The 144,179-nt window shown below is 46.7% G+C and overlaps 1 protein-coding gene across 4 annotated transcripts; it reads right to left on the reverse strand.

Moving 5' to 3' along the window:
• Nucleotides 1-5,553: 5,553 nt before the first annotated feature.
• On the reverse strand, nucleotides 5,554-80,514 carry Pknox2 (PBX/knotted 1 homeobox 2). Of its 4 annotated transcripts, none has more exons than XM_035443572.1 (10): nucleotides 80,428-80,514; nucleotides 66,448-66,587; nucleotides 48,432-48,603; nucleotides 36,083-36,271; nucleotides 23,817-23,934; nucleotides 23,210-23,307; nucleotides 22,278-22,397; nucleotides 7,951-8,027; nucleotides 6,985-7,163; nucleotides 5,554-5,832 (listed from the first exon to the last, which is right to left on the reverse strand). In XM_035443572.1, the coding sequence occupies exons 1-10, from the start codon at nucleotides 80,512-80,514 to the stop codon at nucleotides 5,600-5,602; spliced, it is 1,413 nt and encodes a 470-aa protein (XP_035299463.1). In that variant the 3' UTR covers nucleotides 5,554-5,599. The 4 variants fall into 4 exon arrangements, with proteins under 4 accessions (XP_035299463.1, XP_035299462.1, XP_035299464.1 ...); XM_035443571.1 differs by having other exon boundaries at nucleotides 23,817-23,946; XM_035443573.1 differs by lacking the exons at nucleotides 23,210-23,307; nucleotides 23,817-23,934.
• Nucleotides 80,515-144,179: the final 63,665 nt, after the last annotated feature.

Consider the following 144,179-nt stretch of genomic DNA (forward strand, 5'->3'; position numbering starts at 1 on the left):
TTATTTATTTGTTTGGGAGTCACATATGCCATAGCATGTGTGTGGAGGTCAGAGGATAACTTGTAAGTCTCAGTTCTCACTTTCTACCATGTGAGCCCCAGGAATCAAACTCAGGTGGTCAGGGTTGGTGGTAAGTTCCTTTACCCACTGAGTCAAAAGGCCCTGAAGTCTGTTTTCTAGGAACAACATTCCTGAGGAAACACTGATCATGATAGTTTTTGTTCCCTTAAAGCCCATGATTACCTCTCAAGGCCAGATAGGCAGGTGGGCCACATAAATGAAGGTATCTGGATGTGAGATAGGTACAAAGTGCAAGAAAAGGCAGATTATCTGCATTTCCACAAAGATATTTTCTCCAACATTGTGTCTCCAAGGCAGAGTTCTGTTGGATGATCTTGGTTTCTCATTTTTGATGGAAAAGTGGGTTTAGAGAAATATTTCCCTTCTTATAAACATCTATTATAAACTTATAAACTCTTTACAGTGATACAAAGATGTAATTCCAACATTAGAGTCTAAAATAAGAGGATGAAGAGGTCAAGGTTTCTACACTGCACAGTAAGTTTGAGGCTAGCCTGATACAACATAACTAGTTCCAGTCCAGCCTGTGCTACACAGAAAGACATCCCTCCCCTCAATAAAATAGATCAAACTGGGCCTGGTGGTATAGGCTTGTGATTCTGGTTACTTGGAATGAAGAGGCAAAAGGATCACAAATTCAAGGCCTATCTGTGCTAAAGAATAAGTTCAAAGCCAGCCTGGGCACCTTAATGAGACTAAGAAAACCAAAAATGAAATACACACACACACACACACACACACACACACACACACACGCACGCACGCACGCACGCACGCACGCACACACACACACACACACACACACACACACAAAGAATTGGGATGTAGCTCAGTGGTAGGACATTTACCTAGCATTTTCTAGGCCCTGGTTTAATCCCCAATACCACCAAATCAAACCAAACCAAACACCCAAAACAAAACATTCTAACCCAATTAGACATTAGAAAAGAAATGGGAGAATACATAACTAACTACATAAGGACAGTCCCAGCGTAACCACAGCTGACCTCGGTCTCAGTGTTGGGCTACCCTAGGAGTTGGGGCTGTCATAACTTGAGAGTGAATCTCAGGGTGGCAGTTATTCAGTTGTCCCAATCATGGACATGCAGGAATATAGATCCCAAATTGCCTGACTGACTTTCAGGACAGACCAGGAATCTCATCTGTTTCAAGGTACAATCTCCCAACTTCTCAATGTTGGTATAGAAATCTTAAAACCAACTCCTCTGAGCAAAACATGTCTGTATACAGGATGTTATCTCAACATCACACTTGATCTGAGCAGCTCTTGTTGGCAACTCTGAGCAATAAAGTTAGAGATAAATGTCCCGAAATAAACAGATTGTGGCTCTAACCCAGTCTTTTAGAATGTGAACTCCCCAGAAGGGCTTCATGACCATGGCTGTATCCTTGGCATGTAGAACAGAGCCTAGGACAGTGGGAGCTTAACAACTGTGTGCTGACAATGACGGTGAGCTCATCAGGATTAAGACCAAGCAGGTTGCAGGCTGCTAGTCATTGCCATCATCTGGCCTATGCAAATCAGTAGAGGGGCTTCAAGGTCAAGGATGTTTACTTTAAGTCTTCATCAGGATTTGCAAACCTGAAAGGACCTTTCAGATGGACTGGCAGTCAGGGACAGAAGCTAGACTGGCCAGTTTCTTGGGCCCTAATACCAGAGCTTCATTTTAGGCTAAGGAAATCCAACCTTCACCCCTAGTATCCCCTCTCTGTCATTACCACAGGGGGCATCTCTTTGGGTTGGATAGCATCTGAGTCATGCAGACATGGCACTTGCTGCCTCCTGAAAACACAACCACCCACACCACAAACCCCTTAGTTGGCAGTATGGTTGAAAAGATGGCACCCTAGGATGGAAAACCTTGAGGAGGAAAACCATTTTAGTCTAATTTCTTTGGGACAAATTTTTCTGCTGTACGTTTTCCAGAGTCCTTAATACAGGTGACTTGAAAAGAAGAAGCAGAGATAGATCAGGTGAATCTAAGGGACAGGCAAACAGTTAAACAGGCTTCTTTTCCTGCAGGACTTTTTGGAGCCTTGACTATAATGTGCATTGCACACAATGTATGGTATATTTAGCTAAGAACATTGGTTTACTTTGGTTGGAATTTATTTTAGCTAAGAGTATCCGGCTAATTTGGTTATGGAATTTTCTTCTCTCTGTCTCTGTCTCTCTGTCTCTCTGTCTCTCTGTCTCTCTCTATATACATATGTGTGTGTGTGTGCGTGTGTGTGTGCGTGTGTGTGTGTGTGTGTGTGTGTGTGTGTGTGTGTGTGTGTGTGTGTGTGTGTATTTTTTAAAAGAGTTCTTATTTTATCTGTATGTATGAGTGCCCCCAAGCATGTTATGTGCACAGTGTGCCTGCCTGGTACCTGCAGAGGTCAGAGAAAGGTATCCTGACTGAGTTACAGGCAGTTGTGAGCTGTCTGAGGTGGGTTCTGAGAACTGAATGTGGGTCCTCCCTGCAAGAGCATCAAGTGTTCTTAACTGCTGAGCCTTCTCTTCAGTCCGTGTGTGTGTGTGTGTGTGTGTGTGTGTGTGTGTGTGTGTGTGTGTGTGTGTATTCCTTCCTTGAAAACCTTTGCTTGAAATGATAATGAAGTCTTCCCCAATTATCCCTTTTTACTTATGTTTTATTTTTGGTTTTTCGAGACAGGGTTTCTCTGTGTAGCTTTGGAGCCTATCCTGGCACTCGCTCTGGAGACCAGGCTGGCCTCGAACTCACAGAGATCCACCTGCCTCTGCCTCCCGAGTGCTGGGATTAAAGGCGTGCGCCACCAACGCCTGGCTACTTACGTTTTTTTTGTTGTTGTTGTTGTTGTTGTTGTTTTTTGAGACAGGTCTCACATATTCCAGGCTGCCCTCTAGCTGATTATGTAGCCAAGGACGGCCTTGAATTTCTGATCCCTTTGCCTCCATCTCTGGAGGGTTACCACACCTGGCTCTCCATCTTTCCAATTTTGGGAGGTGAAGTTGTATTTGGTTTGTCATCTGTTTGTTAATCTTTTGACATTTCTGGTCCCTTCTGCATTTTTGCCCTGGCTACAGGGAATGCAGAGATGAGTCCTGGGATTCTGGGGCAGGCCCTGCCCTGGACATAGCACCAGGGTTAAAGCTGCAGCTCAGGCTGCATCTCTTTCCACATTCTAGAGCGTCCCACTTCTGAACAAAGGAAGGTGGGCATATGAGAGTGACATGTGGGCCACGGCTGCACCAACTTGGCTGATAATGTCCGGGGTCAACAGTGGAAAATGCAAACGTCTACAAGGAAGGAGGGCTGCGGAGGGCAGGTCCCCACTGCAGTGCAGAGAACTGTCAGGAGAGGGCAGTGCAGAGTTTCCTCTGTCCGCTCCAGAGAGCCAAAGTGCACCATCTTCCTTCCTGTTAGACAGGCTAACAGAGGTCACCCCGAAAGCCCTCTACTTTGTCCTTTTCTGAGGGAGGTCAGTTCAGCGGGGTGGAATCCTGGCCTCCAGATTCTGGCCCAGGGTCCCACTGAAGAAGGCATGAGGGACCTCTAAGGTGGTCACAGGAAGAGAGACTTGTGCACCAGCATTTTGGTAGGTGATAAGGTTTACTGAAAACTCGGCCACATTCAGTACTGGTTTGGTGGATACATTGGAAGGAGGTTGCATAACATTAGGCGGGTGGAAGGGGCTGGGAGGAAGAGATGTAGGCACGCGTGTCCATGTGCGCACATGCACACATGTCCGTGCTGAGTAGGGTGCTTGTCATGGTGCTGAGTGGAGGGAGTTATGTGTGGATGTATGCATCTTAACGAGGAAAATGAACCAGAAGAGGAAATATGTTTTATCCACTGCGTGTTGCAAAAGTCTCACGTCAAAAAAGCTTGCCTTTCCTCTAGGTATGGCATCAAAAGGGAGTAAAAAAATGATTGGATCACCCAGATTATAAATAAGGTTATTTGTTTCTCAAAAATCCCTAGTAAAACATTAAATATCAGCTCTTTTGGGGGAGAAATACATTCATTTCCGGGAGACCTCAGAGAAGTGACTATCCTTTTGCTCCATCCACCCAACCAGGTAGAAGAGGGGAAGACCCAGAAAGTCTCAAGGGTCCCCTCTGGTTGAGTCAGATAGCCACTCACATCCTACCACTGACAGAGATGGCTAATGCACATTTACAAATGAAACTGCACATCCATCACATTAAACCCAATGGAAAACACACACGAGATCAGTCCTGCCATTCACAGCCACAGAATAGGAGGGGACAGGAGGAGTGGGTGCCAATCATGGGTCCTCCAAGTTGGCCTTGGAGAGTGTGTGTGAGGGCAGATGGTAGGAAGCCTCCTCCCTGGAGCCCCCAGTTCCTTCAGTGCCGAGCCCAATGGTGTGTGTGTGCAGATCGGCTGGCACACCATTCCCCTGCCATGTTGGGTACTGGAGGCAAGAGCAGTAGCACCCTCTTCAGACCCTGGCTTCCCATTGGGATAATGCTTCTTTCCGATGTGTCTTCTGCCTTCTCTGGAGGATAGAATGAAGAAGGAGGCTAGAGGTTGGTGGTACCAGCCTGGGAGCAGAGGGATACCATGGGGACCTGTGGAGTGGGAAGAACCCCTGCCCCCTAAAGGTTGACGGACAGGCTGGGGTATCTGGAGAACTCCATCTGAGGATAGGAGCATCTAGGGTAAGACACCATGGTCCTATTGTTACAGGAGCTGTGATGTGACCACCCAGGGATAGATGTGGTCCCCAAAGTCATCTTAATATGGCTCCCAATCCAGGTTCTGCCGCCTGCTTGGTCTTAGAGCTGACCCAGATGAAGAGCTGCTCTTAACCTCTTCAGGTTGGACCCACCAACAATATATTTCCAGGAGAGGAGGAAGGAGTCTTCTGGCTTCCTTCCCCCTCTCCAACGTCCATGGCTGCTGTTCTAAGAGATAGGGTCCTGGTGGGACAAGCTGGAGCCCCACTCAGATCTGCAGGGTATGGTGTTGCCTCAGGCCCTCCTCCTCTGGCCTCCAATTATGCATTGGGACTCCCTCCTGTCCTTGAGTGTCTTTCAAGGGAGCTCAGATTCTCAGGGGTGGGGTAGGGATGTTAGACCCCTCTATCTCATCCTTCCCTCCCAGTCTGCCCCTGGCAAAGGTCCACTCTGCAAACAGCACCTGTCCACCTCACAGGGCAGGGCTTATAAACAACCTCAAGTCCTTTTCCGTGTGGAGCCATGGGTATCATCTGTCTTCAGGTATTTGGTGAGTCCAGCTCTCACTCTGCCTTTCTTAACAGGCTGATTGACTGGCCCCAGCAATGGAGTGCTCTGCAGTCCGAGGGTCCGGAACCAGGTTTTCACTGAAGCATGGTGGTTGGAAAGGAACAGGGTGTCGCCTCTGCATTTCTTCAAGCTATGATTCGGGGAAGCTAGGGCCCAACTTCCTTGGTGCTGCCTGCCCATATCCCCTCCCTCCCACCCTGAACCCTCCTGATGACACTCCTTTCCTGCTCGGTGACCAGTGCCATCTGGGCTTCCTGACTACTCCAGGGAGTCACTGTGTTCCAAGCCCAGGTCGCTGACATTCGTTGTCTGAAGCTCATCTGCTTCCTCCTCTAGCTCCTCCTCCTCCTCTTCTTCCTCTTCCATATCATCCTCATCCTCTTCTTCTGTTCCATCCAACGAGTCATCATGTGCAGCCATCATGGCCTGCTGCATGGCCATGGTGGCATTATCTGAGGACAGGGACTGCAGGTTGTCCAAGTTGATGGAACCTGCATGGGAGAGGACAAAGGTTAGGACACACAGGGCTATTGGTCGGGTCCAGCAACCTTAGTGATGGACCGACCGGGTGGATGGGTTGGCTCATGGGATGGTGGGCCTCTTGTTTGTAAGAGGACCAAACACTGAGTGATAATTCACTGGCATGGAGATTCCCATCCCTCCATTTTTCGGCTTCTCCTGAACCACCCCGGGTAGTAACTCTCCAGGCTAATACATACCCAGTATTCTCTATGTAAGCATAAGAAACATTTTACTTGTATTTATTTTACTTTATCCCCACTCTGAAGAGGAAGAAACTAAATCATAGGTTCAAAGACACCGACAGAGCAGGGATTTTCTGAAATCCAACACCACCTCTGTTTATTCCTATTCTGCCTCAGCAGCTGATGACCCACCACACAGGAACTGGTGTACAGCCATATGCATGAAGATATGCACACATGCACATGGGTGCCTCCACCCTACTGCCCACACAGTGGCCTTCACGTGCCAACCTCAGCAATGTCTCGCTGATTCAATTATTCATTGTTCACCGGGAAACCAGCAATCTGAGGAGGATGTATGGAGGGTGTGATGGAGAATCTGGAAGAACAATGCTTCTCTTGGCCTCTCTTCACAAGCCAGATGCCTGCCTTGGTATTTATAGATGCCTTGGCCTTGGAGAGCTAAGCAGAAACTGACTGTACCGAGCAGCCCAGGAGTATGGGGAGTGAGGAGGGGGCTCTGTTGAGCAGCCACTGACTCCAAGGACCATCACCTCCCACTCCTTTGTGAGCTTGCTTTAAGTTTTGCTAAAATTTATACAGAAGCTGGAGGGTTTTTTTTTTTTTTTTTTGGCTCATACTTGTAATCCTAGCACTAAGAAGGCAGAGGCAGGAGGATCAGAAATACAAGGATAACCTTGGCTATATAGTATGTTTGAGGCCAGACTACATGAGATTCTGTTTCAAACAAAACAAAACAACACAAATGAGCACAAATCATCCCTTCTTATAGTCAGATTTATAAAAAAGAAAGGGCAAGCACTGTGAAGCAGTAATGACAGGGACCCTGGCTGGGTAAGGAGACACTCAGCCCTTGAATCTTTGCTTTCCAGGAGCCCCTCCCGTCCCAACCTACGGCATCCTCAGTCCCGATCTTACCATCAGGGTTTGTCCCTGGGGTGCCACCCTGCTGCTGCAGGACCCCAGCAGCAATGGAATTGGGCCAGAATCTTTGGGTGGGCCGGTGCTGAGACTTGATTTTCTTGGCTTTGGGAGCAGGATCTGGGTTGCTGGCATCAAGCATGGGCTGCAGGATGCGCCTCCGAGCATTGATAAACCTGCCCATGGGTGATGGTGAAGATCTGGTTAGTCACCATCTGAGTCACGGTTGGTGTTGGGGGTGGGGGAGATGTGAAGGCTAAGCTGCCCCGAAGGTGTCAGTGGATGGGTGTACCAGTCTAGAGGTAAAGGCCCTCTGTAGCTGAGAAATTTGTGAATTACCCCGTGCTCAGTGATCACAGGCAGCATGGGGAGAATGCATAAGGAGGTGTCAGAAATTCCTACTCAAGATCCACCAGATTTGAACAGAAAAGGGAAGAGCTATGGTCACAGTCAGCAACTTCTGACTTGCACTTATATAACAGGGGCCCAGCTTTAGGGTCTAGTACCATCTGTCCATCCTGGCCAGAAGCAGACAAGGACACTGACATCCCTGTGGGCTCAGGAAGGCACCTCTGCTTCCTCCTTTCCACCTTACTTTGTAAAATGCTCTGGTTTCAGTGCACATGGAGTTGGGTAGACCAGATATCCACAACTGGTTGCACCTTTGGTACCTGATGCAAGACCCTCCAGTCTGTCAACACTGGGCTAGTGAGCCCAGATTCTCTGGCAGTGTTGGTTTTTCTGAAGTCAAGAAGGGATATGTTTGACCCAATTTCCCAGCAGAGGGCGCTGAGAAGCTGCAGTTGAAGCCCAGGACAGGCTGACTCCCGTTCTCTGTATCTAGCCCACATGGGAAGAAGACTGGCCTGGCAGTGGAGCTGAGGCTGAGGTAGGTGTGGGCATTCCCTTGCCAAGCATGTGCCCCTGGATCTCAGAGCCTGTGGGCAGGTAATGCCAACTCACCAGTTGTTCACTTGCAGGAGGGTGAGGTTTGTCTGGGCCGCAATCTGCCTCTTCTCATCTTCTGTGGGGTAGGGGTGCTGAAATGAAAAAAGGGCAGATGAGAAGTTGTGGGTATGTGGGGGCCAGGTCGTCCTGGAGTTCATAAAGACATGGACACAACCCAAGGGCTTCCGAGACAAAACTGGGGAAAGGGCAATGCTTGTTCTTGAGGACAATGGGCCTGGAGTGGACACAGAGGCCTCCAAGTGCCTTAGGCTTCCTAGCTCACTGTCACAATTGGGGCCAGTGTGGTTTCCACAGTCAGTTCAGTACTGATTGCTAGACACTTTCCCCTGCTGCTCACTTGATCCCTCATGAAGGCAGGCTTTCTTAGAGCTAGGATCAGCAATGGCCTCCAAAGCCCCAGAAGGCAGTATGTGGGACAAGGGGATGCATGAATGCAATCTAAGCTAATTGTTATTTATGTCTACCATGTGTCCAGATTTACACCAGGCATTTGAAAAGACAGGATAAATATAGCTGAACACTATTGACATGGGACCTTTTATCTCTTTATTTATTTATTTATTTATTTATTTATTTATTTATGTTTGGTTTTTCAAGATAGGGTTTCTCTGTGTAGCTTTGGAGCCTATCCTGGCACTCACTTGGTAGACCAGGCTGGCCTCCAACTCACAGAGATCCACCTGCCTCCCTAGTGCTGGGATTAAAGGCATGTGCCACCCCTTTTAGCTCTTTAAAACGCTTCCATACATTTAACTTCATTTCATCAAAGCAACCGTTAAGCCTGTGAGGTGGGTCAGATTAAAAAACTACCCACTGTCACTCAGATGGAAGTACCACTCAGTTCTTCAGACTGTGGCTCTTATTCCCTTGCAGAGGGCTGAGTGGCACAGGGTCTCCTGTGGGCTTGCATGCTTTGGTTCAGCCTTGATTCTATTCGCTTTCACTCTTCAACCACACTTCATGAAGGCACAGTGTGCACACACAACGCTCTCGCACACAAATGACAACTGATGGAGGAAAACAAAGGCAAAGCTGGAGATGCTGTGGGTTGGGCACTGAGTGCTATGGAAACTTAGAGGAAGGAAATCCATATTGGCCAGAGCAGTGGGAAGATGGCTGAGGGAAGAGGCATTAAAGAAAGGAAGAGTCTGATTGGCTGTGGTATTTCTTGCTTACAATCCCAACACTTCAGAGGTGAAAGCAGGGGCATCAGCCTGGTCTACAGGGCAATCCTGGGGGGAAACAATCCTAACAAGGAAACAAAAACAAAAGAAAGGGAGAACTTTGGCGCACGTGTCTGACATCCAGTAGGCCTCATGAGAGTTAAAGGGACCAAAGATTCATCCTAGAAGCAGGGGAGAACTGGTGGTAGATGATCAAGCCATCTAGCATTCTCAGACCAGGATCATTCCTTCTGCTCATGTTTCTAGTAGAAAAGAAAGGCTTGGACTTTCTAAAGTCCCAGAGACTGGGGCTCAAAAGCCAGTGCTATTGTGACTAGCTGTGAGACCGCAGGCATGGCACTTAACAAGACATTATTAAGTTATGCAATGATTAAATACTTGTAAAGAGTTCGTACTGTGAGGATGAGGTGATGTGGGCAAGATGTTTAAAGCTCACAGAGGGAGGAATTGGAGTGTCACAGCCTTGGAAGTGCTCTCATTAGCAGTGACAGAGGAAAGCAGCCTCTTTGGTTGGCCTCTGTGTCCTCTGACTGAAGCAATCGGGATTGTGTGTTGCTTTAATTCACATCTCTGACCCTGACCACCACACCAGGGCACCCGACCTGGTGATTCATACAATATTAAGAGTCTAAAAAGAAGGAACACACACCAGTGTTACTACAGCCAATTTCATGCTAATTGGGAGGGAGCATAGGGAGGCCAAAAGGGGAGATGTCAGGCCCTGGGCAGACAGGGACTCTGGGACCCTGATGACACTGCCACCATACTTGACAAGGTTTGCAGGATGGAGCCAAGCAGCCTCCCTGACCATGGCTGGTAGATCTGTGAGCAAAACAGATTCTTCCTTTGTTATTCATGGAGGACTGACTGGTTTCAAGATCCTCAAAGACATCAGTATCTGTGGATGACCCAGTCTCATTCTGTAACATGGCACAGTATTTACACATGGCCTCTACGTCCTACACAGAGCTGGGCACTGAGTACTCTGGAACCTTACAGGAAGCAAACACATGGTGGCCATATTCTCCTGGGTGCCAAATATCATTTCTGAATTACTTACAATATCTCTGACAATCATGTGGAAATAAATTATATAATATATATATATATATATATATATATATATATATATATGGTTTTTTTGAGACAGGGTTTCTCTATGGCTTTGGAGGCTGTTGTCCTGGAACTAGCTCTTGTAGACCAGGCTGGTCTCGAACTCACAGAGATCCACCTGCCTCCGCCTCCCGAGTGCTGGCATCAAAGGTGTGTACCACCACCTCCCAGCTATACAATATTCTTTAGGGAAATGTTAAGAAAAAGAGTGCTAGAGATAAGAGACACCTGAAGTTAGGGATTCACAGCTGAGATGAAAGGTGGCAGGGGCGGGGCTCCTCTATTGAAGGTAGTCTGTACCAAGGTCTCTTTGGGTCATAGGAGAAGGGTGGCTTGGTTTGGTTGGGAGGCTGCCTAGGGAGGTGGGGTCTCAACTGGGCTTTGAGGAATAGCCGAGCTACTCCAGGAGAGAAACAGACCTTCCATGTGCGGGCCTTACACCATGACTTAGCTAAGCCAGTCAGATAAGCATCTTTCCCCTGATAAGGCCTAGAGAGGGAAAGCCCCAGCCTAGCATGGAAGGATGGCACTTCCCATTTCTAAGGGGGCTCTGCTGCGGCAACTCAAGGATTGGATACCTTAAACACAGACAGACAGACTCAAATAATGAGCATGCCCAATGTTCACTGATTATTCTATGGTTAAGGATATTAGACCCTTTACTACTTTTACCACCAGGTCCTACCACCTCTCCTTCCCAGAGCAGCACCTCAGGAGACACAGGGTGGAGGCTGTGGGTAAGTAGAAGCACTGAGCCCAGCTTTGGCAACAGGTGTATGGGCCAGAACATTCCTGGCACCACAGCAGAGTGCCAGAGGAGCAGTCCAGCTTGTACACGCCTCAGACCACATGATTCCTGAGGACAGAGTCAAAATAGTCCTGGCTCCTGGTCAGACCACGATTGAGTCAGTGCTACTTTTAGCACAACTGGAAAGGCTTGAGGCCAAGGACAAGAGAGGGAGTGAAATGAGACCTCGGGAGGTAAGCACTGTGCCATGGAAGCCGCCCTGTGATCACCAGCTGGGGGAACTCCCCTGGAGGCGGAAAGGAAGGGCCCAAGCTGCAGCTCCCTCCAAGTGGATGATTCTTCCTTGAAAAAGGCATAGCACTGACTAGAAAATTCCAGATCCTTCTTAATATCAGTCTGAAGATATGAAAACTGCTTGATAGTGAACAGCTATTGAGGAGGTAGAGTCTTGCCCAACCATCTGGTGACTGTTTGGCCTTGGCTGTTTGTCCTGTATCTTTAATCCTTAGCTTTCTCTGGTTCTCATGGAAGTAGAAAAGGCACGCACTTGTTGGAGTTCAGAATGATGCAATGAGCTGATAGAACAAGTGTGTTACCCTGACAGATGCACAGAGGCCTCCCAGACTTCTCCAGCTGAGCACTCAAGACTAGGGACTTTAAGTATATATGATAAGTGGGCATTTTTTGTTGTGGTTATTTGTTTTTGTTCTGTTTGGCTCCATTTCTATCAGGAACTCCCTCTTCAACCTAACCTAAAAACTCCTCTGCAGCTCTTCCTGACTTTCTGACTCCTCCCTTCACACCTCCACAACTCTTATCTCCTTGGGCTTAAAGGACACAGCTGTTAGTTTGAAGAGTGAACTATGGTCAAAAGAAACTAGTCCAGTACTGAGTTTTGTTTTGTTTGTCTGGCAACTTCTTTCATTCAATCCCACCCTGGGATGATCCTTCCACCTTAGCTCATGTGGATTTCACCATGTTGTTGCCTGGGTCACAAAGGGACCTATTACATGGGGAACATCAGCCTGTGGGTATCAGGGGGAGCCAAAGTTGACACTAGACTGGGCAGTAGATTCAATAGGGAGCTTGGGCTCTCCTTCCCCCTCCAACGTCCCTCCAACTTCAACACCATGTGGCAGGGGCTTGCTTTGGGGCCTTCATTCTATGGGCATGCCACTGCTCAGGAGGGCCTGTAACCCAAAGGGAAGCAGCCAGTAGGGCCAGAACTTTGAAATGACCATGTGGCATCATATATAACATGCCACTGATGACAGATGCACCCTGATTGCAGAGTGGACAAAGCAAGCAAGCAAAAAAGCAGGCAAGCAAGAGCAAGCAGACAATCAATCAATCAATCAATCAATCAATCAATCAATCAATCAAGCAGACAAGCAGGCAAGCAAGCAAGCAAGCAAGCAGGCCTAGCATGACTGAAGCAAACACAGTGATGGGCTTCTTCCTGCTGCACTTGCCCCTGTTTAGAATGCCCATTGTTACTCCTACCCCCTTAAAAACACAAAGAGAAACACACAGGACTAAGCGGCATAGTATCACCTACGCCACACAGCAAATGCTCACATAGTCATCCACTCTCAGGTCAAAAGATGGGAGTCTGCTCCCACCCTGGGAGCTCCTTCTGCTCCCTTCCAACCACCCTCCCAAAGATAAAAATTTTATGACAATCACTTCCTTACTTTTCCTTAAGTATTTGTATGTGTTCAGTCCTGTAACATGATGGCTCAGTTTTGTCTGTTTTTTTGTTTTTGTTGTTGTTCGTTCATTTTTTTTTTTGAGACAGGGACTTATACAGCTCAAGCTGGTCTTGAACTCATAACCAAGGATGACCTTGAACTTCTGTTCCTCCTGCTTTCATCTCCTGAGTGATGGGATTATAGCATGTGCAACATTTTGTCTAGGTTTTGAACATTATGTTAATGAAATCCTTTGTTAATTCACACCTTTGAGTGACTGTAGTTATTTGTTTTGTTGCTGTATAGTTTTCCACTGTGAAAATGTCCTACCTCCGGTTTTGAGTCTCTAAGCTATTCTTTTTCCCTGTGGTTTCTATTTCAGCCCATTCATCACACTGAGTCTTCATAATTTGCTTCCATCCCTGTTCCTGCTCACCTTAAAGCCACCTAGTCTCCTTGTTCCAACTTCAAATGCTTCCCTAGACTTCCTCCTATAGGGGTGACTTGTTATCTGTCACTCCAAAGAGACAAGTTGTCCATGTTTTGAGAAAAGGGACCATATGCTTCTCTTTCTCTCCTTCCCCATCTGCACAGAGAATGACTGGCCCACTGTAAGTATTTGATGCATACTTGTTGAATGAATCATGTGGAGTTTTGAGGTGTGTGTCTGTAGATATGAAGGAGATGGATGGTGGGTCACTGATTCAGACCCCCTGGGAATTAGGTGACCCCCAAGTCACCCTACTGCTGCTCCTTGATTGATTGTTGAATATTTGTGGGGTAGTCGGTAGGGGTTGCCTAAGAGTCTATCAAGATACCGCCCCCCTCTGCTGGGTGGTGGTGGTTCATACCTTTAATTCTAGCAGCCAAAAGGCAGAAGCAGGTGCATCTCTGTGAGGTTGATGCCAATCTGGTCTACAGAGTGAGTTCTAGGACATCTGGGGGCCACAACCCTGTCTTGAAACCTGTCTTGAAACCCCCCCCAAAAAGATACCCCACCTCTCTAGAGAGGTCACTTAGGGGCCCTTTGAGTGTGGGTTTCTACATGGTTTGGGTCCTGGACCTGTCTCTCAGTAGCTCTGGACCTTGACCGATTCACAGAACTGGCAAGGTGCTTGGAACAGTGTTTCACACTCTGTGTGTGTTTGGGTTTTGTTTGGTTTTTTTTGTTGTTGTTGTTTTTTTTTTTTTTTTTTGGTCTTTCAAGACAGGGTTTTTTTGTGTAGCTATGGAGCCTGTCCTGGAACTAGCTTTTGTAGACCAGGCTGGTCTAGAACTCACAGAGATCCACCTGCTTCTGCCTCCTGAGTGCTGGTATTAAAGGTGTGTGCCACCACCACCTGGCTGTGTGTTTGTTAAAAAGATATCAGAGGAGAAAGAGAAATCTTTGGCTCAGATCTAGCTCTGAAAAAGCTGCAGGTTATCTTTTGACAGCCAGCTGGAGCCCCACTTCCTTTGTGCAGGTGCACCATGCCCCCTTTTCCTGAAGGCCTTCCTTTCCTGCATCCTCAAGGACTGCTAGGTCCTTGCACATGTGTGTTTTCTCCTAACCTGCTCGGCTCCCCAGGGATGCTGTGAGATTGGACATCTCTCATGACAGTTTTTGGAAGGCATCCATCATTCTCCCAAGGAGTGTCCTGGACCTCTCATGCTCCGACACTCTGTCATCCTTCCTAGGGAGTTAGAAGGCAACTTCTCTTTCTGTACAGTAAAAAGTGGGTGGAAGAAAACAGTCTAATGCCACAGCAGAAATCTGAGGCCCAAGTCTCCTCGGCATCAAGAGATGGGTGTAGCCAAGAGCACAGCCAGGCTGCTTTCTGCCTCCCATTCTAGCCATGCCAAGGTGCCATATGGGTCATCAAACTCCAAGGCAAGAATAGGGATGAAGAAAACTTCATGATGAGAGCATTTTGGAGGGAGGCTTTAGTCCCTTCTGTCAGCAACAGTTAAAGTGTTAAAGCAACAGCCAAAGACGATCACTTGAGGGACAATTGTCACCTAAAATGACCACCCACATTCCACCCAATCCCAAACCCAAGCCATCTTGAAAGTCTAGCCTAAATGCCAACTCCTTTCCCCAAGCCCTGTAAATAAACGCCTCAAAACTGTTCAGCCCAAAGAGTTCTGGAGCCCATCCTCTCCTCCTGGAGCCCAAGAAGAGACTGTATGGAGACTGTGATACCTTACCCCAGCTATGACTTGGGGGCCTGTACTGGTATCTACTGCAGGCAGACCAATGACTTTACTGTTCTGAGAAGATTGGGGCACTGGGCTCTGCAGTGCCACCATCGTATGTCACTCAAAGTGCAGGGTGCTCTAAGATGGTTCAGTCAGTCTTTCTGTTGAACTGCCTTTCTCTGCTTTTTCAACCAGATTCCTGTGAAGTCATACAGAAGTTCATGGGAACATTTCCTACCTGTTTGCAGTAGTGATTACCCCTGTGGGAAGCCCATAGCAGCTGGCTAACTTTTAACACTTACAGTGTGGAGAATGCCCTGCTAGGTGCTATCAAGGTACCTACGAGTCAGGCTTTGTTCTCATTTACATATAGGAGGGGGGAAAAGAATCTCAGAGGAGCATATCAACTAGATCTAGTTATGCAAGTACTAAGGGGCAGGTAAGTGGCAGGGTTTGTGTCCCCTGTACCATAACCCAGGCTGTTCTCTCTCTGTTGCTAGACACTTGCCAAGCACTGTGCTTTAGGACATTAGCAATTGTCTTCAACATGGTAGGTGTGATGGTCATCTTTGCCAACTTTACACAATCTAAAAGAAAGAGAGGCTGGAAAGAGAGGCTCAATTGAGGAATTGTCTAGATTTGGTTGGCCTATGGTGCGCGTGCGTGTGCGTGTGCGTGTGTGCGATTGGAGACACGTTCTTTTTGTTGTCTTGATAGGGAAAGACCCAGACAACTATGGGCAGTACCATTTCCTGGGCTTGGGGGCCCAGTCTGTATAAGAAAGGAAAGCTAACAAGCAAGTTACCTCCTCCATTTCTCTCTGCTTTTGACTGTGGATGTGATGTGACTACCTGTTTGAAGTTCTTGCCTTGACATTTCCACAATAATGAACTGTAACCTGGAATCATAAGCTGAAAAAAAATTCCTTTTTCCCCTAAGTTGTCTTTTCCTAGGATATTTAACCACAGCAACAGATTCGAAGTTTCAACAGCAGGCACTGCTCTACCTGTTTTAGAAAGAGGACCTCAGAGCCAGGAAGCCACTGACTTGTTGAAAGCCACAGAGCAAGTGGGCATGGTCTCCATACCACCAAAGCTAGGTCTCTGATGCTCTGCCATCTGCCTTATTTGAACATGCTGCTCCTACATTTGAATGGGCCAGATATCCATAGTCCCTTTCATCCATTCCCCAGAGGACATGCCTCCTGTTGGTCACTTTAACAGACACCCCTCCCTCTTTGGCTGGGCACATCTCTGAATGTGATGTCAAAGGACTTTATGTAACCCAATACGTGGTTCTGGACATGCTATTCTGTGTCTGACCAGCACAGGCAGTCAGTGTCTCTCCCCTTTACTGACTCCTGCATTCTTGACTCTTTGGAGCATGTGCAGAAGTGTTTTGTTTGCTTTTGAGACAGGGTCTCACATAGCCTGAGATGGCTTTGAACCCAGTAATTGGTTGAGGGTGCCCTTGAATTCCTGTTTCTTCTGCCTTTACCTTACAGGTATCTAGATTTTTTATAGGCATGGACTGTCACATGTTGGCTTTTGACTTTAATAAAAAGTTTATTATAATTATAATTATTATTATTATTTTATTGGTGGTGGTGGTGTGTGTGTGTGTGTGGCTGTGTGGAGGTCAGAGGGCAACCTATGGGAATTGGTTCTCTCATTCCACCCTGTGGGTTCTGGGATTGCCCAACTCAGGTTGTCAGCCTTGGTGGCAACCTTATATGCTAAGCCATCTTGCTGCCCCAAGTATCTCCTTTTTGAAGCCTCCCATTCACTTAGCAGCATTTCTCATGCATCCTAGTTTCTTGTGTTATCCCACACTCAGGATTCTCCATCTAGGACTTCCAGACCCCTAGGACTTAAAGGTCAAATCCCCCAAATATGTCTTTGATGATATAAATAAGACACTCCTCAGAGTATTAAAAGAGACAGAACCTAGGAAATTTAAAACAACTTCTAGCTCCTCCATTCTGCCTTGATTTCTCAAGACACTGTGTTAAAGTGTTCTCCAACAAGGTGGGCATTCTTCACCTGCAACTAACCTTAGCTGAATGCTAGTCGAGTAGAAAAGCCAACTTTGAACTAATTCATGCTAAACTGTGAATGACTGATGGCCTCATGGCCTTCCCACAGGCACCTGCTTCTCAGGGTGTAATTTAAATGGACACTTAACCAGTAGAACCTCAAACAATAAGACCAAGAAGATAAAGTAGCAGAAAACAAGATGGATCAGATCCTCATGTTGAGTTCTTGATTTCTCGGAGGTTGGTAATTCCCTCCACAAATTCTCTTACATTCCTGTTAAAAATTTCTAAGACAAGTCATATTACAAGGACTTCCCTAGTGACACTGGAAGCACTGGAGCAGTAGCTATGCCTGTGTCAACTGATGTATTTCACACCTGTCATGTTCTATGCTCACCACAATTCACTCAAGTTGGATGTTGTATTGCCATTTTTCATCAGAGGTCAAAACTCCCTCCAGGTCATCTTGTGTCCTACCAAGAGACTGCAGTCTCTCTGTGGGACACATTGATGTGTCTAGATTTGGGGGTAGTGGGTCCTGCCAATGAGCTGGTGACAAGACCATCTACATAATTCCTTCAAGGCTTAGCACAGTGCTCTGTACAGGGAGGTAGCAGGGAATACAAAGAATGTCTATGGAGTGGTTGACAGAACCTGCAAGATGCATAGGCAACTGGCTGACTTTCACTTTTACTGCCTGACTTGGCCTGGAGTCCTGTACAGGGCATGGGCTCCACCAGGAAGTATAGCCAGTTTCCCCCAACTCCCGAGCCTAGCATGCAAGGCATTAGGGATGCTGGTAAGATAGCTGGGAACCAGACTGTCAGAAATCCTGAAATATCCACAGACATTCAGAGCCGTTTCCTCAGAGTCTAACATGGAAACAGCCCAGGTGTCCCTCAACTGATGAAGGAATGTAAACACAGTGTGATCTAGACACACAGTGGAGCGCTATCAGCCCAAGATAGAATGACAGTGCTTACTCCAAGGATGGACCTTGACAACATGATGCTAATTAGGCAAGTACTCCACCACTGAGCTATGCCTCCAGCCTCATGATACTAATTAAAAGAACTCAGCCACAAAGACCATCTTATGATTTACTTGAGTGAGATTTCTGGAAGAGATGATCCATAGAGACACACAGTAGAGTCCGGGTTGTGAGACGCTGGAGTATTGGCTAATGGCTGTGTGACTTCTTTTGGAGTAAGAAAAATATCTGGAATTAGGTAGATGTGATGATTGTGCAAGAGTTTAAATATACTAAAACCTATGCTATCGTTTCTATTTTGGAGACAGATTATCTGTAGCCCAGGCTGGTTTTGCACTTGTTGTGTAACTTAAACTTGCTTTGACCTAAAACTTCTGATCTTCCCAACTCCACTTTCCAGGTCCTAGGATTACATAAATGTACCATGACTCCTGGTATGTTTCTATGGTCCATGCTGGGGACCTATCTTGCTAGGCAAAACTATACCAACTGAGCCACACACCCTTACTCTGAAATTACATATTTTGAAGGGTAAAATTTATGGTATGTAATGTTAACATTAAAAAAGTTATACAGGGGAAGCCCCTGGTGCCTCTTTTTGCCCTCTGATCTATCTATCTATCTATCTATCTATCTATCTATCTATCTATCTATCTATCTATCTTCCCACCTACCACAGCAGCAGGGTTCATAAGAGGATCTGGAGCAAGGCCCTGACCTCTGTGTGGCTGGGATGAAGGTGGGAATGAATGGAGCACAGTTGGGACCTGGCTACAAGCCACACCAGCCTGATGAAATGGATGGGTGGGGAAGGTCAAGTGTGAGGCAGCTTCACTGTGACTTCTAAACCTGGATGCATAAAAATCCCACAATTCTCCAATGACAGGTCTCTGGCTCAGAAGTTAAGGGCTCAGCTGTGCTTTGCCTAGACTTTGGTGTGAGCATTGCATATCTGCTGCCTGAGGTCTATGTGAAAGCAGTAGAACTGAATGAAACCTTGAGTCACACCATTGTGGGTTCAATTCCTGCTTGTTCTTTTGATCTGTGTGGTTTTATGGAACTCTAGCTTTCCTCTGAATCTCAGTTCTGTCACTGGTAACACAGGACAGTAGGACCTACCTACCTCCTGGGGTGCTTGTGTGGGCTAAATGAGACTATATACTAAAGCGCAGAGAATAGAATGGTGGCTCTGGGGAATGGTGATCCCTGCTGGGGCTTGGGCTCTTCTCCAAGACCTCCTAGGACACAGGATCATCAAGTTTAGGGATGGAAATGGATAGAATTGCTAACAGGTCGAGGTGACAGGTGTTGGGAGTAGCAGGGTTACTGCTGAGGTAGAGGAGGGGTGACTTTCCCTTCTCCATAAGAAGGACCCTCTTCCAGGGCTTCTTGCATGACCTGTGTGGCTGTGGACCTATTGCTTCCAGCTGGAGTTTAGCCTCTTTCAGCTAAAACGAAATAGCAAGAAAATGTCACCGCATTCTTCAGGGACTGAAAGCCAGCAGCTAAGGATGACAGTGTCCCCATCCTCGAGAGTTCCAGCCTTGTAGCCAAGAAGGCTCTGGGAGTTAACCTCCTACCCCAGGTGCTTTCTATCATCTCAATGCATCTCTGTAACTGCTCATGGCACAGAACGGTGCAAACAAGAGGCCTGTGACACAGGGCAAAAGCAGGAGGAAAATACAACTTCTGCCTGATGGAACGTCAACAGGAAAAGCCAGTGTTTATGGAAGTGCTCAGAATCACGATGCAGCCGAGGTGGCAGGTTACTCTGTGCATCTCCTGCAAACCATCCACTGGCTTCACATCCAGGATGCAGATGAACAGAGCGCTTTTGTGGAAGCTTCACCAGCCACACCTGTATCTAGACTTCTGCATGCCAGTTACACATGATACAGAGGTCCTGGGACTTAATGAATGAAATACTGTGCAGAAAGAAAGAGTTATTGTTGCTCAGAAAACTAGGTAGAAAGCTTTGAAAAATTTGAGACTCCAATTTGCTTTAAAATGCTGACTAGCTCAGACTGGGTGGGACACACACGAGAGGCTGGAATAAAGATCTAGAAAAATCACATAACCAGATTAGAGTCCCAAGGTCAATGTTCTTACTGTACTTGATGTGAGGTCGGGATTTGAAGATGTTTTATTATAAGAAAGGTTTATGCAAGTAAAATGATAAAAGTTTAGTCAGAAAAAGATGTTGGCTCTCTACCAAAAGATTAGCACATGAATACATGTATATCTTCTAAATCAACACGAAGCATGTCTTTTGGGTGGCTGTTCCTTTTTTTAGCTAGCCTTCCAAATTAACCAACCCATAAACTAGTTGTGCTAACAAAGCTGGAAACAGGACATTTACAGCACCCGGATGTCTGTCTGTCCTTCACACCTTCTCTCTCCTAATACTGGGTAGTCAGTATCTGTCCAGTGTATGGAACCATGAGTGGGATTTCCCAATAACTGTGGTCCCAGGTTTTTTTTCTCAGAGCAACAATGACATCACATGTCATTTAGAGTTCAGATGTTTGGAAGAAATCTTGAACATTGTCCTTCTTGAAACCCACCATGTGACTTAATAAAGAAGAGGGGCTGCAAAGATGGATCTGTGGGTAAAGTGGATGAGGACCCAAATCTGGATCCCGGGCACCCATGAAAAGCTGGATGTAGTGGCATATCCATAACTCTAGCACCGAGTGTTTGTTTCCAGACAGGATCCCATCATGTAGCTGGCCTTGGGCTTGCTACACAACCCAGGCTGGTTTTGATTCATGAACTCCACCAGCCTCTGCCCCTTGAGCACTGAGATTAAAGGTGTATACCACTACAACTGCCTTACAACCCCAACACTGTGGGGTTGGAGATGGGGGATGGGGGGATTTCCCTAGCCAGCTGGTCCAGGGGAAACAGAGAGCTGCTGCTCTGTTGAGAGACGAAGGTGAAGAGTGATAGAGGAAAGTAATGGACATTGACCTCTGGTCTCTATGCATATACTAGGAAGTGCACCCCACCCCCATGCAACCAATACATACCCCCACTCACATACACACACTTTTAAAAAGTAAACAAAACTTTGTAGAACAAACAAACAGTTAGTTCATCATGGAGTAACTTTTTAAAGACACAGTAAGTCCCAAGAAGGTCCATACACTGTGAGTAAAGGATTTAAGACTCACAGAATGATGCACAGCTTCCATTCTTGGGAGGTTTGCCACAGCTGGAGAGACTATGTATATAGACAGGTACACCCACACCTACAGCCAGTACTGTAGGAAGTTTGCTCTCAGTGTCAGAGCATGGCAAACAAACATCAGCACTTTAAAATTAGGCACTATAGATCAAAATGACACATCAGCTGCTCACCTCCAGAGTTCATGGATATTGGGACTCAGCCTTGAAAAATGTGTTCCAGGCTCAGTGTAGTGACACACAGCTGTAATTCTGGCATTTGGGAGACTGTAGCAGGAGGATCATGAGTTTGAGGTCAGCCTGGGCCTCACAGAAAGACCCTGTCTCAAAAATGAAACCAACAAAACCAAACCATATATGACTTTGCTCTTTGTTCATTGTAGTAGAAGGTCCAAAAGGGAAGAATTTCTTTTTGTTGCTTTTAGGCAGGGTCTTGCTATACAGCCCAGGCCAACCTTGAACTCATACTCTTTCTGCCTCAGCCTACCAAGTACCAGGATGGGTACCACCACCATGCCCAGTGAACAGTTTGTTAAGGACTGACCTTATATCTCTGTATGTTTGCCCTCTCTTCCAACTTTTACCACTCTGAAGAATAAATGCTACTGGAATTATTATCCAGCAAGTGGAAGAAACAGTCCATACCACAATGTTCCTGTCTTCAAGCCTGTCTTCCCTCTATTGTGTCTGGTCACCAGGAGCTTTTAGTGTCCTGCTGGAGCTGGAGACTGAGAAGGTTGTCTCTGCGTGCACAGCTGACCTTGACGCTTTTGATGACTCTGCCTGTGTGGCTCAGCCACGGTCTGCTTAGGATGGCTACTGGGTGTGCTCATTTTGATAAGGTTGCCTAGACTTCTTACATTTATCCCAGAAGTTCTGAATTCTGATTGTAGAAGCCCAGTGGTCACTGCCACCTCATCTTTCAAGGCCTCATCTTACACACTTATTCCCCACTTTCTGAGCCAGTAGCAGCAGCAAGTATTCAGAAGTCCTTGGGCTCTAGGTCTCACTTAAGCCTCCTCCCATCTTCCCTGTAGTGAAACCTTTTTCTGAGACCATAGTCTCTGCATGCACAGTGTGGTACCTGTGCAATGGGCTATTCATCACTCCCTGCTGTAATTGCACACCCCAGCATGCACACACTCATACACACACACACACACACACACACACACACACACACACACACACTCACCATGAGATGCTGGAAGAGCCAAGAACGCATTATATTGGTGGCATGCTTGGGCAAGACTCCTCGTTTGTTCTTGGACTTCTTATCCTCATTGTCCAGGAGGGAGGTGAGGTCAAGGTTAACCTTCAGGGCACGTGAAAAAAAAATCAGCATCAGCAGCCTGTGAGGCCAGTGGCTAGGGACCTGTTGCCATAGTAATGGTACATTCTCACTGCCAACCCTCTTTTCCCAAGTTATTCTTAGGGCCCTGGGGAGGTCACCTTTTCCTCTCACCCCATTCCACCCCCTAAGAGAATGGAGATGAGGCTTGGGGTGAGGGGAGCAGGGGAGTAGGAGGAGGGGGAAGGGAGGATGGGAGAAGAAACAGCAGAAAAGAGTCATGCAGGAAGTACTGAAGATGTGAATTTGCCATAAATACTCAACAGTAATTAGCATTTCTGTGATACTTTACAGTTTGCAAAGCACTGTCACTCACCATGGTTAATCCTCATCCCAGTCATGTAGGTTGGCTGGGCCGTTTGCAGTTGGCATTAATCCCTCTTTATTGATAAGAACTGAGGCCCAGAGAGGTTAAGAGACTATGCAAAATCACAGAGTTAATGTCAGGTCGCAGGCATCCGCCTTTAGATCTTTCTATAGATCTGATCTCTGCATCATTGAGGTACAGAGTGGTTGGAGCTGGAGACCAAGCACAGGAAACACAGAGTCCTTTGATATAAACTCTGGAGGCAGCCAAATCCCCAGAGCTGATAAAACCTTGCCTAGCTCCAGTTTCCTCTCCAGAGAGTGCCCTCTTAGAGATGAGGATTAAGTGAGTCACTTGTCACAGTGCCCAGCAGACAGTAAGCAATCACAGGTAGCCTCTGTGCCCATGCACAAGTGCACACACCTACACACTCAGCTGCATGCACAAGTGCACACACCTACACACTCACCTGTGTACTCTGGATCTGGATGGCTCCCTGGGGGATTGCTTGGGTGACCACCTGACCCTGGGAGGTTACCATGGTAACCGGTTGATATAAGGCTCCACCTGAGGAGACAACCAGTTTTGGGGTCCCCTGCCATGGAGGTGGGAAAAGAGTAGGCAAGCTGGGTCCCCAATTGCTTGGCACACACATGGGAAGATTCTTGAGGGCAGTGGCAGGGCGTGTTTGTTACCCTTGTAGGAGAGGAGTGGGTGGGGTGAGAGATGGTGTCTAGAGGAAAAAATAGAGCGTTTGGTGTATTTAGGGGAAGGGACAGGGCCTTACTCAGTCTTGGATGTTCATGAATGTGTGTGTGTGTGTGTGTGTGTGTGTGTGTGTGTGTGTGTAAGAGAGCGCCCATGTGTGTAGGGGTGAATCATGAGATTTTTGACTTGAATTTGTTCCAACCCATCAAAATCAGGCCTTGGTGCTCAGCCATGTGCAGAATATTTCAGTCAAGAAACTAAATGGAAGTCCCTCCCTTAGCAGAGGACACTCCTTACTCCCGGAATTCCCAAGGGTACCCCTTCTTTTTCCCAAGATTCTCCCACAATCCCCAGAATCCTGAACCAACCTGACACGACTTGTGAGTTGACGGTTGTCATGGCGATGTTGCCCTGCTGGAGTGCTGAGGCTGGGACCACAATCCCCTGGGGGTTATTGGAGACTCCAGACATGGAATTGGGGGAATTCTGCAGGAGGTCCTGGCAGCAAGGGAGGGATGGTTTGTGACAATGTCCCTAAGAACTTAGATGCTATATCCCCATCCCCCTCCCCCAAACACACAACTCCTGTTCCTCCCAGACACAAACCAGAAGGCAGCTCTCTGGGCTTCTAAAAAGGAGTGAATAAGAAGTAGAAATCTTAAAACAAACAAACCAAAGGCCCATAATAGCCCTACACTTACATTTCATTCCACTGGTGACCTGAGGCACAAATGACCCCCAAACCCATGGGCCTCACTGCAGCTCCATTTTGGAATCTGCAGTTTGTAAAGTCTAGGTTCCAAGCCCAGAGACTCTTTAAGGGGTCAGGGTGTGTTCCAGGCTTTGGAGTTTTCAAAACTCCCCAGGTTGATTCTGACTCAGAAACCCTCCATTAGAGGCTGGAGACATGGCTCAGTGGTTAAGAGCACTAACTTCTCTTCCAGAGAACCCGGGTTCAATTCCCAGCACCCAGATGGCAGCAAACAATTGTCTGTACTCCAAGATCTGTTGCCCTCCCACAGACACATATACAGGCATAAGACCAATGAAAACAGAATAAAGTAAGATTATTATTTTTAACCCTCCATTCACCTGCTCAGTACTTACTCAGCTGTAGGCTCAACTGCCCAGATGTTCACCCTGGCCCTCCCCTCTTCCAGCACCCCTGGTCTTCACCTACCTCCAGCCCAGAAGGGCCTCCAATGTTGTGTGTGTTTGTTTATTCATTGTGTTCAGTGCTGGCTTTTGTGTATATGCTGGGCAAGTGCTCTATCACCTAAGCCACACCCCCATCCTTCCAATGATTTGCCTCTGTACATCCTTAGTGCCTACATTATGATACTAAAATATTTGCTTAATAATAAAGCCACATAGTGTCACCATATAACCTGTCTTCTAATGGCAGCACATATAAACCTTGGCTTCAGCTACATCATGTTATCGATTCTTCGGTCTTCCCCTGAATTCTCAACATAGAATTATACTGGGACCAGAATCCCCTTGGCCCAGATTGTTAAACCAGCCCAGTAGCCAACAAGAAAGCTTTTTTTTTTTTTTTTTTTTTGAGATAGGGTTTCTTTGTATTGCTTTGGAGCCTGTCCTGGAACTCGAGTTGTAGACCAGGCTGGCTTCAAACTCACATAGATCCACCCGCCTCTGCCTCCCGAGTGCTGGGATTACAGACATGTGCCACCAACACCCCGTTTTAACTTTCGTCTTAGGACTTTAAGAAGTCTGGGTCTTTGGCCTTCAGGGGAAGCTTGGAATTTGGACTGAGAAAGTAGCCATGATTAGAAGAAAGCGTTAGTGTACAACTGCCTATGGTCGTTAAAAACAAAAGGAAAATGTTGCAGGCACAGTCACAACACTGTCCCTTCCACTGTGGCTTCATGTAAGTCAGCAGTCTTGAGAGAGTGGGAGCGGCAATGATGTGAGTTTGTCTTGATTCTTCTGCCTGGTGAATCTCCCTCTGTGTCCCCTCTCAAGTTACCACTTTTACCCTCCAGCACCATCCCTGGTCCAGAGATGGAGGAGTAGCACTCCAGATTAGCAGGACCAGGGCCTGGGGCCCGGTCCTCCATCCCACCACTGCCACCTGGGGCCTCTGGGCCAACTTGTCTCTGAGGGTGAAGCAAGGGGATTCAGTTCTATTCTTAGTTCTTTGCTTTGGTGACCCTGGGGAAGGGAGTGTGCAGGTCTTGCCTTGGCTTTCCCTCTAGAGAGCTCTATGTGAGAGCTTCCCATCTGTGAGCTTCATCTCTTGATCTGTCCAGTCACACAGTTGAAGTTTAAAACCGAGCTTAGCATGCAGAATCCTAGAAGCCACAAAAAGCCATTGGATATACCAACCTCCTGAAGGGTACAAGGAAGAAAATAAAGTTCTTCAGAGGTCCTGGTGGCTTACCCAAGGTCACACAACTGATTGCCGGTCACAGGACTAGAACTCAGTGCCCCCCCCCCAGCCACAAATATTGAATAACTGCTTTGGGCTTCAAAGAGGCTCTTGAATCCTACCCATGGAAGATAAAAACAACCCCAAGAGCAGAAGCAGCATGGAGAAGACGGTCATCTTGGGAATCATGCATGCCCTTCTTGGAGTGCCCCTTTTTTCCTTACAGAGTAGGTTTGAGCTAGCATCCAGGAGCTCTCAGAGCCCAAGTTTTCAGTCTTGAGGCTTGAGATCTCCTGGTGCCAATTTCCCATAGGAACCTTTCGAAATTACAATGTAGATTTCACAGAATGGGGGATGAGGGGGGAGGTTCAATGCCATTAGGTCTAAAGCCACAGGAAGTAACTGCACAACAATCTCTCATTTGGAATCAGCCATGTCATGGCACTCCTATTCAGGTAGCCATACATGAGGATTTTAAATGTAAAGACTTGTCCTAGACTCCCTTCACTAGCCCGGAAGTATCCAGTAAGGTAAGAAAAATACAAAAAAGAGTAGCATAAATATAAGATGTGCCTTCTGGGCTTCAACTAACACTCTGGTTTTTAGCCAAAGACAGAAGGGTGAGTCCTATCCAGACACCTCACCTGCTTACCCAAACTCTGCCTGGTTTCTTCCTGTGGCTTGGAGAGCCTCCATGCACTTACTTTGGGGAACTAAAGGCAACTTTTGTTCTGGCTTGGATCATTTTCTTCCCTGCTCCTCTCCATCCTTCTGTTGTTTGGCTGTGATGTGCTGAGAGGGAGCCAAAGTATACTAGCAAAGGGGTGGAATGGAGAACTTCAGGGGTAGAGAGAACAGGCAGGGCCAGGGGTGGCCACATCTTAGCTGGGACCAGAAAGAGAAAGTGAAACCCTGGATTCCTTGCATTTGATGTTCATCCCACATCTGCAAACAGTGGCTGCTTCACAGGGATGTCAAAAAATTATTTTATTTTAAATTATGTGTGGATGTGCCAGTCTATGTGCAGGTTTGTGCCAATGTGGACGCAGATGCCCTCAGAATCCAGAAGAGGCCATTGGCTGCCCTGGAGCTGGAGTCATGGGTAGCTGTGAGTCACCTGATATGGGTGCTAAGAACTGAACTCTGGTCCTCTGCGAGAGCAGTGCACATTCTTAACCACGGAACAATCTCTCCAGCCCACACTGGGATGTTTTTAAAGACATGGATTCTCAGGGCCACCCAATCAGACCCTTAACAATCTGTATTTTTCAAAACTTTCAGATCCTCAGGTAGCTTCCAGCATCCGATGGATCTGAAGATTACCAATTTACCATATACTTGAAAACCAATGGGTATTCATTACCGTTTGATTTCATGTTAATCTCACCATCACTTACAAGGCCAACGGGAGAGAGATTGTCCATTTTCCTTGAAGGGACTGAGGTTCAAAGAATGGAAGGGACTTCCCTGACTCAAATAGCTGTAAGTCTCCTGGCCTTGGGTGTAGGATGGAGGCTCTCTCTCTCTCTCTCTCTCTCTCTCTCTCTCTCTCTCTCTCTCTCTCACACACACACACACACACACACAGAGAGAGAGAGAGAGGCTCTATTACAAACACACCGCCTGGCACCTTTAGATATCTAATGAAGTATTGCCCACTTCATATGGCTGAGGTCACTTGAGTGGGAGAGCAGAGGTTAAATCCTGCCCTCAAAGTCCTGGAGCCTTGCTGTTCTTAGTAGCAGCAGTTTGGCTGAGGCCTCACACCCAGACAGGATAGCACAAACCTTACCATATGCCTCCTTGGTCTTGTCCAATGTACCCCTGGACCCTGGCGCTAAACCTCAGAAACCTAAGCATAGCCCACATCTCAGAAAAGAGCCAAGACTCCACCTTGCCAGGCTGCACATTAGTGTATGGCTTTGTGGAACAGTGACAAGGCAGCTCTAACTCTCTAGGGACAGTCTCAAGTCTTTTCTGAAAAAGACACTGCGCGGTAGCAGCAGAAGCCCTGGGGAAGAGTCTATTGACTAAATACATGCTATTGTCATCTCCTCAGCAGCTTCCTCAGAGGCTTATCTGACTGTTTCCAGGTGGATGCTGCTGTGTGGTCTCCCAGAGAGACACCCACAATGAGCGGAGAAGCATAGTGGTCGCAGTGTTAGAGGCCTCTCCAGCATCCAGTCTCACAACCCTGCTTGAACTGTCTGAGCACTCAGGCACTGAGAGCTGCTTGTCCATCCCAAGAACTCTGCTGTGCCTCTCTGGAGAGCCACTGGAAGCTTGGGCTCCACAGGTGGTATTATTAGAAGCTCCCCATCCCCCACCCCATCCTCATCTCACCCCACCCCCATGAAACACAGAGGCAATGAGTCCCTCAGAAGGGGCTGAGCAAGCGGGGGGGGGGGGGGGGGGGCACGGCAACAAGTTTATAAAATCAGAGAACTTGCTGCCACCTGCCACCTCACCCCTGTGGTCATCACTCATCTTTATGGACATCAGTGGTCTTTTTACTCCAAGTCTCATTTTTGGAGCCAAAAGGTGACTTCTTCAGAGGAGGTACTTTACTAAGAAACAAGAAAGGCTCTGAGGAGCCTCTGATGTGGTCATGGGGCACACGAACACTGACTGTGACTACACGTCTGGATATGTGGTCTGACTTCAGCTGGGGTGAGTGAGTTCTCCTGCACCTGCTTTCCTCACTTTCAACAGGGAAAGATGCCCAGGAAGTTATTTTCCACCCACAGAAGAAATTTCTGGGGAAAAACCAAGCCAAGCCAAAACAAAACAAAACACGGTGGGCTGAAAAATTAAAGTATCAAGGAAAGAAATGATGGAAACATTTCTCTTGAAGATATTTTTATATATCTGGAATTTTTATCTTACTAGGATGCCCCTGAAACAGGGAGACACACTGGATGACTTTGCAAAACCCTTGCAGTTGAGGATTAAGGAAAAACCAATGATGGTCCTTAGGATTCCAGTGAAAGATAAGAGGGTCAGCAATCTGCCATCCTTGCCCTGACCACTAGGGGTCTCTGTGGATCCACAGCCTCAGACCAGCTTACCAACCCCTTCCAGAAGGCTAAGTCTAAGGCTTATTTGCCTGACCTGAGAGGAGGATGGGATGCATTTCACCGTCCCACTTCCACTGGAGAGCTTGTCCCACCATGCTAGACATGGCCATGGACAGTGCCCCTGACTCTTCACTGCTTCTCATCACCTTACACAGGACACACAGAACGGTTCTCTCTTGCTCACATGTCCTGTTGCTTTAGCTTGGGAACAGGTTTTTGAAGGAAAGAAAGCTGGTTCTCCCTTTGACACCACCCAGCACAGTGTTGAGTGTGTGCTAGGTGCTTGCTAGATCTATGGCCCAACTGGGCTGCATGGGTCTAGGTGGATGAGGAGGTTGCCTCTGTCCCCAGACACCCTTTCTGGCAGAGTCCCTCTGTTCTATCACAGCCAGAGTGCTGTCTGAGACTGAGAAGAGCTAGGTTTGCAAACGCAAGGAAGCTAAGCACATATAAACAAGGCACCTAATCCTGTCCTGTTCCACCCCAGCTGGGGGCTTTGGCCTCCACCTCCTGGGAAAGGCAGCCCAGGCCTGCAGGGACAAGCTGCAGCTGCTGCTCTTAAGGAACATTCCTTCCCGGAAGGAGCAGAGCTCTCTGGTTTCACTCACCCGGCAGAGAACCACATGCCGAGGACCAACAGAAGCCACAACTCTAAGGCTCTGGAAGAATCAGGCAAAATAAATCCACTTTTTGTCTCCTCTGTCTGTGGTGTTGCTTTCTTGTCTAAGGGGTGATTCTCTGGATGTGGAGCACCTTCCTTTATCCTCACCTGGCCTGAAAAGTCACAGGTCACACCCTCAGGACGCTCAGCATGTGGTAGAAATCCCAGGCCTTGGCAGAGGTGACTGGGGCACACCACCTTCAGCCCCCCGACCACTTTGGAAAAGCAGAACCTGATGCATGTCATAGAGAAGCCCCCCCCCAGGAGGGAGAGATGGATCATCAGCATCCTCCATAGGCTGCTGGGGAGTCACAGAGCTAAGAGGGGGTTCCTTAGTAGGCTGCTAAGCCCAGCACCTCAGGGTTGTGCTCACTTCCTACCTCTTCTCCCCTCTTCCAGTCAATTATCAAATCCAAATTCATGCTTCGAAGTAACCCATTACATCACTTCTAGTCTCTGCATCCCTGAGTTAGGGTAACTTCCATGCATGTAACAAGATGTCACCATATTACAAGAACAACATAGGCTCTGTAGTAATCACACACATGATTATTACTTAGTGTGTGGTGCTGAGCCACTGTCCTTACTTCTCTTTTTTTCCTTTTTCTCCGAGGCAAAAAGGAGAAACTATTGGGTCAGGCATAGTGGCACACACCATCAACCCCAGCACTTGGGAGGCAGAGGCAGGAGCATCTCTGTGAGTTTAAGGCTATCCTGTCCTACAAAGCAAATTCTAGGACAGTCTGAGCTGTTACACAGAGAAACCCTGTCTCAAAAAACCAAGTGGGGGGAGAGAGGGAGGGAAGGAGAGAGAAAGGAAGGGAGAAAGAAAGAGAGAGAGAGAGAGAGAGAGAGAGAGAGAGAGAGAGAGAGAGAAGGAATATTGTCCAAATAATGCCCATCTGAAGTCTTGTGAGGGGTAAGGTACCCAGTACATGCTATGTTTGAGACTGAGAGAGCTCAATCAGTGCTGTGGAGGTTCCTTTCTCACCGATTCATATTGTAGCCATAAAAGCTCAATTAATTTGCCTTGCATTGTGTCTCTAGCTGTGATCCTATTGCTTATATCCCTATTTTCTTTAAAATATTTAGCAGTTGGCATAAAAATATATCTCCCTTAGGGCTGGAGAGATGGCTCAGTGGTTAAGAGCACTGGCTGCTCTTCCAGAGGACCTGGGTTCAATTTCCAGCACCCACATGGCAGCCCTCAACTGCTATGGCTCCAGTTCCAGGGCATCTAACAACCTCTTCTGGTCTCTGTGAGTACTGTATACACATGATACAGAGACAGGAAAACACTCATACACATAAATGTTTTTTTTAAAAAAATTTAAAGAATAGACATTTTAAATACCCCACTCATAAATTTAGTTTCAAGATACTCCATCATTTCCATTTCAAGATCAGGGACTATTGTATCCATTTTTATGTTCTCAGAACTCAGCAGGTTCCACGAGTGCATGAATGAATATACAATGCACGACTGAATGACTTTCTGTCCCCATCTCTCCAGGGATTCCAAAAGACTATTCCCTAGCTTCTCCTCAGACTTATTTCTGTCCTAGGAACACTTTCTTTAGAGATGTCAGTAGGCTACCAACTCTCCCAAGCCTTCCTGAAAGGCTACCTCCCCCAGGAAACCTGACCAATGAGCTTGCAGCTTCTTCCACCACCTTGTGCAAAGTCCTCCATCCTGAGACTTGTTCATTCTGTTTTGGGGCAGAAATGGAACTGGCCATGAACCTTGTGCTGGCTGGGTCTCAGGCCTGGTTCTCTGGGGGTGGGGGTGATCTCTAGCCACACATGTGGTGTGTTCAGTCCAGGACCCCTTCATCCAGACTCCTCCCTTCTCTTCAGCTGTTTCTTTCCTGTCTTTCCCAGCACTCCAGGCCCTGAGCATTCTATGCCTGGTAGAATTCATTCTAGACTCATAGCTCACTCCCTCTGGAATTAGGAGGTGCCCCAGAAATAGTCACCTGGGCTCTCTCAGGACCTAATACAGTACACACACAGTCACTTGGGCTCTCCCAAGGCCTAATACAGTAAGCATCCCCAAATGACTGGAAACTGAATGAGAACCATGTTCCAGTCTAGTGTGCCTGTACTAGAGCGGACTCTACTTCTCCATGGAGAGAAAGGGATAGTTTTCAGATCAAATTAGCAATGGGTAAGGTGAGAGTTGAGTTCTTTCTAGTGGGATGGTTTAGTTAGTATTCTCTAAGGACAGGAGAACCCAGAGCTAGTGGGGTGCCTGTGTGTAACATGTTACCTTGGAGAAGGACAGTGTAACTTCCTGGGGAGGTGGAAACAGTGTACTGAGTGAGTTGAAACCCTTGAAACTATTTTCCCATTTTCTCTGTGTGGTAGAAGCAGTATCTCCACATCCCCACTTTTGCCTCACCTACTCAGAGAAAACTGACAAATAGAAATGGAAGACCCAGATGGGAATAGGCCAGACTCCACAGAGTGAGTGAAAGCACAAGGTATCATTTGGGATCGGGACTGCCAACTGGAAAACAAAAAATGTCTCCTCCTTTGCTACACAAAGCATTGTGATCAGCACTCAGGGAAAACCATGAGCTAGCAGTTTGCAACAAAGCTGGAAGGCAGCTGAGATGTTGAGCTGGAGGATCGTGTTCCATAGGGGCAACACCCCTCCTCAGGTCAGGCTGGCACTTGGGGCAGCTATTTCAGGCTGGAAGGGATTAAGATTGGAGCATGACGAATGAGCATATTCACACACACACACACACACACACACACACACACACACACACCCCAACCACTCACTTTCCTCTTCCATATGGGCTCCTAAGGTCTGCCTCTTCCATTGACTAAGCCTCTGGTCCTAGTCCTTAGGAAGACAAGAGTCTTTTTCTTAAATGAGCTCAGGCAAGACACCACCCATCCTGCCTCAGGGAGACAGTGACAAGGGCCGGATTGGAGGATGATGCATAGCAAGTCCCATTCACCTTTGCCCCTTATACCCAGACTGTATGCAAGCTCATGCTCATCTAAGTGCTAATTCCTCCAAGCTGACCACTTCCCCTTACCCCCCTCTGGCCTGAAAAGTTACAGGTCACACCCTCAGGATGCTCAGCATGCCACAGAAGTCCCAGGCCTTGGCAGAGGTGATTGGAGCACACCACCTTCAGCCCTCTGACCACTTTGGAAAAGCAGAACTGTATGTCAGAGAGAAGCCCACCCTCAGGAGGGAGAGACAGACAGATCATCAGCATCCTTCATAGGCTGCTGGGGAGTCACAGAGCTAAGAGGAGCTTCCTTAGTAGGCTGCTAAGCCCAGCACCTCAGGGTTGTGCTCACTTCCTACCTCTTCTCCCCTCTTCCAAATTCTTGCTTCCCAGCAATTCATTTCTTTATTCTGTTCATGCTCTTCATCCCACTATGCCTGCCATTCCTCTTCCTGCTGTCCTTCAACGTCAGCCTAACATTTATTGCCTTTGCCTCTGTCAGTTCTCTCCGTCTCTTTCTCTTTACTGCTCCTTTCTGACAATACTTTGGCCTCTTCCTGCCTCCCCCCAGAATGATTCGAACCTTCTCTGTTTGTCTTTCCTTCCCCTTTCCTTAGTTCTTTTTTCCTCCTCTTCTTCCTTCTCCCTTTCTGCATCCCACAGCATTACTTCCTTCAACCAATGCCTATTGGCTCCTGATCACACCGAAGGCATCATGGCCACAGCTGGCATCATAAGGCAACAATATGGAAGGAATGAGTCTATTTCAAGAGAATATTAGCAAGCAGAAGCATGCGTAGCTGTTTTTAGATCTGTAATAAAGTGATTTGGTGATTTCAAATATATAAAATGCTGTGTCAATGCAAACAACATGTGCTTTCTAGGAGAGGAAAGTGAGATATGAGATATGCAATTTCTCATCTAACATCACATGTGGCATTTGCTGCATTAATGGTAGGCTATCAGCTAGCTGCAAGAAGGAAAAGACTGTCATAGGGAGTTGGAGAGACCCCCACAGGACTGCAGCCTCACCACCACCTCTGAGAAAAGGCCTTAGAAAACAGGGATTCAGTATGGAGGATGTTCCCTCAGCAGACAGGTATGGGAAAATGGTTGTGGTACCTAGAGCAATGTGGCTCAGGAATGGACACTGAGGCTAGACCTATGAGGTCTTGAATGTCAGGCTGGCAGCTGTGAAAGCCCTGGTGGTAGTCGGGCTCTGTAGATTACACAGCCTTCAGGAAGACAGATCCAGCCGCAGCAGCAGCAGCAGAAGTGTAAGGGAGCACTGGTGTGGAGCAGGACTGACAGACGGCCAGGAAGACAGGCAGAAAGGAGGTGGTGGCTATCAGAGGAAATGAGGGGGGCAATCTGAGTTATACCAGCTAGGAATAGCTCACTGTGTATCTTTCCTCCTCTGTCTTTGGGTGTCTTTGTTTGACCCAACAGCCTGAGTTTCTCTTTCTCTGGGGTCTGAAGCCTTTTCTGCAAAGGCAATCCCAGGGCCATTGTCACTGGAGATCAGAGGCACCGAGTCTGGGCATGCCCCAGAGATCTGGCTCTTACAGTCGGAGGCTCTACCACCTGGATCCTATGGAGCCCATGTTTGCTTTCCCCACAAACCCCACTTCCCCGCAACTGCAAATGCCTGCTTCCTCCAGGCCAGCTTGTCAACCTCAGACAGACCTCCAACCCTGAGGGGCCACTGTGGCTGCTGTGCCTCTAGCCCCTCCTTTCTTGCCTCTCCACCCTGCTACCTTGGTACACCCCCAACTCCAGAGCTCAAGGTAGAGTCAGAGGGCCCAGGAGGGGAAATCCAGGGCCTCTCCAAGGACCTGATTATTTCCAAAGACTTGTGCTAATTTTCTGATATGATCCTCACATCTCTGTGAGGCACTAAATCCTCATTACTTTTCCTGACCGATGCATTCTAATTAGATCAACACTTAAAAAAAATTCACAATAGCCACAGGATGGCTTTCCATCTCATTAACTCCTCACTTATTATTTTCATGAAAATTACTGATAAAAATGTGCATCTCCATTTGGTGAGGCCTCGCAGCCTCCTCAGCTCCTATCTTACATCTCTCCCGTCACCGGGGCTGCGCGGCGTCACCATGGTAACCCACAATAATAGAAACTAATAAATTACAAACGAGATGCTCGTTGAGCAATTATTGTCCTCTTTTATGCAAGTTTCTTGCTAATTTCGATCATAAGGGAAAGTACAATAAGACTCTGAAGGAATGAGTCTATTTCAAGAGAATATTAGCAAGCAGAAGCCAAGGCTGCTGTTTTTAGATCTATAATAAAGTGATTTGGTGATTTTAAGCAATACCAGGAGGAAATAAACTTCTTGCCCCATGTCCTATTTCATTCTTAGTATCAAGTCCTAGAGAGATCCCAGTGAAGTAAACCTGGTGCAATACTGAGTGTACCTGTGGAGGTGGGGGGGGGTGTCACAATGTATAAAGTGTGTCCCTCCCTTTCCCCCTGCCAGCCAGAGTCATTACATACCCAAAATGAAAGCGGCACAGCCTCTCAGGTAGCCTTTGCAGTAGCTCCCATCACTCACCCTTAGAATGTTAACCTGCATCCCAACCCCTGTCTAAGGAGAAGGGCTACCTTGGGCCTCCCAGGGGCATCTGTGTGAATGCTTTCTGGACTTCAGCAACTCAGTGAAAGGGGAAGGAAGTTGTGAGTCTACAATCTACGCAGATGCCAGCAAGTGTGGTGTACAGGAAAAGTCAGGTAGCTTTCTGAGTTTGTAGACTTGGAGAACACATTCTGCCCTATCAAGAAGTGCCCGTTCATTCTTCCCTACAATGTCGAATAAGCAGAATCTCCTTGGAGGAAGGTGGCAGGGGGAATCTCAGAAGGGAGTTGGCTGAGGTGTCTTTTACAGCAGCCCTGCACCTTAGTGGGGCAGAGGTAGCAGGTAAACAGTTAGAGGATGAGTGAGGAGAAGCAGTCCCATGGAATTTGTCTTTATCTAGTAGGTGGGCAGAATTTGCCTGGAGGATCAGTTTCCCAGGGAGGCTTCTTCCAGGAGTGCCGAGAGCCACATCATGCCCTTCGGAGGGTAATGTTTGCCAGGAGGTCTACCTATATCATCCCCAGCTGCCAGATAAGCAAGTGTCTTTTCTCCTTTATGGACCAGGGTCTACCCACTTCTTGGTTAATCTTGTAGTAGGGATCCAGGAATTTCTTTGGACACTGGCTCCCTTAGATGTGGTCATTTAGGACGTGCTCAGACCCTGGCAGGTGGGAGTCTATGTAAAACAAAACAAAGCAAACAAAAAAGGGGGTATCTAAGGTAGCAGGTCGTAGGATCAAGGGTTTGAGGCCAGCCTAGGTTACATGCTAAGACCCTGTCACAAACAACAATCAAATAAAAAGTAAGAGTCTGTGCTGTTGGATGGAGAGAAGAGGGCCTCCTTGTAAAAGGATCTGATGATTCAAACTGCTTTGCCCAGGTCATTGGGGTCCTCCACCCCTGGCTGAGAAGCTAAGGCCCATCCCTGTGCATTACCTGTGAGTGAAGGTTTATGGAGGGCTGGTTGGGGGAGTAGGGACCCCCGAGGTCGTTCCTGAGCAGGTTATCACTGTGCATCTTGGTTTTGAGGCAGGTGATGTATCGGTTGCAAAAGTCCTTGCAGAGTTCATTGACTTTCTCCAACTCTAGCAGGTGGATCCTCAGGACCTGGATTGCCTTCACCATCTGGGGAGAGGAGGAGCTGTAAGCCCAGGTATCTGCATCACATCTCCTACCTGTCAAGCCCCCAGCCCCGGGCTCAGCAGAGGACTGATGCCTTGCTGTGGCTCCTGTTTCCCATCCACAAGGGTTAAACTCGCTCCATATGATCTGTTGATTATTTCGCTTGCTTTTAGCCCACTGCTACCACAGCTGTTCTGGAGGCAGCTGTTGTCTTCTGAGAACAGCACTGACCTTAGCAATGGAAGTCTAGATTCAAGCTCCAGGTTTGCCACAGATAGTCTGTGTGGCTTTTGACAATTTGCTTAAACTCTCTATGCCCCCTTAGTGTCTAATAAGTGGGGATACTATACCCTCCCCAACAACTTTACACATTCACCAAGGGATCATGGGGGAGGACCATGGCACACTATAAAGCATGAAGCACTAGGCAAAAACAAAGAAGACAGAGGTCTGAGTTTCTTGGAAAGGCCCCAGAGGTCAGACAATGTCTATTCTTAAGTTTATATTCTGTGTGCTTCATGTGATATGAGCTGCCTTACTCTGATGATACCTGCTGACGGACTGAATAATCCAGCATGACTTAGCTGGGTACTGGGTACCAACTGCCTGCTTTCTGTGCCCTCTGGGTTTCTGCACAAGGGCCTCTTCAAATGGACATCCCTGATCCTAACATGGCTGGAAGCTACTTTGAATTTGAAGCTTTCTTCTCTGTTGTCATTATTGTTTCTATTGGGGTTTGTTTAATTTATTTTATTTCATTAGTTTTTAAGACAGGGTTTCATGTAGCCCAGGCTAGTCTCTAACTCATTATATAGCTAAGGATGACCTTGAACTCATAATCCTTCTGCATCTATCTCCCAAACACAAGGATTACAGGCATGTACCTCCAAACTCAGCCATTGCTCTAACTGTCATAAAAGGAAAATATGTGGAAGGTATGGAAAGCACAGGATGAAAAAGACAACTGTTTTTATCCAGTTACCCTAAAAGAAAAGTTTCAGTTTCCCTCTCATTTATTTACATGTGTGCATAGGTGCTATGGTGCTCATGTGGAGGTCAGAGGACAACGGTGGGAGTCAGGTCTTTCCTTCCATTATGTGGGTCCACAAGATTGAACCCTAGGTTGTCATGCTTGGCAGCAGGTAAGCCATCTTGCTGGCCTACATGCATGTATTTTAACCAGTCTCCAATAAACTTTTACATACAATTTTGCTTTCTGGTTTTCCCTTAGCTCATCAAATATGCTTTTCTAAGTGCCAGAATTGTTTTCTCTATCTCTCTTCTGGACTGTGAGCTGTGAGAAGGCAGGGATGACGTCTAATTGGCTCACAGCATTATCTTATTTACATAGAATAAATATTGAACGGATGAGAATTATTTTCAATTGTCACATATGAGCCCATATGTGTGCTTTATTTAACTAGTTCTCTGTTGCTGGGTATTTATAATACATTCAAATTTCTAGTTTTATTTAGAAAAAAGTTACACAATGAGGCTAGATGACAATGTGGATCTAACTCAATGGTAGAACACTTGCCTAAGCACTCATTAGGCCTTGGCTTGATCTGCACACACACACACACACACACACACACACACACACACACACATGCACAAATGCACAATAGAGACTATTTTCTAAATATGTAGCTCTGTCTTCCATTTCTGCATTATTTCCTCAGTATGAATTTCCAAGAATGACAGAAGAAAAATATACATACATTGCTATGGATCATGACAAATACCCAAATTGCTTTCCAACAGGGGCTTGTTCAAACGGTGCTAGGATAACCAGACATCCATAAACAAGCAAACAAAAACCCTAACCTTATTTTAAACTCTACATCTAATACAAAGATTAATTCAAATGGAGCTCGGAACTAAATACAAGACAAAAAAACTAACACTTTTAGAAAAAAGAAAATGGAGTCAGATGTTATGGCTCATGCTTTTAATCCCACCACTCAGAGACAGAGGCAGATAGATCACTGAGTTCGAGGCCAGTCTGGTATGCAGAGCAAGTTCCAGGACAGTCACAGCTACACGGAAAAGCCCTGACTCAAAAAGCAGAAAGAACAAAGAAGAAAAAGAGAAAACAGAAAATCTTGGCATGCGGGATTTAGCAAAGAAGTCTTAGACTCGACACCAAAACCACAATCAAGAAATGGAAAATCACTTGCTTGCAAAAATTAAAAATGTTTGTTCTTAAAGAGAACCTGCCAAGCATGGTGATGTATGCTTTTAATCCCAGCACTCTGGAGGCAGAGGCAGGAAGATCTCTGTGAGATCCAGACCAGCCTGATCTACATAAGGAATTCTGGGATAGCCAGGGTTACATAGAGAAACCCTGTCTAAAAACAAACAAAAAAACCCAACAACAACAACTAAAAAACAAAACAAACAAAACAAAAACTCAACAACAAAAAGACCCTGTGAAGACGATGAAAAGACTATGAACTGGGAGAGAATATTTACAGCCACATATCTAAGAAAGGACTTGCACCTAGAATATGTAAAGAAGTCTTAAAACTAAATGGCAAAATAACAAGCAACCCAATTAGAACAAGGGCAAAAGGCAGGATCAGATGTTCTGCTGAAGAGGATATACAGATGGCAAACAAGCACATGGAAAGATGTTCGACGTCGTTAGCCATTAGGGAAATGCCAATTGAAGCCACAGTGAGGTATCTCCGCACACATATGCATGCTTACAGTTAGAAACCGATGACATGGCCAGAACCGGACACAAGATCACTTGTGCATTGCTGGTGGCAATGTGAGACAGTGTAGTCACTGCAAACAGTAACTGCAAATAGTGTGGCAATGGCATGCAAAGTAAGCATGTCTGCTTCATGTTGTGAATGTCTTTAATCCTAGTTGAGAGACAGAGACAGACAGATATCTGTGAGTTCAAGGCCAACCTGGGTTGTCTTGTGAGTTTTAGGCCATCTAGGGCTACATAGTGAGAAACCTGCCCCCAAACCAAAACCAAAACCAAAACCAAACAAAGCAAAGCAAAACATCCAAACGAAGCATGTACTTATCATATGACCCAGCAGCTTGTGGGCATTTAGGCATTTATTCCAGAGAAATAAAAATGTACACTCTCTCTCTCTCTCTCTCTCTCTCTCTCTCTCTCTCTCTCTCTCTCTCTCTCTCTCTCTCTCACACACACACACACACACACACACACACACACACATACATGAACAGCTGTTGAAGCTGGCTTTATATCAAGTTGCCTCAAACTGGAAACAGATGAATGGATGAAGTAACTATGGTACATCCATGTCATAGGCTACAACTTGGCAATAAAAAGGAATGAGCTATTAATACACCCAACAACTTGGATGTGTCACAGGGGATTATGCTATGAGAGAAAAACCAGTCTTAAAGGGATATATACTAATAGCACAGTGACATTTGTAGGACATCCTTAAAATGACAAAACCATACAGACAGAATAGACAAGCCATTGGTGGGACAGAATAGAGGAAAGAGAGAAAAATTGTTCTGTATCTTGACTGTAATATGTCTACATGAATCTGAATGTAACAAATTCACATAGAACTTAGCACACATGTATATACATATAAGTGGGTGTGTGTAAAACTGACAAAATCTGAATATGGTTGGTGTGTTATTCCTGCTTGTGAAACTGAGCTCTGATTATGTAAGAAGAGGATCAGGATCTCTCACATTCATGCTTACAATTTCATGTAAGTTTACAATTATATTAAAATAAAAGAAAAACATGAAGGTGGAGTTACTGCCATATCCTCTTATGTTCACATGTATAATGTGTGGGGGATTCTAATGCCAGCCTCCTAGTTTTTGGTAGCATTGTGATGCCTGGGAATAAACTCAGGAAATACAAACATGAAACAAGGGCTGAGGTGATGGATAGCTCAGTTGGTAAAGCACTTGTCACAAGGCCACAAGCATGAGCTTGATTGCCAGGTCAGTTTTAAAAACACAAAGAAGAAACTGTCTCCCTGGGAACTTTCACTATGATGAGTAAGGACTGAGCTCTGACCTCAACTAATTCAGGGTTTCTGGGGTAAAACTGGAATTGAGGGTCACAGACTGAAGCTTTACAAATAGCTCTGTTACAAGGTCTCATCCTACAAATGCCAGCTCCATGAGGCAGAGACTGGGGAGTGGTGATACCAGTATAAGTAGTTTGGACTAAAAGGAACTTGGGAAAGACATGTTCTTGTCTACATTTTCTGCTTGGCTTCTGCCTAGAAGGCCTTGTCTTATGTCTATTAGAATAATCAGCATATAATAAGATGCACAGCACACTTGTGGATGGATTGATGACAACAATGAAACATTCTTACTGTATGTCTGCCATAAGTCCGTTCTATGCTCTGTCTTATTTATTCTAGACAACAACCTTCATAGGCAAGTATTTTTACTGCCCACATTTTATAGTTGAAGAAAATGAAGTCCATAGATAGTTTTTCCATCCCAAGGTCACACAGCTGGTAAGCAATATGAAGCCTCATGGCCTTATCCCTGAGACCAAATTGTTTTACCCTTCTCTGGTCTCTCGGGAGCTACGCATGTTGAAAACGATGGTAGTATAAAGGGTGTATGGTTTGGGAGTAAGTGGAGGCCTGCAAGGTGAGGGGACTGTGCAAATACACCAGGACCCATGGCTGCAGCCTCTCTTCTAGGCCATCCCTGCCATTGGGAGCTGACCTCATTGTCTCTATGTTCTTTCAATGTGCTGATTAAGAAGTTCTTCCTCACACAGGACTCAAATCTCTTTTGCCTTACTGTAAAGGGCTTGCTCAGCCTTCTGAAGAACCAAGGACATCTAGTCCCTTTATTTAATATTATCTGTGCACTGGACAAGTCATCTGACTTGAATAAATTGCTCAACTGTTTTTGTCAAGACAAACCCAATCCTAATAGTATCCCTTTTCTCTTTCCTTTCTTGCCTCTCCCTTCCCATCCTTCCTTCCTTTTTCCTTTCCTTCTTTTTTCTTTTCATCTTTCATCTCTCATTAACAAGACTATCCTATCCTGCTTAACTTTTGGAGGAGGGAGTACAGAGTATAGAACCATGGCTTCTGACATGCAAGGTAAATGATCTATCACAGCTGTGCCCAGCCATATTCTGCATTTAAAAATCATCATTTTATTTAAGAATGGTCTCATGAACGAATACACACTTGCACATGCTTGTACAAATTTATACAAACATCACACTCCCCAAAACATGCACCTCTGTTCATTCAAGTATATAACCAATATGTATCTATTATGCAAAAATGGAAAAACTCCAGAGAAGTGAAACAAAGTAAAAAGCAAAAATTTATCTATATACCCAGAATGCTTAGCCCACATGTAGTACACGCATAGTGTGCCTTAACTAGTTTTGGTGTGCAGGGGCCAAAAGCAGTCATATCCTGGGGTCTGATAAAGCACAGATGAAGGATTACTCTTTTATGGGCTAATAGAATTGGTTTAAAGATTTAAGAAGGCAGAGTAAATCATAATGGTACTCTGAGGCAATGAATATGTAGGACCTCTTCAATATTAGAGAAATAGATGAGCAGCACTGCACACGAGGGTGGGGGCACTGTGTGCAAGGCAGAAACCTATGGAGTTAGTGCCATGCAAACTGGATGTGAGCCCAGGCCCACTGCTTGCTCTTTTAGTGTCAGGGGACAGGTTCAAGGTTTACTCTGACCCTTAATCTCCTCAGTTGTAAAATAGAGACAAGGGATGTTTCTAACTCACAAGATTTCCTTGGGGCCAGCAGGTAAAATGTGAACATGCTCTGTAAATCACAAAGAACCAAGGACTTTTTTTTTCTTCTGGTTTTGTGGACAGGGTCTCAAGTAGCCCAAGGTGGCCTGGAATTCACTATGTAGCCAAGGATGACCTTGAACTTCTGATTCTCCTGCCTTTATTTCCCCAGTGCCCAAATACATACTGAAAACAAAACAAAACATAGCCTTCTTTGAATAATTTCTCATACTCCATTAGCTTTCCTATGGATACCCTATGTTTGACTGGTGGAAAAAGAATTCTTGGGCTTCCCTCTATATCGGCAGCGAATAAAGCATTCTTCATCCCATATCTCTAACTTTTGTTGTTTTTGCCTCTAAGTGAGAATAAAATGCCGACTCATTAACCAATTCTTTTCTAAATGGTTTGGGTCATGGATATTTACTCCAAATCCTTCAGCGCATTAACAATGAAATTTTATTTCTTAAAACAGATTTGACTTATTTTTGATTATTTGCATATGTGTGTGTCAGTGTGAGGGTTTGAACAAGTGAGTGCAGGTGCCAACAGAGACCAAAAGAGGATACTGGATGCCCTGGAACTGGAATTACAGGTGCCTATGAGCTGTATAATGTGGGTGCTGGGAACTGAACTTCAGCCCTCTAGAAGAGCAGTGAGTGCTCTTAACTGCTGAGCCATCTCTCCAGCTGGAATGCCACTTAATTTAATACCACCACTATGTGTGATGAATGTGTCCTTAACTCCAGTTTCCCAGGATTTACTCTGTCAGCTTCTCTCTCCCCTTTCCATTTCAAAATTCTGCCTTCTTCAAAGATGGTCCCTTCAAACAGCAAATCAAGATGCAACCCCATTTTGTCATATGCCAGCATTTTCATGTGTACCACAGTCCCAGGAAAGTACCCAAGACCAGGACAACCTCTTTCCTACAAGGCTGCATGCTGTGATGTCCTGAATTTAGTATTTGTTACCTGGGTGTTTAAGAGAAATGGCTTAAGCTTCATGCAACTTAGGTTAATAATAATATCCACACTTTAAAATTGTTGTGAATATTGAGTAACATGTTTGCAAATGTTACTGCCATGTATCACAGGTGTTTAATAAATGTCAAGTCCTTGTCCTGATGGCCCCCAACGGCCACACAAATCTTCAAGTTCTTTTCTAAATGGCTGCCTCTCTTGCGGGTCTTGGCCTCTTCATTTTACGATAGTGACTCCTTGTCTCTCAAAACATTTGTATACACAGCAGTTTACAATTTGCAAAAGGCTTCTCTCTCCATTATCTTATTTGAGCCTCTTCACCCCAGGGATACAGGCAAGATTATCCATCACTCCGCTAGAGATAAGGGAACAGAGGCTGGGAGATGAGATAGCTTGTTGCCTTCCTTGCCTTGGGGGCAAGCTCCTTCCACTTTCTCCTTCTGCAAATTGGGAAGGTGGGTGCTCATGTGGGGAAGAAGAAGTTTATAAACACACATTCCTAAATCATGAGCTGACATTTCCTGTGAGTCACTGAAAGCCAAAGCTAAATGCTAAAGCAGAATTTCTCGCAACTGGGGCAGCTTGGCTTGGCCCATTGGGAGTGCAGGGTCACTAGGATGAAAAGGGAAACATGGATGAAAGGGGAATGCCAGGGGCTGGAGGACTGCCAGACAAATGGATGTTTTATGGAAGCTATCATGAATGGTAAGTAAATGGCATCAGAATTTGGAGAGGCAGTGAGGGGCCAGAGGGAACAGCCTGGGTTTCTCAAGTTAGAGGAACTTTCTTCAAGCCCAATCATGTAACTAACTTCTTGGCTATAGGACACTTGGTCCTCAGTTTCTTTCTCTACTAAATGGGGATAATAACAGCTCTCTGTCAGGCTTGTATGAGAATCTGAAGAACAAAGTGGGGAACTCAAGGAGATGGTTTTGGAGACGGAGAGGTTTCTGTCTTCCTACTTGGAGGACTTGTACAATTCTAAATTGCTGTACCTTAGTTACCTCAGCTGTAAAATAAGATAACAGTGACGTGCTGGTCTCAGGGTGGAGCTCAGTGGAAGAGTGCTCGCCTAGTACATGCAAGGTTCTGCATTTGACCTCCAGCACCACAAGAATAAATAAAAAGTGACTCTGTTGTACTGAGCAATGAATGACATGTGGCTAGAAAAAAAATAAAAACAACAACAAAAAACACCCCCAAACCAAACTAAAGCAGGGCCTGACTACTTTCCTAGAAATTTGTCAGAAGACATTAGCACTCTCTCACTCTCCCCCTCCATGTGTGTGTGACTGTGTGTGTGATGTTTGCTTATCTGTTTGTCTCTGTGTGTGATGTATGTGAATCTGTGTATGTGTGTGCCTGTGTATGTGTGTGTGTGTGTGTGTGTGTGTATGTGTGTGTCTGTGTATGTGTGTGTTTGTGTGTGTCTGTGTGTATCTGTATGTGTGTCTCTGTGTGTATATGCGTGTGTGTCTGTGTGTGTTACAGTGGAGCTGTATTTCATGGTTCAGTTCTCTTTTCTGTTTTATCCATGTTTGCAGGACCCTGTGTGTTATTTCATTTCTTCAAATGAGGACTATGGGGCCTGGAGATGGCTCAGTTGGTCAGTTGGTAAAGTGCTTGCTGGACAAGCATGAGGGCCTGAGTTCTATTCCCAGAACTCACATAGAAATGATGGATGTGGTGGCCCACACAGGTAATCCCAGTTCTGGGGGGGTCAGAGACAGGAGGGCCCCTGGGACTTCCCAGATATCCAGTGAGACAGAATTGGTGAGCTCCAGGCCCTACAAGTAAGAAAGACTTAAACACACACACATACACACACACACACACACACACACACACACACACACACACACACAGAGAGAGAGAGAGAGAGAGAGAGAGAGAGAGAGAGAGAGGAATGTTCTGAGGATTAAGCCAACTGCCTCCAGCAAAATGGGCATAATATTGTTAATATTAATATTAAGCTTTGTGGGTTTGGAATGAAGATTACATAAGATAATAGATGCAAATAATTTAGGATAGCACCTGGTACCTGTAAGTGCTCTATAAATGTTAATTATTACTATCGTTGATATTCTTATTTCCTTTCCTTTCCCTGGTGTCTGAGGTTTGCAGGTCCCTTCTAGGCAGAGTGCCTGGACTGAAGGCTGGTGAGTAACTCTCAGATCAGGTCTGGATGAGGTCTCTCTGGGCCTACAGCTCTGGGCTGGCTCCTTCATGTGGCTCTTCACTCCTAACTCCGGCCTCCAGGCCTGCCTCTTCAGAGTGGGCTCAGGGGCCTGGGAGGCCCATTTTGGAACTGGCTTTGCGGTCAGGCAGCCATAATCTGTCCCTGGAGCCACACCAGAGTCTCATTAAAACGTGCCCCATAAATGTTAAAAAATTTACACATAAAAAAATTCCATGCATGAAACTGAAACCGTACGTTTTACAGCCTTAGTTTGAAATCTTGCATAATATATAAAACCTTGGCCTTGCACAGGGGGCCCGTAAATCAGGTTTTATAAAACAAAAAGCTTTTACCTTTCAAAGGGGTTTGGGGAACTTGCAAATTTTACAAACTTTACCAAGTGCCAGTCAGAGGCTGCTGGGCCCAAGGAGGGGATCTCGGCTCTGGAGGCCAGGCAAGAAAGAAGCCTGGTGTAGTAATTATAGTAGATCCCAGAGGGCTCACCGGGGATTCCAGATTAAGCACTTGGGGGTGGAAAGCTACCCCTATGGCATAGAAATGGAATAAGGTCCTAGTGCGGGCTCCAGGTAGAGACATTATTGGTGTCATTCTCTTATTTGCGAATGAGGGCTTCATTGACGAAAGGGAGGGGCGGAGTGGCAATGGGAGGAGCACAAAATTAGGAGTCAAAGGTCAGGGCTCTGCTCCGTGGATGTGAGGATCGCTGTGTAGAAAACGCCATGGGAGAGAACTCCTAAGGTTGGATTTTTAAAACCCAAGTTTTTTGTAATTACATTTTCCTCCCAGTAGAGGCGCTGTGGAGCGGCAGCCTTACAAGAGTTCCCTCCCTCACAATTCTGTGACTGGGATCCTTTCAGATATTTGGGGCAGCTCTGGGAGAGCTGACTCAGCTGTTTCCATGGAGATTTGTCTGGAAAAGCGGCTCTGGGAGACTGTGAGGAGCACCGGAGGGTGAGACAGGCAAAGAGCTCGGAGGAGGGAAGGAAGAACAGTTAGGGGCTGTCCAAGAGGTGGGAGAAAGCAGGGGAGGGTCAGGGAGAGGCTGGGGGAGGGTGTTGGAAGAGGACCTTCCGAGGGGCAAAGATTTGGGGGACCCAAGTGCCCTCCTGACAATCCCATCTATGAAAGTCAATATTCAAGGGCAAAGGAAAGCTGCCCTCACACACACATATATAAAAAATAAATCTCTCAATTATCTCAGCTCATTTGCTTGGGGTCCCTCATTTTATGTCCCTGCTCGGCTGCGCAGTATATCTGTCCGAAGAAAGAGTTACAGTCCGTTGGGCTACGTGTGCGGGGTTGTAAAAAATACAGATGCCAAATTAACTGGCTGTGGCACTCGGCAGCTGATTGAGCTGGTAATAACGGGATCTGACCTTTTTCTAATTTCTAATTATGTGCATCTCGGCTGTGCAGGCGACATGATTCTTGTCCTAATGATGGCTCCTGTGATTGGCCTCTGCATCTCCTCCTTTTGACACTGGGCTAGGAACCAGTGGCAAAGGGCACTGCTGGATTCCCCTACCCCATCCCAAAAGCTGCAGGATCCAGACCACACCATGTCTTTGACAACCAGGAGGTAAGGTTGGGGATCTGAAATGCTACCACAGTAAGATTAATTTTCAGATGCAAAGCATTTTTAAAGGCCGAGTCTATGAGCCTTAATTTATTAGATAGGTGCAGTTGGTTGTATAGATGAGGGAACTGTGCTTCAAAGAAGTGTACCAGGGCCCTGTCTCAAGTCGACCCTGACTTTTACAAAGAGCTGTCTCCTGGCTCCATAGCTGCCAGGCTGGATTCTGAGGAGTTCCTTTCCAAACTGGAATCTTCTGACTCTGGCTAGCTGAAGAGCAGGGCACTCTTGCCCTCACAGCTAGAAGACCTGCTCAATGGAAGCTTTCCTAGGGATCTAAGAGGCTGCAGCCAGGGTTCAAGGCCTGTTAGGGTAGAGGGAGGTCAGGGATGAGCAGAGGTAGTTTTGGGGTTTGCAGTGCCTCCTCTAATATTCCTGGCAGCCAGTAGGTACTTCTTCCATGTCTGGGGTCTGCTCCCATTCTTAAATCGTCATGACACCATAAAGTTCCAGGCTAGGCAGTGTTTTCCTGGTAGCTGTCTCAGACTCTACAAACCACTGTTCTGACCACTGAAACAACATTGTGAAAAATTCACGGCCCTGGGTAATACCAGAGTCATTCATCTGGTCTGTGTATGTACTAAATATGTGTGTATGTGTCCACATGTGTACTCATGCATATGTGTGTTTGTGTGCCTGTGAGAACATGTAGTTTTCCTTTCCTTTTGTAGCCACTTTTGCTTCCCTAATTAATTCTGCTCTCTTTTGGGGCGCAGATAATGGCTAAGCTCTGGGTAGAAGAGGTTGTCAGCATTACTACCAGTGTGTGTGTGTGTGTGTGTGTGTGTGTGTGTGTGTGTGTGTATGAGCATGCGCCCGCGTCTTGAAACAGATCTGCAGTTTTCAAATTCACTGGGCAGTTCACACACTGAAAAAGAAAATCAGGTCCTGCCAGGCGGTGGTGTTTCACACCTTTAATCCCAAGCACTTGGGAGGCAGAGCCAGGCAGATCTCTCTGAATTGAAGGCCGGAATAGGTCTGTTACACAGAGAAAACCTGTCTTGAAAAACCCAAGACAACCAACAACCAACCAACCAACCAACCAACCAATCAAAACCAAAAGCAAACAAAACATGAGATCCTGTTGAATCTCCTGGCAGGACCAGGTCTTTCCCAGTATGGACCGCTTGAACATATATATCTCTTACCTTCCCATATTTGCCTCCTTTGCCACAGCCACCAGTTCTCCGTGAAAACTTGAAATAGCTACCTTTGGCGTTCTAGCTGCTAGTTCCCCTTTTCCAATTGTTTGAAGTGTAAGGCATCGGGCAGCCAGACACTGGTGCCACATAGGTAGAGGTGGAGGAAGCTTTGGCAGCAAAGCCTGCTGCTGGAATCTTGGTTTAAAATGCTCAGAACAGGACTGGAGAGAAGGCTCAGCCGTTAAAGGCTAGGCTCACAACCAAAAACATAAAATGCTCGGAATTGGTTCTCAACCATGAAATAGACAGACACAGTGCCAGTTCCATAGTGGGCACTCGAAACTTTTTGTTGAACTAGCGAATGAAAGGAGGACTTTTAGGATATTTGGGATGGGATCACGGGGCTGGAAGACTTCAACCAGGATGTAGGGTAAAAGATCTTTACCAGATTGTCCAGTTCCGGGTCATCGCTGAAGAAGGGTTTGTGTTCCTGCTCCTGCTGGTGGACAAAGTTCTCGATGTCCACATCAAAGCTGGCGGAGGTGATGCACTCAGAGCCCTGGGTGGCCTGTTCACATTTCTCAAACAGCAGCGTCAGGAGCGGGAAAAGAGGGTGCCTGCGGGGACATCAAGAGCTCACACATGCGCACAGAGACCACACCAGGCTGCTGCTGGGACTGTGAAGCCCCGAGGCTCCCTTTCCAGCAGTTCCATCACTTCCTTTCCCAGGGTCCAACTCCGTGAGAATGTCCCCAGTCCCCAGGGTCTGCCAAGGCGGCAGCATTTTGTTCTCTGGCATGGAGGGCCCACTCCTGGGGTCTCAGAGGGCTCCTACCTTTCCCTTTTGGTCAGATAAACTGCATGGAAAGGTTATAGCTCTTCAAGGGTGTTGGTGTCGGTTTCAGACTCGGCATGAATCCAGGAAGGAAATGTGGCAACTAGTTAGAGAATTCTTGGGTGTGAATGTTAGCATTAGGTGACATGCAAGCTAAGATTCATGGGACCATTTATGTTAAATACTTCGTCTTGCATTTGTCCATTATAGAAACACACAACACATGTGTGTGCTCGGGTACATGCACACATGCTCGCAAGTGCGCCCCCACACACATACACTGAAGCCAGGTGAGGGCAACAGATGTGTATAAAGAGTTGTATGTTTTCGAGTGTACACAGGGTAAAATATATGAGCCCCCAAACTCATCCACATATGCCCATGTCTGTTGGCAGACTCAATTTGCGTCAAAATACCCCAGATGCATTCGTAAAATCTCCCTACACTTCCATCACCAAATCCTTAGCACGGCTGTAATTAAATGGCTATTTGCATCCTTATATGTTTTTCTCCAGGACTGTCTCTGTGTAAATGATTGTCGAATCCAAGAATCTTGCCGTGTATACTCACAGAAGGCACTTAATAAATAGCTGGTAACCGAAACAATGAATAAATTGTGTGGTGTGTGTGTTTCTAAGATATGTCTATCTGAGCATAAACGTTTAATCAAATGGGTCTGTGGGTCTTAGTGTAGAGATCACCATCTCCTAGACATTTTCCTGACTTCCCACTGTCTCCATCTCTCTCTCCCAAATCTCTGAGTTTTCATTTCATTATCTGCCTACTTACCTAGACTGTAGCCAGGAATCAGACCTCTCCATTCACTCCAGAATGTGGCAGAGGTATGTGAATCCTCACAGACATTGTTGAACACAGCCATTGTATGTTTGTATGTTCATTTGCATATGTAACCACAAATCACACTTATTTCTGCAGCATATACTCCCATGGGTGCCTAGGTTGTTGACTCTGGGATGGAGAGAGCCCCGATCCCTTCCCCCGTTCTTCAAAGAAAGCATCCACACATCCTGCCTGAGACCACAACATCTACTTCTTTATTTTCTAGGCAGCACTGTTTCCTGGGGAAAGGAAGAGGAGGAATGTGTGCTGCCCGCTGGTTCTCTGCCACAGGAGTGGCCTGGCTAGCACTTTCCAACAGAACTTTCTGCAGGGATGCAAACGTTCTTCAGTTTGCACCATCTAACACAGGAACCACTAGCCATGTGAGACCAATGAACACTTGAAATATGGCCAGTGCAACTAAGATGTTGAATCTTTAATTTTATTGAATTTTAATTAATTCAAATTTAAATAGTCACATGTGGCTAATGGCCACCATATTGGAGAACAGTAAGTCCTGAGAAGGAAAATAGACACTACTCCCCAAGTGGATGCACTGAGAGCAGAACCAAGCATCTATCCAGCACAGTATATTCAGTATCACTGCGTGGGCTGGGGCAAGCCCTGATGTTTGTCCCACCCCAAAATCCCAGACAGGGGCACTTAGCCTTATGAAATCACACTCACCCAGCCTAAGTTTTCCCACTTAAGTGTAGGAGTGGTGGGAGGATAAAGGGAGATAAATTCCCACTTCAGATGACCGGCTGATCCTTGTTCAGAGAGCTGATGCATAAACTCCTGGGCCCCCAGGCTGTGTACTGGGCTTAGAGTATGCAAGAAAGAGGGCCAGTATTTAAGGTTTGCCCTTGTGCATCCCAGAACTGCCAGAAGCTCTGTTGTACCCAGTAAGGAGTTGACAGGGAAAAACAATGGGTGAATTTAGCTACCCAGCTGAAGACAAAGAGAACATCGGGTGAAGGGGTTAAACTCCAGTATAAGTCTTCATTTGCAGCCTCCAATACTGCAGCATATTATAGTCTAATCTAACCTGATCCCAGTTTAATGCAAGATTCTCCTGGCCCTGAGTGGAATACCAAAGAAAGCCTCGGTGGCTGTAATTTAAGCAGAGCCCTGCAGTGGTTTAGCTGAGGGCCATGAAAGGCAAATTCCAGACGGTGTTATGAATTATTGCGCCTTATGAACCTTCCTACTCTCAACAGATGCCTGCTGCCATTTAAACAGCCACTAGATCAATTAGGAATGAAAGGCACAAATCGACTCTGTACAAGGGCACTAAATTACCAGGAACTAATAATCCGAAGCATCGTGCCAGGTGGTGGGGGTGCAGCCCATGCCCCAACCCACATCAGCCATGCGGTCACTGCATATTCTTTCCTCACCGGCTGGAGGGAGGGTCGAGAGCTACCAAATAGAGGTGTGTGAGCAAGTGAGTGTGTGTGTCTATGCACATGTGTGGACTGGAGTTGAGTGCAGGCTTTCCGTAGAGCAAGGGTTTGTCCTATGTCACCATGTGTGTTTCACTGTGTGTGCATGTGATTTTGTGTCCATTCAGTACATATGTACATAGGGCTGTGTACATGCAACCGGGGGCCTGACTTTGAATGCTGTGAGTGGAGTGTATGCCTTACCTGTATGTAATGTGTGTGAAGAGCTGTGTTTTCGGTGTACACAGCATGAGTGACATATGGGTGGGTGGGTGGAGCCTGCCAGGATTCAGTGCTCTAGCTACAAGCTCCTTTGCTCCTGCTCTTGCCTCTGCAGGGAGCAGCAAGCAGCTTTCCTTAGAATGGTCAGGGAGGGCCTCTCTGAGGAGGTGACATTTAAGTTAAGCCTGGAATGATGAGGGGGCAACCATGCAAAGAGCTGAGGGAGAGGTGTTTCCTTCCTGCAGGGAGAAGGAAAGCAAGGCATTCTGAGGTGGGTGATGCAGCCGAGTGTGATAGTGCGACAGGGGGGGCAGAAAGGAGAGGAAATGATGTGGCTAACAGAGCAGCAGGTTGGGAGGTACTGAGTAGGCCCAAGACAGAGCCACAGAGCCAGGCTTGCAGGGATGGGGTAGGGCAGAGTGCAGTGGTGTCAAACATAATGAGGAACTACATGTCCTCTTCTACAGAGCCACTGTACGGGTCTGTACTACAGACCTTCCACTTGCAGGCGTCAGGTCTCCCTAGAAAGGACATGGGAAGCATATCTGGGGCTCTTTTGTTTCATTTGGGAGTATTTTCTTTCCTTCTTCCATTACATCTATCTATCTATCTATCTATCTATCTATCTATCTATCTATCTATCTGTCTGTCTGGGGTATACACATGCTACACTACACATACGGAGGTCAGAGGACAACTTGCAGGAGCTGACTCTATCTACTGTGTGGAACCCTGGGGATTGAACTCAGGTTGCCAGGCTTGGCAGTAAATGCCTTAACTCATTGGCATCTTGCTGGGCCACATTTTGGAGGTATTTTCCATGCTTTTTATGTTGGTTAAGGTCCATGGTATTGTCCTGGCCTCCTGCTCCCCACCTGAGCTGAGCAGGGCAGTTGAGTAGCACTGTCAGCACCCCAAACCTCCCTTCTCTTATCCCACCAGGCTCCTGTGACCGCCTCATCCCACGACACAGGGCCCTATCCTCAGGAACCATGCCAAGCCAATGGGGCTACCCGTGGATCCATGTGCTCTCTTTCTAGGTCACTCAGTGAACTAGTCCCCTATGTCCATGGGGATGGCTAAGTTTACATTGCCTCCAAGACAGGTCCAAGTAACCATTGATCCTGATGGGTTCCAGGGCTGCAGCCATGGCTTTAGGCTTCCCTAAGGCTGAACTGCTGTCCCCAGAGCAGTTACAGATGAACCACCCTTCCCTTCCACATTTGTCCATCATGTGCCTGCCTAAGCTTTGATCTGTATTTTCTAAGCTACTCTTCCTGATCCCTGCTGTATAAGCAGAGGAGAAGCCACAGCCCCCATTGGGTACCACTGAGTAGACCTCTCCAGCAGCTTCTGCTTCAAGACTGGGGACAGTTTAAATATGGAAGGGTCTAGGGGAGCTGACATATAAGCAACCAGGGATGGAAATAGCCCTGGGGATGGATGGGGAAAGAATATATATATATATATATATATATATATATATATATATATATCCTTGGTTTCTAGTATGTCCAGTTAGAATATTTATTTTTTAGTGCTGGAGATCAAACTTAGGATCTCGTGCATAGCAGGCAAATGCTTTACTACTGAGCTACACACCCAGTTCAAAAAACACAGGTTTTAAGGGAGTCCCTCTTCCTACTGTCCAGGTCTGTTTGGCTGAGCACCAATATCCTCCAGAAGCTTGAAGCAGGAGTGTGGGAACTCAGTCCCCAGGGCCCAGAAGATGAACGAGATATGAGAGATGGCCATTAGACTTTATTTCCAAAGAGCAGAGGACATTTGACCTCCATAGGAGCTCACCATCTCCCCCCCAATCCCTTCCCAACTCTGCTCCCCACAGGCCACCTCCCTCCTGACCGCCCCCTCCACCCCAATCTCTCTTAAGCCGTTCAAAATTTGGAGGAAATAAATCTCACTGCACTAATTCAGTGAGAGTTTGAGCCTCGTCAGTGCAGAACAAATAAAAGGAGTGAACTGGCATGACATTTTACTGCAGAAGAGAGGTCGTTTCCAGCCACTAATAAAAAGGATTTGACACAGACTAATAAAGAGAAATGAATTTCTCTAATGGCCTAATTTAGCACATTCAGCACTGCACCTCTGCCTGGGTGCTGGGAGCACGGACAGAGGCAGGAGGGTGGGAGAGACAAGGCTGGTCTCTGGGAGAGGGGAAGAAGGGATGATCTCAAATAACATTTTATTATTTCTTTTCTCTGTTCCGAGCCCCCGGCCCCACCCCCACCCTCATCACCTCTCCCCAGGAGCATCTGAATTAAAATCAGCCCAAGGTATGCAGTTCCTGTTAACGATCCAAAGAAATAAAGAAGCCCTCTCCATAGAATTGCAGCCTTGTGCTAGCTTAAGAAGGTGATTAAACCGGATGTGTTGATTTCTACAGGGGTTCAAGTCATCGTTTGGTTTAATTACTTCTGACACTTCTGCCTTTGTGTTTTCTACATCACCCAAATATGCTGGTCAAGAGTGCCCAGTTCGGGGCTAGGTGGGTGGGACTGCTCTCCCCAGGGAAAACAGATAGATCAGACATGGATGGCTTGCTGGCTGGCTGAAGCCCTTTGCAGAAGTTCCCATCACTCCCCTCAGCTGAAAAGGCAAAGACCCCTAGGATCTAGATAGTTCCTCCACCAAGAGCAAAACTCTTTTGCAGGGTCAGAAGTTGCTTACCCTACCTCCCTGAGGCTTCTGGGAGCCAGTGAGAATCCACAAAGCCTTTTTCATGCCCCCCTCCCACTTCCAGACAGGTTCTTAGTAAAGAATGGGGCAGATAAGTTTTCTTAAAGTTTTTGAAGACCTGCAACTTTTTGGGCAGTCTCTCACAGTCTAATCTGACTTGAAGTTCCCCCTCTGTGGCTACAGCACACATCTCATTATGAAAAGGACGCAAGGAAAGACAGTTGGGTCCTTTCTCATTTCCCTTTCTTCCTCCTTAGACAACTTGGCTGTGTTTTTCTTTTGTTTTTAATTTAAATTTTTCCCACTTAGTGGTAGAATAGAAACAGAGAAACAGTGGGGAAGGACGAAAGCAGCTTCAGAGAGGCTGGGATTCAAAAATGAAGAACAACAGTGTCAGAATAGACACACAGTCAGAAACAGGCCCCTGCAGATTGGGAGGAGCTTAGGGATGGTCCCAGGCCTTCGGACACTGTCCTTGCTTTCTGGGTGATAAATCCTGTGATTCAAAGTCAAGCCTCTGTCCCTTCTTTCCGTGTGACCTTGGCCAGGCTACAGACTTCAATTATGGGCCCAGCCAAGTATGTGGCCACCTGACTAGGCTGTCCACCGCCTCCTGGCCCCTATGGTCCCTCTCCGAGCCTCCAGACTCTCTCAGTACCCACCCCCACCCCACCAGAATCATCCTGATGAGATATGGGCAGAAGGAGCCCAGGCTCAGTGCTCATACTTCGTAGAGCTCTAGGTTCCTTCCAAAGGGGAGAGTTAGGAGAGCCCTTCCCAGATGGGAAAGGGTGATGACCAGAGGGTGGGGTGGATGATATGTGATAGAGATTTCTGGGTGGACACAATCTAGAAGGCCAAAGTCACAGACAGGGTCAGCCTGCTCCAGAAGACACTAATCTTTTGGCCAGAGGCTGGCTGGGGTGGGACACTAAGGGTGGAGCTGGCAAGAGCTACTGCTAACCCTTATTGACAAGCATGGCTGCCAAAGGCCTGCCTTCCTGGAAACTCTATCCAGGGGCTGGCATTGTGATGTTTTATTGTTAGTATCCCAGTCCAGAGAACGCTGGGGTCACAGAGACAGTATCCCAGAAGGCACTGCTCTAGGCTCTGGCTCCACACTGGCCCCCAGGGACTCCTCTCATCAGGGCTTCCCACCTCTGAATTCCTATATTCCTTTCTAATGGCTGGCGGAACCCAACTCCACACACCAGCTCTTCTGTGAAGACACTTGATGGGCCTCTCTGACAGCTGTGTTGTCTAGTCCTCTCATGGTCATCACAGGAAACTCTTGGGTTTCTCTCATGACTTCACTCACAATTCGGAGTGGGAAGCAGGGGAATTTGGAACAAATACAGACTTGGGAGACAGACAGTGGCATAATGTTTTGGGCATGCTACCAAATGTCTCTGAGCCTCAGTTTCCACTTATAAATAAGGGATGATATCTTCCATGCATAATTAAATGAAGAGACACAGATAGACTTTGGCATTGAATAAGCTATCAATGAATATTCGTTTTATCCCCTCCAGAGGTGTGTGGAGTCCTTTATGCAAAGCAGCAATAATACCATCCACTTTAATACATTTATTTTCCCTTGTCTGCTGACTCATCTGGCTGGAAAATGAGCCCATGTGCTAATTTCAACAGAGGCTCAGAAAGAGAGGGGAGAGAGATGGCGAGACATTTTCAGTATTCGAGACCAACTAACTTCGTTCCTTCCTTCGTTCCTTCCTTCTTCCATTTCGTCCTTCCTCTTTTGAATGCACACATGGAGGTCAACTTCCTGTCAGTCTTCACTTTAATCTTGGAGACACAATCTTTTGCTGAGTCTACTGTTCATTGTTTCAGCTAGGCTGGCTGGCCAGCAGGCCCCAGAGATCTGCCTATCACTCCACCCCAACCCAGTGCTGCTTCTACAGTCATGTGTTGCTACATCCTACTTTCACATGGAAAGTTGAGTAGCTGAACTCGGGTTTTCATGCATCAGCATCAAGCACTTTACCCTACCGAGCCATCTCTCCAGCCCAATACCATGCTTTTAATGTCTATGAGCTCATAATAATTTTCTGATGCATCCTTATAAGCAGGTCATGTTTCAGGGACACTGTTTTCTGCTGTCTCTCTAATGGCAGTCACAGTAGCTTCTTAGCAGTGATGTCTTCTGCTCTCTATGCTGCCTTTGAGTTATTGAGTCAGGGTTTTGCCATGAATCCCAGGCTGATTTTGAATTTGCGATGGAGCTCAGGCTGGCTTCAAACTCCTGCAACCTTCCCGTCTCAGTCTCCTGAGTGCTGGGCTTAAAGTCATGAGCCACCAGGCCCAGACAAACCTTCATTTTCTTTTAATCAAAAAAGTACTGCCAGGAAGAATTCCTTTTCTCTACGATACTGATTTCATTCTACTAACCATAGCTGCTGCACATGAAACCCATCTTCCTTACTACAAGGTGAAAGCCTACTGTCTGTGACCGGACAACTTCCTAAATTCCCAGTGAATGTTGAAACAGAGAGTAGTACTAGCAGAGGATCAGTACAGCTCCGAGCACTGATGAATGGAAGACTCGGATGAGGCAAGCGGTAACTACAGAGATGAGGTTTCTGAGACAGGAGTCCCAAGTTCTTTCTGGCTTAGAATTTGTTGCTACTGGGCAAGCCTGAGTCAGAGTTAGCCATCTGACAGCTTGTGGACACGGTTGCTGCAAAAGGACCTGCTTCTGCTGGGGTATGTGTGTGTGGAGGGGTGGAAGGTCTTGGGATGGAGTGTGAAAAAAGGTGCATGTTCAGCCTCTACTTCCCCCCATTTCAAAAGCACCAGATGGAGAGAACAGAGCGGGGTGGGAGAACAAGCCAGAAGCCCCTGGTTGGGTGTATTTTTACTTCAGGTGTGACGTTGAAAGCATGCAGGATTATTTTTAGTCCTGCCCAGTGGGCGGTATGTTCGCCTGGGTTGCCTTGGAGAGGACTTCTTCTTGTTACTAAATTGGAGCTGCATCTGTTAGGGTTCCTGGGCTGCAACCCAGCTCTCTTCCCCCAGGTGGGTGGATGGTGAGTGTGGGAAACAGGCTGGCCACATCCCTCCATCTATATGTACATTTGTCTACATGCATGCCTGTGCACACACACACACACACACACACACAGAGAGAGAGAGAGAGAGAGAGAGAGAGAGAGAGAGAGAGAGAGGGAGAGGAGAGGGAGAGGGGAGAGGGAGGGACGGAGGGAGGGAGGGAGAGAGAGAGAGAGAGAGAGAGAGAGAGAGAGAGAGAGAGCCTGGCACATCAAAAACAAAATCAATATGAAGTCTCAACAATGTGGATATTAACTCTATAGTCTACAAGAGCAAAAATCGAAAAAAAAAATATAGCATAGGACTTTTGCCTAGCCCCTTCGTGAAAAGCAGAGGTAACAGGCACTGGAAAAGAATCGGCTTTTCCTGAAATTAGGCAGCTAATGAAAGGCAGTCAGATCTTCTATCCCAGTCACCACAAATCCAGCCAGCTCACAAACAGGTCATATTATAGCAGGAGAGGACTGGGTTAGAGGAGGGAAAGGGAGCTCTACCCACTTTACCTTAGTCACTGGCAGGGACTGAACACATATCCACATGTATTTAGTGGCACACATTGAATTATAAAGAGCTCTTATAATACACTTACTGCAATCCACCCCTGTGCTCTTTACACACCCATTCTACTGCTTAGCAAACTAGCAGTAGAATTATTTCATCAAACTAATAAGTGATTTGAAACTTAAACCTGGATATTCAAACCCCAAATGCTGAACTCCCATGTGGTAATTTTGATTTTTTTATATTTATTTATTTATTTATCTATCTATTCGTGGGTGGGTGCACATGCAGAGTCAAAGAACAGCTTGCAGGGGTTGTTCTCTCCTTCTACCTTGTGGGTTCTGAGGATTGAACTCAAGTCATCAGGCTTGGCAGCAAGCACCTGTACCCACTGGGCCATCTCACTGGCCCCCATATGCTAATTTTGAATCACTTCATTCCTTTTTTTCTTTATTCCACCATCCTTGAATGTTATGTATCTTGGGTTCAGAAACCAAGCTGTCCTTGTAATCTTAAGCATTGAGACTTCTGCCAAGACAAGAAATCTCTGCTTTATTGGGTAGGTTTCCAGAAATGCATCCTCTGCTAGGTACACCTCTCTGTGTGGGGACAAGGCTTCAGCATTTACAGAACCTGTTTTTCTCATTGGATGTCTACTCTATAGAGTTGAATGGCCTTTCAGAAGAGGTAGACTAAAGCCTTGTTCTGTGGTTTTTTTTTTTTTTTTCACATAATCATGAAATGGATCAGCTCCTAACAAACGCAGAGTGCCACTGGTTAAGGTAGGAGGGGGCTGGGTTAGCTGGACCCTGGTAAGAAGCCATTGGAGATAGAAGCCCAAAGGCCCCAGTATGCTCTTCTCTTACTCTACTCTGCCTCATTTGCACTATCAGGAAGACCCAGTACTGGCTACTTTCCCTTTTGTAAAAAGGGACAATGGAGTATGCATCCTAGTTGTAGCCACTGGTCCCTGAGGTCTCTGTGAACCGAGCAGAGCATGACTTTCTGAGGATAAGTCTTCGGGCTTCTGGATTCCTGGCTCTCTTATCAGAAAGTTACATCTTGGTGGGGATATGGGCATGGTCTGTGAACAATTGAGTGATGGAGGCACAGAATTTACCGTCTCTGGGCGCACTGCTCCAGAACATGTCAGCAGCAGCCCACTAGCCTGCCAGTAACCTGGGCAGAAGCTGAGCTTGGGCAGAGAGCCTTCAAAAGCCAGTGGGGAGAGATAGAATGGGCTTTCCTTGGAACCAGAGACACTAGCATGGTGTCACTTCCCAGATAATGTGTTCAGAAGACTGGATCCCCTAATGACAGCCACTAGCTAAGATTTTCCTTCCCATGCCAGTAAATCCAGCTGCTTCAGAGAACAGGGAATGGTCACTAAAGTTTCTAGCCCATAAAGCCTACCCAAGAGCCTAGCCTGCAACATCTGTCCCTTGTACCTAGTACTTTAGAGGCCTTGGCCTAGAGCTCTGATCCCAATTTCTTCCTTGGAATGGCTCCATTCCTCTCATGCCATTCTCAGGCAACCTTATCCAACACATTCCATACATGACCAAGCATAGTGCCAGTGAAGACAGAGAGTTAACCCCTAGGGTCACTTAGTAGTGGCCAGAACACTCTTTGGTCACAGGGTGGACAAATTCCCTCAGCGTCGCATCATTAGGAAGTAGCAGTTCCCAGGGTCCGGGCCAGGAAGCTACTGAAGAGGATAGTCACAACAAGATCCCTGCCCCCTTGTCCAGCCTATCATAGGGACACTGACTTCCTAGCATCTCCCAGTCCAGCCCCTGGAAGGGCAGCTTCAATGCCATTCTCTTGGGATTTGTCCCCCTTGGGAAAAGCAGTGTGACTCTCCCAAGCAGGACAGATGCTAAGCCAGATACTTGGATGCATTTTGGAGCCCTAACCGTGGTGCTGAGTTTATACTTCATCTACTTTCTATGTCCATTCTCCTCCGTCCTAGCACATTCCTCCTTTGTAATGCCTTCAGGAGTCAGTACAATGCTTTACAGCACACTAAATAAATGCTTAGTCAAATAGCATTCTGAGAATCAATTGATTAGGAGCCCCTCTCATCATCACAGTTCCTGCCCTTTACTTCCTAACCCTGCTGACCTGCTTGCTTTAATTTCCCAAAATGTTCAACTGAGCTGACACCTATAGAGAAAACTTGTCAGGTGTGCATATGTGGCGTGTGTGCACCTATGTGGGGAGTACACTTGCCCATGCCTAAGGCAGCCAGAGGTAGGTGTCAGGTGTCTTCTGCTTTCACCCCTCCTTAGTTTTTGACACAGGGTCTCTCATTGACCCTGGAGCTTAAGCTGGATGGCCAGTGAGTGCTCGGGATCCACTTGCCCAAGCACCTCCATCACTACGGTTACAAATGAACACCACCTTGCCCCCTCCCTCCCTCCCTCCCTCCCTCCCTCCCTCCCTCCCTCCCTCCTTCCCTCCCATCCTTCCTTTCTGATCCAAACTCAGGTCTCCATCCTTGAGCAGCAAGCTCTTTATTTTTGAGCCTTTCCCCAGCACCTGCCCCCACACAGGTTCTTTACTAAGCCTTGGCCTGTGCCAATTTAATCCTCATGGCAGCCCTGATGACAAGACAGTAGTACTTTCACTCCCATTTACAGATGAGGAAGCTGGGATGTAAAAGACTTAGTGCCCAGTTGTGGAGCCAGAGTGTGAAGCAGAAAATGGCCAAGGCTGTGCTTCTAACCCTGAGGCCTACATCACCGAATGCTTCAGACTGAGCAGGCCAAAGCCACACGAGTGGGGCTTGTGCTATGACCCTCCAGTCCACTGAACACACACTGCTCTCTGCACTGGGCATGACCTAATGTTATGTAACTTTACCCTGGCTATTAGTGTTTTCTTTTCTCCAGTTGAGAAAATGGAGGCTCTGAGAGATTAACTCACCGAAGGTGACAAAGTTAGTTATCACCACATCTATTTCTAGAACATTATTCTATTTCCCCTGCCTAGCACGGGGGTTGCTAGGCTGAATTTGCACCTCCAGCTAAAGGGACTGTCAGGATCAAGGCTCAGGATTCGGTGACCTTTAGAATGGTCTCATGGGAGTGATCTGCACACTACTCACTGTCCTGTTTCCTCCCTTCCCCTGCAAGGTGTGGATTTGAGAGAAACCCAGTCTGGATGCAACAGGAATGAGCATAATACACATAGAGCTTTAGGAATGCACCTTGCTGCACTGAGTGACAGCTGGACTTGGCACGAGATCTCAGGGGGTAGTGCACACCTGGGTGGAGGCTCCCAGCTAATTGGCTCATGGGATCTGGGACTGATTGGAAGATTCACATGTGCAGTATGCAAAAGCCAAGAGTCTAAGATAGGAGAAAAAAAAGAGGAGATGAAAAGAGGGGTTTAAGCAGGTTCCGGAGTTCGCTAACCGGTAAGCCTGCAAAGGCTCTTGGACAAGGGTGGATACTGAGATTGGGCTTGCACAAGCAGACAGAAAAGCGCTGTGTGGAACCCCCCAAAGGAGAAAACTCTGTCTTGGGGTTCCGTTGGAGCACCCTGGTGCTTACACACTGACACAGCACTCACTCCACCCTTGGCGTTAAGTCATTAAAGATAGAACATTTCAAATTGAGATTCCAGCGTGAGACCCGAGAGGACAGAACCAAGTTAGGATCAGGGCCATTGAAGGCCACTCCAGAGAATCTGCACGTAGGATTGATTATCTCCTTCCCCCCATTTGTAAATAGAGACTGTGTTATTGTGACCTGGCTCCTTGTATGGGGATTGTAGTCATGCTGGCAAGACTGAGTCCTGTGTATCTCTTTCCAACTCTTCAGTAGCCGTTTTGAGTGGGTCATGGAAGGAGCATTTACACCACAGAAACTGGCAAATGCTGCAAATCATGCTCCTAGATCCCCCTGCCCGCAGCCAATTGCTGGCACATCAACCTAGGGCCATGGATTACAGGGTACTGTCTAAACTACTTAATTAGTTCCCTCAACAAGCATTTTAGCACCCTCTTTGCCTAAACTGCTTGTGTAAGGTGCTGGGGACAGAGCAATGAACAACAGACAGGAACCCAACTCTGTCCTCATGGAGTTAACAGTCTAGCAAGAGGAGGACACAGACATGTTAATCCAGATGTTAATCCAACTAAGTTCATTGTAATGGCACAAAGGAATAGGGGGTAGACAAGAGGAGTCACCTTCCCCGACCCTGCAGCTGGCTGACCCTGTAGTGCTTTTTCATGGGGAAGTAAAGCACAACTGTTACAGCATTTTCTGGCTATTCGGGCCCCCAGCCCACTTTTCCTTATGAAAGGTAACTTCGGCACTGCCAGCGGGTTACAGCTCTCAGAGAGGTTCTTGCAGCCATGGGAGAGACAGCCAACACCTTAGCTGAGCATGCTCAGCAAAGTGGCCCTCCTCCCCCACTCGCACCTGGCCAGCCCAGCTCCCTGCCACTCTTCTGCTCCCCAGGACATCACGGTTTCCATGGGAACCCACACACTTCAAAGGGGAACGAAGGAGACTGGAGGGGAGGCGGGGGGAGTGAAAGCTGGATTAACCTCACCCTCTTGGCCCCGTCTCTGCTCTGCCTCCTAATCCCCCGTCTCAAACTGCAGCTGACACCTGACCACCGTTCAGCAGCATGGCAGGTGGGGTGCTGCAGCCCAAGTTACACTTGAACTTCTCGGAAGGAAACATCAGTGGAGTTGAGGTGGGGGCTGTGAAAACTGAGGGCCATCCAAACCTAAAAGCTCCTTCTCCACAGGCCTCCCCTCTTCCGATTGCTTCTCATCATTGCTCGTGGGCCACAAACACAATTACCCGGGATGTGCATCCAATCATGGGATCTGCTTGGATTAGACTGAAATCATTAATCTGAGCTGGAGCTCCTGGTTGCCTTGCTGATTAGCCCAGATGATGCTCTGGTATGATCCAATTAAAGACAAGTTCTGCTCACCCCCTCCCCCAGCTTCCAGATCAGAAGGGAACCAATACATTTCATTAACACATCCTTATACACAAATAAAACCTTGGGGGCACTGGCAGGCTCTCTCCCCTTTGTCATACTGCCCCTCTGCCTGTCAGCAGGGGCTGTAGGGGGGCAGCCTCCCCATCTTCCTCCATCTATAGTCCTGGAAGAGGCCACAGGGAAGACTTCCAAAAAAGTGGTGCTGGGCACTGATCTGAATGGAAAGGGTCTTGTTATATTTATTGACATAAGATGTGGACTCCCTGATGTGCTTTGGAACAACCAAACTGCCCGGGGCAGGCAAATCTAATTAAAATTACCGACCCTACAGGAGGCTGGGCATCTAAGCAATGGTTGCAGACAGGGCTGCTGGTACTAGTGAGAGAGGTGTGAATGTAGGAGACAACTCTGAATGTAGGAGACTGGAGAGCTGAGGAGTTGAGCAATGGTATAGGTGTTAGCCTCAACCTATCTATCTGTAGGAGCCTGAGCCAAGTTTGCCTAGGAATGCCTTTACTGGGTCAGATGGCTGCAGCCTACCTTAAGCAAATGCTAAGGGCTTTTGTTGGGTGTTGGGTTAGCCCCAGAGAAGAAAAAGGGTGGGCAGGAAGAAGTGTTAATTGAAGGAAGATCTGGGCCATACTTCAAGTGACATGGTGGACAGGTCTGGAGGAGCAGTGGGTTGCCTCTCCTGCAGCTTGGCTTGGGTGCAGCATGAGCCTGGAATCATGAGAAGGACTTGGAGTCCATGGATGTGATGGTCTTGTGAAGTACAACTCTGCTTTATGCCAGCCATGGTGCCAGGTGCTTACCTGGGCTGCCTCATTAACTCTTATTAAATATGCTGCTTGAGTCTATCATGAACCTAAAGCTCAGTGAGAGGTAGGAGCAAGCCTGGGTTTCCAGAAACTTCCTATGCCTAACAGAGACCATGATTGGATGCACAAAGGTAATTGTGTGTGTGGCCTAGGGCAACTGGGAGAATGGAAGGGAGATGGGGGGGAGCTTTATGCTTGAACTAAGCACAGTCTTCTCAGAGCCTCCCACCTTAGCCACTCTGGCTAAGAGCACCTACTTTTTAAAATTTTATTATTTTCTGTTTTTCCTGTACCACAAAGCCAGAAGGCGGCATTGGACCCCCCGGAACTGGAGTTACAGACTATTGTGAGCTGCCATGTGGGTGCTGGGAATCAATCTGAGTCTTCTGGAAAAGCAGCCAGAGCTTTTAACCCCTGAGCCATCTCTCCAGCCTGTCTTAATCAGAGGCACTCTCAATGGTACACGATCACCACACACCCCATCCCTATGGATCTGCAAACATGCCCAGGATTAGCCTCTAATGTGCATAGGATCACCCAAGACCATGTGAATTTTAGGTGTTCAATCCTGAAGTTTGGGTGGTCCCTGAGACACTGCCTTTCATTTTCTTTCTTTCTTTCTTTCTTTCTTTCTTTCTTTCTTTCTTTCTTTCTTTCTGTCTTTCTGTCTTTCTGTCTTTCTGTCTTTCTGTCTTTCTGTCTTCCTTCCTTCCTTCCTTTCTTCTTTCCTTCCCTTCCTCCCTTCCTGCCTCCCTCCTTCCCTCCCTCCCTTCCCCTCTCCCTCCTTCCCTCCCTCCCTTCCCCTCTCCCTCCTTTCCTTCCTTTTTCAAGACAGGGTTTCTCTGTAGCTTTTAGAGCCTGTCCTGTAACTCACTCTGTAGACCAGGATGGCCTTGAACTCACAGAGATCTGCCTGCCTCTGCCTCCTGAGTGCTGGGATTAAAGGACTTCCTTCCTTCCTTCCTTCCTTCCTTCCTTCCTTCCTTCCTTCCTTCCTTCCTTCCTTCCAGTTTGGTTTTGTTTTCCAAGGGTTTCTCTGTAAGTTTGGAGACTGTCCTGGAACTCCCTTTGAAGACCAGACTAGCCTCGAACTCAGAGATCTGCTTGCCTCTGCCTCCCGAGTGGTGGGATTAAAGGTGTGTGCCACCAACGCCAGGCTGAGACACTGCCTTTCTAATCAGCCCCCATATAATGTGACGCTGCAGGCCCATGGACCACATTTGGAATATTGATCTAAATAGAGCACTATGAGCATAAGCAGGCCATCAGGTCACTGGGTAGGTTTCAGAGGTCACTTACTTCCTCTTTGTTTTGAACTGCCTCTCACCAAGGCACACACCTACAAGAGTTACCCAGGCTCATATACAGACAGCTGTGAAATCTCTCTTTTCACCTGCAGCTGCTCTGGCCACTGACTGATCTGGACCCTAGAATACAGCAAGTTCTGTTTAGCTTGAAAGGGCTATCCTGTGTGTTTCTCCACCCAGTGGAGTTTCTTGCTCAGCCAATCAGACCAGTCACAAACATTGCCTCCCCAAGGAAATCTGCCCAGTTGCTCTGAGTACACAGTGGTACCTTCTTATTTGCATATCTATTGGGTCCTGGGGTGACAAGCATTTGTGTTTACCTTCCTACCTCACCCAGGTTCCCAGGAGTCTAACAAAGTGCCTGCAATAATTAATAGTAAAGATTCTGTAGGAGAGTGTGAGAGTGTGAGGGAGGGAGAGAGGAAGGGAGGAAGGGAGGGAGAGAAGGAGGGAGGGAGGGAGGGAGGGAGGGAGGGAGGGAGGGAGGTTTGTTTTCCCTGAGAGTTACCAGTTACTGTGAACAGATCCCAGAATTCTCTGGGCAGAGCTCTGCATCCACAGGCAGTGGACCTGACTTGTGCATTGCACAAGGCAGGGACTAGGTACTGTTTTAATTTTCTTCAGGACCTAGGTGTTAGCATTAGAGGCAATCAGTTTATCTGAGTACCTAAAAATAATGCTGCTGATAATGATAATAACATCACTAATTCCCACCATTACCATAAAGGCATTGTCTTTGGGGTGTGGGGGAAGGAATCAATCTTCCTATTCATTTGTCCTCCTGTTTGCCTGTCTTGGGTGCATCATTCCTAGAGCTACTGGCATTAGCCTTGATATATACCCTGCCAGGGAACATTGCACTTGCTGGTGCATGGGAACATGCGAAATCGCAGAGGTGGATGTGAACCAGAGGCCAGCCTCAACACCAAGTGCAGACTCGGGCATCTTTTCTTTGTACTGTGGGATCCTCGTAAACAAATGACAATAAAAATCTCATTCAGGCCTGTTTTTAGATAACTGCACCTTCTTTCCCACACACCCTAGAACTAGAGTTCATTAAGGCAGATGGGTTAACCTGAGCTTTACCACCTTCTCATTCAGGATGCTGCCCTGGGTAAAGAGTACAAGCAGAATGAGATAGACGAGCTACTTGCTCTCAGCAAGCTCTCACTTTGGGCAAGTACCACGACCCATGCAGTCACACGCAACACCTATTGCAAGGCAGCATGGATCAGAGTGCAGCCCATGGAACAGCTGCATCAAGTTTACCTGGAATGCTGACAAAGACAATTCATAACTCTCTTCCCGTTGATCGACCAACTGATTCAACCTGTCTGAGCCTACAGCCCAGGACTGTATGTTTTAATAAACTCTCCCTGTTTGCATACACACAGCTTATTTACTACCAAGTTGTAGATGGTGCAACCAGATGACTGGTGAGCTTGTTAAAGTGTTGGCAATGAGAAACAGGCAAAGAGAGGGTTTGGTTGGCTGAACAGAGGGTTTCTGTTGTTCATTAAGGCCCATCTTCGCACTTGAGATGGGAAGGGAGTCTTCACGGCTGACACTGTCCAGCCTTTCATGTCTCTCACAAATACTTCCTGCAAGCTAAAATAAACCCACAGTGGCCAGCTTCGGGTAAGTGGAATCTGAATTGAGGGCTGCTTGGGCAAGCCGCTGCTGGTCATCATTGCTGATGAGCCTACCCTCTGATCTGCATTCTCATAGCTCAGCTAAGACTGACTGGAGAGTCCCCTACCTGTACACAGCTCGCTTGTCAGCCTCCAGCTGGGCCTGGGGATCAATGGGGGCACTGGGCACAGGTGTGCTGGCGGTAGCTGAGGGGGCTGAGATGTGGACAGCCTGGGCCTTGGCAGGAGCCTGGGTAGTTGCTGTCATCTGCAGAGAGAAGAAAGGAGGCAGATTAGATGGAGTGTGTGTGGGGGGAGTCTTCCTTGGTCTGTGCTGTATCTGGGAGACTATAGGCAAGAGAGCTGTGTGGATGTAATGTGTATCCTTATGCATGTGCTACAGTGGGCAGAAAAGCAATCTATCCATTTTCTTGAAATGAGTATGTTCTAGAAAAGAACTTAGTAACCAAGGAATGGATGCCCAACACACTTTGAAAACAGAAATTATTTCATTTTGCTGAGACAGGGTCTCTTGTAGTCCAGGCTGGCTTAAAACTTGATCTGCTGCTGAGGTGCATCGTGAGTGTGTAAGCTTCCTGTCTCCACTCCCAAATACTGGGATTACAGGTGTAGCTACCGTGTCTTGACCTAAGAAATAGTTCTGACTGCAAATGTTGCGATCTTTGCCCAGAAGTGAAAACAAACAAATGAAAATCCCCCCCAAATCACAATGCAATAAACTATTTAAATTATGTTTATGATAATAGTTTAAGAGCACTGACTGCTCTTCCAGAGGTCCTGAGTTCAATTCCCAGCAACCACATGGTGGCTCACAAGCATTACAACCGTTATGAGACCTGGTGCCCCTTTCTGGTGTGCAGATATACATGGAAGCAGAATGTTGTATACATAATAAATAAACTCTTTTAAAAATTATGTTTATGAGTCTTTTGCATTTTGAGCAGTTTTGTGTATGAGTGTATGTATGCATTTGTATCATGTGCATGTCTGATTCTCCTGAAGTTCAGAATATGGCAGTCGGTCCCCTGAAGCTGGGTTAAAGATGATTGTGAGCCACCATGTGGGAGCAGGAACTGATACTCTGCAAGAGTGCTATTAACCACTAAGCCACCTCTCCAGCTCCTGTTTATGAGTCTTTAGAATAGTAATGGGTTTGATTAGGTAACTTTAAAAAGCAGGGGAAAAGAGGCTGATTTATTTTTCATTTGGACAGTTTTATTTATTGCTTTTAATGCAAGCCAAGAGGTAACCCTTCTAGTAGTTTTGATGGCTGAATGAATGGCTCTCCAAATTTGGCTTATATGGCTACTTGAAGATAAAGTTTTTAACGGACAATGAACAGATGTCTGCTCTTGGTCATAGCAACCACTTTAGAGAAGTGGTTTTCATAGTATGTCATAGGGTTTTGAAGGTAACAATTTTACATCAATTCCTTTTAATATAATATATTGAATTTTCTGACTAAATTTCATTTAAAGAAATGGTCCAATATCTCCAAAATTTTTGAAAGCCATTATAATAGAATTTAATTCTTTTATATTATATTCTCTTAGCTAAATAGACCCCTAGAATGGTGATGTGCCAACACATCTGCATTATTCTTCTCCATCCACCTATCCCTGACACCATGATAACACTTATCACACTGTTCTTGGACAGAGCATACACCGTCCCTGGTGCTAATGCCTTATTTACCACCACTCAACTGACCATACTTAAATAAAAATGAGTGGGGTTTGACAAAAAACATTTGTCAGTAAAAAGAGTCAATGAATAAATAAATGAATATTCTAAATCAGGTATTTCACAGCTTGGGAGTTCATAATAGGATCTATGTCCCTGCTTTATAGAAGAAAAATATTTTGTGATTACAACACATTATTGCTAAATATATATGTCCAGGACATTGGCAGCTCTTTTTCCACTTACATCTCTGCTCAGGTGCCACCCTTTACAGAAGAATCTAGCCTCCCTCACCCCACAGGCCCCTGGCTTTATTCTTCCTGTATATTCCTCACCATGACCATAAGCTATATGAATATTGGATTATTTTCTCCTCACTTCTCTCTAGAACTCAAGGAGGGCTCCTAACAGTTGTATTCTGTCACTAAATATATGTTGAATCAATGGATTGATGAATGCAGAGGATAAATGAGACACTGTAAAAAAAAAATCTGTGCTTTACTACACTGTATCATTTTTTGTCAAAAAGAATCATCCCTACCACTATGGGATACGTGTGCAAACTCATTGCAGAGGAGGCTTGGTAGAGCACACAGTGCCTCAAAGCCAGCAGATATTGCTTGTCCCTTTATTAGCCTGTGACTTCAGACAAATCCCTTAAGTTGCCTAAGCTTCTGTTATCTCATCAGTATGCATTTAGGGTTGGTGGTCTTTAAAGAGGTGCTACATGAATGAAGAGTGAGGCAAATATTGTACTAGATTCCACGACGCAGACAGAAGACATACTCTGAAAACGGCAGTCCTCTTCACAGTGATCTGGGCTGGATCCTCTCATCCTCACCCACTAACAGGCATGTTTACAGGTGCTTCCAGAATCCCTGCCACATACTAGGCACTGTGCTACATTCTAGGCTCACAAAGAGCAGTGCCTGGCAGCATGGAGGATTTGGCAAGATCATTCATCTGGCAGATTAGGAAAATATAGTGTAATTCACCTGGGCAACGCATCTCCCACTGTATGTGGCCTGGTGAACAATACCTCACAGACCACAATTAAAGGATGGATGTCAGCATGAGGGAGGTTTCTAGGCAAAGGCCACATGCTTCTTTCTTTTGGTCATTTTTTTTTTAAACATTTTTCTTGGCCATCTGAGGAAATGTTCAACAAATTTGTGGATGATGAGAAACTTGGACCCAACAGGTCTTTACAGATTTGGACAATAGGGCAAACCTAATAAGATTATTTTTCATCTAATAAGTTAAAATTGAACATTTCTAAAAATAAAACACAATCAATAATGTAAGTGCAGAACAGGGGATACAGGGGCTGGCATCGATGCATTAGCTGATGGCTAGCTCGATATAGCCAAGGTGTAATGTGTCTGTGAGCAAAGAACAAGCAAATCCCAACATGAAGTAATGCTGCTATCTGAGGATGCACTAATGAAAGCCTAGCATACACAGAGCGAGGAGTTTAGGATCCGGTTCCTCTTCGGATTAAACAAGTACATGAAGGCACGTCCAGGGGACAGCAGTCCAGCATGGGGAAGGGATTCTGTAGCTTGTTGTGTGAAGACTATCCAAAGAAACCTAGAATGTGTAAGCATGGTTTGGTAAGCAGGGGAACAGGGAGACATGAGATTCCCCCATCAAATATCTGAATGAGGGGATTATAATGAAACATGAGAGCTGTAGAATGTACTCTAGTCATAAAGCAAGCACAACTACACTACAGCTCATCTGAGGGTAAAATGTCAATGCACTGGTACATTCTGCTGTGCCCACTAAGTCAACTGTCTGGTGTCCTTGAAGGAATCCACAGAGGCCTCTACTAAGTCGAGCCTCTAGAGCAGAGAAGGGTGAAGGAGGTACTCCTCTGCCCGACTGGGGAACGGTAGTGGAAGGCCCTGATGGGATAAAGATGAATGCTCAGAATAAAAATTAAATCAAAATCAGTCATTTGCAGATCTCCCGAGAGACCCTGAGAGGCTGTTAGAGGGTGGGAGAGACCAGAGCTGGTTTGAGAAGGAGGATGACTCAAATTTATGTGGCTCAGAGGGGCCAATTCAGCAAAATCTGCATTTCTTTCTGGTTTGGAGGATGAATGTTTATTTCCAAACAGGTTTCGTTTGCTAGCCATTTCCAAAGACCTGGAATTCAAGTGGGACCAGCCACTGTTTACAAGGTCAGAGACCCTACAGGGATATGGGGGTAATTTGAAATCTGCATTAGGTAGGGGCAGCAAAGTCTAAAGAGTGGGAGCAGGGGGAGAGTCTGGGTGAACCAGAGCAGGGCATGGCTGTTAAATGGCCCCATGGAACTGCCTGTGAAAACTGATGGTTGAACTTTTCGGGAATTTTGCAAGCTGGTTGACGTCTGGGTGCCTTGAAATTGGCCACGGTGGGAGCACTTACAGCAAGGAAATTGGTGAATGGTGCAAATCAGGGCTGAACCCTCCTCTCCAACCCTTGCCCCAAGAGCCAATTGTTAGATATTAACCAGCACACCACTAATTCCTGGGTACTCCCCAAGTGACTTCCTTCCATTCTCCTCAGTCTGGCATGGGAAGAAACTAGCCTTACACTCACAGCTGGTCTCAAAGGGCAACTCCAGACCCTGATGTTTCCTTTAAGGAAATTCTACCTGAGAGGCTCACTGTAGACCAGGTGGGGAATAGCACTAATGCAAACATGCAGCACTGTCCCTTTAAAGGCAGAGGCAGCTAGGGCACAGAGGAGGAGAAAGGGCAGACTTAGCCCTGAGAGCAGGCTAAGGGATCAGAAAAGACTCAGGCAAGTGAAGCAGCCTGAGTCAGGCCTAGGGTTGATGAGCCTCTACCGGTTCTTAGCCACATGTTTGGCACAAGTCTCCTGACATTATTCTGTTTCCTACTGCAGGGGAAATTCCTGCTAACAGACTTCGAGGAGTAGCTAAGAGAACAAGATCATGTCTAGTGGACAGGGCAAGAGGGTGTTGGCCCTGGGGAGGCCCCTCTATGTGATTCTTGCCTCCTCTCTTAGCTGTGGGTCCTTCTTGGATTGAAGACCCCAGGGCAAGCATCTGCCTGCTTCCCTTTCTGGGATGTGATAATCACCAAGCTTCCCTGGGTCCTCAAGATGGAACCAGCCAACCCAAATCCAAGAGCTCAAGCACCCCTGCCCCAATTATTCTCCTTCTCCTCTTCTTCTTCACCTCCTTCTTTCAGTATGTACATGGATGTTTTGCCTACATGTATGTTTGTATAGCACATGCAGATCTCCTGCAATTGCAGTTACAGACAGTTGTGAGCTGCCATGTAGGTTCTGGGAATTGAACCTAGCTCCTCTGGAAGAGCAACGAGTGTTCTTAGCCTCTGAGCCATCTCTTCAGCTCCCTTGTCCCAGTTCTTAAGTGATATTTCCTCTCTCCCTCCTATAAATGGGAAGGGTTGAGGCTCATGAATACACAAACAGATATACAACATCTAGAGATCCAACCACTCTGACAGTCTTGTCTTTATACCAGGATGAGTAGAAGAATTTTTGGGTGGATGTAAGAGAGTCCAGAAAGTGCCACTCTTCCTGCCCTCACTAGTACTTGTATGACACCTTTCATTAAGCACCCCCCTTCTCCAGTTGTAAGGGAGGAGCCGCCCATCAGAGTCTCCCTGAATAAGAAAAGTTTACAGCAGCCTTTCATGTGTCATTCTTCAGTCCATTTAACAGACAAGAAAACAGACATGCACGCAGCTGAAGAAACCTGGAGACCTTTGTTGCCTGTGTCTGTTACCCAACAGACCTCTCACACAGAATTTCAAGTCAATTTGCCCAACAATGATTGTGCTAAAAAACACTTCTAACAGGTAGAACCTAAGTAGAGAAATGTGGAGGGCTTATTAGCCCAAAGTGGCCTACTGCTGTGTTGATTTTTCTCTTGGAGGCCATAGAAGAACGGATCCTTGGGAGACTCTGAGCTAGAGGGAAAAGCTGATGGCTAGAGGCTTCAACCCTTAGCTCCAAATTGCAGTCAACTGCCAAAACCCACTAGGAATTCTGCTCTGATACTCACAGAGGTGGAAGCCCATAGCCTTGAGTAGAGAAATGGAGCAAACTCATCCTAGCATGCTAGAAAGGCACTGTGTACTAGGGAGAGCAGAGCTTTGAGCGTCACATAAAAGTGGTTTTGGCTGGGTGGTGGCACATGCCTTTAGTCCCAGCACTCGGAAGGCAGAGGCAGGTGGATCTCTGTAAGTTCAAGACCAGCCTGGTCTACAAGAGCTGGTTCCAGGACAGCCTCCAAAGACACAGAGAAACCCTGTCTCAAACAAACAAACAAACAAACAAACAAAAATTCAAAAAGGTTTTGAATCTCATCCTTGATTCTGACTGCTGAGCAGCTTTGCATCTGTAACTTTCCCTTCTGATGCTTTATCTGAGGAACAGTGATGTATCCTACCCCTCTCCCTGCTGAGAGGGCAGCTGTCCCTTTGATGGAGTTGTCCTAAATATATGCTTCTCTTATTGGTTAATGAATAAAACACTGATTGGCCAGGGAGGTAGATAAATGGGGCTAGGAGACAGGAGAATTCTGGGAAGTATAGGCAGAGAGCAATCATCATGTGAGCCCAGCAAGAGAGGACGAGAGTCAGGCGTTCTCTGGTAAGTTAGGCCATGTGGAAATACATAGATTAGCAGTTATGGGTTAATAATTAAGACAGAGCTAGCCAATAAAAGCCCAAGCCATTGGCCAACAGTTCATAATTAATATAGCGTCTGTGTGTTCATTCAGGGCTGATGAGGCTGTAGGACCAGGCTGGAGGGAAGAACCATCCATAACAGTCCCTTTGTGGAGCTGACAGAGACACCTTGGAGTGGGCAGGGCACCTGCTCTCTGCTTGCATGGCCTGGTCGCATGGTTCCAGTTATCTGCCAGCTTGTCTCACTCTCCTGTCAGACTGAAGGATGTGTGAGGGCAGTGGCCAGATCTTGCACATTTACTGTTGTAGCCTCACTGTCGGACACAGCAGCATCCAAACTCTATGGAATGTGGGAGTGACTGGTGTGGAGCAGCTAGGACTTCCCATCATGCACCACTACCTTTCTAGCTGATCCCAAATGCCTCAGGTCATAACAGGGAGGCCTACAGTCTGACTGCAAACTGGCTGGAGTAGTGGGCACCCTGCTGTGATTTGGAGCTAATGGATGTGATCAGGTGGCATCTCCTTTACATCTGGCTGTGTCTGCCTGTGAGACTTGGGCAAATTCTTCAGTCTTTTCTGATCCCTGTCTATAAAATGGGAATAATTCTTTATACCTACAGTTAGGGATTGCTAGGTTGAAACAAGATAACGCATGGCAAAGCAGCCAGAACTTTGTAAGCCGCAGCATGGCAGTTGCTGTTAACATAATCTTTATATTTTAAATTCTGCACCCCACTAGCTGGCTGCCTTTCTCTCCTCTGTGGGTTGCCCTGGGGTCCTGTGACATCAGTGTTCCTCCGCCCAAGGAACCCACTCTGTAATACTCCCAGGGAAGTGGGGTAAGTGTGGGCTTAGGAACAGAAAATGGGGCCACAGGATGACAGAGACAGACACTGTCATTGACTGTCCCCTTGGCGCAGGTGACTCAGTTCTGTGGAGACCCAGTTGCCATCTCTGTTTAACAGAGTGAATACTACCTCTCTCCATGTCTGCCAGGAGGCCATATAAGAGCATGGCAAAAAATAGGTGCTCGGCTAACTGCTTCACAGCACTTTCTGGGATTACTTGCAGTGCTGGGGATGGAACCCATGACCTTGTGCATGCAAAGCAAGTGCTATACCTGAGCCTTGGGCCACTAAGCACTGTTGATGTTTTCTTCTGCCAGTCTTCCCCTGAATCCATGCCCCACTCTCTGCCATACCCTTTTGAGAGACCCCAGGGCCCACACCTCCTGGGTTTCCGCACCACACACAGTATTGTTCTTGTGGGTCTTTGGTCAATATCTTTTTCAGGTTCCTTGCTACAAACCTTGATCAACCCATACCTGTACCTTCTAGCAAGATCCTTCTAAGACACAATCCCCTCCTCCTCTGAGCCCTAGACCTGGCAGGAGAAAGTCAGGATGAGCAGTCCTAAAGGAGCCCGACAGATTCTGAGTGGGTCTATCCCAATAAGGGTTGCAAAGGCTCCAGACAGCAACTGCCACTCCCTCTAGTGCAGGAAAAAGCCAGCATGGGTTCGTTTTTCCTAGCACCCAGTAGACAGTCCAAAGACCTGCCTGGGAGAGGGTCAGAGCTTGAAGCCATTTGGTAAACAGCAGCTTTAGGCAGAACAGGTGGGAGGCAGCATCGGGCACCGCCAGTGTTGGAGAGGAAAATAATGGTCTCAGAGTGCTCTAAGCCGGGTCAGTTCACTGAACCCCAGCAAGGGGACCAACACTCTTCTCTACGCTCTTGCCCCTCACACCCCAGTGCTCTGGGCTGTCCAAGCATGTCTGATGATTCCCATGGCTGCCTCTGTAGGAAGGAAGCATCCTCACTCCTTCTCTCAAGCTGGAGTCCTGACTCTCCCAAGATTCCATTCATTTCTCCACACTCCGCAGGATCAGGCAGCCTTGACCTCTGCCTCCTCTGTATGTATATACAGTCTCAAAATCTGTGCACTTTGGGTGGATAGGTTTCCCAGCTCTAATGTGTTGTTAAAGGACTGAATGGAGGACAGAATGAGTGAGTGCTAGTTAAAAGGCTCCTGACAAACAAGAGGCTACAGAGGGCTCCTCAAAATGTCTGCAGTCACACTAGCGAGGGGAAGCAGTGACAGAATCGGGACAGCACTTGGCAGTGAAGGGTTTCTGGGACAAAAGACCTGAGTCCCCTCCACCAGGATCCCTGGGCCAGCTAGCCAGACAAGTCCACAGAAGCGTTAGGGTGTAGTGCAATGAGGGGGGGAGATGTCCTTGACTAATTCGTAACACACAGCTTTCTAGGCAGTGGGTTACAAAAGCAAGTCTTATCCATTGCTGTGTCCCCCTAACTGCATACCAGGGGTATCGCTGAGAGGAAGCTGTAACAGAGGCCAGGAAAGGGATAGAAACCCTGTCTCACACTTCTCAGCTTTGTACAGTTTCGGGGGATGTGACCACTCCCCTCCTTTCCATTCATTTCCAGAGGATCCCTTACTTCTGTCACGGTCCTAAGCCAGCCAGGGATTCCAATAGCCGCTAACAGAGTCTGATAGTGTGCATGTGTCTATCCTGTGAGTGAGTGAGTGTGTGTGTGTGTGTGTGTGTGTGTGTGTGTGTGTGTGTGTGTGTGTGTTCTTAGCTGGAAAAACATATCTGATATGCCTATTGTGTTCCTAATAAAAAAGTAATTAAAGTTCAATCCCATCTGGGCCATGGAGATGTGCAGAAAGATGCAGTAAGGAATCAAGCCAGAGCATACTGAGCAGACGCCGAGAAAGCCCATCCCAGGTTCACACTACAGCGTTCACCGGTTACAAGGCAAGAGGGACACCAGTTCCACCCCTGCAGACACCAAGGCCCCACCAGGGCAGGCACTCTAGTTCTGCACCTCTGATACAGGGCACACAGTTGGCAAGGCCCGCAGGAAGCACTCAACGTTCGTTAGAAAGATGAGCGAATGGAGGAGATGGTTACTGAAATTACCCGCCTGATGTTGTGTAATATGCAGCAGCAGCAGGGCGAGGGGCCTCCCCAAGATTCCTGGGTGTCTGCTCTGGTGGACATCCTACTCTCCAGACCACCAACTCCGACAGCAACAGGAGTCCTGGGGTCTTACTCACCTACCCCCTCCTGCTAGGGCACAGGGACACTGAATCAATTCAAGGGTGCCACAGGAAAGGACATGCCAAGTGCTCTCTGCCCCGCTGCTGACTTGGATCACCTGTTCCCTGATTTATTTTAGGCTTTGCATCCTTGGACCGCTAACTATTTTTGTAGCTCTTTAGGGCACTTGTCCTGCCTGCTTGGAGACAAGAAGTTAGACAATAAGATCTCTGCTTCTGATAACTACAGGAACTGAAGTAGTAAGTTAATCAAAGGCAAACCCTAAACCGGGTCCTAAGCATGTTTCAACACAGGCTTTCTAGTCCTGGGGCCAGTCCACCATCTCCTATGCAGGATCACAAAGGACCCAGCTAGACCTGAAGTTTGCTTCTGCCTTTCTATGCAATGAAGAATCTAGGTCTAAAGACATGGGTGGCCCAAGCAGGCAGGGAGAAAGGTCATTGAATATAAAGGGAAGAAAGGCCCACAACAAAACAAAGAATCTGTTTTGATGAGTCAAATCGAAGGAAGATGGGTCTCCCATATGGTCCCTGAGGTGTTGCCCCCAGGGGCAGAGGGAACTGTCAATCATAGCTACAGAAAGGGCTTAGGGGAACTTTCAAAGCAGATGAATTAACTCTATGCTGCAAAGTGAATGTGTTTCACAGGCAGCTGAGCAGAGGACCCTGCAAGGCAGGGGGCTCTAGGCCTTAAAGAGATGAGAGGGATGTAAAGGAGTGTGACAACATCTGAACCTGCTTGCCCGTCACAGCTGCATGGCCTGGATGGAGGCCATTCACAGCCAGGGGCCCCATCCACCCCCTTCTGCCTCGTTAATGAAACCAGCATGAGGATCCTAATGACTGATCAAAGCCTGGCCAGCTTCCCCATGCCTGATGCACCCCTGGTTCTGCTTGGAGCATCAGGGCTAGGATAGAGGGGAAGCCCAGGTAGTGGGGCAAGAGAGAATGCAGTGTAGCTGGTCTCTGCCTAGTCTTACCTTCCCCCTTGCAGGAAGGTAGGAAGGCACCACTTTGACCCTGGATATGAGCACAGTTTCCTTGGTGCCTGACACCATTCTCTTTACTCCGAGGGTTGCAGCAGGATAAAGCAGTAGAACTCTGTTTCCTCAAAGGGCTTCCTTCTGAAAGGAACTTCTCCAGCTGAGCCTGGATACTGAGTTCTCATTTTGCCATCTTGCGCTCTCTGATGAAAGGGGAAGACAGTTCTGAGTAAACTGCCCAAGTCCCTTCCAGAGCAAGTATTGCCATGTCATTCAATGTCAGCTCCCAGCTACCTGCTATCCATTTATTCCTAATCTTCCCTACCCACTGAGTGTCACACCCACCAGAGCTGAAAAAGGGTCCATTAAGATTTCTGCTTCCTGGTCAAATGTTCATGCAGCAGGGGTTTGTTGGAGATGTGCAGACAGAGAATATTAAACATTGAATATCTACACCAGTAGACCAGATGATTTAAATATGTGTCTTGCCTGTAAACCAAGAACATTTATGGAACAGTAGGCATGTGTGTGTGTTTGATGCAGAGAAGGGTGGGGCTTGCTGCCTTGTGTTTTCTGGGGCTTGGTAAGGGCAGAGAAGCTGTTGCCCTCACTAGCAAATCCATTTCCTACAATTGCTGGTGGGGCTACAGAAGGGAGAAATTGGCATGGTGGAAGACACTACACAGTCATATGCTGCCTGACAAGAAACAGGAAGGCTTCAAGGTGTTTCTGAGGTGGAGAGAGAGGGGATGTGAATGAAGGGTACAGCAAAGGGACATGACTTTGAGAGTTCCATTGAAGTCAGCAGCATCTCTCCGGTAGTAGTGAAGGCTGTAAAAATCCCAGTGACTGTGACGGCCAGGCTCATTGTGACAGAGTTGCGTAAGAACAGAAACGGTGATACAGGAATCAACATGACACACTGAACTGAGGGCCCATACATCTTCACATCCAACCTTCCTGTAGACAACATTTTCATTAACCAATCTTTATAGAATTCTGATTTTGAGCAATCCACCCCTATCTCCTCAGTGCATAAAATGAGGGTCTGGATCAAGGGCATTGACACAGCACAATGGAATTGAGGTATTACAGTTTCTTTTGTTTTTGTTTTTTAAAGGCAAAAAATATACTAAAGAGTGATCTAAAGAGAAACCAGAGTATGAGGTATTGGAGTTACACACTAGAGGGCGCTGCTGCTTCAACAGAATTCAGCAGAAAGCCACAGGAAGGAGGAAGTCCTCTGCTTGAAGGATTCTACTGGGTTGTTGTTGTTGCAATTTCTAAATATACAATCAGTCTTTAGAGCATAATAAACAGGATGATGTCCTTATGAGAAGTCACAGAGTTTCCCCCAGACAAACTCAAACAGCCCAGAGAGGCTAGAAGCCACTTAGCCATCATACCACTTTGGCTTATGCCCAAATAGCATGGGGCCATAACCATTAATGCTTCTCTACTAAAATGGAAAAGGGAAAAAAAGTCTCCCTCATTTTTAATAACTTTATTCCCCAAACTTCAAAATGAAAATTGCCAAGTTAAGAACTTGCCTAGAAAAAAAATTCTAATTTATTATAAAGAAGGTCCGGGGCTTGGGAATTTTTTAATGCAGATTCCTAATTTTCCAAAGTGACATTCTCCTGTGCATTTGAATAGATTATGCTCAGTATTGCTAGCCCTTAGCACAACGGGAACATTATTAAAACGATTGCAAGGGTCTCCGAGGAGCGGCTCTGCTTCTCGCTCCCTTTCTCATTTTGGGGACTCCATATCAGAGACTGTCCATTCCTTGCCTGTGAAAGAAACTGGGTTTCCGGGGAGGTGACATAGAGTAGTGTCACACAGGGAACAGAAGTCACAAGATTAGACCTGAAGGGGTAATGAAAGAGTGGGTCTCGTTTCCTGCGAGTCCCCATTTAAGATGAGTCCCCTGAGTGCCTGACCCACGGTCCTATTATAAGGCCAGGCTTTCCCGAAGACACTGTGTCAGAGAGCAGCTGGTTCCTTAGGATAATGACATTACAAGGGAAATAGAGCAGAGTTCTCCCCTGAGAAGCTGGAGTTAGCTCTCGAAAGCTGAGAGGGAGGAAGGCAGGGGGATCAGCTGCATGGGATTCGAGTGGGCAAACTCATGTGGAGAACCACCCTGGAGCTAAAGGACGGGGAACCGGACCTGTGGGACCATCTGACTCCAAAGGCTGGTACCCCGGGACCAGAGAAAGCAGCTTTTCTTCCATGGACCAGAAGCTGCTGCTGCTTTTGGCCTCCGTTTGGAAACCTTCCCCCTGCTTCCTCCACCCACTCCATCACTGCCTTAACCCTTCTTCCGTAGCCTCCATCCTCACCCCATTTCTTAAGGTTGACGAGACCGAGAGAAGGAACATGAAGGTCCTGTGTAGAGCAAACCTGGAGACTCAAGGACATGGTCACTGAATGATGCGTGGTTTTGTACTTTCGGGGAGAGGTGTCAAAGATGGTCAGCAAAGTGGCCTCATATCATCTGGCAATGTCCCAGAAGCTGGCAGTGACATTGTGCACAGGACAGCTGCTCTAGGTTCACACTAAGCTGGGGCACCAAGAGGTCATAGGTCCTAATTCAAACAAAGTCCCCTGCCCTGTCTCCACATCCATGTGGCCTATGAGGATGACTATGCTTGAAATGCTGGTGTGCAAGGGATGGAGAAGGGCAGAGGATGGTCGCTGCAGAGAGGGTGGACTGACACACAGCAGGGCTTCCCTTGGTTAACCGCCAAGTAAGCATTCTAATGGGTGCAATTCCCACGATACGTGCCCAGTAGGTAATTATTGAATTGGTATGGACTGGCCAGACTTTCTCCTAGAGAAAGGAGGAGAACACCAGGTAAAGGCCAAAAGTGAGGACTCTCCTGTGAAAGCGCAGCCCCCGAACTCAGGCTTTTGGAGACTTAGGGGCTGGTGGCAGGTACCTAAGGTAGAGACAAGATGGGTCTCAGGGAGTCCAGCAGCCCAATCCACACAAGCTAGAAGCTTCCAGCAAAAAAAAGTAAAAAAGCAAAAAGCCCAGAGGGAACCACAGTAGTGGGAAAGACACTGCTGCTGAAGGTCACAGGTTTTGCAACCAGGGAAGGAGTCTCAGAAGAACTTGGAACTGAACTAATGATGGAAGATGGGAGCTGAAGTGAAGACATGGACCATGAATCCTGTTTATTCTAGGTGGAAGCCCAGCAGAGCCCCAGGAGATTCTCCTAACAGGCAGATATCTGGACACCAGTCTGATGGGCTCAAGAGACCAGGGGAAGGGAGATCTGGTACTGGAGTAAGTGGGAAGTCTAAGCACTCACAAGCAGACTGCACATGTATCAGATCTCCAGTGTGAATTTTGCCCTGAGCAGGACTAAGGGCTTCAGCTGTACTTTTCAATGTCTGCAGGGTGAGAGTGGCAGACAGGTCTATGATTGCAACTCCAGACTAAGGTCCTAGTGACAGAACTAACCCAGGCAGTGTCTGAACCTGGTGTTTTGTCAAGTTCAACGACTCTTCAAGATCTGTATTCACCAGAACAGACTCTCCAAAGAAGCCTCCTCAGGGCTGCCAGGTGCGCCCGAACATCCCAGTTCCACCCTCACATGGGATTCCCAAGGCTACCACACCTCCCCATTCTTCCCTGGCACACTCACCTGGGGGCTGTCCTGGTAGGGTGGGGGAGGGACATTCTGCGTGGCCATCATTGTCAGAGCTGGGGCTGGGGAGGCATGTTGCATCATGGGATTGATTCACATGGAGGATCTGTGGGCAGAAGAAAAGGGGCCGCAAAATTAGTACAGAGGAAAGGCAACTGAGGAACCAACGAGCTCCACGTTTTCTCCCACTGGAACACCTGGATTTGATGGGCTAGTCAGGGACTGGAGGTTCTTCAGGAGAACAAGTCAGAACTGTGGGGGGGCTAGGTAGAGAGGGGTTTGCGGTGCTATTTTGACTCAAAAGAAATAATATTCAAATGACATGCAAAACAATCTGTGCCCTGCAGTGATGCTCTTTGCTCAGCATCAACTCTGGCCTGGTTGGCAAGGGGAGGCAGTGGGTAGCTCAGCTGGTGGCAGGCCAACTTCACCTCTCCCCCTCTGACAAGGGCGCTTCCTCGTCAACCCTTCCCACGCACTCAGGAGAACCATCCATCAGCATTCCCCTAGGCCAGAAGCCCATCTGCCTCCAACTTCCACACTCAGGGTCTCCAAGTGCCAGACCTACCCTCCCAAGTGTGCTCATCACACCCCCTAGTGGTAGCAAGGGACATGGGCCATCTGCCCTCTTCAAGACCAGTTCAGAGGCAATGGCATGGAGGTTTGGGGGAAGGGAAAGAAAAGGAAGTTAATCACTTCCTGGTTTTCTTAGGTGCATACTGTGACCAAGACTTTCTTCAGTTTCGGTTCAATACAGAGTCACCAGTATATAGAGCCAGAATGCCTCTTACATCGGAGGGGACAGGCCATGAGTGTGTGTGTGTGTGTGTGTGTGTGTGTGTGTGTGTGTGTGTGTGTGTGTGTTTTACAGGTCTGTTTCACTTCACCCCATTCCACCTCATCACCAGTAAACGAACATCCCCTTTGGGGCCTCAAAATTTCTCCTTGAACTAGACCATGATTTGTAAGTGGAGACAGCCTGGCAGTGCCACCCCAGGAAACAGAATGCCTAGAGAGATGCTGAGCTGCAGTGGATGCTCTGAAATATTTAGAGCCAGACTCTCACAGGCTAGTTGCTGATACAGCACTGTCCAGCATGGTGCAGGAAAGCCCTAAGAACATGGAGCGGTGAAAATCGTGTCCTGGGCAGAGGGGGCTGGTGAGCTACAAGTCTTTATGAGCCAGTGTTCAGACGTCCTCTCTCTCCCTGAGGGCATGGGGGCATTGGGGGGCATGCTCTACCAGTCTTCCCCTTCCCAGGACCTTCCAAAATGTTCACATACCTGAGGTCTATAGCAACTTAAAGGCATCTCAGAGGTGCCATTAAAAAAAGATGTGGGTCTCTGGAGTGTGTATGTGTTTGTGTGTGTTTGTATATACACATGTGGTTGTTGTTACTATTGCTCCTTTCAGGGAGGGAAAGGAAGGACTACCTTGGCCTGACCCAAGTCTCCAAAGTACCAGGCATGCTCTGACCTCAGGTGCACACACAAAGCAGCGAGGATTCATGTTTCATTCAACAGATGCTTATCACATATCAACTCTGTGCAGGGACCGGTGCTAAGGAGTGGAGCCAGATCTTCTCTCCAGGGGGTATGATTGGTAGAGGGAGGTGATAATTTGGCAGGAAAGAAGACAGTAAAGTGTGTGTGGGGTGACAGTGCAGGGAGCAACAGCTTCCTAGACAGAGTGATCACCCTGGCTTCAAAGCCTATATTTCTCTCCATCAAGACCTGCCTCAGAGGACAGGCCACGGCCTTGCCTTGAGTCCATCGCAACATGACGGGCACTGAGACCCAGGCTATCCTTTGCATAGGAACCTAGGAGAGAGCAGAGTGGGAGAGCCTGTCTCCTCTGTCAGGAAAATGATGAAGATTTGTCTTCATCGCCAGGCTTTGTGTGGGTTGCTGTCAGCCATAGCAAGGGCAGGCTAGAGAGAATTCCAGAAGGAAAAGGAGGAGGCAGATTATTTCATCTTCCTCTGTCCCCTTTGCAGTGCTAGAAATGGATCCCAGGACTTTGTATTGTTCTAAGTGTGTGCTCCACCACCGACCTACACCCCTAACCCAGAGGCAAATTTCTTGAGACATTAGAAAGACCTTCCAAATGAAGACTCTTGAAGGGAGGCAGCCTGGTGTGGTGGCACGCATCTGTAATCCTAGCACTTGGGAAGCAGAGGCAGGAAGGCACAGCAAGTTTTGAGGGCAGCCTTGTCTACATAGTGAGTTCCAGGCCTGTAGGGCTACATAGTGAGACACTGCTTCCCTACCCCGTCTGTCCCCCAAAAGACTTGATACTAAAGCGAGTATATGAGCTCTCTTTTAAAACCTCAGAGAATAAGGAAATAGACATATTGGGGGTTGTTAAGAACTCGGTTAGATAAAGCAGCTTTGACTGAACCTAGGGTTTGGGGCATCTGGTGGAGTCGTAGTGAGACAAGACTGGCAAAGCATCAGTCTTGGATGGTCTTTGACTGAAAGGGCTGAAATGCCAGAAATCTCCAGGAGAGGGCGCACATGGCAGAGACACTGATGGAGCAAAATCCAGGAAGGATTTTCCTGAGCCTGTTGGAGCAACTGTTTTTCTTTTCTTCTTTCTTCTTTTGGATTTTCGAAACAGGGTTTCACTGCATAGCCTTGGCTGTCCTGGAACTTTCTCTATAGACCAGGATGGCCTCGAATTCACAGAGATCTGCTTGCCTCTGCCTCCCAAGTGCTGGGATTAAAGGTGTGTGCCACCACAGCCAGGGGTGGCAACTGTTCCTTTTACCATTGGGTTTGAGTCTTTTAATAACTTCATTCCGTAAAGGAGAAACTCAAGGCAAAGAAAACTCAAAGAAACTCAGGAGAATTTTGGTTAGACAGAAAAGTCATAGTCCCCATTCTTTTGCTCAGGATCCCACAATGGAGGCAGGGGTCAGTTAAGAGACCTGTCCCTCAATAATGTCTGTGGCGGAGCAAGGAAGGATAGCCATGAGTGCTTTGCTCCTAGAATCAACCATCCCCGAAGCAGAAACATTTTTCAGTTCTGAGCCTGCAGGCTGGGCAGCAGGGAGCCCAGACGCTCTGGCCACTCCCCTTCTCTGAAGTCACCATAAGCCCCTCAGCCACTCACTGCCCATTGCCCTCTAAGGATTTCTTCTGCAAGAGAAAGGGAGGCCTTTTCAAAAGAGGCTTAAGTTACTCTCTCTGCTGGTACAAGAAGCACAGAAGTTTCTGGAAACTTGACCCTGGCGCTCAGCTGCCATGAGATCCCGTCCCGTCCCCGTCCCCGTGTTCCCCCCCCCTCGCCCCCCGCCGCCGCTCATCCCAGGAGGCTAGCTGTACCCTTAATCCCTCCACTCACACATATACCCCCATGTGGCTTGATCTCCCTTGATAGGGCATAGACCCCATCCTGGAGAGGAATGTGGGGATCCGACTGATCCTTCGTGTGGGAGTCCTTCAGCAATAGCTGGGGTCTTGAACCTGCTCTCTGCAGTTTCTTTGACAGCAGAAAGAGGACCCACTTCAGGGCTCAGGGCTCAGAGCTCAGGGCTCAGGGCTCAGGGCTCAGGGCTCAGGGCTCCAGGGCTTTTTTCAGCGGATCTCTGGGGTTGTTGGTCCTGTCCAGAGGCCCTCTCATTTCTGTCACCAGACACCACACCAGGGCATTCAAGGGACCACAGCCAAGGCGGTAATCGGAGGGCTCTGAGGAACATTTACCCTGGAGAATGTCCTCGCTCTGTAGGCTCTGCTTGAGAATTTTCTCTTTAATGCTGAACCGTTTATTACAAGGCACCTACGGGGTGGGGGAATCCCACACAGCATTTGACTTCACAAGACATCCAGGAGGAGGAAATTTGTGTCACTGGTACTGTCATCAAAAGGAACTCAAAGTTCCATTTTGCAGGCCCAGGAGCCAAGTGAGGCAGTGGGGGACTAGGGCCACAAAGGCAGGCACAGAAGAACCTCCACGTTGAGAAACAGCAATGTGTAGCTTAGGGATGCCCCTCTCTCTGCATTCTTAGCTCCAGCTTCCCAGAGCCAGCACCATGATGCCCTCAGACTGGAGCACAAACTCCAGAGTGTTGACAAACACAGGCTTAGAAAAAAAAAAAAATTGCCAAGCTCGTTAGAAGGAGCTCATTAGGACTTGTTGACATGAAACCCATTAGACCAATTAACATTCCATTAACGGCCCCGGGGCACCAAGGGGTTAATGCTGCTGGGCAGTAATTGGGCAGGGGTGTAGGGGTTGGAGGCTCAAGGCCTTAAGGATGAGAAACAAAGTCTAATTGGGAACTGTCTGGCCAGCTGGCCTGACAGCATTTGTTCCTGGCTTCTGACCCTAGCTGGGACTAAATTGTATCCTCCCATCCGGTGCTGAGGTAGGAGAAGGAAGGAAAACCCAAATTTGCTCTGGCCCCTCCCTGTCATGCTTCTCTGTTTCAGATTGGAGACTGGGCAGGTGGTTGACATAAGGACAAGGGGGAGGGGCACTTCTACTCTCTGACCCTGGTGGTTCTGTTTCTTCATCTGTGATATCCCCTCCTCCTCTCCCTGTGATTTTGTTTTATTCATTTTATTTTATATTTTATTTTTAAAACAAGGGTCTCCTTAGGTAGCCCAGGCTAGCCTTGGACTCAGTATACTTCTGTCTCGGCCTCTAGAGTAAGTTCTGGAATTGCAGATGTCCACCACCACATCTGGTTGGTCCATTATCTTTTTTAGCTCTGGGATGTGAGTGCCCTCTCCTCTTCAGGAACTGGTTTTCTGTCATGTTACCTACTTTTCCTAAGTAGAAAAACATGGGAAGTTACAGAGCCTAATGCATCCTTGGAGTGTTGGGGTAGTCCTGGGTGTTCTGCCCACCCTCAAATAAGCAGTTAAGAGAGCTCTCAGAATGTCTTCTAGGAGCCCTGTTTTCGCTCTCCCTCTCTCTCCCTCCCCCTTCTCTCCTACCCTCTTTCCCTTTCTCCCTCACTTCTCTCCTCCACCCTCCCTCTCTCCTTCCATCCGTCTCTCTAACTCCTCCTTCCCTGTCCTCCTCTTCCCTCCCTCCCTCCTCCCCTCTCTCTCTCTCCCTCCCTCTCTCTCTCTCCCTCCCTCCCTCCCTCCCTCCCTCCCTCCCTCCCTCCCTCCCTTTCTCTGTCTCTCCTTGGGTTTCCTTGCTCAGTACAAGTAGAGACTATGGAGGTCTGAGTCTCAATTTCCCAATCTGCAAAATCAGTTGAATGAGATTTACAAGGTCATCCTCAGTTCTTAAATCCCAGGCTCTAGTCTGTGCTTAGGGTCCAAAAGGCTAAATTCTACAACCTATAGACTTTCTTGTGCAGGTTACTTTTCCTTTTGGACTGCAGAATAAAAGAAGCCCCCAACATCTGCAGAAATAGCATCCCCATATATGCTTACTGACTCGAATGCCAACAATTGGATTGTGGCTTCACTCCAAGGGTCAGTAGTTCCCCATTTCTCTTCCTCCCCCACTTCACTTGTATGTGGAGGTGGGGGAGGGTCCTAAGGAACCGGAACCCTCCCTCATCCTAGTCTATAGCCTCCTAGGTTATTCCTCCACCTGCATGCCCAAAGCCTTCCCCTCTCTGTACAGCTGCCCAGAGCAGCGGTTCTGACGTCTAGACAGACTTGCAGGAGGCTGGAATAACACTGTGAGCTAGGAAGGAGGGACTGACAGGCTGCATTAGTAACCTGGCTGGCTTTAGCTTCTCCCTCAGGGGCAGCTGCCTCAACCTTGGCGCCATCACACTTTCTTTTCCTTCAGCAACAAGGCTTGTCCCCTGTGACAGACTCCAGTCCAGCTCCCTTCCCAGAAGCCACCTGTAGGTGGCGTCGTAGGGCCCCTCTTTAATTGCATTATATAATATAACCTGTTTACTAAATCAAGTAATCAGTCGCCTCAGGATTTACAGCTTCGGATGCGTATAGAGAATTGGACTTTGAGTCAAATTTAAAAACAAATAAAAATGAGAGGCAGCTGTTGCTGATAGTGTGATATTCATCTTTTGGAAACAAATTCACCCCAGTGCTATAAATTATGCCTGGAAAAAAAGTGTTGTTGGTGGGAAGGAATTGGCTAGGTCTCCTCTGCTGGCAACTCAGAGCGATGAATCTTGAAATAACGGTGTCAACCTGTCACTGATTTCATGTGACTCTGTGGATTTATCTAAAGAAACGCAGGCGTGCATGTACACACACACACACACACACACACACACACACACCCTGCTCCCTAGGTCTCTGTAAATCTCAGTAAAGACTAGAAACCACACGCTGGAAGCTGAGTGTCTATAGGAATTCTGTGGTCCCTGGGATGGATGACTGTAGTTAGCATAGAGAGAACAGGACAGGACAAGTCTGAGGCCAGTGGGGGATAAAGGAGGATGGAGTGGAAATGAGTTGTACCAGTGGGCCACAGAGTTCTAAAATGTGAACAGGGACTGTACAAGTTAGTTTTCCTGGTTGAAATGCTTTCAGAGGAGGGAGACACACAGGGTCTTTATGACGGGAGCTGAAGAATCTTTGGAGAAGACATAGGTACCCCAGGACCCTGACCCGTGAGTTATCACAGCTCGTCAAACACTGCAGCATCCACTGTACAAGATGACTCACGAGAGCACTGCTATTGCTTGGAGAAAGCCTCAGGACCAGAAGTCTGGTGACATGAAAACTTCCTACTACCTACTTCCTACTACCTTTGATTTCAGGATGTTGGGGCAAATGGCAGTCCTTCATTTAGTCAGGTCAAGCTCAGAGTGGCTCTTGGAAGCCAGGCACAGGATCTGTGGTCACATCACCATGAGAAAGACATGTGGTATAAGCACTGAGAAGGGCCTGCTCTCAAGTCTGATCCTTCCATTTCTGTGTCCCAAGGTTGGCTTGCTCTACAGTTACTCAGGTCCCAGGACACACACTGGCCCAGAGCCTAGGTCCTTGCAGAATGACACAGCCAGAAGGCCCCTTTCTCTAGTGCCCCTCTAGATTCTGCTTGGGACACTCAACAAGTATCTACAGATCTGAGCAGGAAGTAGCAATAACAGCAAGACCACCAAGCCCTCTGGCCACCTATAGCTCGCTGTGCTAGTGTTCCTTTGCTACCTTTCTAGGGTTTCCTGCATAGAAGGTGGTGCCAGGTCACACCCTAGTATCATGATGCTAGTCTCCAGGGAACAGGGTGGGGACACAGCAGATTCCTGAAGAGATGTGAAAATCCTTTTCCCTCTCTCCTCCATCAGCCCTAAGTGCCTCATGGAACAAATGAGTAATGCAGACCTCCTTTCGGCTCCTTGCCCCAAGGATCAGTCCCACTCCCAAGGCCCTCCTCACATCAGCTTTCTCCACCCCAAAGGCCACTTTGTTGTTTGCCCTTATCGGAACAACAACATGTCACCATGTAAGTGGACAAATGAGTCTTTTCCACATAGCCATTTATGATCCAGTCTAGAGATGAGTACCAGTTTGCTCTAGAAGCCAGCTCTGGAGTGTGTGCAGTGGTTATTTTTCCATTCCGTATCCCTTGGTATCTATTGCATTTGGGAGGGGGTGTTTAGTGGTCCCACAAGGCAAAGAGTTTAATTAAACAGGGTCTTGGTTTGGGCCCCCAGCCTTTGCTGGGAGCACTGGGGATTACTGAGAACCACAGTGCTTCATCACTGCCCTCAGCACCCTGTCACTCCTCAGTGGATAGAACTCAATTTCCTTGGACCCCAGTCTGGCCAGATGCCCCCACAGAAGAGCCTACTGTCATTCTCTGTCATCAGGAGGTGCATAGCTCTAACTCACAGGGCCCAGCTTATCAGGGTCCAGAGTTCACTGATTACCATCTCCCCTCAACTTTGCCTCCAGTTCAGCCATTCTCCAGTTTGGCCTGGAAACACAGACCTGGGTCCAGAGAGCCCCCCCCCCCCAGCAGCTGCTCCCACTTGATACCAGTTCAGCAGAGTGGTGGAGCCTCTGTCTCCTGCCTCCCTGCCTAGCTGTCACACCTTCAGTGGCTTCAAAAAGCCACTGATATATTTTACAAACTGAAACAGCAATTTAATTCCCCCTGATAGCAGCAATTGTCCATTAGATCCTCCTACTGAGGAGCTTAACAATAATTCCTTTCATCCAACTGCTTGCCTCTTCTTGATCTGAGAATCAATCCCATAAATAGCAGGCAAGAGTTTGCACATTGCTCTCCCCCTCCAGCTTTTAGCATTTTGATGAAGATTCTCATCTCTTCTTTAAGCACTTTACAACTTGGCAATTTTTCTCCCTTTGGTTCCTTTAAACAAAATAAAACAACACAAAACCAGAAAGGGGTGGTTGGGGGGTGGTGAGGGGGGCACGCTGGCTGTAAGGGGAAACATGGCGCTCGCTCCCAGCGCTTTCCCAGGAGAAAGGTTTGTTCTCCCTGCTGCTGCTGCTTTTGATACGTTAGGCTGCTGAAAAGTGGGTACCACTCTGCCCTGGTAGGGTATTGTTATCCTCTTAGACTTCATACTCACTGAAGTTGGGTCTTGCCTTTGCCAACTATGTTCAATTTACAGAAAATTTCCCCTCCCCAAACACTCTTCTGTCTTCTATCGCGCTCAGAAATAAAAGCAAGGGGAAGCCCAGCTGCTGGTCTAGGGTGAGGGCCTCAGTTCTCTGCCCACCCCTCAGGCAACCCTCTCACCTAAAAATAGAATTGTGAACTCTCCATTTTCTGTTTTGTTTTAAAACAGATGCTACTACTCACTACTGAGAATGACAGTGCCTGGTCACTTAAGTGGGGAGGTGCTGAGGACACCATGGATGGGAAAGAGGAACAGGCAAAGGACAGGGCCTTTGATTCAATTGTGTCTTTTCCTTTGCAGTTCAGCGATTAGCCACAGAGGAGAGCCCTCCAGATCCTCCACCGGGTGTTGGCGACAGTAGTTTGCCAGGGCACCAGGGAGATCCCGCTTGGCCTCCTGAGATACCACCACGTGTTCTCTCTTGTCTGCACACATGAAAAGAAACAAGTCTAAAGATGAACCCAGGGACTCAAAAAAACAGTCCCCCCTGACAAACTCGATTCCCTGGTTTATTGTTATTTGTGGAGAGCTGACAGTAGCTTCGGGAACAGAGATGAGAAAACAACGCAGGCCTGGCCCCTAAGGCTCACAACTCAACAGAGACAAACAGCTCAGAGGCTGGGGATCTAGGATGATGGAAGCCAGACGGCTACCTTCCTGATGCTCTGCCTGCCTCCCTTCACTAGTCTGAGGGCTGAGGGCAGTCCACCAACTTAAGGAAGAGGGGAAGCAGCAAAGGACTGGGGCACAGAGCTATGGACTCCAGAGCCTCTTCTGCTTGTTAGCTGAGACAATCTCAGATTCCCATTGAGCCAGAGAGTCTATAGAGGGCTTGCCAGGCCTATTCCTCTCTGAGAAACACCAACCTATATTCTCTGGCTGAATGGTCCTGGTCCCAAGTCTTTAAATTCACCTCTAGAAAAAAAAAACCAAAATGGTCAAGAAGCAACTTTTTGGAAACCACTGATCTCTGGACTGGGCTCTTATATGTTCTCATCAGTAGGTGCCCTACTCTGGTCCAGCTGGAATCCATGTTGGTCCATACTGCTTTTAGAATGGGGCATGGACCTTGACTCTATGTTCCTGATATCCCAAGAAACAGCCCACAGAGTGAGGAGGATGATAGCTCTGGTAGGAGGGGAAAGTGAGTCGATTCCTGGGCCCCAGACTCATACCCCTTCTGGCAAACATGTCCTCTGTGCCTGTAAGATGGACCCTCTATACTTTTTGCTATATTTCTTATCCATTAGGACAGTATTCTATATTTCACAACTCTGTCAATTCCTTCGTCAAAATTCTGCTCCAAACATTTTGACTATGAAGCCTTCCTTTCCATTCCACCCTAGGCCAGCATCATTCCAAGCCTTGCTACAGGGAGACATGGTGCACCATAGCAGGGCAAGTTGCTTCACACAATTCTAAATCATCACAAACTCCCTTCTCTACCACATGTCTTTTCTTGCTCAGTGACCTCTTTGCTCCCCAGGATAAATAAACTGGTGACTATGGCTGCCATGTTCCAGGTATTTTCTGTGGGGTAAAAGTGTATGAAATGTGAGTTCACAGATCTCTTTTCCTCATGCACAGCCCCGTATGGCTACTGATCCATTTCCCTGGCTTACTGTTAAAATGTAAAATGAGTACATCTGGGACCCTTTTGGTCCAGCTGCCATGTAGACCTCAGTGAGAATGGGTTTGTTAGCCCCTTCCCTTGTCACTAATTTTGATGCGAGTAAGACAGTAATATGGAATGAGTAACGACCACCATTTATTGTGGCCTTACCTTCAGTATGAATGTTTCAGGGTAAAAGTAGGAAAGGAGCCCAGCATAAAGAAGGCAGAGCTTATGAAAACAAGCTGCCATCTTAGACTTGGCCCTCTACTGAGGCTGTCCTTTGATTTTCATGTAGTCCAGACTTCTAAACATCCCATCATGTGGAAAACACTGGTGTCTTCTGTGTGTGATGTGGGTTTAAGTGACAGCTAATGCACGTGCTTCCCATACCTTCCCACAGCGGGGCTGCCTCTCCCTTCCCTGCTGTTCCTTCCTGTGGGAGCTGCTATCCTGGTAGCAAGCAGTGCTGGTCCAAATGTATGCAAATATTTGACTGCATTTTGCTCTTGTTATTTTATAGAAAAATGAATGAGTAGGAGATGAGAAAAGAAAGTGCTGATACCAGAGATAAGAATTGGGGGAGGGATGTCGTCTTGTAACTTGATAAAACAGAGACAAAGATGGAAGGCATTTAGCGTGCTGATAGCAGCAGAACTGGAGTCTCCTTCACTGGACTGTGTGCTCAATCAGGAAACGAAAAGAATAACATCAAAGAATGAACATGAGATAATGAGTGTCTGGTTGAAGATTGAGTCTCATCTTGAGGCGATGCATAGTTGGGAACCTGATGCTGTATTTCCCTGTCTGGGAGGAACTCTGAAAATACACACTGTAGGCTCAAGCCCCAGGCTGCCTGTTCCTGACCATACATGCCACCACTGGAGACCAGAGCTCTGACTCACATTGACCCAGGTTCTATTAGTGCCTCCCCGCCAATCTGGACCCAAGTGCCTTGTTGGGCTTAGGTGGAGTAGGGGAAGGGGAATTCTGTAGTCAGCCATTCAGTCTCCACGTGGCCTATTCTGCCATCCCACCATGGCTTTCCAGGACCATCCACAGTTACTAAGAAGAGTCTCTATTCTAAAGTGACCCAAAAGCAGAGATTCGTGTCTCTTTCTTTCCAAAGCTCAGTGATAGTATGGGTTTTAAGCCAGGGGACCCCATCATTAGGAAGTGACCCTTTCTGTCATATCTGCCTAAGTTCTGTCTCTTTCCACAGAAGCCCCCTCTGCTGTGCCTTTCTCCTGAGCCTTCTCCTTCCTTCTCAGCCCACAGAGACCCCATGCAGCAAGCTGCATGGGCAGCCACTAGAGACATTGTCTGAGGTCAGCAATAGTATTATATCTCATAGCCTCTAAAGCAGGTAGCCTTAGACACAAGGGCAGAGCATGGGCTGTTTTGCCTCCCACTGGCTCTTGGCTTCTTTCTGCCAGCCCCCTTCCCTTTCACCCCACTCTTAGGAAGGAGTCTGAAGTCCTCTGGCTTCTACCAGGGAAACCTTTAGTCATGCTTCAGCCCTTCCAGCTGCATCAGACCCGTAGACGTGTTTCATATTAGCAGCAGACTCTTTGAACACTAGCAACTTGTCTGAGAAGTATAACTCACATGGAACCTTGCAATGACGACTAATTTCCTATCATTATGATGTTGATGGAAAAGAACTAGCCCTGCCTTCAGCAAGTTAAAAATTGCGCCTCTCTTTCCCCTTCTTTCTCCTAAAAGATAAGCCTCCCCTGTGCCAAGGCAAGGACCAGTGGATGGAAGAAAGAGAAGAGAAGATAATTTTGCCCACTGGTCCTTAAGGACCAATTAAGAGGCTCCGACTTACAACAGACACCAATCTCCTGGGAGCTGAGCATCTTCCAGGGTCAGGCTGCCAAAGGTAAAGAACTTCAGCATCTTGACTCACTTTGTACAGATCAGGGTGACTTAGGCAGGCAAGGAAACTGAACTGTATGAAGGAGGTTGTAAGGATGGGGAGGATGTAAGTGGGATTCCCATCCAAGTTGAGACCCTCTAGGGGCATCAATTGCCAAGACAAGGATAGATGGATCCTGCTCTCTGCAGGCTTCTCTGTACTTTCTTCTCTCTGAGGTGCCTGGCTGCATGTGGTCAGAGTCTCTGCTCTGGTGCCCTCAGAAGGCCAACCTGATAAGTCCTTGTCCTGGATTTGTACAAGGGAGAAAATGATCCCAATAGGAGATTTGAACCACCAGGATTGTTTCTTTAGCAAGAGATGTATGCATGTGCATGGGCTTAAAAAAGGGGGGTCGTGGAGTGTCCTGGTTAGGGTTTCTATTGTTGTGACCAAACACCATGGCCAGAAAGCAAGTTTGGGGAGGAAAGGGTTTATTTGGTTTACACTTTCATATCGCTATTCATCACTGAAGGACGTCAGGACACAAACTCAAGCAGGGATGGAACATGGAGGTAGAGCTGATGGTCCACAAAGAATGCTACTTACTGGCTTGCTCATCATAGCTTGCTCAGCTTGCTTTCTTATAGAACCCAGGGCCACCAGTCCAAGTGTGATACTACCTACAATGGACTGGATCTCATAGACACATTTCCTCAACTGAGGCTCCTTCCTCTCTGATGACTCCAGCTTGTATCAAGTTGACACACAAAACCAGTCAATACAGGGGAGAGGTCAGGATGAGTAGAGAAAGAGATGAAGATATAAGGAAGCCCTTCAGAGGGACTGGAAGCGTCAAAGACAGTGGATGCTGGGGAAGACAGAGGGCTCACAACAATGATCCACAGCAGGGGGATGGCTGCCATGCTGTCCTGATTTGTACCCCAGCTTCCCCTTTACTGCTTTTGCCCTGGCTCAGGAGCAGTGGGGATGCAGGTTCTAAAGCTACTTGTTAGAGGACTAAGAGAGCTAGGTCATAAACAACCAGGAGCTCTGACTTCCCAGAGAAATTTGTCCAGGTCAAGCAGCAGGTTCCAGGCACTGTGTGAGCCATGGATGTACCCTACAGAGAAGACAGAGACTATGGGGGTGGGGTGGGGTGGGATGGGGTGGATGACTAAAGATATAATAAAATGAAAATTTCCCTGAGCTGAAGGTAATCAGTTAACTTCAAAATCAAGAGGATTCTAAGGGCTGGGGAAAAGAAAGACGAAAGCAAAGCAAGCATCAGGTCCCAAATTATACCAGTTCTGAACCCCAAAGAGAAGGCTTAGTGGTTAAGAGCATTTTCCAGAGGACCCAGGTTCGATTCTCAGAACTCACATGACGGCTCACAATTGGCTGTAACTCCAGTTCCAGGAAACCCAACACACATGGTAAAACACCAATGTACATAAAATATATTTAAAAAACAAAAAGAATGATGCCCACGGTTCCCACGGATATTCAAAGCAGGAAATAAGATGAGGGAGCATCATCATGACGACCTAAGGGGCAGAACTGAGTGACAGAGCATCTGCCCAGTGTGAAAAGTCCTGCATTTGATTCTTAGCATAGTAAACAAAAAAGACCTGAGAGGAAAATTCTAAGCTTAGTCAAACTGTCAACCAAGGGTGTAGACGAAGTCAGTACTGGCTGTGTGAGAACTCACCCTAATTTCCTTTCAGCAATAAAAAAAAAACAAAAAACAAAAACAAAAAGACATACTAGAGGTGATATTCCAGCGAAACCAACAGTTCTGCATATTATAACATATCAGGAAAGGACAGTATTTGCACAAGAAGGAGCACTCAGCATGACTCTGCTGAAGGGGGAAATCCAGAGGGACAAGGAGGGTGTTATTACACTACTGTTCTTGACCCTGGGGATCTGTCTCCTTCATGCAGTCAAAACACACAACCAGATTATGTGGCTGAGTGGCATTTCCATGTCCACACTGGGTTCAATCCTTCCAATATAATGCAGTCCTTTTGTTTTGTTTTGTTTTGTTTGTTTTTTGAGGCAGGGTTTTTCTGTGTGCCCTGGCCATCCTGGAACTTGCTCTGTAGACCAGGCTGGCCTTGAGCTCAGAGTCACCTGTCTCCCGAGTGTTGGGATTAAAGGTGGGCACCACCGCTGCCCAGCACAATTCAGAATCTGGAAGTAACTACACTTATGCAACAGAATGCAAATCTTCTAAGTCTTAAGGTAAAGAATGTAGAAAATATACTATCATTAAACTATGTACACACTGTATGAAACAGTATATAATATATTTTTTATATAGTGCTAGATGTTGCACTGTTAAATACAGTATTTTCTTTTTCCTTTTGGTTTTTCAAATCAAGGTTTCTCTGTGTAGCCCTGGCTGTTCTGGAACTCACTCTTGTAGATCAGGCTGTCCTGGAACTCAGAGATTTGCCTGCCTCTGCCTCCTGAGTTTTGGGATTAAATGCGTGTGCCACTACATTTTCATTTTTGAACCAGGGCCTCCTTATGTAGCCTAGGCTGGCCTTGAACTCTTGGCCTTTCCTTAGTCTCCCAATAGCTGGGATTATAAGCATGTTCTACCATGCTTAGATAAATTTTATGTATATATCTATATATTATGTATATATCCTATAATAAATATTATTGTACACAGCATTTAAAGCATTATATTTTGGGCTGGAAAGATGGTTAACAACATTTATTGCTCTTGTAGAGGACCTGGATTCAGTTCCCAGTATATATAGGATAGCTCACAACCATCCATAACTCTATTTTCAAGGGATCCAATTCTCTGAAAGCACCAGACAGGCATGTGGTACACATGCATACATGCAAGCAAAACAATCACACATATAAAATGTAAAATAAATGAGTCTAAAACATTTTAAAGCTTTATATTTTATGGACCATAATAGTGTTTAGAATCATAACATAGAGTATATAGTTGCCATAGCTATTCATTGCAAAATTAAAAATATAGTGAAGAAATGCCATCAAGGTGAAAGAGAAAGGCCAAGCATTGTGGAGTATGCCTCCCTGGAATATATTACTCAGTGGGCAGAAGGAAGAGAAATGCTGTATGTTCAAGATTAGTCTGATCTACAATAGTGAGTTCCAGTCCAGCAAGAAGCTACAGTGAGAAACTGCATCAAAATCACAAAAATTAAAAGGAAAACAGAAATAAAAAAGAGGAAAGAGAAAAGAGGTTTGAACTTAGACATATATATATATATATATATATATATATATATATACATACACACACACACACACACATATATATATATATATATATATATATTCTGGAGTAGCACATATGATAGAAAATGCTACATATTATATGGTATAATACATAGAATATGTTATATACTAAATAACATATGTAGTGTCATTCAGGATTATGCATAATTGCATTATATATAATACTTATATATTATTTGTAAATATTTTACACTGTTAAGATTTAAATTTATATGGATACAAGTATTACTATATATTATACACTATATACTAAAAAATACTATCAAATATAGGATTATAATTGTTGTTGTTGCAATTATTATTGTTTTAAGACAGGGCTACTATGTAGCCCTGGCTAGCTTCAAGTTGGCAATCCCCCTGCCTTGGTCTCTCCAGTGCTGGGACTGCTGGTGTGTGAGACCATGACTTGCAGAAACTGTGAGCTCTTTCTTGACTGCAAGTGTTAGCTCAGACTCACCTAAGTGAAGCTGCCTGGAAGATTAATAGCATCCACACAGAGATTGGGTGGAGGAGAGCTGAGGGAAGGCCTCTTAGAGAGCTTCTGGCTCACTAACTTTGTTCATAGACAATAGACTTACGTGGGGCCCAGAGGCGGAAGAAGTGCCTAGGAAAGAGAGCTGCCCATAATGAGGCAAAACACCTAGCAAACAGTGGAAAACTAGACTAGGAGCCTGAAGCTGAGCTCTTAGAGAACTTTCATGAGGGAAAAGAATTTAGAACTGCTAGCTGGACTTTGGAGAAGTAGGTAGAGGGATGGACTTTGAAGATGCCTAGAGAAGGCCAGACTTAGATCACTTAGATCACTTAGATCCCATGATGGCTCAAAAGAAACAGATTCAGTGTAGGCAGAAGGTACCTTGGAGCTGCTAGAGAGTGCCTTTGACAAGAGGTGACATTCTCCCATGCACCAGAACTGTGTGAGGTCATTGCCACGAAAGTCCTAAGACAGACTTCTGCTCCAGTTACATAGACAGTGATGACCTGGGTCTGTATCTGTAGCCCCAGCATTTGGGAGGATGGGGAAGGAGATGGAGGCTAGCCTGAGAGGCTTTCTAAAAACCTCTTAGGAAAAAAAAAAAAAGAAAGAAAAGGAGGAAGGGAGAAAAGGAGGGATTGGGGAAGAAAGGGAGAGGGTAACAAGGGGCAATGGTGATAAAAGGCCCAAGGTCTAGAGCTTGCCCAAGTACTGTAGCCAACAAATAGCCCAGCTAGGAACTGAACCTTTATTGGGTCAATTTATTTATTTATTTATTCGAGACAGGGTTTCTCTGTAGCTTTCAAGGCTGTCCTGGAACTAGCTGTTGTATACCAGAGTGGTCTCAAACTCACAGAAATCCACCTGCCTCAGTCTCCCGAGTGCTGGGATTAAAGGCGTAAACCACCACCGCCCAATCAATTTATTTATTTTTTATTTATATTTATTTATTTATTGTTTTTTTGAGACATGGTTTCTCTGTGTAACAGTCCTGGTTGTCCTTTAACTCACTTTGTACACCAGGGTGGCCTTGAACTCACTGAGATCCACTTGCCTCTACCTCCCTAGTGCTGGGATTAAAGGCGTGTGCCACCACTGCCCTGGCCCTATTGGGTCAATTTAAGATGTGAGTTTATGCAGAATCCAAGGACTCCAATCAACACTTGCTGACAGGTCTTGCCCCATTGAGGAAACAGTATGCGCTGTTCCCTTCTTGAGCCTGAGTAGGGAACCAACCCCTCTGCATAGTGCACCATCTGGGTGCTTCGACTGGTCCACAGGGATAGGCTGGAATTCATGTTTACTCAACAGGACTTAGAAAGTTCCCACCTGGGAAAGAACCTGCAGTTTGGTGTCCCCTTTTCCCCAACCCTGATCATCGATGGTGCTTCCTAAGGACACAGAGATTGACCATGAATCTCTGCATCTCTGAGGGATGAGCCAACACCCAGCATAAGTACAAGGAGGAGGAGAGACACTGGAGCCCTTGGTTTGCATATCCTGAGCCCCTCCTTTGTTCTCTAACCAACCTCAGACACACGTTAATGGCCCTAACTGTCCATTAGACCTGAGCTAGCCTCCATAGCCCCTTCTGTGTCTCCCTGGGAACTTCTGCCTCCATTGAGCTTAGGGGGCAGGGAGGCAGGCAGGCAGGCAGGCAGACCCAGGAGAATATGTATGTCAGTTAAGGTTTGTCGTTTACACGTGGAGATCATTAACGAGACTTATTTTTAAATTGTAATTGCAAAATGTAAATGCTCCCCAAACTGATGTGTAATTGCTACCCCTCCACCCCAGCCCTTCCCCTCTGCTGCCAGCTTTGCAAGGAGAGAATTAGAAAATAAAAAGGGGGTGGATTATGTAAGCAAAACGATTTTAAAAAAAGAGAGCGAGAGCTAAGAATTTAAGTGAGACAGCTGGCGGCTTCTCTGATTGCCACAGTTCCAGCATTAGCTACAAAAATTGTCCTTGCCGATCGCACCCATCCAAGCAATAGTGTCAACTGTGCTTAGGCTCCAGGACACACCATCCTGCCACTCACTTGGAGAGACAATTCAGTGGTGAGTCAGTGTGTCTGGGAGTCTAGGGTTAGGATAGTGGTTGCGTTCCTATTTGAACTGACTTCTATCTTCTTGGAGGAAGCCCCCCATTTTCCAGAAACACACAGCCATGCAGGAGCTATATCAGTCAGGCAAACCCTCTCCCCATATACCAGCAGCTGTAAGATGGCACAGGAGCACAGGCTGGTCTGTATGAGCCTAGCAACAACCTTAGCCAGGAGAGAGTGGAGTTCTACCAGGTAGTCCATGGGGACAGCCACAGGGCTGCCTCAGTCCTAGAGAAAGTCGCTGAACTTGGCTTCAGGAGGCAGCACACTCACACTAGCTCACCACATCTGCAAGCCTGGTTCAGGCTTTCTCTGTACCCTTCATGTGCCCTCCATATTCCTCAAGGTCTTCTAGCTTCTACATACATTGAACTACATGTACCATCATTGTGTGCTCAGGCTTCAAATGCCAAAAAGATTGTCAACCATGGCTTCAGGGGAACTGCCCCCCAAAATGTAGTGCTGTCTTGACCCCTGTGGATGTCTGCTCATGGTATAGCATGTTTAAGTAAGCCCCATCACTATACCAGCACTACAGTGCCTCCAGACAGGAAGTGAGACAGTCATGGCTGCCTGCTCTTTCCTTCTCAGATACAGTCATCTATGACGGCCTGTGACCACTAACCACCTGCTTGGGAAACTGGGACAGTCACATTCACTGCCTGTGTCACCAACTTTCTCCTACTTTAGAAAAGAAATAGGTTTTTCTGAGCAACATGGCAATAATTACCAACCTCAGAAGGAAGACTGATGGACAGTGAGGTTTACAAGGGTCCCAAGACATTATGGAAACAAAATACCAGACAAGGTCCTTGGGAGTTGGGGCTGCATCTCACCATAACAGACCCAGCCCCAATCACGGCATTCAGGAAGAGAAAAGGGGTTGTTTTAAATAATGGGCTTCCAAATTGCTAACTACACTGCTACCTAAGTCTGTGGGATCTGAGGAGAATTAAAAAGCCAAAAAACAAAACCACAACAATAAAACCCACACCCATACTTGCTAGGAGGCTTGCATGTGGGTTCTCCATGCAAAGTACTTCCTACAGTCTAAGGAACTATTTCTCCAAATCTGTCATAAACACCTAGGTGCAGTTTCCTCCACGTTCATTAAGTCCTTTGGGGCGCTTATGTGTGGATCCTCACCTACTTCACAGAATAAGGGTCTCTGACTATGGGACTGGCATTTGTTACCAACATCCCAGGGCAATTCTCAGATGATACTTGCTCTAGCACCGTGCAAATGTGATCATCACCATGAGTGTGTACAACGTCCATTCACCTGTACCTCATGGAACATGAAAAGCAGAGAGCATACAACAGGACTGCCTAGGGAGGTGACAGAAAGACACGAAAATGCAAGGCTGTCTAAGGCTGTCTTTGCTAAATATCTGCTCAGGTGACCAGTTGGTGCTAGAGGGAATTCTGGGGGAAAGACAATGTATATGGGGGCGGGGCTTCAGCATGTGTCAAAGAGCAGAAAAGCAAGCCTTACTGTTGGGTGATCCCACCGCCTCTGGGATGGTCTTCAGGAGGCTCACCTCCTCTTCTCACTTCAAGCTGGGCCAGAAATGCTTCTTGTCAACCACAGAGAGAGCACCTGCAGAAGGAAGGGGACAGTGGGTTTCAGGGGAGGGCATCCATGCAGAGGACTGGGCTCTCCCACCCAGTTCCTCCTCCCCAGGACATGTGTTATTACAGAAAGAATGAATTCTATTGTCACAGTTGGACTTGCCTGCTGGTTTCCTGACCTCAGGTTGACTGTCCAGCAGTGGAAAGGTCTCTAGAAGTGATTTGTACACTGGGACAAGCTGACACCTTGTAAGATGGGAACTCAGAAGGACCGGAGCAGCATGCTCTTTTCGTCTGAGGCTGAGCTTTGGGGTCCAGGGGATGACTGGCAGGCTTAGAGTAGGGGTCTGAGGGGATAATGATTGGGTGAAGATGGGAGGAGCTTGAGGAAAACAGGGAAATGGGAAAGAAAAGTCAGGCGAGGAATAGACCAGAACCAAAGAAAGACAACCCTAGGCCTAAAGGGGGCCTTAGCTGCCTGCCTTTAAAAGTTATATTTAGGTTCAAGTGAATTAATTTTCACAATATTTGAAATGAACCATGATGTCTGAGGCAGAGTCTGGATGGTCAGCCTTGCCATTAGGTCTGGCCAGATGTTTCCCAACCATCCCATCACTTTCTCCTGAGGATGAATGACTCCAAGGATGCTCTGCTAAGAGCTGGAATGGATCAGGGGCTACTCTAAGCTGTATTTCCAGGGCAGCAGTGGGCAGTTCCTCTGGCCAAGAGCCTAAGCCCTGTCCTTGAGGCAGATTCACCTGTAACATCAGCAGCCCCTGCCTAGTTAACACCAGCTTAGGGAAAACACATTTGCACCTCAGCAAAGAATGTAATTAACTAGTGGCTTGACAACAGGAGCCGAGAAAAACAGTCCTGGTTGGGGCTGCAGCAGGGAAACAGAAACTAGATATCAGCCTGAGCAACAAGGTTTTCCTGCCTCTGTGTGTGTGTGTGTGTGTGTGTGTGTGTGTGTGTGTGTGTGTGTGTGTGTGTGTTCGCATGCAACACATTGCTGGGGAGGTGAGGGTGGCAGACAGACAACATCTAAGGAACCTCAGGGAGGTCCAAATTCCCAGTTGCAAGAGAGAATAAGGCGGAGTGTGCTGGGATAGGTTGACTTTGAGAGATGTTCCAAAAGTAAACAGGTAGCCCTTGCATTTCCACTAACAAATGCCCTCTGGGTTAAAGCCACCGCCCTGCTTTCTTCAGACCCCACACTCCTCACAAGAGGAGATGAAGAATACTGGAACATATTTGCATGTTTCTGGCCCCTGAGAGAGCCACACAGAGAGGCCAGAGAAATCAGCACCAATGGAGGATGGGGCAGTGTTAATACCAAATAACTCTTGTCTCACTCCCTTCGCCCTGCTCCTCCTCAATGTAACCTTGTTGGTGAACTCAGTAATGAGTCTCAGGGCTCTAGGCACAGAGGCTGCAAACCTGGGAGGCTACTCCAAGATCCATGCAATTTTCATTCTTTGTCACTATCCCTTCTCCTTCCTTCCTAATCAGAGATAAAGATCCTCTTTCCCTCTTTCCATCCCCTGTGGCACATGCTAGACAGGCCATCCCTTCGGTCACACTTGTCATACTCCCTCCTGGTCTGTGCCTTCAACCCTCAGTGCCTCTACACCAGTGAGTTATCTGCAAGCAGTGAGCTCTCATGGCCTTTCATGGGCTTACAGCTGCTCCACTACCAGGATGCCTCGTAGTGTCTTGCTATGGCAGGCACTTAGAACTCTAGTGGCTACATTAGACCAAATTGCTTTCTGGGTGCCTACTCTGGGGCCCTGTCTGACTAGATTCATCCTCCTCTCTATAGCCAGGGTCCACTACTCTCTACCCAAGCAGAACCACCCTCCTTTGCCACACCTGGCCCCCAGTTTCGCAGTTCTCTCAATACTCTCGTTCTGTATTTCTACCTGACAGGAACCTAGTCATTCTTCAATGCTCATCTCAAACAATCTGGTGGCTGCCTCAGCAGCCCAAAGTAATTTTCTTCTCTGTGTTTCTAAGTAACATGCTGCCTGTCAATCTCTGCAGGCTCTTGCCATATTCTGTTTCATGCTATGGTCATCTTCCATCCTGTCATCTCTTTCCAAACTGTGAACCTCATAGCCAGAAAGAACAGCTTGTAGGTTTTTCAGTCTCCAAAGTACATTCATAGAAAATACCATATTTCATTCTTAAAAACTAATCTTAGAAGTAACATTTTATCACCTTTACAAAACGCATCCACTTACTATATAGAAAATAGAAAAATAAGAGAAGTAAAGTTGTTAGTTGTAATGCTATAATATGATGGCCACATTTTATATTTGAAATAAAATGATTGTTTCTTAAAATAGCACCATACTATGAACACAATTTAGTATTGGACAATATACTACAAACACTTTCATGCAAGGGGAATTTATTTATCATCATCATCGTTGTTATTTGTTTCTTGAGACAGGGTTTCTCTGTGTAGCTTTAGCTGTCCTGCAACTTACTTGATAGACCAATCTGGTCTTGAACTCAGAGATCCATGCCTCTGCCTCCTGAGTGCTGAGATCAAAGGCATGTGCCACTATGACCCAGCAGGGATTCATTTTTTTTTAACTTTTGTTTTTATTTTTTGAGACAGGGTTTCTCTGTGTGATAGCTTTGGATGTCCTGGAACCAGGCTGGCCTTGAACTCAGATATCCACCTGCCTCTGCTTCCTGAGTGCTGAGATTAAAGGCATGAACCACTATTGCCTGGCAAAATTCATTATTTTAATGGCTATATGATGGGGGATGTCCTTCTGTATGCTGTGAATATATGTTCCTCTTATTGGTTGATGAATAAATCTGTTTTAGCGAATAGACCAGCAGGATGGAGCCAGGCAGAAAGTAAGGTAGTACTACCAGACTAGGAGAATTCTGGGAAGAGAAACTAGGAGAGTCTCGAGGAGACGCCATGTAGCTGCCAAGAAAGCAAGAAGCTTGGTCACCACTGGTAAGCCAAGACACAGATTAAAAGAAATGGGTTAATAATTAAGAGAGAGCTAGCCAATAAGAAGCTGGAGTCATTGGCCAAACAGTTTATAATTAATATAAGCCTCTGTGTGTTTATTTGGAACTAAATGGCTGCAGGACCAGGTCGAGCAGAAACTTCCGTCAACAGCTATATGACATTATCTTTTATGAACATGTTATAATTATTCATCTAAATTTTTATTTTATGTTGTTCAGATTATTTCCAGTTCTTTTAACCATCAAAAAAGAATGAGCATTCCTGCTAGCTTTTACCCCACTCCTGATTTTTTTTCCCCTAGGTAAGTTTTTTGTGGAGTTGTCAAGTCCAAAGATGCATTCATTTTAAAGACCATCCACAGATTCCCTGCAGGAGGGTCATACTTATTCAAGTCCTACCAGCAGCAAAGGAGAAACGTATTTTTCCTTGTTAAGTAGTTGTTCCATTTTTTTAAATGCAGCTAACGACGAGGCTTAGGAAAGTCAAACACAGGTACGTTTTTGCCTTATCTTCTAGCATTAGAGGTTTCATAGATCTCATTTCCCTATGCTGCCCTCTTCTTTCTTGTATGTCTTACCAATGCAAAGAGAACACTTGCAGTTGGCAGTGCTAATTCAGGGTTGTTTTCCTCAGAGGGGAAGAGAGAGGTGGACATGCCTAGAGGGCCGTTCCTAGAGCCTTTTCAAAGTCATTCTCCTCATCTAGTTCTCAACGTCTCTGAGACCACTATGGCAGATGGGAGAACTGTTGTGAGCTACTGCTTATGATACCCCCTTCCCTCTTCTGTGTAGGTGCAAATTGCTTCAATTTAGCCTGTGTATTAAGAATCTACCATGTGCCTGGGCCTGCACCCAAAGACGAGTCAATCAATCCCTAACGTCTCTCTTCCTCTCCCCTCTCCAACCCTTTTCTTCCTTACCCCCTGCACCGCCTTTCTTCTTCTCTTCCTGTCCTGTTGATTTCATATTTGAGTGGGAAAGGTTGATGGATGGGAAGTACCATGAACTGCCATGTGTGTGTGATGCTGCTTTAGCTTCCCTTCCTCTATCAAGCACAGAGAGATGAGGTCAGGGTCCGGCCTAGGTTCAGAACTAGGCAAGGCAAGAAGCTCTGTCTGTTTCTCATGTCCTCCAGCTTCTGTCTCTCATCATGTTCCTTACACCCCAGAGAGCGTGTGTGTTTGTGGGTTGGGAAGAGCTCCCTCCTGCAGCCATAGGCTTCTGACTTCTTTCTGCTCTAGCTCTACCTCCACCCACCCTGGGGTGACGCTGGGATTCCTTGGATAGGTTTGGAGAGCAGCGTGAGTCAAGAGAAGCCTACCTGCCTCCCGCTCTGGGATTAATAAAATGCACATTAGTGAGAGGAAGGATGATCAGAGGTGACACCAGCATGCCCCTGTGTGGGGCACAGCTTCAGGGCTACAATAGACATAGATTTCTCCTTTCCCAGAACTGACAAGCAGCTATCACCACTTGTTTCCCTACCGCCCACAGGAAGCTCGGAGGCAGAAATATAGCCTATAATCTCCTTTCTGTCACTGGCAGTGATTCCTCTGAGCATAAGGAGGGCAGCTCACATGTCAGAAAGCTCCGAGGAAGATGAAAGACAAAAAGAGGGTGGAAAGGAGAAAGAGGCTGCAGATGTGTGCTTGCCATCCTGTCTACCTCAGGCACCCTGTGCTCCTTCTTCTCCAGGGAAAACACCCCCACCACAGTATTCTTCACTATTCCAAGTCCTCCTCCTTTAACAGGCTGCCCGGGACAATACTGCCTGAACCTGGGCTGAAGCTGGACAGACAGCCTGAGAGACAGGGCTGAGTCATGGAGGCAGCCTGAAGGACACACAGAGAACTGAGCCCTATATGACCTTATATAAAAACCCAGATGTCTGGGAGACAAGGAAGAGACCAGAGCTTTGATTTGAAGATAAAGTCCCTTTCATCCTTACTACTTCCCCAGACAATGGAGTGATGCTTGCAGCTCCTTAGTTCCATTGGGCCACTCCTTGCTGCCCAAGTTCATCTTAGCTGGACTCCCTCTGTCAGGGAGGGCAGCTCCCCAGAGAATGCCTTTACCTATTTTGCCAAGTTGCACTTGGGTATTTTTCAGAGAGCAGGAGAGTAATAAAGACAGCTGCTGGAATCTCTGGTCAGAGGCCCAAAGTTAAGGCCTATCTCTCCCACTTGGAGAAGATCTCCACTGCTGTCTGTCCTAGTACTAAATTCCTTGAAAGAGTATTCACTCACTCTGGAGCCTATCTGATGGCCACAGCTTCAATAAGCGCAGGTGTGACAACGTAGTTAGTTTGCCTACAGTGTCTCTCCTGCAATTCCCCAACGGTGGACATCTGTAATATTCTCTGGCCTCCTTCCTTCCTGTGTCAGGGTGTGCAAGCTAAGGAAGTACAGCTGCTGGTTCCAGGTCTGCCATAGATGTGTTCTGTGATGTCCGACAAAGCTTTCCCCTAGTCTGAAATTAGTTTCATCATCATTCTTATCATTGGCCTCATGGTCTTCTACAGACAAGAAGGTAGGCTTGAAAATGTGGCACTTCCCATCCCATTCCCTGAGGATTCTTGATTATCAGCTGAGCCAAACAGTCACCCTAAGGAAAGCCCAGAATGCAACAAGAGCAAGGACACTGGCCTCCAAAGCCCGATTGTAATGTAGGGGAGCAGAGGTCCTCCTCGGGAGCCCCTGTGTCATATTCAGCCATGTTTCATGTGTTTCTTCTGGCAAACTCCAGCAGCTTTCCATGACCACAGTGATGAATGTCTAGATGTCTTAAGCTTTCCCTCTCATCCTTCATTGTCAGATTGGACCTTTGTCCAATCCCCAACTTGAACCTTTGTCCCAGCTGAGAGAGGCTGCCACTATCCAACACCCGATATCTAGTTCACACTGGCCTGCACATGCGCTCGCTGCTAAAGAACCTGGTGCTTCCTGTCTTTCTGCCTCTGGCTCCTACCAATCCCTACGGCTACCTCCAGTCTCAGCCCTCCACTGCTGAAGAACTGCCTCTTAGACTGCTGTCTATGATGGGCCCTTAACCTTACTGTATTTTCTGAACTTCAGTTCTTCAAATTAAACGAGATCTCCTTGATGACATCATCAACCTGTGTCTTTATTTCTTGTACTACCCTTGTGCATGCCTAGGTCAGCACTGAGCCTGTGTAGATCATGCAAATGATCATTCTTGTCACCCAGAAGACAGTACTAGAAAATATTAACTCAGATCAATGCTGAATCAGTTCAGTCAAGAGTTTGCCTACTTAGTAATGAGTATTCATGGCCGAGGGCATTGCAATTCTCTATACTTCACTGTCCCCAAATTGAGTACTTTTGACTGAGGATGAGTTCACATGCTTCCTGCAGTCCCCGAGTGTAAGAAAACTAGCATAGAGAAGTGGGTCAAACATGGATTTAATGCCAGCCTCACTCTTCCTCCCGTGTAACCTGACTAAGTCTCCTAGTAGTAGCTACTTTTAAAAACAGGAACAGCAATGCACGGGGTGTTTTGAGGATGGTGTGGTATTATATCACATACAAGGTGTGTTTAGTGGGGAGTAAGGGACTCTGCAGTGCTAAGGAGTAGGTCTTTAATAGAGACTGACTTGTCGTTCACATTAGTGATAGTGATGGCACCCATTCTCCAAGAGTCAGCTCCTCATGTTTGTAATCTGTTACCATTTGTCCTGTATTAGAGTTATACTGACCACATGGGTGATTTTGATTTTATTATAGAAATGACATAACCTAAACTACTGGGGTGGTGCTGCTTGGATTGGTTGTTACCATTGCTGTTCTCTTATTTAGGCTTCTGAATCTCAATCCTTGAAATGGTTTTCCTGTACTAATTATGCATTTTCAGAGTCAACATATTTAAGGGAAGCAGGAAAAAGAGTATTAAACTGCAGAGACGCATTGCTCGTGAAATAGTCTAAATTTGTGTAAATTCTTTGCCATGCATAACTCCTTGCATCCAACTTGGTAACTCTCTCAACTTGTCCCTGTAAGTCACTTATATGTGCGTTTTTATACTTGGGTGCTATTTTATGCTATTCATGCTGTAAATGAGGTTGAAGAAAAGTCTTAGCAAATAATAACAGGAATGTACTGGAAGAGTTTTCTAACATAAAAATAATACTTTTGTGGTGTTTTACTTGACAGCTCGAAAACTCTTGAAGTTATCTAGGAAGAAAGGTCATACGCAGTTAATAAAGGCAGACTTTCACCATATCTTTTGACTCCAGCCCAGTCCTTTTTGAATGTTGTCACACTGCCTTTCAAGAACCAAAACTGCCTAAAAAATACAAAAGAGACACAAGCAAACAGGCACTTGCTTAGCTATCTATTACTATGGCCATAAAATTGTTTTTCACCCTTCCATTGCTATTCACCTTTCTCTTTGGTTTCAAAACTCCCAAACTTGTAGTATTTAAGAATTTTTATATTCCATTTTTATTAATTATCAGTGGCTGTGGATGTGCATGCATCACAGTGTGGAGGTCAGAAATTTTGTGCCAATTTTCTCCTATCACATGAGTATTGGGGATGGAGCTCAGATCCTCTGGCTTGGCAGCAGGCATCTTCACCTTGACAAGCTGTCTCCCTAGTGCTTTTCACACTTTAATCTTGAGACTTGGAATTCTGCCTACAGAATATGTACAATAAAACAATAAAAGTTAATCCCAGAGTTTGGGGGTTGTTTGTTTACTGTCGAATGATCAATAGCAATGTTTATGCATACAAATGTGTGAAAATAGAGAGGTATACAGCTCAGTAATAGGAGAGCGTAGACAAGGGTCTGGGTTGGATCCCCAGCATCACACACAAAAATCTAAACTAAGGTATTTGTATATATGAAAAATGGATATAAGAGATTTAAAACATGTGTTTTTTGGTTTCTGTTTTTTTTTTTTTCTTTTTTTTTAGTTTCATCTCTCCAAAGTTTTCTTTCAGGCTACCCTTCCCCCATTTAGGGTGAATCATTCCTTCCCCTCTGCTCTCCCAATAATTGGGATCATACCTCTAGGATAAAAGTCCAAAGTTCTTAGCCATGAACAACAGGCTGTCTCGCTGAATTAGTATCACACATTCCTACATGCATCCTTCTGTGAAGCCCCAAGTTTCCAGAGAACAAGGACTTCGGATTTCCTACATTGCATCTCTAACCCTGCATCCCACTCAGTGTGTGTTTATAAAATCAGGGAATGGATGGATGAGCAGGAATGCCATGAGCAGTCAAGAGATCTGGCCAGAGTTTGGCCAGACACAGAAATGAGCTACGGGAAGGACTAGTGACAGGGAACCTATCATGGAAAGTAAATTATCCTTTTCAGTAGAACAAGACCATCCTCTCTCACCCCAGCTTTAAAGCTTAAATTTGCCCCACAAGGTTTTATTTCTTGGGAAAAACTTGGACCCTTAGCAGAAGACTTCAACATTGAAAAAGCTACAAAAAGCCTGCCTGTGTCTAGCTCCCTCCACCCCAGTCTCCATACCAAAGTCTTTCCCCAGTAGTCAGACCTTCAACCTTGAACCTTGCTTTCTCACTACTCAGGCTGATGGACAACTCTGCCTAGATGCTGAAGCAGCCTTCTCCAAAAGCAGGGAAAGGTAAGTGTATCTTGGCAGCATCAGGCTGTCCTTGTTCTGAGCCAGCTGGAGTTAGCTATGCCTTTCCTCTCCTCTCCTCTCCACTGCCATACTTTAGCTGGCAGGAGCCTCCTGGTCCAGTTCTGCTCCTGCCCTGTACCCCTGCTTGGCACTGCAAGGATGGTTCTAGCACCAGCGTTTCCTATGATCAGGTCTTTAGCTCTTACCGCACCAGTTTGTGATGGTCTGAGTATTCCTAGGATCCACAGGATTAGCTAATTCTCAGCAGAATCTCAAACCTATACATCTCCTGAGATCCCAATATGCATTTTGTGTATATCAGGTGTTTAACAAGTATCTGTTGATAAAGACATACATAAATGTATATATGTAACAGAGGATGTGCCATGCTAACATACTACATGCTAATTTCTTCACAAGGAGGGATATTATCCAATTTAGTAATTAATCCTTGTACCACCCTGTGAAATGGATAACACCAGTCCCATGCGCAAAGGGAAGCTGAGGTTAGGAAAATCAAGTGACCTTCCTGAAATAAGGGAAGAAATCAAAGAGCAGGGTCCAAGAGTTATGTTGCAGCCCTGTTAGCACAGCTCCTCAGTGCCTGTGCCTCTGCCCACCTGTCTACCTGTCCATCTGCCCCTCTGCCCACCTGTCCTTCTGCCCACTTGCCCACCTGCATACATGCCCCTCTGTCCACCTGCCCCTCTGCCCACCTGCCCCTCTGTCCACCTGCCCACCTGCCCCTCTGCCCACCTGCCCCTCTCCACCTGCCCCTCTGCCACCTGCCCCTCTGCCCACCTGCCCCTCTGTCCACCTGCCCCTCTGCCCACCTGCCCCTCTGCCCACCTGCCCCTCTGCCCACCTGCCCACTTGTCCACCTACCCCTCTGCCCACCTGTCCCTCTGCCCCTCTGCCCACCTAGCCAGGGGAGAGACGTTAAAAAGCAGAGCTGCTCTTCTGCCTCACTTGGGAAATAAACAAGAAGAATTTTTCTTCTCATCATTTGGTGAGTCAGTGACATTTCGTTTGACAAAGGATGTAGGAAAAGCCTCTCCCGGGACTAGTTTTGGGACCAAGCTCTGATAATATTGCTTTATTGAAAAGGAATGCCAGGAACTGATCTCCGGATGGCCTTTACATGGAGTAATTTATGCAGAAAAAGGAAATACTTATTTTTAAAGAAACACATTGATCTACACATAGTCACAATGACAATGGTAAGGACAGTGTGCATGCGCGTTTGCATGCATACATATACAAACACACATACAAAGTCAGTTTCTCTGTCTTCCCTCCCTCTCTATACCTCTCTATATGTGTGGGAAAAAAACACACAAATGTACAGATTCTGGTTCATGCTCATGGTCATGGCCACACACAATAAAAAGTCAAAGCACTCCAAGTCAGGAGAGGGACAGTCTCCCCATCCCCCACCCCTCCACCCCCCACCTCCCCACTCCTGATTGCTAAACAGTGCAATGGGACTGACTCCCTTCTACGTCCTCTGAGGAAAGCTGCAATTTTCCCACACATGAAAATTTCAGTCGTTAGGGAATGCACAAGAATCATGCCATCGAAGAGATTAATCTCTCTGTGACTCCTTGCCCTGTCTGACTCCGGGCCTGCTCCCTCCTGTGTGATCACACTTCACAGGAGATGGTGCCAACGAGATGACCCGCTGCCCAAGGCACAGCTCCACTCAGGGAGATTTATGCTCTGCACCTTACTCAGGCCTCCACCATAACCTTCTCTGAGAGCAGAGGAAGGATAAAAAGAAAAGGAAATGAAATGTCCATAAAACTCTCCTTTAGATGCCACTCAGCACTGGAAGAGATGCAGAAGGACTGCACTTAAAACACCTTCCTCCCCAGGCTGCTTGCAAAGAGCTGGATTGGCAAGGACTCTAGAACCAGGAACTCTTTTCCCACGATGGGGAATTTTGACTTGGGCTCAAGTAGAGCGCAGGATGCCTGTTCTTATAGAATGAACACCTGAAAACTCCAAGAGGCCAGAAACCACACAGAGATTAACATGTATTAGCACTATACTGCTCTGGGTCTCCGTTGGTTTCTCCTTATGTAAATAAGGTTAGAACTGGATGGTCATTTCCAGCATGGTCTGTATCAGGGGCCGCCTTGCTCTGCGTTGGTGCCACATTAGTAAGACTTTCCATACCTCTGAATGCATCCCCAAACATGTCCAGTCATGTTCATTGGCTTTCTGTGTAAGTTGCACAATAGCTACATGGGATGTAGTGCTACAATCAATACCTCCAGTAAACAGACAGAAATCAAAACTGAAAAATATGTGTCTTGGTGAATGTCACAAAAAGAATCAGCATTGATTAACTTCCACGGAGTCACTCTATTTAAAATAGCAACAACACAATGCTGTGAAAGCCCTAGAGTTTGCACTAACAATTTTTTCTTTTTCCTTTTCTTTCTTTTCCTTTCTTTCTTTCTTCCTTTCTTCCTTCCTTCCTTCCTTTCTTTCTTTCTTTCTTTCTTTCTTTCTTTCTTTCTTTCTTTCTTTCTTTCTTTTTCTGAGACAGGGTTTCTCAGTGTAACCCTGGCTGTCCTGGAACTCACTCTGGTCTTGAACTCAGAGATCCGCCTGCCTCTGCCTCCCAAGTTCTAGAATTAAAAGTGTGCACTAGCACTTATTGTCTAGGTCAGATTGGTTGAGTAATAATTGAATTGTGTGTGACTTAGGATAGAGACCTTTCCTAAAGGAAGATAGTTCTTCCTTTAGGAAAAGGTTGAACCCCCCACTTGGCTATTAGAGGGACAAGATGAAAGAAAGGGGAAAAAGCTAATATTCACTCACTCAACAGGAGTTAGTTGAGTGCCTGCTTTGTGTGAGGAACTGTTCAGGATCGTGACCAGAAGTGATAACAAGCCCAGCATTTATGAGGCTTACACTTGGTTGGGAGAGATTCGAGAGCAGTGATGACAATCACAAGACAACAAATGAGGTTTATAAATAAAATACCATGTCAGATGATGACAATGGCAAGAAGGTAAAGGACAGACAGTAAAGTATCAAGAGTCAACAGCCTTTCATGGAGACAACATGGGAGCCGGAGGGCAGACAAGTGGGGAGAGTGGTGGGTGTAGTGGTTTGAAAGAGAAATGTTCCTCATCCTCTCAGGCATTGCAATTCTTGGTCTTCAGTTGACAACATTTTAGGGGCAAGATTTGGGTACAGCATCCTTGCTGGAGGAAGAACACCACTGGGGTGGGCTCTGAGGTGAAAGGTCAAGCTCTACCTCCAGTTTTTCTTTTTCTGTTTCATCCTTGTGGCCAAAGACATAATCTCTTAGTTTCCTGCTCCTGCTGCCATGCCTTCCATCTGTGATGAACTCTTTTTCCTCCGGAACTGTAAGCACAAACAAACTCTTCTACAAACTGCCTTGATCATGGTGTTTTATCTTGGCAAAAGAAAAGTATCAAATACAGCTAATGAATATGATTAAGTGCATTATCTGCATATATGCAAATGTCATGATGAAACCTTGTCTGTTGGTTTTAAGTACTGGTACTGAACCTAGAACCTCACATATGCAAAGGCAAGCCACTGGGCACTGAATATATCCCCAGCTGTCTTTTTGCTTCTTTATTTTATTTATTGATTGATTTTTCATGACAGAGTTTTTCTGTGTAACAGCCATGGCTGTCCTAGAACTTACTTTGAAGACCAGGCTGGCCTCGAACTCACAGAGATTCACCTGCCTCCAACTCCAAGTGCTAGGCTTAGAGGTGTGCACAGCCACACTCAACTTTTTTTTTTTTTGCTTCTTTTAAATGTTGAAGTCTAGCCTACAGTGGTGGTACATGCCTTTAATCCTAGAACTTGGGAGAAAGAGACAGAAGAATCTCTGAGTTAGAGGCCAGCCTGGTCAACAGAGTTCCAGGACAGCCAGGGCTATACAGTAAGCCCCTGTCTCAAGAAGAGAGGAGAGAGGAAAGAGCAGGAGAGGGAGGAGAGAGAGAGAGAGAGAGAGAGAGAGAGAGAGAGAGAGAGAGAGAGAGAGAGAGCCCTGGTTTTACTAAGTTGCCCAGGCTGGCTTTGAACTAGCCCAGGTGTGCCTTGGATTTGTAATTCTCATACTTCCATTTCCTATATATACTAGTAAGGGCTGAGAAAGTAGAATGCTTGCCTGGAATGTGTAAGGCCCTGGCATTGATCACCAGCACCTCCAAAAAAACAAATATTACTAAATGCTAACTTTTTTAAAAAAAGATTTTGTTTATTTATTGTGTATACAGTATTCTGCCTGCAGGCTAGAAGACGGCACCAGATCTCCTTACACCATGTGGTTGCTGGGACTTGAACTCAGGACCTCTGGAAAAGCAGCTAGTGCTCTCAATCTCTGAGCTATCTCTCCGGCCCCAAATGCTAACTTTTAAAAAGACAAAAAACTTAAGTCCCTTCAGTAACTTTAAAATAGGAAAATAGGCCAGACTCTGAAAGATCGAGGGATCTAAAACTCCACTGAGAGGAAACAAGACGGCATCCATAGGGAGTCAGGCCCTTCATCAAGGTGTCTGTTAGACTGAGAAGGAAAGAATGGACAAGGGAAACCTCCCCTGCTGGGATAAGGAGGGCAAGTTTCTAATTCTCTCTGTGCAGAGTTTAAATTATTCCTTCTCCATCCCTCTGGCATCTCCTCAGACCATGGGCTAAGGGCAGGTAAGTGAGGTGCTCCTCTTAGGCACAAAGTTGAAGAGGCAAAATTGGAGGAAATGAGCAAGGCCAGCAACAGCAGCCACATCTTGTCTCCTCTCCCTGAGGCTAAAGGAAAAATCTGTAGCACTGTCCCTGTTTCATGTATACATGTATCGAAATAACACATTGTGCCCTATGAACTTGTACACTTATATGCCAACAGAATTATTCTAATTTATGATAGTTTGCTTACCATGCATTTGTGTCATTCATTTTTATTTCTCATTTTAAAACAATTACATTAAATATTATTCCACTTGTTGACTGAGTTTTTTTTTTTTTGGGGGGGTCTCTTTCAATTTTGTGTCTGAGTCTAGGCAGACTTCTCCCCACGTCTTCGTTCAATATGAACACATGCAAAAGCTTTGGGAGATTCCGGGCAGTAGTGGCTCATGCTTTTAGTCCCAGCACTTGGGAGGCAAAGGCAGGCGGATCTCTGTGAGTTAGAGGCCAGTCTGGTCTACAGAGTGAGTTCCAGGACAGGCTCCAAAGCTACACTGAGAAACCCTGTCTCGAAAAACCAAAACCAAACAAACGAACAAACCAAAACAAAATGAAAGCTCTGAGAGGAAGAAGAGGGGCTGCAGCCTCAAATGGGGGAGCTGACACAGGGAGAGTGAAGTCCTGCTAGCAAGACAGAGAGAGGGAGCCAGGATATCTTCCCAGGAGAGGACCTCAAGGCATGGTCAGGAGGGTCTAAACTTTCTTTCCTCTCTGGGAATCTTGGGAAGCTGAGCTTTCCGCAGTGTGGATGGAATCTCATGTTAATCTACTGGAATGTCAATAGAAAGATGACCACTCACTCTAGAGGGCTTGGAGAACATCGGTGAGAGAGGAGATATAACACTTCTTATAGCCCTGCCACTCAACACTCGCCAAGGACCAAGCACAGAGGGTTCTGCACCCTTAGAGGTTAGGGAACAGGAAGGAAATTTGGAACGAAAGGAACATTCCTAAAGGATGAACAGCAGCAGCACCATGTGTCACCAAGGGAGGGCTCAGGCCCTAAACTCTCTTCCCTACTGCAGCTCCCTGCTTCCCTCCAGTGTCCTCTGAACACCAGGATTAAATCCTAGGACTTCAGATGATGAGCCATTCCCAAGCCCTTATTAAAAAATAAGATACATCTTGAGCACACATATGTTTGAAACCTTTTATAACCCTGCTCCTGCCTAACTTCCCAAGATTATTATCTCTTATGGCTCTCCTTCATGTGCCCAGATGGTAGAGCTGGCAAGTTACCTGAATGTGCCTTGCACAATTCATGTTGAAACCTCATTCCAGCTGGGTGATGGTGGTACAAGCCTTTAATCCCAGCACTTGGGAAGCAAAGGCAGAAGGCCAGCCTGGTCTACAGAGTGAGTTCCAGGACAGCCAGGGTTACACAGAGAACCCTGTCCCGAAAATAAATAAAAGGGAAAGAAGGAAACCTCATCCCATTGTGGTGGCATGAACAGGTAGTGACTTGTCATAAGAACTCGGTTCTCATGGATGGGATCAGTGTGTGTGTGTGTGTGTGTGTGTGTGTGTGTGTGTGTGTGTGTGTTTAACAGGCATTCCCCTAGCTCTTCCATGTTATACACATCATCTACACAGACTGAACTCTTACTGAGTCTGCTGACACTTGATCTTGGACTTGCAGCCTCTAGAACAGGGAAATGCATATTCTTGTTAATAAGGCTAAGACGGATGAATAGACCAAAGCATATACTCATAGGCCAAACCGAGACTCTTTTGTGAATACAGTTTTTTTGTAGTGCTATTTTGTTTATGCTATAACAAATAAAGATTGCCCAAAGATCAGAGTGCAGAGCTAGCCACACTAGTTAGTCATAGAGACCAGGCAGTAGTGGTACACACCTTTAATCAGGAGACAGAGGCAGACAGATCTCTGTGAGTTCAAGGCCACCCTGGGCTACACAAAATTGATCCAGTGTAAAAAAGAAACAGAGCTCACACAAACGTGATCCCACACTTTTAATCCCAACACTAGAGAAGTGGAGACAGGAGTGATATGACTGGGCAGAGAGAGAAATATAAGGTGGGCGGAGATACGAGCTTAGTGCAGTCTGAGCAGTTAGTCTGAGAATATAGTCTCAGGACAGGATTGCCCCTTTGGTCTGAGCATTGGTAGAGGTAAGAACTCCAGTGGCTGACCACTCTGCTTCTCTGATCCTTCAGCTTTCACCCCTTGATAGCTGACTCCAAGTTTTTATTATCAAAACCAAAGAGAATTCATGCTACAAGTTTTATTAGAATCTGGCCACACCCATTCGCTATTACCTATGGCTGCTTCCCACTCTAATGGCATAGCTAAGCCCAGTAGTTTTACAATGATGGAGCTGAATAATTGCAAGAGTAAAATACCCTAGAAAAATTACTGTCTGATCCTTTGCAAAAAAGGTCTGCTGACCATGCTCTAGGATATGGCTTGAATATTTTCTTCCCCTCCTATATGGATGGCCTCTGCTCCCTGAGCCCACCAAGCCTGTGTTTGTTCCCAGGCTGGACCTTCTCTTCCCACGCTCTCATAGCTGCCCATTCGGTAAGAATTCAGCTTAAATGTTACTTATTCTGTAATGCCTCCTGAATTCCTGAAAAAAAAAAAACAGAAAAAAAAAACCAGAAAAACAAATCTCTTGCATCTTTTTAAAACTATGCATGGTTGGAGTGACCACATAATTCATTTGTCACACTGGAATAATTTTCAGAGTGAAAGAGAGCATGATTATAATCACACAAGTTTCTCCTGAGAACATTCCAGGAAAAGCAGGTCACATGGGCCCATCTCTTAGCACCTGTTTCCTTCTGCCTTTGAGGGGAAAACTGGCCACCTAGCTAACTTCCTCAAAGGGCAGCATGCTTAGGGGAAGGGGAATGGTGAGTTTGTCTTTCTTTTTTCTTTTGAGTTAGGGTTTCTTTTTGTAGCCTAGCCTGATCTCAGACGTGTGATTTTCCTGCCTTAGTCTCTCAAGTACCGGGATTCCAGATGTGTACTGCCCAGCTGGCTTTATACAGGGGATTCTTGATCCTTAGAATATCCTTATATGAAAATATGATCAATGAACACTTGTTGAAATAAAAGAAAGGTGTGACCCAAACCTCAACATGACACCTTGGACAGAAACAAGCTGGAATATGAGGTAATATGGAGGAGCCACTGATTCCATGGAGAGTTTACAGCTGGTGCCATCCAGAGCTGGTATTCGTGTGGATGTGCCCACTTGCCCAGAACCACGGATCGCTATGTGCCCCTGGGTAATGCCTGGCTCCCGGCAGCTCTCCATTGGCTTCCTCCCAACCCTACTAATCCTTCTCTCAGCAGCTTGTCCTCCTGACATCTGGCCTCCTAGAGGCTGGGGCACATATCCTGCTCTACAGGGTCCCTATAGGCATCAAAGTGCTGGGCTAACAATGGCCAAAGCAGTCACAAGAGCTTGGCTGGCTGTTCCCTGTGTTAGGAAAGAGCCAATTCAAGGACTCAAGTTTATTTTTGTGAGCTCTGAGCTTAGGCTGAATGCTGGATGATGAGAATTTAGATATGCATCTCCCTTCATAAAGCTCCAGCACATTCTATAGGCTTCTGCTCACTAAATAGGAGATAGGAGACAGCAAGGGACAGATGACCCATTTAACATTCTCTGCACTCCCCCATCTGTTCTCCACTGAATAGCTAGAGACATCTTTTTGAAGTGCAAATCTCATTCTACTATATCCCCAGCCTCAAATACACCACTGGTTTGCCATCTCTCTTGACATCAGCTCCCACATTTCTATGATGCCAATGAAGGTCACTGAGGTCTGGCCCCGCCTATCTCTCCAGCATCACCTAACTCATTCTGTGCTTTCCAGGTACCATGGTCTTTGATCCTTCTAACTGGATGTGCTTCTTCCCACTACAGGGCCTTTGCACAAGCTCTCCCATCTTCCTGGCAGGTGCCCTTTCCTCAACTGTTTTTAGTAACAGATTAAGGCCCATCCTCTTCAAGAAGCTCTAGCTGGCCTCTAGGACCAAGTAAGATTCTTTTTTTATGTCGTGTTTCCTAGTTGAGTTGCAGCACTTGCTTAAGTTTTGTAATTACATACTTAGTTGTGTGAGGCCTGCTTTCCTCATTAGGCTGAAAACTCCATGTGGGCTGAGACCCAGTTTGTTTGTTTTTTTTTTTTTATCTACCCAGAATCCCCAGCACCTACTAACATTAGGGGCTAGAATATTAGGGGCTGGAATGTATGCAGTTCAGTTGGTAGAGTACCTGCCCAGCACGCTTGGAGACGTGGATTCAATTTCTGGCACTGCATAAACCATGCTTGCTGGCACACATCTGAAATCCCAGCACTTGAGAGATGGAGGCAGAAGGATCAGAGTTCAAAGCCACTCTCAGATACACCACCAGCTAGCTTGTCTCAAGGGGAAAAAAATGGTTGACAAGATAGACTCCAGCAATTAAAGTCAAAGGGTGGGGTGGCTACCTCTGATCTTTTCTCAGATTGACAAAATACAAGGTAGGGATGCCCCTGTTTTTCCTCATTCTCTGCTCTTAGTTTTCTCTTCTTCCTTCTTACTGAGCTACCTTTAAAAGCTTAGTGCATGGAAGGCCACAAAATGGGATTTACACAGCACAGGCATTGGCTGTGAGTTCACAGGTTAAGGCAACCAAACTAGACCAACCCTCGAGAGGGCAAATGGACACTCATAAAGAGGGTGAGCCAGTACTGACCAGCTGGGACATATGGTCACAGATGCTCTTGTTTCTTCCCTTCAGCCTTCTCATAGCATGGACTGCTCACTGAGCACCCAGAGAGGAGTTCTCCCCTCTTAAGTCACTCCCTCGTCTCTCCCTTTCACTTCTTTTGTGCTGTGGTTTGAATGTTCCCCTCTGAAATTCTTGTGAAATTCAGCTGCTACTGTGTCAGGATTAAGGGGTGGGATGTGTAAGAGGTGAGGTGACTAGGTCACAAGGGCTCTGCTCTCACAACTAGATTCATGGAGGGTTTTTTGTTTGTCACTGGAATGGGTTTATGCTGAAATGAATGAGTTTGGCCGATTTCTTTCTGATAGGAACACATTCTCTTGCCCCTTTGTCACATGATGAAGATCTCAAGAAGGCCCTTGCTCCAGGAGACCTTCTCATCCTCCAGATCTCTGAGGGAACACACACACACACACACACACACACACACACACACACACACACTCACACACACACACACACACACACCATATACAACACACACACTACATGTCATACACACACACTACACATCATATACATACCACACAATCACACATCATACACAAACATGCACCACAAATCATATTCACACATATATGCCACATATACCATATATAACACGCACACACTCTCTACATGCCATAAAAACACACTACACATCATACACACACATTATACACCACACAGACATTATACACCCCCCACAATCACACACCACACACAGAACCCCACATGCACCACAAACCACACACACATATACACATACTACATATGCCATACACAGCACACCATATAACACACACACACACACACACACACACACACACACACACACACAAAATCCAACCTGTGGTATTGTTACAACAAGAGAAAACAAAAAGTTCTCCTTCCCTGCTCCCTCTGTCCCCTTATTCCCTGGCTCCTTGCTGGAGTAGTGTATTCTTTACCATCCCCACAACTTGCTCCCACTCCAAAGCAAGCTCCTTGAGGACACAGACTGTGCCTTCCATGTCATTGACTTCTTACAGCTCTAGGCACTAGGTTTTCCATATTTGAGCAAGATTGTAGATTCCTAATCTTACTCAAAGGGTGTCTTACATGAGGATGCCTTCCCAAGGTGTGGAGCCAGAGAGTAGCTTTAAGCTCTGGGTCAGGTGTAGCATTAGGGCACAGCTGCTCCAGCTGGGCAGAAAAAGCCCATTCTTGGGCCCAACACTAAGGCCTCCTAAGCTCAGGCCACATGGGGACCGAGATGCAGCTGGCTCCTTGGCTGGTTCACAGGAAGTGGGGAGCCGGTTAGCTCACCCTCTCAGGTCTGGAGACACACATTCGCAGCCTTTGTGCTCATCTAGACTTGCATTACCTCAGCACAACACTAGGGCAGCCTGGCAGCTGTACTCTTAATAAAACTGAGCTGGACAAAAAAAAAAAAAAAAAGCTCTCACCTGACTGGTGTAGAACCTGTGCACCACAAGGAGGCCTTTCTGCACAGGGCCAATACATAACAGAATCCACTGTCCTAGCTAGGTACTTCAGGCTGCCCCCCACCCCAGGATGGTGAAGCAGCCCACCAGGTCAGGAGCACAGGGATTAATAATGCATCAATTTTAATGCAGGGAGAGGATTTTTTTTTCTGCTTCACAAACAGCAAAGTGAATGTTTGAGCATCTCAGCAGGGGGTTAATGAGGACTCTGATTAGTTATTCGGGCTTCTCCACACTGCCTCCATCCATCCTGCTAGGGAGGAGGACAGGCAGCCAGTGGGGAGGGGAGGGCTGCTGGCAGAAGGGCTACAATAACATGATGGCCTCGGCTTGTCTCTAAGCAGGTTTCAAATGAAAACTGCGGGCCCATTCCACGTCCCCATCCCCTGTACACACACACACACACACACACACACACACACACACACACACAAGACAGAAATCAAAACTGGAAAGGTCCTTGGAAATGACCTGGTCAAGCCATTTATTTGGATGACCAGAGGGGCATGACTCTCCAGGATCCTCTAGGGGAGCAGTGACAGCCTTCCCTCCCCACGCCAAGACCCAGCCTGCTTGTTTTTTTTTTTTTTTTTCCTCTGTTACTCTCAGTTTCCTCCCAAACTCCTTCCTTCTCCAAGTCCAAGGGAATTGTCTGTGTTTCCTTGGGGAAGGCCAAAGGAATCCCTTCAAGGATAAGCCAGAGCCTGGCTAAAACTGTCTGTGGAGTAGTGATCAAGAGGCATCCTCACTGGAAAATCTCTACACCCTAGCCCAGGTGAGTTGCTGGGCACAGAGTAAGGCAGGGCAATAGAGAAGATGGCTTCTGTGATGGCTCCCGAGAAGGGGGAACCTTTGACAGACACCCCGGGGCTAGAGTCCTACCTCCTCAGTTCCCAACTGTGGGGTCATCAGGCCTTCTACAACAACCTCGGTCGCTTCCTGCAGACCCCAGGTCATGGATGAATTCTGCTCATCTCCAACACCGGTCACAGGGGAGGAATAAAAGCATGTGGAGTAGCAGCTGCTCTCCAGGAAACTGCCAGGCCATAGAGTTCCCCACATTTTGATCAATGGAGTTCTAAACCAGAGCTTGCTAGATCCCTCCCACCCCAGTTCTCAGACTATCTGCTGCAGCTAGGACCCAGGGTCAGTGCCTACCCAGCTTTTAAGACATCACAAGCAAATGCCATCACAGTGAGGGCCTTTTCCTGCACGTGTTCTGAGATCAGTGTTTTGAAAGTCCCTAAGACATCTCCCTCTGCATGCTGCTGAGGGCCTACCTGACCATCACACCAATACCAAACTCTTAAGAGTACATGCTGAGGCCCTTTATCAACTCTCACCAAGGTCAGGGCCAGTCTCATTGTCATACTCTCAGGCTCCTTTGACCCTGAGTCTTCGGGGACTTGTGAACCACACTGCCATGATGGTTCCAGAAGCTCCACTATTGCTTTCCATTCATTCAGAACGATGATAGCCAGCATCTGCCGAAGGTTTCCACGTGCCAGCCAGATGCTCACACATGTGGATGTCAATGGCCTCACTCTTCCCTGTGGAGGGGGGGGGTTCAGATATGTCTACAACTGCATAGTAACCTAGTTCTGACCAATGGAACTTTCTGCAGTGATGGGAACAAGCTATCTGAGCTTGCCAATGCATGTGGGTATGCTGTAGCCAAGACTTTGAGTTTTTATCTAATTTTCAGTTTTATTTAAATATATATGTGGCCAGCAGCTCCTATATTAGCATACATTTAGAGAGCCAGGCTGGTAATGTGCTCAGTGCCAACCGTTTGTAAAGAGCACGGCCAGGATTTGAAAAATGTCTGCTCCTTAGGCTCACTCACTTTTCCCATGAGATTGCCCTCAAAGCTTCACTGACCAAGCATGTGAAGACAGTAAGGACAGGACATGGAGTTCAATCCACAAGACTGATGTGCTCACTTGCCCTCTAATGTCAAGTCTGCGAAATGGGAGCACACCTCCAGGGGACAATGAGTAAGACTCGCTGTCTGCCTCCAGGTTCTTCCAACTTGGTCTACCTAGGACAGTGAGCTTCAGGTGGAAACCCTGATGGGCTCGGATGCCACCTGGATCTCCTACAGAACCAATTGGACCATACCTCCAGCTCCACTACAGTCATCCTGCCTGCTCTAGCTGTGTTTGTTTCCGTCTGGTCTTCCCTTTGCCTCATAGGCTCCTAAGAACAAACTTGACCCTCTTCCTCTCCCGCCTTTGTCTCTGGAGACAAGCTGATAGTTCTTCCCAAATGCATGTTAAATACCTTCTCCTTCCCACCCCACTGTGTATGTTCCCCAAAGTCTGTGGGGTTCACCCCCTTCTGAAGCCTCTTTCAACCCCCTCATCACCATCTACTCCCGGCCTTCTTGGACCTTGAGGCAGTTTCTCAGGCCTCCATGCTCTTGGGTCTGCTATCCCCTCTTCCTACAAGGTCCCTTCCAGCCTAATCTCCTGCAGTACTCAGGTCAGGTGATGCTCCCTGGGGAGCTGTGTTGGAGTCCCCTTACCTCAGGCAGTGGATAACCACTCCAGCTCTCCCAAGGCCCCAAGCACCTTGGTGATTTTGCTTGCCCTACTAACTAGCAATGACAGGCATGTGTGTCTCCCCTTCCCACAGTGCCCTCTGAAGTATTTGGGTGTTTCTTGTGCTTTATATGCCTTCAGTGTGTGTGGCACACGATAGAGGTGGTGTTGAGGTGTCCAGGTATATGCAATCACCTTCTGCTCAACCCTCCCTCACCACCCCCCTTCTCACCATGGGGTAGCTTGCAGGGAGGTGCTGAGGAGCATTCCTGATTTACCTCACAGCCTGCTCTCCTGGGGCACAGCAGGGAGACTTCCCACAGAACGGGCTGTGCAGCTCAGCATGAACTCTGACAGCTTCACAGATACTTCAAAACAGCCTCGACCAGAGCAGGCTTGGGTCTATGACCTCCAAACTGGCCTCCCCCTGTGCTTCTGGACTTCCCAATCTGCATCTCCACCAGAATGACAGCCAGACACTGGCCACAGGAAAGCTTGCTTCCATCCGAAGGTGTGGGGCTTGGGCCTTAGGACCAGGTCATGTTACTCAGTCTTACTCCATGTCTCATCTTTCACACATTTGCATCTGGCCCTCACCACTCTCCTGTGTGCTCAGGAAAGTCAGGCTGCCCATTTTACAGATGAGGGAGGAGTGACCCATCCGATCTAAAATACCTAATTTTCAGTTCAGATCCAGACCTTCTGATGCTAAACTCAGTTTTTACTGACAGACCGTGGTGTCAGAATCTTTACCAAAAAAGTTTAAACCAAGCATGTTGACACAAACCTCTAATGCCAGCACATCGGAAGCTGAGGCAAGAGGAGTGTTCAAGGCTATCACAGCCCTACTTCAAAGGGGGTGGGGGCAAGGTGGAGAAAGAAAAAATATGCAAAAAGTTTGGGTGAAGAAGTTTGTGACAGAGACTTGCTGTGTAGCCCCAGCTGGCCTTGCCTTCTCCATCCTCCTAGGTCAGGCCCCTGAGCGCTAGGATTACAAATGTGCACGGGTACATCCGGCTGAAAAACAGTTTGTCTTAAAGGATCACAGAAGGACAGGTGTAGAGGAGGAGTTGAGAGATCTGTCTGAAGATGTGCTGTGCTCAAGGTTTTGGTAGAACCCTGAGTAGAGCAGGACACTTGAAATAGTGGCTAGACCTATATTCTACCTCTGAGTTCACTATACAACCTGACCACATAGTTGTCTGACATTCCCCAACACTGACTTGTTTATTTTATTTTATTTTTTTACCTTTTTTCCTCTATACATAATACATTTCTGACTGCTGTTTGGCCTGGACTTCTGCCACAACTCAAATGTATCTGTCTCCCTCTTGAATCACCCCTGCATCTCCAGGGCATGCAAGGCCTCTTTTTGGCTTGAGGTTCTCACAGTACTTATGTATTCCAAGACTTTGTCTCATTTTACCTAGGGCTATAGCAGTTCGTGTGTCTGCCCCCTCCTAAGGCAGGGACAAATCTGGTTCATGTCTGTGTCACTCACAGTATGTAGTATCGTGCCTTGGGCATAAGAGCTGATCAAAAAATATTAGTGGGTAGAATTTCATTGCTAACTGTATCCTGAATTGGGGCGGTAAAAAGTGAAAGGCTCAGTCTTTGTCTTCTTAGTGGTGACTGTAAAATGTAGGGGCATCACACCTTTGTCTCAACCCTCATCTTCAAATCTGAGCTGTGTGACGATTTAAAAGCTGTCGTACTAAAGATTCAACAGGGCTCTTAAAAATACAAGGCAGCACGCAAGAGTAGTGGGAAGTCCTAATGCAGTAGGACAGTTAGAAGGACCAGAATGAACTGGCACCTGCAAATGTCTTTGAACACACACACCCCTCACTTCTCTCTCCAGTAGAAAGCAATACTTGAAGCAAAATGAAAAGAAACACAAGAGCTTAAGGCTGCCTCCACCAGGGCAGACACAGGAGGCTACCAGATAGCGGGAGGAAAAACATGTGTGCTTTAACTTTCACTTTCATTTGTGTTTTCCAAGGGCAACATCATCACACCGGAAGGATGATCTTAAAAGAGTTCAAGTTTGAAACAGGTGAGAGGGTGGTAAACTATATTTCACAGCTTTAAATAAACTCAAGGCTGAAGATAACAGCAGCTTGCATCTTAGGGTAGGGAAAACCAAAGGTGGACTGGAAGCCACTTTAGCTGGGACCTGACAAGAGGAATCATGTTGGAAACAGAAATAGGCCCCAGTTTTCACAACACACATCAGATTCTGGGAGCCACCAAGCAGAGTTTGGTATTAATTACTAACAAAAACTCTATATTGGATGGATTCCTTATGAAAGAAAGGACAACCAACAAGCAGAATGGCTTCATTCACATGCATACACACACACAGATACAGAAAATATGAGAGGTTGGCTGTGGAGATAAACAGCAAGTAAAGCGCTCACACTTCAGTTCAGATCTCCAGGCCCACGCAAAGATGGGTGCAGCATCTCTCTTGTCTGCAATCCCATCACTCCTGTGGCAAAATGGAAAGTAGAGAAAGGAGAATCCCTGGGGGCTCATAGGCTGGCCGGCTTGGTAAATGCAGCAGTGAACAGGAGACTTTTCTTTAAACTGGAAGGCAAGGATCCACACACAGTCAAGGTTGAGATATCCTCCACATGGATGCTGGTGTGTGTGCACACCCACACTACACACACACACACACACACACACACACACACACACACACACACACACTCAAGATTAAAACCAAAGAAAAGAAAACGCTGGGGGCGGGGTAGGGCCGGGAATCTTGATTTCAGCAAGAAACACATCAATGTTGCACGATATATTTCTGGATGCATGGGAAGGAAAATCGGATAGAGGATGGGCAGGTAAACTGTTACCATCAGAGTGCCTCCCCTCCCCGCACTCCCCCATCCTGTCCCCAGTACTGAAGCCTAGACCAGTCTGAAGGGAGATTTTCCACATTGAACAGCCAGCTGTGTAGTATGGAGCACTGACCTGCAGCATTGTCAAGGGTACACTACCACCCAAGCACCAGATGGGCAAGTTGATATGCTTAAAGAGAAGAAGTGACTGAGAAAGAGCTTATGAGGCAGTCATGAGACAAAAAGCAAAGGGTGATGTTGGACAGAGATGGATATACATTTATGCTATCAGAATAAACCACAAAGTGTACTGGCTGGAGCTAAAGCATTCCACGATGGAGAAAAAAGAAGCCTGGCTGAAAATTCAACAGGTAGCAGCTGGCTGGGGTGTGCTTGTCAGAAGCAAAAGAAAAGAAGAAGGAAGCATAATTGCATGAAGAAAACCATTGTTCAGATCCATAGAAGGAGCATGATTTTTTTTAACTGTCTAGAATAGAATACTTATATTTAAATTGATTTCTAATTCATTCATAATAACAAAATTCACATATTGATGGGGTACAATATAAAGTTTTAATACATGTATACTTTGCATGAAATCAAGTTAAACATATTTATTTCCTCAAATATTTATCATTTGGTTTCTAGTGAAAACATCCAAAAATCCCTTCTAGCTTTCTGAAATGCACAGTGCATGATGTAACTACAGTCACCCTGCCACACAACATAGGGAACAGCACACCATAGCATCTTAATCCTAACATAGGTCCTCATCCCTCCAGCTTCACAGAGCAACATGCTTACTTCACAAGAACACTGATGGAACAGAGCACATCTGTGGAGGAAGTCTGGATGCTGGAAGAAGGAATAGATTTCAAGACAGAACCCTAAGGAGGGGCTAGCCAGTTAACTTCAAGACATATTTGAAGAACTGTTGTATGGAAGACTGTTGGACCTCCACTGTGCTGCTCTGAGATTAGGTCTAGGACAGAAAGGTGGGAGTAACAGACAAATGCCCCCTCTGTGTGAGGGACTTCCTCCATTGAGAACTGTCCTGGGATGGGAGATCAGCCTTTGTCAGGAGTCATTAGAAAGAGAAAGGAAGCTGCCTGTTGCAGGCACCTCCATAGTGTGACAGGTTAAAGCAGTTGACCTCCAAGGCCCCTTCGAGCTCTAGGACATTATGAGACCCCTGACTGAGCAAGATGTTTCTGATTGGAGCACAGCCTCCCCAGAGTCCTGTGAATATATTGCAGAGGTCACCATTCCCTTCACCAGCATCATAAATCTCATCCTACATTCTGGGAAAGGCTCTTGGGAGAGATTGTGGTGGCCATGACATGTGGCATTTGGAAAAGAGCCAACATTTTCCCTCATGCTTTTCACAGAGACACTCCCCACCCCCACATTTCTGGATGGATATGGCTCCCTCTTAATCTTTCTGTGTCCAGCTCAGACACAAGGCACACAGATGACCCACATAGTCCAGCAGTTGATCCACCAGGAAGTTGCAACAAGAGGTAATGAATGGGGCACCTAAGGAAAACTTGCCCATGGCAAATGACTTCTGGGGCATATGCTGGACACCCATAGAGACAACTGGTGGCTGTGAGAATTCTGTTTCCAGTCATTTCTGTAGTTTTGCCCACACTGCTCCTCTGTCTCAAATGTAACTTTCCCCATTGTTACCCTTTTGGGTGTTCCCCCCCTTTTCCATAGTGGTGGCTTTTGGTCTCCATTTGGAAGAATGCTCTCCCTACCACACTCACTATACTCTGCACTATACTGTGGTGAGCTCTGTCTGTGCTTGGGGTATGTCCTCCATCAGAGGGCAAGCTCCTTGAGGGTGAAAAGGGTTCTTTTGCCTACTGTTAGTGTGTACACTGGAGGCAAGATGGCAGCCAGAACAGCCTTGGATGGTTCCAGAGATCTAGCTCTGGCTAGACCCAACACATCTAGGTCTTTCTTCATAGACAGTAAAATGAATACAGCAGCATTTCTCTAGTGAACATTCAGGCTCATTGTCTTAGGACTTCTGTCAATAAATGTTGCTGAATGGTATCTCCTCCCATACATTCCATCTTCATTTCTAGAGCATGGTTGATGTGTTTTGGTTTTTGGAGACAGAGTCTCATGTAATATAGCTCGCTTTGAACTATGTAGCTGAAGATGGCCTTGAACTTCTGATCCTCTTGCCTCCAACACTCAAGTGCTAGTCTGAATCCTTTGTGTTGTCATTCCATTATCCATTATCCATGCATCTATCCACTTATCCATCTTTCCTTACTTTTTTTTTTTTTTTCAAGACAGGGTTTCTCTGTGTAGCTTTGGAGCCTATCCTAGCACGCACTCTGGAGACCAGGCTGGCCTCGAACTCACAGAGATCCACCTGCCTCTGCCTCCCCAGTGCTGGGATTAAAGGCATGTGCCACCAACGCTTGGCTTCTTTCCTTACTTCTAATCAACATTTGTTGAATACTGTTTTTGTGCTAGGTCATCAAAAAGACTAAGATATGTACATTGCTCTTAAAGAGGACAGTGTGGTGACCTTAGGGGACATGAGCATGAAAAATTAATGATATTGTATGGTTGAAGTGTATTGCTTTGTTTTAGTTTTGGTTTTTCAAGACAGGGTTTCTCTGTGTAGCTCTGGCTATCCTGGAACTCACTCTGTGTACCAGGCTGGCCTTGACCTCACAGAGATCCACCTGCCTCCGCCTTCCAAGTGCTTGGATTAAAGGTGTGCACCACCACTGCCCAGCTTTGATATTATATGTTTAATTTGGGGGTGTCTATAGAGGTTAGGAAACCAAACAGGGCTTATGAGACCTAGTAAAAGAAGCTTTAAGGGGTGAGGGGATGGTAGAACCCATGTGAATTGAAAGTAGAGGGGGAGAAAATAGTTAGGATTAAAGGTTAAGTGGGGATTTATATGGGGAGAGAGGAGAGAGGAAGAAGTAGGTTAATTAAAACTAAGAATACATGAATAAATGTCTCTGTAAGCTAGTAAAAAAAAAGTTTTGAACATAGGTATCATGCTTCCTGGAAGACACAGTTATTAAATGAAAATTTCAGTGTAGGTGTGGGATACCTTTCTGTGAGTTATTGGTCATAGAGGCCCCCACACCACCCAAAATATCACATGCTATTGTCGTTGCTCTTGGTTGCTCACCAGAACCATATAGTAAGAGCCCACTGTTGAAGACACATATACTCAGTTGTAAGACATAGAGAAACCAAGTCAGAACTGACCTGAAAATTTCCTGCTAGCTAGTCATAGTACAGGAAGATGCTGTGCAGGCTTCCAGGGGAGTAAAGTCATCAGTAGTATTATCCAGCAGTGAACTAATGCTACAATAGTCATCTGCCAGGCAAGATATGCCCATTGGTGCAATAGTGACATGAAGGTTATAGAGGTAACCAACCACTTTCTGGTTGGATTTGAGGCCTGTTCCACAGGAAGGATTTCATGCCTGGTGGTATAAACATGGTCAAAAGCCCATGGCTTAGGAGGTTATAGACCTTGATGTGGTGGTGGGCTAGTATCTACTACTGTCATCTTACCTAAAAAGACAAGTTGTCAAACTGCTCCTCAATATTTACTTTTATAATTATAAATTATGCTGTTCTCATCCTTGGGCACAGACTAACAGTGGGCAGCAGTTAACACAGAGACTGAAACAGTCAAAATGCTAAGAATAAGTGACCACTGAGCATTTAGTTGTAAATGGGACATCTATATCCACCCAGCTTGTCCCCAGGACTCAGGGAACATTGTAGGAGAGGGGGTAGAAAGAATGGAGGATGGGGAGGTGTGCTGTGAAATGGCATCTCCTGAACATGACATGGCCATCGCATTCATGAGCTTACTGCAGCTATGGTTACCTGCACAAGATCAAGCCAGCAAGATCCGTTAACATATTCCAGCAGGCAGCAGTAATTGGACTCAGTGGGCTAAAACAAAACAAAAAAGCAAACACATACAGGGGGGTAGAGACATGGTAGTAGGTGTCTGGGGGGAAGGAGGGGGGGAATGGATATGATAACTCTGCATTGTATACATGCATGAAACTATCGAAGAATAAAAGACATCCTGAAGATAATAACAACGTACAAAGTGATAGTACTGAGCAGAGATTAAGGTGCACAGGAGAGATACTTGTGGGAAAACAACAACAACCACAAAAAAACCGGAAAGCCCCTCATCACCCTTACCCTGTCCTATGATCTGGAGACCTTAAATCCTTTCCCTTAGCACATTCTCTCAAGGTAGCTATGAAAAAAGATAGGTGTGTAACATGGAATCAGAGGCGCAGGGAAGCCTGTGGTCAGATGTAGAAAGAGCCCCAGGCCCCTCTATTAGCCACCCCGGGGTCTTTAAGGTCCAGCGTCTGCATTTCCAAACTGTTCTCCTCTTCCCTGCCCCCACCCCAGTGGCACACTCCGCAAGTCATTTATTCCTCCATAACATTTGCTCGAAGGAACGTTACTGCTGAATTATAGCCAGGCCCATTATCTCACAATAACTGTCTGGGAAATGTTAATGTTAATGCATGGATCATGCAGAATGCCACATTAGGGGTTTTATGGTGGACATAACATTTTTATGAACTTTTTCTCGGGTAGCACCAGCCTTTGATGGAAAGAAAGGGGAAAAAAAGAAAGAAAAGTATGAAATGGAAAAGAAAGGCCAGCCCAGTAAAGGCAGTCCTGGCACAGAAGTAGCACTGGATAGCCTGAAGGCTGTTTCTCCAAGTGCTGTTCCCCCAGGGGCAGGCCTGCCCTGGCAGGGCTGGGGTAGGGCCGTATGTGTGTGAATATCTTTAGAGTTAGGTATTTGTGAGTAGAGAGCTACCAGCCAAATTGGCAACTGGTGGGAGACAGGGTCTGCTGGGCAGACCCATAAAACTTCCTAGCCTTTCAGCCACCTGCTGCTGGCTGGGCATTTGGTGCCAGTGCGAACTGAGGCGGGTGGGGAGGAGTGCAAGAAGCTTGGTAGGGTGGCTGCCACACCTCTTGAGTGAGAGGAGGGGCTCTCCAGCAGAGCTGGTTCAGGGGCTCACCTTGGGAAGTGACGGCTAATGGCTTAAGGAGATTTTAATTTCTGCCATTAAAAAAAAGAAAAGAAAAAACACAATCTTGAGAATGGCAGTATTTTACACCTGGCTTTAAAAAGGACCAATAAAGACCCTGTTTAGCATTTTATACCCTTTCTCAAAACTAACGATCTTTGGTTCTCATCTCAGACATATTTTAAGTGAGCTTGTATCTCCTGCCTCCAGAATATTCTTTCAGGAGGCTGGATTTACAGCTCTGTTCTTTGCCTGCCCCGGGCTCCAATTTAAGTCTCATAATCACAGTGTTTCGATCAGCTTGTCTCTTTCCCCTACTCCTTCCACCTTCACAGCCACCCTCAGTGCTGTTATTGCCATTTGTGTCCCAAGTCAGGATGCTGTGTTATTCCGGACCCTGCATGACACCTGCTGACAGCCAGTCCTTTGAGCACAAAAAGGGTGAGTGGCAGTGCTATTCAGCAGTTCCTCCTCAGAGGACCCAGTGGGTGCTCCAGGAGCTGGACACTGTCCAGATCATGATGGCCTCTGAGCTGGGGCAAGAGGAGGGTATTGAGAAGTCTGTGGTAAAGAGGGACAAGACCACAAAGATGGCAGAGACTTTCTGAGAACACACCTGTGGACGTGCTGGAAGGCCTAAGCAAACACCTCATTTGGGTAGGCATCCTGTCCATCTTCGAGGGAAGGTGAGTGTCGCCAGAGGCTTAAGATCAAGACTCTGCCACTTACTAGCTTAGAAAACCCAACCATGCTTTCTAGAAATCTGAGTTTTCACAACATTGAATATAAACTAAATACTGCCAGGTACAGGATGAGTAATCTCCATCCAAAATCCAAAGTCATCTAAAATCTGAACCATTTGGAGCACCGGTATAATACAAGAAGAGGGAAAGTCCAGACCTGACATGTAACAGGTTGTAACAAAAATGCTTGTACACCATAGATACCATATGTTATTACTTCCAGGGCATGTGTGTAAGATGTGCCTGAAACATGGAGGAATCTCATATCTAAAGGGAGCTGGTTCCCACTGTCAAGTGCTTGCCAAACAATCATGAGGACCTGAGTTTGGATACCTGGCACTCACTTAAAAAGCCCCATGTGTCAGTCCACACATATAACCCCAGCACTGGGAAAGTAAGGCTCAGGGTCAATGGGTGGCCCTTTCTCAAAAAGTAATGCAGAGAGTGATAGAGCACACCTGACATGGACTTCTGGCCTCTACCCCCATGCACATACATTCAGGTGCTCACACACATGTGTGTACACCTGAATGCCTATAAATGTATACACCACACCCAAGGAAATGTGTCTGCACTTGATGAGCTTCATCTCTACCTCTGTGTACATGCAAATGCTAAAATTAAATGAATAAAGTAAATATACAAAGTTAGCTGAGACATGGAAGCATTTCTGTTACAAGCTTTCAGACCCTTAACTCCTTCTGAAGGCTAACATACCCTCCACCATCCTCAGCAGTTTATGTGGACTGAGTGATGCCCCACATTGGAATGACAGCCCCATGCAGGCAAGGGTGTTAAATGTTCCCATCACAGACCGATTGCTAATACCTAGGACAGTACATAGTACAGGGCACATATATAGTACATATATATTATATGATGAATGAGTACCTCTATTTCCCCTATGCTCACCCTGGGTAACCTTCAGGTATTTGCCCTGAAGCTTTCTGGGGAAGAATATCATATAAGTAGGCTGATGGGACTTTTTCAAGCTTCTTAACATAAAGTATTGATTTGGGGGGACATTTAGTGCATTCAGAACCTGGGATGTGTCTGGAGTTTACTCTAACCCTCATTTCCATCCTTCCAAGATGAAAAGCTGGGTACCTGGGCCAGGCTTAGAGCCCGCCTTCCCAAATACCCCCTCCTGTGCCTCCCAGGCTGCTCCCCTCCTTCCTGGGCTGCTTCTTCGTGCTGGCTCCTGGGGACCCCCTGCCATATGTTCCATTCCAGCTCTAAACTGCATGTTAATTGTTCTGAATGAACAGCTCCAGCTGGAAAAGCAGGCAGGCCGATTACAGACCTTAAGATAACACCCAGCTTCCCGTAAGCCTGGGGGTTTCCAGCTAAAGAGACTGGAAAGATTTCAAGGCCAGAATGGAGCTAGGCAGAACCCGGGGAAGGAAGTCTACTGTCTACGGCACCATTGCTCCTTGGTCTCTACCTAAGGAGACCTGTTTTAAGGCCACCACACCTGAAGCTCTCAGCTCACCACAGAGGGCCCTTCTAGATTTCTGCAACATCTTGTATTCCTCAAGAAGCCTCTCAGGATTCACCTGTACTGTGCCCTGTAGGCAGATACCGTAACCACACCTCCTAAGGAGGTGTGTCCGACCACTCCTGTCAGGGTGTGGTCAAGGTGATGTCAGGGTGTGGTCAAGGTGATGTCAGGGTGACTTGGGAGAAGTTTAAAGGGACAGACAAGGCACATGGGCTCCTTCTTGCCTTGCTGCTTTAGCATGTTCTGGCTTTAGCATGTTCTGGCTTGCTGTTGGCTGGCTTTATCTATTAAAAGTTATCCTAACCTTATGGATTTCATATCAGTTATTCACCTCAATAGTGCACCAGTCACTTTCTACTCTCAGTCACCTGTATCCTTGTAAGGGAAAAGGGCAAGAGAGATAGAGGAGGAGACAGTCTTACTGTGGATAAGAAAATAAGCACCCTACACACAATAAGTAGAACATCTTTCCTACAAATGATATATCTTTCAGTTGTGAGGGTCTTTACACACACACACAACTTTAGGGGAGTTGAGACTGGGTCTCTATATGTAGTCTCGCCTGTCCTGTAACTCCCTATGTGGACTGGGTTCACCTTGAATTCACAGAGATCTGCCTGCCTTTACCTCCTGAATTCTGGGCCTAAAGGTGTACACCACCATGCTTGTCCGTCTTTATTTATTTATTTTAATAATTGTATTTATTGTGGCAGGGGGCCAGTGAGTGCTGTACTTGTGGAGTTGGAGTTCTCCTTATACCTTTACGAGGGTCCCAGGGATTGAACTCAGATCGTCAGGCTTGTGCAGCAAGCCCCTGTTTTCTGTTTGAGACAGGATCTCATTATGTATCCAGACTGACCTGCCTCAGCCTCCCAAATGCAGCAGTGTCCCTAGCCTTGGCAGTGTCTTTTTGCATTATTCCCTGAGCATTTGTTAATTCCATGACCAGTTCAGTGATATGGACATAGCTTTGTCCTCTATTTCTGTCCAAATTTTCCCCAAAGAAGAAAAATGTGGCTGAGGCAATTGTGACAAAAAGGGAGGATGCATAGGATGGTGTCATCCTATGGCCACGTGGCATTGGGAAGATTTCTGAAGGCCATGATTTATGGAGAAAGAGGTTGAGGCAGGGCCCTGGAAGCTCACCACCCACATACCCACAGCAGCTCAGGCTTCCGGTAAGCAGGAGGGGTAAGGATGTACCCCTCCTGCTGTATCCTTTTTTAGCCTGGAGCCTGCCTAGAGCTGTGGCAGGGGGATCTGGGGCAGTGATCAGAGGATCTGAGTCTAGACCACCGTGCCAACTTTGCCACCAACTAGCTGTGTAACCCCAGGTATATTACACAGCTTATTCACCCACTGTAAAAACAAGAACAGTGCAAAACTTGCTCTACAGCACCGTTGGGGTGACGGGAAGGTCCTAAGAAACATAAATGTGGAGAGAGGCTCTGGAAACCAAAGAGCAGAGTAAGCTCAAAAATAAGCAATTTCAGTTGCATTTCTTTCCAGGGATCTGGGTTCCTCCTAACCATCTGGGGTTAAAGTTCTGGAAGATGGTAGAAACTGTGTGATGGGAAGTTTCTCACCTGGTTCTCTGAGTTGCTAGGCAAATGGCTGGCTCCCCTTTAACCAGATAATCCAAAACAGGGTCCCCTCCTCCATCTCTCACTGGAGGTAGGGTTCAGGAAGGACAGTTAGGAATGGAATGCTTGCTGTGTTGGGTTCAGATTGCAGCTGCACCCAGGGACTCCAAGGTTTTCACCACTCAGACATTCCCTGTGTTTTCTGATTTGCCAGGAGAGCATGGAGCAGGGGGTTTAAAATGGCCCTTTGGGGTAGTGTCTATGCAGAGAAGCTTGGCAGCAGGGCCCATGTCTACTTCCTCATCAGATGCTAAGGATACATGTGTCTCCTGGTAATGCAGCAGAGCCAGAGACAGTAACATTCCCCTGGCCTGCCTCAACCCCCTTCACTTGATCCCTCCATTGGAGTACAGAATAGTCAACAGTTCCCTAACCCAGGCTACCTCCAGCCAAGAAGGGCAGTAGAGAACAAGCCAGAGATTTAATTCTTCCCTGGAGCCCTGCAAGTTTAGTTAAGGTACAAGATAGCCATGCTGCTGATGGCAGGGGGCACTGTGGTCAGTAGGGACCACAGGTGGAGCCTCACACTCTGTTGACATCAGAGGGAGCTGCCAGCAGGTCTCTGACCAGACATGACCTCCTTACTTAGTGGATGGTGAGGAGGTAGGGATAGCTCATGGCCAGAAGTAACCAGTCCTCAGCATCTCTCAAGCCTCAGACTTCTAGGTCTGTAGACCAAATGTGGTTTTTCCAGTTATGTCATCCTTGCTGTGCTTTCCTTGCTCCCCTCCTTGCCAGCATAGTGTCTACTTCAAGGTCCAGCTCTGATGTCATTTTCTCTGTGAGTGCTCCCTGGATGTCCTCCAGGCTGCACAGCCACCCCCAGCTCTAGATTCTCCTGGCAGGCAAAAGAGCCATGTCTAAGTTGCCAAGACCATCACTCTTAGATCATCATCAGATAAGCTCCTTGTAGCAGTCTGCCCTCTCCCTGAGCAGAACTTGCACACAGTAGGGGCTTAGAAAATGTTGACTCAGAGGGCAGTGCATCCTTTCCTGGCTTCAGGAAATCAACTCCCAGCAAATGAGGGCTGGAGAGATGGCTGGGCTTCCGGAAGGTTGTCCTGGGCAACAGAATGGTCTTTCACTGTCTACCTTGTTGCCCAAACCCTGAGTCCACCAAACCCAAACTGTTTTCTTATCAACGATGAGACAATAGATGATCTTTTGACATTTCCAAGGCTGTTTGGAAGAGAGAAAGATAATACGTAATAAATTCATATACTTCTGTGTGTTTCTTGGCTCTGGCAGCTAAAATTTCCATCTCTTTATGCAGGAGTCCTGGGGAGCTGAAATCCTTGATAATGCCAAACAATTCAACACTTTACACTCTCTTTACTCTGTCTGCACCACACAAAAATATCGACTTGATGCTGCCAGCTGTGGGAAGTGAGATGCCATATTCTTTCTGCATGCAGAAGTCTATTCCCATTTGCAGGATGAGAGTTTTGGATCCTAAGCATGATCCAGGCAAGGCAAAGGGCAGCTTGGTACTCCTTGCCCCCAGGTCCACGGGCTGCAGGATCTTGCACACCTGAGACTATCCCTCTGGCCTTCTGCTTGTGCTGCTCTCAGAGGCTCCATCATCAGATAAGCTCCTTGTAGCAGTCTGCCCTCATGAATGGCTGATTGGAGACACAAACAGCACTCACTTCCTGAGCTTAGCACTAGCCAGGGCCCTGGAGGGTTACAAAGCTGCTGCCTTCTAGCTCAGACTCTCAACTTGGGACAACATATTTCAGCCCCGGGCCCCGAAATAAGCATGTATCTGAGAAGAGGAAGCAGGAGACAGAGGCCAAGACTTGCCCCTAGCCGCACTGCAACCTTGCTAGCTCTTACAGCCCCTTCTTCCAACAGAACACCTCGCTGAGAAATGTACCTATTTGTCTAATCACCTTTGAGTCTTGAACAAATATTAAATGCCTGTGATATGTCAGACATTGTGCTCGGGCCCGGCAGCTTTCTGTGAGACCAGGGAGCTCAGCTTTCAGGGATCCTGCAGAGACAAAGTGCAGAGCTCTTTCTGTTTGGATCAGGGGAAGTTACTGGGGCAAACAAAAGTCTGGCTCCTGTCGGCATTTTCAAATCCCTCTCCCCTCCTCGGCAGCCACTTCCCAGTCTGTATTTCAGGCACCCTGAAACACATTGAACACCTGGAGGCCCTGTTTAGTAATGCATCTTTTCCCCCATTCCCTTCCCTAGTGGTTCAGAGTGTGGGCTTAGGTTTTAATACTGGTTCTAATGCTAGTTGGAGAACTGTGGTAAGTTGCTTAGCCTATCTGTGCCTGCATGGCTTCATCTATAACGATGAAGGAGTACTAGTAATGCTATATAATAGTAAATGGAATAATACAATAACTTGTTTAGCATGGTGCCAAGTGCACGGAATTAAAAAATTCTAGCTGCTGGGCCAGAGAGATGGCTCAGCAGGTAAAGGCACTTGCTGCCAGTCCACAGGACAAATGTGGTCTAAGGAGGGAACTGATTTCCACAGGTTGTCCTCTGATCTCCACATGTACACTATGACACTGCCACCAATAGATAAATGTAACAAATCTTTTAAAAAATATTAGCTGCTATTACTAATGAATTAATTTGCCATATTGGGAATGGAACCCAAAGCCTGTATATGCTGGCTTAGTAGTATATGCCTTACTTATACTTTGGTATAAGCCAAACCCACAGTTTATTGTTATTCTAATGGCAAGTATCCAAAAGAGGGATAAAGTGGACTAGGCAAAGAGAAATCCCCTGCCTTACACCAGTCCAGCTTTGCTGCCTCTGAAGATGTCATTCCATACTTGGGGTGTGAGTCACTCACCTTGGTCTCCTTTCTGTTCCCATCCCCTCTTCACCTCCACAAATGTACTACTGGTGACTCCAGAGCTCAGAACCAGCTGCCAGCTGTCATTCTGTGCCTCCCTGGAGAGAGAGCAAGGCAGGGAGCAGAGGATAGTGCCCTTGACCCTGAAGCATCAGTGTAGGGCTTTGTGGAGAACGAGAGTCATCTGCCTCCTGGGCCTACAGCCAGCTCATCTCAAGCACAGTGCAATGAAGTCAGTTCAGAGAACAAAAAAAGACCTTCTGGGTTTGTGCCACATCTTTTAGGGAGCCCCTTGCTCTATTCAGGGTCAGAGCCCGAGTCCAGGAAGCAGAAGGGCCATGCAGGAAGATCCACCCACTCCAAACAGGGCAATAAAGAGGCCAGTGAGGACAGCAACTCCAGCTTTCTACCAGTGGCGTTTGTAAAAACACACATCACCAATCGCTCACAACAACAGTCCTTTGAGGCCAATGTGACCAGTACCATTAACCCCATTTAACTGATAACTAGGTTGAGGCCCAGAGATGCTGCACAGCATGCCCAAGGTTCTGAGTAGGTAAGGGCAGTGGGATCCAAACTTCCTTCTCCTGATTCCTAGGCCAACCCACCTTCACACTGCCAGCAGCTCTCCCAGGGACCTTGATCAACTCTGTTTCACAGGGAGGGAGCTGAGTGGCTCATGCAAACTAGCTCACACATCTTATGCAAAGAAGAAAGGGGGGGCAGACACACTCTGACTGTGGTTGTGACTAAGTGTACCCCAAAACATATTAGCAGCAGTTTCTTGTACTCTGATAAGATAGCAATGGCTGGCCAGACCAGGTCCAAGAAAGGGACAGAAAAGAACTAACCTACAAGCAACCGCAAGGATTGAAAAGACCCTGAGAATATGTTACAGGTAAAGAACTGTAATCTGAGAACAACATTTGGAGCTTCTAACAGCCCTAAAGCTCAACTTTCATTCGTTCATTTGCTCATTGTTATTTCACTCCAATAACAGGTCCAAACCTCTGCTTTCCCTGACTCATCCATTAATCTTTCTTTCATGCTAATTCTTTATTTGATACTTGATACATGCTGTTCATCCCACTGCTCAGAACATGGAGACCTGTCTGTATCTGACCCAGACTCCCCACTTGTAGGGATTGGGGGTACTGGGGAAGAAACAACTGTACTCTACCAAGCCCAGAGTCAACTTAGCCCCTCCAGCTGTCGCAGCAGGGCTCAGCCTCATTTTAGCTTGAGTCTCCCACTCAGTGAACTCCAGGGCTGAAGGCTAAGCAGGGTATGCAGGGAGGGAAGAGGTGCCGCATCCTCAGCTCCATGGCCAAATGTGCTGCCCCTGGGATGCACATGCAGCCTCCAGCCCAGGAGACGAGATAGCTGACAGGCTTGTTTCTCAGCAGGATGCTTGCTTGCTTCTCCAGATGCCCATAGTCCAACATCTGGCTCTGCCTGTATCTCTAGCACCAGGGTGCTCTTCCATCTGTTTCCTTAATGCCACCTTCCGAGGAGCACCCAGCAGCCACTCACTGTAGCTGCATTTGACCCAGTGCCCCTCAACTGCCTTCACTATACTGGGGTCTTCCTAAGCCTCCAAAGCCCTCTCCTCTAGCACAGTTCCAGACAACAATCATGCCTCTCATATCCATGTGGCAGGTCCCCTGATGTCACATACCAGCAAGAACTAAGGTGACAACAAACAGACATATGAGGGGGGGAAACATGGGGCCCAAGGACAGGTTCACCCAGGAAGAGGAAATGACTGAGCTGAACCTCAACAAATAAAAATGGGTGGGGAGAGTGTTCTAGACAGAGGAAACAGCATTTGCATAGATAGTAATGGTACCACACAGTAGGAAAGGATGTTTGGCTTGATGATGAAGGACTGCACCGAATGAGGATGCCAAGGCTGGAAGGGTCCCATACGCCAGGCTCAAGAGCTTAGTCTTTATCCCGCCAGGAACAACATGGCATTTAATGCATAATATTAGTTCCTTCAGTCCAGGAGCATTTCCCTGACTCACCCCAAACCAGCACTGGGGTGGTACCCAGAGCCCTGTGAATGGCAAGCAAGCACTCCACCCCTGACCGTGTATCCCTAGTTCCTTCTTGGGACTCCTGACTGATGCCTCTTACCCTTGTTACAGTGTCACTCACTGTGCTTCAAATTTTCACCTAACTGGTGCTGCCCCCACTGGGTGGAGATAAAGACTTGTTCTCTATCCAAGTTTAGGTCTCCAGAAACTAGGGGAGGGCAGGAGATACTAGGTGCCCAATAAACAGTCTACCACTCAATGAATGAGCTCAAACAGGAGTCAAACAATTTACTTGCTTCCTGACATCTGCCTCCATTTTAAACTGTTTAAACAAAGACTGACCTAGTACTCTGTTTCCTCATCTATACACTAGGAAGCATGGCCCAGTCAGCCTGGCACTTCCCTGGTTTGCATTTGCAGATTCAATTACTGATGGATAGAAATAGTTGCTGACCTGTGCCAGGTGGTCAGGTCTACAACCTAATGGTTGTTAGGTTGTATCTGCACTGAACACGCACACACTTTTTCCTGTCCTTAGTCCCTAAACAATATTGCAGAATAACTACTTACATGGCATTTACATTGTATTAGGTTTGGTAAGGAACCTGGAGATGATTTAAGATACACTGGAGGATGTGTGTAGTTTATATGCAAACACTGTCACATTTATCTTAAGAGACTTGAGCATCTGTTGACTTTGGTACCTGAGGGAAGTCCTGGAATTCATCCCCCATGGACACCTGTGGACAACTGTGCTCCAAGGATTGCTGAGAAGGGCAACAATATGAGTGAAATTGCTTAAGGCATGTAATAAACACCCTGTGTGGTGGTGTGTGGTGGTTTTCCTTCTCTTTCACTTACCTGGGGCTTATTAATCACCTAGTAATTGCTAGGCACTGTTCTAGGCACCAAATTCAAAGCAGCAAATTAAAAGAACTCCCTAGTTTCACAGGACAGACTTGAAACTGGGGCAGCAGATCATAAACAGGCAAATGCAGATGCAGAGGAGAGCCATGATGGGAGTTTACAGTATTAGAAGTGAGGGCAGGGCTACAACCTGCTCCTCTATACATGCAGTCATAGAAGCTGCTCCCTTAAATGACAATTGGACAGAGACTCAGGTGACCTATGTGTATCCCCAGAGGAAGCCTGTCTTAGGCTAGGGGAATGGGGGAGGGGGACACAGCATGGAGGTCCAAGAAGCTGGAGCAGGGACCTGGAGAAGGCCGTGGCATAGGCAGGAATCTGGATCATCTAAGGGCCTGTGAGCTGTGGGGGAGGCTCCCAGTGTTTGCTCTCCAGGAAATCCTCTTGAGGGCTTTTCAGCAGCAGAGTGACACGACCTGACTGACTGTCATTTTAAATAGAGACTCTGACAGCTGGGTGTAGCAGACTGAAAGGGAAGGAAAAAGTGGGGTGAGAGGTGAGGAGGCTTCTGTTGTAATCCAGGCAGGGGACAGCAGGAAGTTGGGCTGGCGGGGGGGGGGGGGCAGACAGGAGATTGGGGGTTTGTCATATCTGATGAGCTTTCTGAAGACATGGTTGGAGAGTAGGAGAGGAAAAGGAGTTGGGATAACCCCAATGGATGTATTCTTCCTCTGACTATACTCCCAGTCCTTCCCTTCACAGACCTGAGTGACTGGAAGCATTGATTTGCCCTTTACCGAATGGCAAAGGCTGCTTTCCACGTGCTGCCTGGTATGGGGGTGGAGAGAACAAAAGAACATTCTCAGAGAGCTTTTAAACATATCAGACCGGGAGAACTGCACATCTAATGAGGGAAGTGCACAGAGTAACCATATATGAGGGAATAACCCGGCAGAAGCCAAGTGCCAACACACGGCAGACAAGAGGGGGCTGGGCTAGGGTGCTGTGCGGCTCAGCAGCTGGGCACTTGCCCAGCATTTGTGAGGCCCTGAGTTCAATGTTGGACATTGACTGAAAGACAAAGAAGAGGTTAGGTCAACCTTCAGGAAGAGGGTAATTCATGGCAACTCAGGTTCAGAGACTGTTCTTTGAAGGTCACCTTCTTGACAAATTCAGTGAAGTGACTCTGTCTCAAACTTCATTGTCCTGCCTTCTTTCACGAGACTCCCTCCCTAAGCTTCCTTACAAGCCTCCTTTCCCACTGTGTCACACGCCTGAGTCCTCATTGCAGTCTTCCGGCTGAGAGCTGCATACAAGCAGACACATATACACATGTGTACACACAACAATATGTGCACACACTCACACTTTAACCTGCACTAGCACACATCCTGATTCACGTGAATGCTTGACTCTCACCAGGGCTAGCCACTCTCCCAAGGACTTTCATCTCAAGTGGCCATATCCTTTGCATGTTGGTGGCATCGTGATCATCCCAATACTGGTCCTAAGTCCTAGAGTTAACTGTATACTATGTAAATATTGGCATCCCATGTCCCTGATCTTGCTTTTGCTGTCTTGTCAATCTTCCTGATTGATCTGAATAAACTATTTTCACTCTCTGCTCAAAAAACTGAAGACTGACTGGTTCCTTACTCCTAGAAAGACAGAGCTCCGGCGCCTCCAGACCTCTCCTTCTCCCCCTAATCCTGTCTCATTCCTCTTAGAAGACCCCAACTCTCTACCCAAGAAAAATGGAAGAAAGAGACAGAAGTTTCTGGATAGATCTAAATGTGTCAGTCCTTTCTCATATAACCCCCATGATAGCCTTGCAAGGGAGACCTAGACCTGCTCCCTCTAGAGATGGAGGGATGGATTCTTAGTTAGAATGACATCCAGCAAGTCACAGGGCTGGTGGGCAGTCCCTCCTACTCTCACAGCCACACCGTTCCCACCCAACTACATGGGGCCCCACATTCACTTATGTTCCCACAAACGAGAGCTGGCTCAGGGACTTCAATTCCCAATAGCTTCTCTTGCTATGCTCCCTCTACACCCTGTTCCAAACCCTATGGCATTTAGTCCTCCACTAAAGCCAACTTCTCCCAGCATAGCCATTGAGCACTGGCTTCTTCCCACTCGTGTGAACTGGCCTCCTACAGGGTATCTTCCTCAGCTCTTGCTCCTACTTTTCCATCTTGCTTTTGTGAACTGTAAGCTCTCTGAGAATAAGAGTTTATATGCTTCAGAACTCAAGGTTGACTAAGGGACGGACCCCAGAAGGATATAATTCATACATACTTAGGGCAATGAAAAATCTAGTAACAAGTAGTTCTTTACCAGGAATATTCAAAACAACTTCAAATGGGAATCACTTGTATTTGTGTTTATGTGTTTCCTCTAGTTAGCATGGAAATCCTTGTCTGAAATTACAAAATTAAATAGGATAGGGAGGACAAGGAACTTAGTGATGTAAGAAAAATATTATTATAGCATTAGTGGCGGTGAACTACAGAGCCCAGCTGAGGGGGCAGCTTCCTTCCTTACATGCAGTTTTCCACTGCTCAGAATGTTCTGGAACATTCCATTTAAAAAAAAAAAAAACCTTTAATCAATGTTGGGGAAAACAAGACTAACGCTAATATTCCTAGCCATCTTGTAGAGATTCAAGTAAGAAATAAAAAGAAGATGGGAAAGGTAGCCACCCACTGAGGAGAGAGGGGAGAGGAGGGAGGGGAGATGGGGAGAAGGGAAAGAAAGCTTTATATGTGATCTTAAGAGGATGGATTCTTCCTGGAGTTTAGAAAGACAAGATTTACAAAAGACAAACAGGGAGAGTTTTGAACAGTAACAACACACTGCCCAAGGGGAAAGAGAACCAAGATACAAGACCAGGGCTCCTGTTTAGGAAAACAAGGACATAGATAGTTGAAAGGAAAGAAACTCGGCTTGGCAGTAGAGTTGCATGCCTTTAACCCCAGCATTCAGGAGGCAGAGGGAAGTGGATCTCTGAGTTCAAGGCCACCCTGGTCTACAGAATGAGTTTCAGGACAGCTAGGGCTATTATACAGAGAAACCTGTCTCAGAAAAACAAAACAAAACAAAAAACAGCGATTGTAACAAAACCAACAAAAAAAAAAAAAAAAAGGAAGAAACACAGGTAACACCCAACACTGGACTGAGCACCCCAGAGACTGAAGAACCTCTCTCTACTCCAAACCCCTGAGATACACCATGAGAAACCAGAGGGAGGAAGAAGACAGCCAAATGCCACTCATCTGCCCACTTATGCCACACTAAAATTGAAATAAAAAGATGATCTAATGAGCAGCCAATTAAAAGTGTATGGTAAGAACTTTAAGCAGAAGAAAACTACATGTGTGTATATTACATATGTGAGAGAGATATATGCAGATGTATATATCTGAACTATATGTACATCTCTCCTGCTCTTGGCTCTGAGTCCCCCATCCTTTCACTTCACCTCTAGAGAAAATCACTGTTATAATTTGCATCTACCTCCCAGGGATATTGTATGCATATGTAAGTGTGGGTTTTGTGTGTGCAAGCATGTGTGTGTGTTGAGTACTTTAGGTACCCAGGTACTGTTTCTTAAACACTATTCATCTTTTTTTCTGCCTTTGGGCAGCATTTCTCGCTGGCCTGTTGTTACTCACCAAGTATGATCATTTGGATGGCCAAATAAGCCCTGGAATTTCCTTATCTGTCTCCCTAGTGCTGGGAAGTGACCGTGTTCAGTCTTCCTTCCTTCCCTCCTTCCTTTCTTTTTTTCTTTCTTTCTTTCTCTCTTTCTTTTTTTTTTTTTTTGTTTCTTTCTCGAGACACGGTTTCACTGAGTAACTGCCATGGCTGTCCTGGAACTTACTCTGGAGTTCAGGCCGGCCTCAAACTCATAGAGATCTACCTGCCTCTGCCTCCCAAGAGCTGCGATTAAAGGTGTGTGCCAACAATGCCCAGTCATGTTCAGCTTTTTGATGTGGGTTGTCTGGGTAAAAGGCTAGGCAATTTACCAGCTGAGCCACCCTTCAAGTACACAAACATGTTTCTAATGTAAGCCAGCAGGCATACTCTGTAATTTACTTTGTCCTGTGGTATCAGCTGTTAACAAGCTTAGGTGGCTCAGGGAAGTATATTTCCCATCCCCATCCCGTCCTCCAGAACAAAACCCAATCAAACAACAAAAAGCCAAGTAACATCCACCCCCTATTTTGTGGGTTCTGGTTTACCCTGAACCCTCCACCTTTCTAGTGATCCTCAGGTTTGATAAATGTCACAGTCTTGTGGGGAGAGCTAGTAACAGAGCCCAAGGCTTCATGCATGCAAAAGCAAGATCTGTCACTGAGCCACCTGCCTCACCTAGTGTCCCCACTCTTGAAAAGACACCCTTCCTCTCTTTAAGGTAATCACTTCTCAGGCATAAGGACTGACTGTAAACTGTTTGGAAGAGAAGCTACAGCCTGCTCTGATAGCAAAGGGAAGCTGAAAGAAAGCTGTCTTTCTCTGTGTGCTAACTGCACCAGTCCTAACTGGCCCTGCTATGGTTCTAGCTTGCAGGGAGACTCAAGTATTGAATCCCATCTGTTCAGGACACACACAGCAAGAGCATCCAGAATCCACATGGCTTTCACAAAGAAGT

The sequence above is a fragment of the Cricetulus griseus genome, chromosome 4 (genome assembly GCF_003668045.3).
Source record: "Cricetulus griseus strain 17A/GY chromosome 4, alternate assembly CriGri-PICRH-1.0, whole genome shotgun sequence".
In the NCBI taxonomy this organism is placed as follows: domain Eukaryota; kingdom Metazoa; phylum Chordata; class Mammalia; order Rodentia; family Cricetidae; genus Cricetulus; species Cricetulus griseus.

Bases quoted from the DNA above. Each gene is read 5' to 3' on its own strand.
- Pknox2 (XM_035443571.1), bottom strand. From the start codon at position 80,514: ATGATGCAACATGCCTCCCCAGCCCCAGCTCTGACAATGATGGCCACG. The intron at 8,028-22,277 runs GTGAGTGTGTGT...TTTTCATTTCAG, and splicing joins GGCTCTTCCAGCATCTCATG to CACCCCTACCCCACAGAAGA. The intron at 5,833-6,984 runs GTAAGATCGGGA...TCTCCCATGCAG, and splicing joins CCCAGGGACAAACCCTGATG to GTTCCATCAACTTGGACAAC.